The sequence below is a fragment of the Podarcis gaigeae genome (genome assembly GCF_964106915.1).
Source record: "Podarcis gaigeae genome assembly, chromosome: 8".
In the NCBI taxonomy this organism is placed as follows: domain Eukaryota; kingdom Metazoa; phylum Chordata; class Lepidosauria; order Squamata; family Lacertidae; genus Podarcis; species Podarcis gaigeae.
Genome location: NC_139684.1, coordinates 21,878,626 through 22,004,119, shown reverse-complemented (window position 1 = coordinate 22,004,119; position 125,494 = coordinate 21,878,626). Strand labels below are relative to the sequence as shown.

Sequence of the window (125,494 nt, the reverse complement as noted above, 5' to 3'; positions counted from 1 at the left end):
AAATCACCCCATCCAGATTACGATATCCTCAATTTTGACTTATACCCACACTATTCCCAAACAGTTCAACAATTTTTCTTTTAAAACATAACAGACTTCAGAAGAATCCTCCAACTATTGCTGCAATTCTATCAGCTATGTCTTGGTTTGCGACCAGTTTGTTATGATGATCTTCTAATAATTTTGCATGACTCTCAAAGGTCAGTTGCTGAACTGCATGGGCTGGTTCAATACTTGGCAGTTACATATTTTTCAGGAATACGTGTGTGCAAAAACTGACATCATAATGCAAAGCATCAGCTGCTCACAGATGGGTGGCCAGGATGCATGTCCGCAGTGAATTTTCATGAAATGAAAAGCTGAAAGGGGGGAAAAGGCAAATTTCTCAGCAAAAAAATGGGCCTGTAACATTTTGTCTCACATTTCAGATTCTGCAAATGGACTATGCAAGACCCACAAAATATAGTTCCTCTTATTTATGTAATTGGATTATCAAACTGAATGGCCAAAGCTTTCTCTGATGAAGAGTGGTAATATCTATGTTTACACACAGTAGCTAATGACCTTAATATTCTTACTTTTAATGTCAGGGGGTGAGGGACACAGTTAAGAGCTCTGATTTCTTATGAGCTCAGAGACATTCATCTTTTTACATTATGGCTGGCCATAATGACAAACCTTTTAAGCATTCCTAGTTTGGTAATGAACAGTGCTGGATTTACGTATAAGCTAAACAAGCTATAGCTTAGGGCCCCACTCTCTTGGGGGGCCTCCAAAAAAATTAAAGGGAAAAAACTGGATGTACATTTCCAAAATATGATAAAAACAAATAAAATAAAACCTACATACAGCAACAGTGTTTTCTGTTGTGTAGGCTCCTATGATGTAAGTAATGGGCCCTGCCAGCTAGCCTGCTCCCTAAAATATCACTGGTTTGCTCATTTCTATATATAGGGTGCCTAAATTAGGTCCATAAATTACCATATAGCATATATTCAACACAAAAAACAGCGACAATTTGTTGTTGACAAAGGACAGCTGGAAATATAAAGGGCCCCATTACCTTCAGTAGCTTAGGGCCTCATCAAACCTAAATCTGGCCCTGGTAATGAATATATTGCTGTGGGTTCAAGCCACACAAGAACAGTAACCATAAATCTAAACCGTATAGTTGAACCTCCAAATTCATCGAGTGTAAATGAGACTCAGAACCTGTGGATTACGATTTGTCCAAGCAGTGGGTCAGGACCTTGCCATGGCTGAGAGACAATCAATAATAATAATAATAATAATAATAATAATAATAATAATAATAATAATAATTTATTATTTATACCCCGCCCATCTGGCTGGGCCTCCCCAGCCACTCTGGGCGGCTTCCATAAAAACCAAAAATACAGTAAAATCACACGTTAAAAACTTCCCTGAACTTCTGAATGTCTTCTGAATGTCAGGTAGTTGTTTATTGCTTTGACATCTGCTGGAAGGGCGTTCCACAGGGTGGGCGCCACTACCGAGAAGGCCCTCTGCCTGGTTCCCTGTAGCGTTAAAAACACGTTAAAAACTTCCCTGAACTTCTGAATGTCTTCTGAATGTCAGGTAGTTGTTTATTGCTTTGACATCTGCTGGAAGGGCGTTCCACAGGGTGGGCGCCACTACCGAGAAGGCCCTCTGCCTGGTTCCCTGTAGCTTTGCTTCTCGCAATGAGGGAACCGCCAGAAGGCCCTCGGCGCTGGACCTCAGCGTCCGGGCAGAATGATGGGGGTGGAGACGCTCCTTCAGGTATACTGGACCGAGGCCGTTTAGGGCTTTAAAGGTCAGCACCAACACTTTGAATTGTGCTCGGAAACATACTTCAATAATCTTCTGAACAAGAATTTCCTGAACCCTTAAAGCACATCCTCCAGCATGTTTTCGATCTTTGGTTACAGTGGTACCTCGGGTTAAGAACTTAATTTGGTTACAGTGGTACCTCGGGTTAAGAACTTAATTTGTTCTGGAGGTCTGTTCTTAACCTGAAGCACCACTTTAGCTAATGGGGCCTCCCGCTGCCGCTGTGCCACCGGAGCACGATTTCTCTTCTCATCCTGAAGCTAAGTTCTTAACCCAAGGTACTATTTCTGGGTTAGTGGAGTCTGTAACCTGAAGCGTCTGTAACCTGAAGCATCTGTAACCCAAGGTACCACTGTACTGGCTGAGAGCAAAGCAAGCAGAAAGTTCTGAGATTAAGAATGGATTTATTCAAACCAGCTGTCGAGTTTCCAGGTACTAGTTCTGGTTTTTTAAAAATATGTTTTAACTTTTCTTCTTTGCCTGCTCCATCTTCTGCTTGCTGCGATTGTTTCTGAACTACTGCCACATATGTGAACCCTTTTGCCAGGCTGAGCAGCTCCTGAATTTTAATGCAACATCATTTTAAGTGCCCTACAAACATTACTTCCAGTACCATTGCTACATAATAAAAGATATCAAGGTCAATGATTTTACTGAATAGCATGTATCAACAAACTGAAAAAGGCAGCCGAGAAATGTCACATTATACACCAAAGTGAAACTTTTTAAACATTTGAAAATAAACAGAGGCAGAATGCCGTGTTTGAGATGTAATTAATGTGAACCTGGCATGATCCCCTCTACCTTCCATGCACATCTGGATAGAGGGCGGTGGGGGGCGGCAATGGTGGTATTATATTTACTCAAACCAGACTCCTGTCACATCTGAACCTGGATCACAGCATCTTCAAAACATGATTAGACTAAGGACATAATATTATTCCATAGCAACTTCAATCAGAGGCTCTCTTAGGACAAAATTGGCTCAAATCCTTGCCCAAGAATATGTCAGGAGACATAAAATATTAAATTGGGATGGGGACCATATGCTCAGTGTGGAAAATCTGGGAAAAGGTTAATGGAGATTAGGTAACACTAAAGCCATTTAAAAAGATACTGGAGATAATTATTGTCTCATCTTGTTTGTTTACATCTGTGGAAATGTTTTGGGGTTTTTTTAATGGCTAAAATATCAGCAATGGGTATTTCATCCAACTCAAATCTCCTTTTTAATTTTCTGTTATTACTAGCCAGAATATGAGGGCATGAGAGAAATCCCAGATGGTCTAATAAGGAACACTAAGTGATAAATAGCTCCTCCATTACTTATTGCACACCACAAGTTGTATACTGGGATGTCCTGCATTTTTCAGCACAAATCTACATATTAGAGGGTTTTAATAGCCTAAGTTTAGGGAGCGGCAGGCTTTCTTCATTGTCACTATTGTTGAATTATAGGGAAGGATCCTGAAACACACACATGCCTACTGTGACCCACCAATCACCCAAAGATATGCCAGCAGACACCACTTGAATTTCTGCCCACCACTGCTAATCTGTCACCATCTAGAAGTTGCTATGGTTCACTTCCAATGTGTCCCAGCTAAGGATGGGCAAATATCTCAATTTCACTTCCTCTTCTCCTTTTTTGTCCAAACATGGATTCATCTGTCCAAATTTCTGAAGCTACTTGCAAACTTTTTAAAAAAAAAATCCTCACAAAAATTCATAATATCTTAATGTGAATTTCTCCGAATAAACACAGTTTTTTGGGGGTGGGGTACGACGACATTTAAAGGTAAAGGTAAAGGGACCCCTGACCATTAGGTCCAGTCGTGACCGACTCTGGGGTTGCGCACTCATCTCACTTTATTGGCCGAGGGAGCCAGCATACAGCTTCCGGGTCAAGTGGCCAGCATGACTAAGCCACTTCTGGCGAACCAGAGCAGCGCATGGAAAAGCCATTTACCTTCCCGCCAAAGCGGAATCTATTTATCTACTTGCACTTTGACGTGCTTTCGAACTGCTAGGTTGGCAGGAGCAGGGACTGAGCAACGGGAGCTCACCCCGTCGCGGGGATTCGAACCACCAATCTTCTGATCGGCAAGTCCTAAGCTCTGTGGTTTAACCCACAGTGCCACCCGTGTCCCTTACACGACGACATTGAGACATATGCAATTTCTCCTATATAATGCATTGCTGTATGGTATTTTAGTCCTACTCAGATCTGAATCATTGAAATTAATGAGTGTGACTGACTTGGTTCTGGAATTGCAATTGGGTCTACCCCGAATAGCATTGAGTTGAGTACAATTCAGTGCTTGGTTAGAGAACTGCATAGCAAAATTTGGAAGAATTTCAAATGTCAAAGAATAGGTGTGTGTTGCAGTTTGCATCTTGGTTTGAGAAAATGTGAATAAGTTTGATTTCCGACGTTGCAGGTGGTTGATTTCCTACGTTGCTTAGGGTACTTGCAATTCTACAATGCTATGAAAATGCAAACAAAATTGAATTTCTCCCTCATCTCTAGTCCCACCAAGCATGGGTGATGGGAGCTGGTCCAAAAACACATCCAGCTGCTCAAACAGTTTTGAGGAATCCCCAGGAGATTGACAGAAGAATAGGAGATATTTAAGAGTATCTATGTACACCGGTAGAAGATCACTAACGCTCCTGTGCTAATAACATCTGTGTCTTATTACAACAACCTCCCGCACCAGCCATCACCATCCAAAGCTAATTTAGCATTCAGGCTAATGCTAAATTGCAGTAGACTCTGAGCTGGTGCCTCGCGAATATTAATTAGAGCTGCTTTATTCCACTGACAATACAGGACAAGTTCCGGCACATCATACATTCAGTTTTGCCCATAGCAAGAGTATTCCAAGACTTGAGGGACATTTAGGGTCAGAGCAAAAGTTACCGCAAATCCCCGAGTCCAGAAAATGAAACCCTTTCTTCTTCTTCTTCTTCTTCTTCTTCTTCTTCTTCTTCTTCTTCTTCTTCTTCTTCTTCTTCTGAGTACTGGGAAATATTTCTGGAAAACAACTGAACTGAAGAAATATTCTAATTCCGAGGCAATATTTGAGCTGATGCCCACTAGTGAGGGAGAAGTTCTGCTTCTCCACCAGCTTCCCAGAACTCAGATGGCAAAGAGCTGGAGGCCTTAAGAATGCGGCAGGTAGCTAGACTGGTGACTGGAAGTGGCTGCCGAGACCATATAACACTGGTCCTGAAAGACCTACATTGGCTCCCAGTACATTTCTGGGCACAATTCAAAGTGTTGGTGCTGACCATTAGAGCCCTAAACGGCCTTGGCCCAGTATACCCAAAAGAGCGTATCCACCCCCATCATTCAGCCCGGACACTGAGGTCCAGCTCCGAGGGCCTTCTGGCGGTTCCCTCCCTGTGAGAAGTGAGGTTTCAGGGAACCAGGCAGAGGGCCTTCTCGGTAGTGGCACCCGCCCTGTGGAACATCCTACCACCAGATGTCAAGGAAATAAACTACCTGACTTTTAGAAGACATCTGAAGGCAGCCCTGTTTAGGGATGTTTTTAATGTTTGATTGTATTTTTAATATTCCTTTGTGAGCCGCCCAAAGTGGTTGGGGAAACCCAGCCAGATGGACGGTGTATAAATAATAAATTATTATTAAGTTTGATATTTTGCAAACCTCTCCCCAAAGATGGAACCACCCAGAGAAAAGGTGGCCCACACAACCAGCTTGTTGTCAGCGATGCCTTGAGTTTCATAGAATCAGAGAGTTGGAACAGACCCTGGCGGTCATCTGCTCCAAAGCCCTGCATTGTAGAAATCTCAACTAAAGCATCCATGACAGCTGGCCATCCAACCCCTGCTTGAAAACCTAGAATCATAGATTTGGAAGGGATCCTAAGGCTCATCTAGCCCCCCACCCCCCGCAATGCAAGCATCTCAGCTAGTATTTTATTATTATTATTATTTCAGGATTTTTACATACATTATATCATTTCCTTCCAATTTTTAAATTTCCCGTACAATTTTTCCTTCCCCTCTGTCTGCCCCACCATAGGAAGGGTTCAAACAATTATCCTCAGCCACAGACTTAGGATCTTTAGTTTCCACCGAATGTCTTTTGTTCCAGTAGTTTCTGTCCATTATAATAATAATAATAATAATTTATTATTTATACCCCGCCCATCTGGCTGAGTTTTCCCCAGCCACTCTGGGCGGCTCCCAATCAGTGTTAAAAACCGTACAGCATTACATATTAAAAACTTCCCTGAACAGGGCTGCCTTAAGATGTCTTCTGAACGTCAGGTAATTCTTTATCTCTTTGACATCTGATGGGAGGGCGTTCCACAGGGCGGGCGCCGCTACCGAGAAGGCCCTCTGTCTGGTTCCCTGTAGCCTCACTTCTCGCAATGAGGGAACCGCCAGAAGGCCCTCGGCGCTGGATCTCAGAGTCTTAAAGATAGGAGTTCCATCTGTTCCTTATCGTGGTGGACTTGACCTTCCACGTTGTTTCCTGTGAGATTACTGCGACAATGTCCAACTGAATAAGTTCAAACAAATAACTATTCCATGCCTCTACTGTCCATTTTTCTCTATCTTTCCAACCTAAAGCTATTGTTGCCTTTCCCGCTAATATCATAGCTTTGAAAGTAAACTGGGGAAAAGGCATCTCAGCTAGTAAAAGAGAGTCCACCACCTCTCTTGGGAGTCCATTCCACTGTCAGTTGCAGTATTTCTGCTCCTCTTCCCATGACTGTTATGGGGCAAGAGAAAGTTTAGCCCACTGAGTCGACTTTCAGCTAGCCATGGATGGTGCCTATTGGTGACTGGTAGGGTGAAAGGCAGGGAGACCAACAGTTGGTGGCGCCAGAGCTGATGAAAGGCAGGTGGTAATTGTCCCTATCCCCTTCCCAGCTATGTTCTGCTAAGGCAACATGGAAGCTGCCAGAGCAAGTGCCACCCTCTGGGCTGGTTGTGAGGAGGCAGGCAGGCAGAGGCTGTTTGAGGCCAGACTGGGGGTTGGTGGGGCAGTGTCCCATTTGCCCAAATGGACCGGTTTCTATTGGTTTCAGCAAACAGCTACCCAGTGGTCCCTGATCATCACCTTTGTTTCCCTACAATGCAGTGCCCTGGAACTGCCATCATTCTGCGGTGTTTAGCAGCCACTTTTGCTTACCCCCAACAACATGAAAATGTTATCTTGGGAGAAATTTGCATTAAAACGCTGACAAATTTTGTTGAGGATAAAAATAAATAAATCAGACATTCCTGCAGAAAGCACTGGATTTTAGATCTGAACAATGGAGAGAAAGTGAATTAACAGAGTCATCTATCTCTAATAATGGGACATGCCCACCACATGTGGAAGTAAGAACCATAATCCACACATCCCATGTGGGAACCTGCAGTATACACCATAATTCCAGAGTTGTGATTTGCCAACTGTTCGGAGCATTTTCTCTCACGTTAGCTATGATTTTTAAAGCCCATATTCCATCCCAATTTCACACACCAGTGCAATTCACAACACTTCTGTGTGTGCCTTTCACCATCTTTTTTAATCTGTATCTTATACAGAGACTAACCCTTTAATGGGTATCCATAGGATTTTTTAATGTTGTGGGGGGAGAGAGAAAGAGCAGGCAAATTTAAGCACTAAAAGGGGGACCACGCTAGAATCCCACAAACACAGCATGAAAAGAATAGAGCCCATAAAGTTGGGAGAGACTCAAAAGTCCATGTAGTCCGACCCTTTGCCATTTTGCCGTATATCCCAGGTTCTACAAATGCTAGAAACCTAAAAAATTCCTTCCAGTAGCACCTTAAAGACCAACTATGTTAGTTCTTGGTATGAGCTTTCGTGTGCATGCACACTTCTTCAGATGTGTATCTGTGTGTATCTGAAGAAGTGTGCATGCACACGAAAGCTCATACCAAGAACTAACATAGTTGGTCTTTAAGGTGCTACTGGAAGGAATTTTTTTGGTTTGACTATGGCAGACCAACACGGCTACCTATCTGTAGCTAGAAACCTAGTAGTACAAATGCTACTCTCTTTTTAAAAACGGAAGAAACTAAGAAAGGTGGGGAACTTGCAACTGTGATTCACTCAGGAGGACAACTGCCTCCATCACACACCCATTAATCCTTTAATGGTCTGGTAGGAAATATTTACTAAATGAACAAAAGGCGTTAAGATCCCTCGGCAGTGGAAAGTAAAGGTAAAGGGACCCCTGACCATTAGGTCCAGTCGTGACCGACTCTGGGGTTGCGGCACTCATCTTGCTTTATTGGCCTAGGGAGCCGGCGTATAGCTTCCGGGTCATGTGGCCAGCATGACTAAGCCACTTTTGGCAAACCAGAGCAGCGCACGGAAACGCTGTTTACCTTCCCGCCGGAGCAGTACCTATTTATCTACTTGCACCTTGACATGCTTTTGAACTGCTAGGTTGGCAGGAGCAGGGACCAAGCAATGGGAGCTCACCCCGTCGCAGGGATTTGAACCACCAACCTTCTGATCGGTAAGTCCTACACTCTGTGGTTTAACCCACAGCGCCACCCATGTACCAATGGAAAGTAAGCCAAGATTTAATTTGAACCAAGACCTTCCCAGATTAAGCAGCTCATCTTGGGGTTTCTCACCTGTCTTCCTCCGCGCCCCCAGGGAAATCCCGGAGTCTGTACATTTCTGCCACCTCTCCTTCCTTCAAGCCGAAGCCTGTCCTGGCAATCTGAAATCCCTGGCACATCGTAATCAGAATTATAGTGGCTGGGGAGGCCCAGCCAGATGGGTGGGGTATAAATAATAAATTATTATTATTATTATTAGTGACAAAAGCTGGGGAGAGCGTTCTGTACCGATGGCTTCAGAAAACAAGTTGTTCAATGTTGTTAAGGTTTCTAGGCTTCAGAAATAAAACGGGACTGCCTGCTGAACACAGTTGTATACGTTTTGCCCATTCCATAATTGCCAGAAATAGCAATCAATCAAAGTGGGGACGTGTCAAAAGTTTAGCTGCAAATTCAAGCCCACCCACCAGCACCGTGGGCTCCTTCTGCATTAGGAATGGATTGCTGAAACACCAATTCACATAGTGATTCAGTACAGGGCACCATTGGTTGGACACCAGTAATATGGACATCTTAGGTTGTCTCCAGCTAAATCCTGCTTAGAACAGACCAGATGAAACTTGTGCGCAAATTAACATTGACTTCAATGGGTTTATTCTGAGTAGGACTAAAAGTAGGGCTAACAGGGGTCTCATTCAGTAAAGAGCTCAGCATCCTTATTCAACAAGTTGGTTTATAGGAGCCTAATAGTTTTGTCTTTCCTGGTTTGGGGATAACCACTATCCTGGATCTGTGCCAAGGGACAGGCACTGCCCCCCCGAATGCTCCCATAGGTGCCCCATTGTGAAATGTTTTCTGGACCCTAACCACCCCCTCCCCAATTTCATTTGTTAAAATCACAATAAAACAGCCACATCTACTTTTTAAAAAACATTTTGACATGCTACCCCTGGAGGGTATGCTAAGGGCCAATGAGGCTGTCAGCCTGAAGAAGGTCAGCTGCTTTTGCTCTGGAAGGTAGTGAGGATTGGGTCCCGTGGGAGAGGCACTGAGTAGCATCAATAGCCGTGAGCAGGAGGTGGATACTTTGAAAGCACCTTCTGCACCAAGAGATCTCCAAAACCTGGATCTGCCATTGGCGACGAGGAGAGAATAGGGAATCCTACACCTTCCACCAAACCTTGAAAAGTTAGCTGCTCGCTGCCCATCCTAGGACCCAGGAGACCTGGGTTCAAATCCCTGTTCAGCCTCAAAACTTCTTTAGTGGCAGATGAACCCCTTGGAAACAAATAGGTTAAATAATCTTTATTTTGAGTTGTGTCAGTTGGTTTTACAAATAGATTTTAAATTATTTGCAATATATATATATATTTATATATATATTTATGTATATATAAGAAATATTACAAACAAACCGACAACAACAACAACAAAAAACAACCCTTGACAAAAAACTCCCCCCCCCCTTTAGCCCTGTATAATAAGGGCTGGAAATTAAAATATGTTCTCTTTTTTAAAATAAAAAAGGTGTCTTGATAAATTCTTCCCTTGTTTTCTTCCCCAATAAAATGTACATCCATTGTAATAAATGATTGTGTGTGTGTGTGTGTGTGTGTGTGTGTGTGTGTTTAAAGCAAGAACTTTTAAAAGGTGGGCTTTTTCTGTTTAACTCTGAACAGAGTTAATGTTCTCTAATTTTGTTTAAAATATATATTTTGTAAGTATTTTGCATGGCAGTGCAAAAACATACAGGCAAACAAACAAACAAACAAAGGGGGTGGAAAGCAATAGGAAGCGGTCATTCCACAGGTGCTATGTACAGCTGACATTTGAAGCATCATAAAATTATTATTTTTAGCTGGCATTTCTGGGGGAAATGACAACTCTCCCCCTGCCCCCCCCCCAAGAGTTATTATGGAGCTAAGCAAAGGCAATGAAAAACATTTTCCTACCTGTTCTACGATTAGATTTCTGAACCCCTTTTCCTAAATGAGTAGTTAAAATGGGAAAGGAAGAGAATTACTTGGACTTCCCTGAGGGTTCACACTTCTGTTTGTCCTGTTCTGAAAAAGCACAAGCTTGAGCCGTTTCCCGCTTGTCCTGTGCCTTTCAGGGGTAAGGGGCAGCTTTTCCAAAGGGGTGTGAAGTCCTCACCACTGAGAACAGCATCGGAAATCGCTTTATACTGAGCCAGACCACTGGCGCACTTCGCTCAGTGGTCCATGCTGACCGGCCAGGGTCTCAGGCAGCGTGTCCTCCCTCCAGACTTCATTGGAGATGCTTGGGATTGAACCTGGGACTTTTGCATGCCAGGCAGATGCTCTGCCACTGAGCTACGGCCCTTCCCTGAAGACGCAGGGTCATAATAAGCTGCTTTATACTGAGTCAAACCACTGGTCCACCCATTGCCTACTGCTGATTGGCAGTGGTCCTCCAGCATTTCAGAAGGTCTCTGGTCTTGCCCCAGCCCTAACCACAGATGCTGGGGATTGACCCTGGAGGCTTCCTGCATGCAAAGCCACTGAGCTACAGCTCCTATAGCATCAAAAGTTCCACGACAGGGATGCTGGAGCCATCAGGTCTTCACAACTTCCAACACAGAAAGGAGACCTTACCTGCACCTACTGGACTAATGTGCAGATAGGAGTTCACTGAACTACTGGCTTTTGAACTTCACAGATGCTTCAAGAGGCTCAAAAAAACTTATCTCTTAAAAAAAATGCATGCTGCAAATTGAATGCAAACTTTCCATGCTAATTTAAAAAATGTGTGTATATTATCAGAGGTTAACGTGAGACAGGCTTGTGAGTGGACACATGCAAAAGCGAGAGAGGCTGGAAGTTAGGTGGAGCCGCCCATCTCTACTCCAGAGGAGGCTGGCACGTTTGGGCAGTTGGGCACTGATCCACTAACCTCTGTCTGCACTCAGGCAGAACCTGTCCTTCTGCCTTCCTACTTAGAGACAGCCCTGGGGATTTGAACCACCCGCCAGGCCAATGGGAGGTAGGGTCAGAGCCAACTCATACTATTTTTGCTCCCCTCCTCCTTCTTCCTGCTGAGATCCACCAGGGGCATCACTGAAGAGGAGGAAGCTGACAGCTGGACCGGGTGGAAGTAAGAAGACAATGCAGGCGAGAGCTGGCTGAGAGGCAGACTGAGGTTGACAGGACAGTGCCCCGTTTGCCCTGATGGGCCAGCCTCCATTGGAGAAGAGGCAGAAGATTCCCACAGGCAAGACGTGCAGGGAACAGGAAGCAAGGAAGGCCAAAATGGCTGGGGAATATGTCAGGCCATTGTAGTCACATACAATGAAAAAGTGTTAAAGGTAACATGCTAAAGACATGGCTGCCCAGGGTGAGTGCATTTCCCCCAGCTCTGCCCCAGAAAATCAATCAATCAATCAATCAATCAATCAATCAATCAATCAATTAAGCAGGTCTTTCACACCACTCTCAGCTATACAGAAAAACAAGGGCAGAACAAGCGCCGGAGCTTTTGCATGTTCCAAATGCTGCTTTGGCTTCCGCAACTGAAGTCAGGCTGTAGCACAATGGTGGGAAATCTCAGGCATTTCTATCTGGACCTCAGGATTTGCCCCAGGCCACACAGCCTTTACTCAGACCACATCCCTCACTTTGCTCTGCTTTGCGAACCAAATATTTTTGCCTGGCTGGAATGTGCCCTTTAACTTATGCTTCTTGCTTGGATGGAGAGACTGTGGTTACTGTGTGTGTGTGTGTGTGTGTGTGTGTGTGTGTGTGTGTGTGTGTGTGTAGAAACTAGCTTCACCCACTTTTGCCTTTTGCTCCACCCACCACAAGAACGTGGCCCTCAAAAGGTTGCCCAGAAGGGAATGTGGCCCTTGGGTTAAATAGAGCTTCCCCAACCCTGTTGTAGTAGCTTCAGTGGGAAGATTAAGGCAGCAACTGGCATCAGCTTTAAGTCCAACACATATTGAAGACTCGCCTTACCAAGAAAAGAAAAAGGGGGAACTCAGACAGGAAGAGAGAATAGTCATGCAGATCCACAGACATGTTTCCCAGGGTAAATGGGGGGGGGGGCATCTTTGCAGGATCTATTCCCTTCCCCCAGGAACATTCTGGTTGCCCATTGCCCATATTGCATGCTACAAATTTGCATTATTAGTATTAGTATTAGTATAATTTTCCACACACATAAATTGTCCTTTGGGGGCTGGGAGCGGGAGGGGGAGAAGTGCTATCCTTGGACGAGGGCTCTTTGCGTCCTGTGCGTTTTATTAAAAATATATATGTGTGTGTATGGTTTGTTTGTTTGTTTTGTTGGTTTTGCTCTTACAGGAATGTAAACATCAAGCTTGTTCAGCCCTTGCCAGCATTAGAGTTTGAAAATAAAGACGACTTCGGTGTCACGGTTCAAGTCAGCTTGGTTCTTGAGTGGGGATGTAAACAGGCCGGCGGAGGCCGTGTCCATACAGGCCCCTTTGGTGAAGCAGCAGGCCCCTTCGGGGTTCCCTCGCTCCTCAATGGGGCTCCCCTTGTTCAGCTCCAGGCTCTTCAGCCTCTGCCTCTCCTGTGCCTGCTTGGCCCGGTTGGCGATGTACCTCACTCTGCTCTGGCTCCTGGATGAAGACCTTCGGAGGAGGCCCACCCCTTCCTCTTCCTCCTCGGACTCAATTGGCTCGAGGCTGGTAGGGGAAGTGATGTCGTTCTCCTGCTGGAAGGTGGTTAGCTTCTTCAGGCGCTCCGTGAGAGGGTCCAGGGGCTTTGCCGAGGACCTGGCTGCCGCACAGTGCCGCTGCTCCCTCATCGACCGGGTGATGAAGCTCCGGCTGATGCTGCGGTACTTGCCCTCGAAGACGGACGTGATGTCATCCGAGGTCAGGTCACCAAGGCTTTTCGATTTGGCCTGGTCACTCTCTTGGCCTTTTGGCTTCAGGCAGGACTGCTTGAGGCTCTCCATATACAACCGGCTCCAGGTGTGCCTTCTGGGTAGGGACGGCAACCCTAGCTCGAGACCCTTGGCTAGCGGTCTAGGGCGCAGCTCATCCTCTGTGGCTTGGCCTGACCTCAAGTTGGGATTGGATTTGCTCTTGGTCACCATGGGCATTTCACGCCCGGAAGCGGCACTCGCGGACCACGGGCGTGCACCTCTCCTCTCGGGGATGACTTTGAAGTTCTCGTGCTGGATTCCAAGGTCAGGGAGGCTTTTGCGGGTGAGGTTGGGCATGGAGAGGTCTATGACCGTATCGTTGGAGGACATGCTAGAAGAGGAAGACATGCTGTCCCTGTGACTGCTGGAGTCCAGCTTGCTCCAGATACGGTCATTCACTGTGGCATCAGAGTACACTGCAGCTGTTGGTGAGAAGCCACCAGGAGACCTCATTGGAACTGAGCAGTCACAAAGGTTCTGCCCTTCGCTTTTCGACCTCCTCACTATCACACGAGACATGTGGGGGACTGCAGCACCTTGAGTTACTTGGGGAGAATCTCGAGGCGAAGCTAGCGTGGTGCTCTCCATGTTGCATTGTTGTGGTTGCCTAGCAGCATTGGTGGCCTTCTCATCCACTCTCTCAACATCCATCAGTTCTTCAGCCATGCCATCTCTCTTCTTCTGGCAACTATGGGTAGAATGAGGCCCAAGGTTGGCCAACGCTACATCATCCTGAGTTTGTGAACCAGCTTGACCTCCATTGCCTCCTTGTTTCTCGTTTCTCCTAATATTATTTGGTCCCAGAATACTTGTGATGGTTGGGCTGGGAGCAAGGAACCTTCTGTCCTCCGAAACCACCACCGTGTGCTGCGGAAGACGAACTCTCTGAAGCTGATCTGACGGGTCACGGGAATTATCAGGCACAGACCCTTCCTTGGGATCGCTAGCAGGAGCAGTGGGCAGAGAAAGGCAAAAAGGAGCAGGCTGGTCCTCGTTGGCAACAAAGGGCTCTTCACTGATGGTCTCCAGGCTACATAATGAAGTGACTGACCTCTGCATTGAGAATTGGCGGACATCTGTAGGAAGAAGGAAAGCAGTGAATGAGATTGATCCATTACTGAATGAATTCTTTTGCAGCTACAACTCTAATACATCAGACACAATACATATAAGGTTGTATCCAACAAAATTATACTTCAAGTAGACCCATGGAAATTAAGGAACCTAAGTTAGTCGTGTCCATTAACTTCAATAGGTCAGGCTAGCATTGGATTCAACCCATAATCCACAGAGAATAGATTCAAAACAGCTTGTCCATTGGAAGAATATCAGGTCGTTCTGGGCGATACTTGCCTCTCCCTCATCCCAAACTGTCTCAGAAAATGGAGGGTATTAAAAACTGTGACTCCTCCCTACTCTGCCTGGGGCACATACCTTTTAGGGATGGGGGATAATTTCTGTTCATTTTGCATTTAAAGGCAAACTTACATAATTCACACTTTCTGACAAAATACACAAACTGAACCCAGCCCTCCATTCCAAATGTTGCGGTGCAGTTTTCCAGGCAAGTAATGTGCACGGAAATGAAAATAGGTGAAGTGTGCAGCTTGAGGCATACACAGATGAAGCTAACACACAAAAAGGTGTTAAGGGAAATTGCTTTGCAAAATTGAGTGCATTAGAGAAAAAGGAAGGTGTCTCCCTCCATTCCCAGCTCCTCCTGCAGCGTACCAGAGGAGGGAGGCGGTACACCTCTGCTTGCACATTGCATATAGAGACGGAACACTCCTACCACCTCTTGCTTGACCCGGCTTCTCTGGTAAACGTGCATGCTATAGGAAAGCACAAGAGGGTAGGATTTCCCCTATCCCATTCCTTTATTGTCCTGTGTGGGTTTGGTCTGCTCTGACTTCCAATGCTCCGGAATTTTGAACAAGGATGACTTCTAAAATTAGTGCAGGAATTTGAGCATCCACAGCTTGCCATAGCATGGAACTCCTTTAGTTCTCGATGCACTTGTGCGTACCAAATTAAAAACAACAACACTACAGGAAAGTAATTTTTGATGCTGTCATATGCATGATTGTATCAAGATTCTTTCTGTGCTGTGTTTTACCGACACGTGCATGTACTCTGACACATTGGCATAACTCCCCACAAAAAAATAATAATTACTGGTGCAATTGCATATACGATTACATCAAATTGTCTTCTTGCAGTGTTTTACCAATGCACATATTGGGGATACTGGGGAAAAGGCAGTCAGGGAGAGGGTAAGAGAAACCATGAATGAACTGAAGGTTGTGGCAAACTTTTCATCTGCAATGCTGTGCACTATAAATCTGAAAAATTAATAAATAATAATAATATAAAGTGGAACTGAGGGTTCCTAATGAACTCTGGAAGCTTGTAGGCTTGCCAGAGGCATCTGGTTGGCCACTCTGAGAACAGAATGCTGAACTAGATGGGCCATTGGCCTGATGCAGCTGGGATCTTCTGATCTTCTGATTTTCTTAAGCAAAGGCATGGAATTCAGAATTCCAGAATCCAGGCTTATAACATTAGGATGAACAGAATGCTGGAGGGATCACTTTCCAAGTGCAAGGCATGGGTGACCAAGTTTCCTTCCATATGCCTAATTCCTTACAGGTTAAGGTGGTGATTCCGTAGCTCTGGTTGCCAAAACTCCACATTGGCTATCAAAGGTTGCTTCCACCACCCTCCAATAAATCTCACATCAGCTGAAGACACGCACACACTCACACATGCTTTGGGGAAACAGTGATAAGGGTGGCATCCAACCAACACATCTCAGCAGTGCAAGGAATTACCGTATTTTTTGCTCTATAAGACTCACTTTTTCCCTCCTAAAAAGTAAGGGGAAATGTGTGTGTGTCTTATGGAGCGAATGCAGGCTGCGCAGCTATCCCAGAAGCCAGAACAGCAGGAGGGATTGCTGCTTTCGCTGCGCAGTGATCCCTCTTGCTGTTCTGGCTTCTGGGATTCAGAATATTTTTTTCTTGTTTTCCTCCTCCAAAAACTAGGTGCGTCTTATGGTCTGGTGCGTCTTATAGAGCGAAAAATATGGTAAGTTTGTCCAGTGGAACTTTTTCTCTTCTCCTGCCCTGCACAGCCACTAAATGTAGAGTAGGTTTTTTTGTGGGGTAGGGAGGTGGGTTCAGGGTGCGCGTGAGCAGAGGAGAAAGGCGAAGTTCCTTTGTGCACGCGTAACATTCCTTGTGTTGACAGGATGTGTCAGTTGGATACCGCCCAGTGCCAGTAATATATTTCTTATGTAATCAGCATAACAAAGGATTTAAAAAGGGGAGGTGAGAAAGGGCGAGGGGCTGGATCAAATCCATGCATGGCATTTTTTCAAGAAATCATGCAGAATTTGGAAAAGGGAAGCAAAGAAAGATAAAGGAAGGAGGGGTCAATCAAGCAATACTGCACTTAAACCAGCGATGCTCAGCAGTTACCTGTAATTTGCTCATCCTTTCAGTTCTTAACTACAGAGACAAGAGATTGCATGTGGAATAATAGGACAGAACACAGGAGAAAAAAAACCACAGTTAGTTCAGGAAAGGGTGAACACAGGAGAAGGAATAAATTAGTAGGGAGAAGTAAGGGGGAATAAAATCCATTTGGATAAGCTTCTGGTAGGATCCTGAGAATTCTTTTTTTGACCAACCAGAGGTGTCCAGGCCAAATCGTTAATCAAGGGCGGTAAACCATTTGCCCACCATTCTAAAAACAAGAATAAGAAGGGAGGAAGGTTGTAAGTTGTAAGGAAGAGAGATCCCTCACGTTTTAATACTATGTTTCTCATTTGGATTTTGTACAGAAGGATGAGTCTGGGAATGTTGGGCGTCAAATCCGTAACAGAAATAACTCAAATGCCTGGCCCATTTTTTTTGTGGGCCACCTGGCTCCCAAAATCCACTGCTGTGTCAGGCCAACAGACTAGGTCATAGGAATCCACAAGCTGATGATCCCCGATTTATGGTGCAATGTTGTGCCTTCTCTACTCAGAAGCAGGACCCATTGAGTTCAATGGAACTTAGTCCCAGCTAACTGCAGCCAAAGGCTACAATCCTATACACACTGGCACTGGAGCAACTGGTCCCACTGAACTTAATGGGACTTACGTCTCTACGCAGACACACATAGGATTACTCTTCATGCCGATTTGTGCTGCGACACCTGCAAAAGTATCACATTGAAACAAAATAATAATAATAACCAAATGAAACCTAAGATAAATTAGACTCCCAACCAAAGAGGATCTTCGTACCCATACTCAATATTTATACCAGGATCCTAGCATGTAATTGCTGGCAATACTGATAGAGAATTAGTTCCCTTGTTCCTTATTTCTGCATGATCCTCTGGTTGGACGGGAAAACAAATCTCAGAATCATACTTATGCATTACATGATTAAAACAAAGAGACAGAGATGCGCAGACAAACCACAAAAATCTACAGAAGGATTTGCTACACCGGCAACGATTTTGCACGTCACAGAAACCAATGCGCATCTAAAACTGAGCACATCTAGAAAGAACTGATGGCTGTGTGTGTGTGTGTGTGTGTGTTTTACTCCCCTTGCCCACACTAAACAGAGAGCTACCACAGCAAAATTAAAACAAAGCGCAGGGACTTCTAAGGGGAAACTGAAATGACGACACGATCTAAAGCGGATGGATGGGGTGAAGAAGATCTGGTCTTACCAGTAAAGAATATAGGGGATTTACTTCGAATTTCCTCCAGTTTCTCAGCAAACAAGGCATTCATTTCCCTCTGAAGGGTGCCCGCCTGTTTTCTGGAGGTCTCGGACAAACGTTTGGGGAAGTCGGGGCTTCCGAGGCTCTCTAAGCTGCTGGAGCTGGAGGACATGGAGCCATTGCTGGTGGTGACCAGGTTGACTGTGCTTCCATATTTGCCACCGGGCTGGGCCTGCCACCTCTGCCGGGAGTGGCCTTTCGCCCCGTGACATTTGGAGTCCCCATTTTTCTTCCCTGAGGTCGCAAAGGGCTGGCAGGTCCTGGGCAGGTTATCGGCGCCAGCCCTGCACAGGCGCAGGTCTGGCTGCTGCGGCCTGGGCTGCTGCTCCTGGACCCCCCAGCTTTTAAGCTCTAACCTCTCCTCGCCTCCTGCCAGGCTGCCGTACTCATTACAGTGCGAAGCGTCGTTGGGGGCGGGCCGAGCGTCGCCATGGTCGCCCCACTTGCACTCTAAATCGGGGCTCTCGTTCAAGCCTATCATGCACTTCATGCAGTTGGTGGCCACGCCGATCCTACCCGATCCATTGATGGCGCAGCGGGCAAAGACGCCCTGCTTCTCGCTAGGAGGCTCCTGCAGGCGGACCCGGTTGGACCTCCGGACCGGCTCGCTGAAGGTCGCGTCCCTTTGCGCGCGGCTTTCGCCCTTGCCGAAACTCTGAGCCTTACCTTTCAACCCTTTGCCTTGAGCCTCCCTGTGGACACCGTCTCCGAGAGAGGGTGCCGGGGACCCGCATTCGGGCTCTTGGTCAAAACGAGGGAGGGAGGAGTCGTCCTCCAGTTCGCGGTCCTCGCCGTCCCCTTGGGAGCCGGGGTCTTTGGTGTCGATTGCAATCTCGGGGAAGCCCTTTTTGGTTTTCTTCTGGGTCTTGGTGGGCGCGCTGGCAGTCCGCCGTAAAATGTGGCTGCTAAAGGAGTGTTTGCGGTTGAGTTGGCCAGCAGCATGACTGTCTAGAGAGGCCTGCTTTGGATTTCTGAGAAACAGGCCTTTTAAGCCCAGAGCTTGCTTGGCCTGGAAAAGAGAATAAGAGGGAAAGAAAAAAAAACACCCATAACAGAAGATGTGCATTTCTCTCCCCCAGTGCACAAAGAAACAAAAGGTTAGTGATGTGCAACGTGGTGTTATTAACCTCATGGGTAGCATCACCTATCCAGGTTGGGCTGGAAGACAGAATGAGGAGGAAGGTATGAGTTGCAAGTTTTTGGTTTCACACTTCTGTCGTCCTGCTAGTCGCCCTCCCCAATTGACCCACCAGCCACTTCATTCTGGTTCACTAATGACACTTGCGTGTTTACTCATACAGCTTACATGCATGCTCACTGAGAAATGAGGCCCTGTTGGCGTCAGTGTTGCTTAATTCCAAGTACCTTTGGACTGGACAATTTATTGAGGGGGGACAGAGAGTGGTGGCCCACCCACCGTTTTCCAAAGGGATCTTCTGCCTTAGCCATAGCTATCACTCTCACGAACCATGTCTTTTGCCTCCTGGAGGGGAGGTCCTGACCCTTGGGCTTCCTGCAGTCAGTCTTGTCCTTGTGCTTATGCTTACATCTTTTAATTGCCAGGGTTTGCCTTCTCCAAAAATGGTTTCCTTGAAACGGCACTGCAAGCTGCCATTTTGTTCAGAGGTACCTGAAAAGGGCTAAGCCTGCCATTCTATGCATGCTTACCTGGGAATAAGCCCCCCTGAACTCATTGAGGATTACTTCTGAGCAGACATGCATAAGATGGCACGGGGGGGAGGGGTACCATCTCCAGTAGATTGGTAAGGAAGAGAACGAAGCATGTAATTAACTCTCATGTGATGAAAGTCTTTTTAGACACACCACACAACCTTTAGGCACTGGTGATGCATGACTATTGCTGGGCATGTTCATAAGTTAGTGTATACACAGTAAACAAGCAAAGTCTTCATTTACACAGTCTAGTGCCCTTTACCCCTGAATAGCAAGGAATTTGTGGAGGTGAGCTCCCCATCTGTTCCACCCCGTTCAAGATTTAGAATCTGGTAACACTGAAGGTGGGCATGTCATAACTTTTCAGACACTTGGTGCTGATTTGAGAAAGCCAAGGTCGCCGCATGGTTCAGGTATTAATTTTCCACCTCTTCTCCGCTTGTCCTACGGTGGTCTCCGGTCAATTGGTATGTTGCTGAATATTTGCAGAAATCTACAGCACTTTCCTGACCAGGAGTCAAAGTGAAGCAGGAGGCAAAACATTATAATACGTGCAATGTGAGCAACTGTGGCAATACCCAACAGCCTCCAAGTGTCTTAAAAGAAACACCTCCTACCTTCTGAACACAGTGTTCAACACCGCTACAGTCATTCCATGGACACTTGCCAATTTGCTGGTGAATGCCAGTTTCACTTCAAGCTTTCCACACACACACAAAAAGGAGTCTGCTTCAAGTGTAGGATGTTGGGCGACTGCTTGGAACAGAACGAAGTTAACTCTAAGCTACTACGGCTTCACTGTTGAGTAAGGATGGATGAATTTGTCAATTTCATCATCTCTCAAATTTAACGTTTTCCAGTGTTAAGTTCGGTCCTCCACATTTCTACATCAGTTGGCCTTTTTCTAAAAGTTCAGGTGAAAATTCAACAGCACTTGAGTGTGAATTTCACCTAATATGCACATTTGCATGCAATACTGCCTAATATACACATATTGGCAAAAACCAGTTGGCAAATGCATTTTGGCATGCCATTTTCAGTCATATTTGCATTTTTATGCACACTTTGCCCTGGTCGAGGGACGTGGGTGGTGCTGTGGGTAAAACCTCAGCGCCTAGGACTTGCCAATCGCTTGGTCGGCGGTTCGAATCCCCGCAGCGGGGTGAGCTCCCGTCATTCAGTCCCAGCTCCTGCCCACCTAGCAGTTTGAAAGCACCTTTAAGTGCAAGCAGATAAATAGGTACCGCTTTCTAGTGGGAAGGTAAACAGCGTTTCTGTGTGCTGTGCTGGTGCTGGCTCACCAGAGCAGCTTCGTCACGCTGGCCTCGGACACGACTGGCCCGTACGGGCAGGGGTACCTTTACCTTTAGCTTTACTTTCAGTCATATTTGCATTTTTATGCACACTTTGCCCTGGTACATACACCCTGCTTGGCTGGAGATCTCCACTGCAAAAAAATTGACGAATTTTGAAGGATAGCAGTATTTTGGTTCTGATATTGTTTAAGAAAGTGTAGATTAGGAAGGTTTGACTTTAAATGAGAACTGAGTCAAATTTCTCCCCCATTGCTGCTGTTGGAAGATGCGTATTTTTGGAGGAAGGTGGTAATAATTAATTCCTTGAGACTGTACATTGATTAGTTATCTATGCGTAGATAACTACGCATAGTTGGGCTTGAAAGGAAATGGCAAATAGAATTAAAGGGTTGATCAAACTAAGCTCTTCTTAAAGTAGACCCATTGAAATCCATGGACCTATGATAGTCATGTGCATTCATTTTAATGGGGATACTCTGAGTAGGGCTAACATTGAATGCAACCTAAAGAAGTCAAAAGACAGGTCTGTTACTCCAACATTTTCTCACTGGAGCTTTTTGCTCCCTATCCTTTATTCTCCTGCTCTGTAGGGATTCAACAGAATGGAAGCTACCAAATTTCAGACCGAAAAACTAGCTGCTAACGGAGCAGCCCAAAGAACCAAAAATTCAAAATACTGAGTCAAATTGGCAAGTGCATAGAATGACCATCCAAACAGTAATCATACTTTTCAAATAATTCTAAACCCCTTGGGGCACAAACTTCAAGGGAAGGCGGGGAAATCTCTGTACACATATACATAAATAATGTGAAGTCTCCCACCCGCCCCACAAAGAAAGAAAAGTATCCCATTGATGTAATGAGGTGAAGTGTGCAGTGACGGCTCCCCCAGTTCAAACCATCTAGACCATTTGATACATCCCAGTGAGGCTAGCTAGTGACGCTTGAATCAAAACAAGCGATTCAAGGCCCCAAATCCAGTGCAAATTTGGTTGGAAGAAAAGAAAAGTCATTTAAGAAGAAGATCCAGCATATTTGAAAATAAGAACTGGGTTCTCCAAACATAGAGGGAAAGAAACAGCAACAGATTCCTGCTTATATCTGAAGGAGGATTTCCTCAAAAGATAGGAGGTATCTGGGTGGGGGAGGTAGAATTGGCTCAACCAGAACTTCATTTCCCCCTTTGAAATTAGTAGATGGTGTCTAGTCCACAAATGAGGGTGAGTGATGGATGAGGGTAAGTGATGGACAGGGAGAGGGCAATGGAGGGGTTTTTTCCCCTATAAAGGATATATTTTATCCTGGATCTGCTTCATAAATGTAGAGCACTCTGGCTGTTCAATGGCCCGGCAAACGTTCCAGGAAATGTTGCAATCCATGTAATGAGTGGAAGATTTAATTTATTTATTTTCAGGAAGTGGAAGAAATAATAAAAAAGAGAGCTAAATAAGGGGGGAAGGGAGAAGAAAACCACCGAATGTTAATGATGTTATCGGTTAGAGAAGCATGCAGAACGTGTCGCTAGGAGCGCACTACACCTTCCTGTGTTGGGAGGAGGAGGAGGGGGTACCTTCAAGGCGTCTAAATTTGCTCTGCTTCTAAAAGGAGACTTTTTTTGACACAGAGAAGTCCACTGAAATCACAAACAGACAGAAGTAAAAGGCAGAAAGTGAGACACCGAACAAGCTGAGGAGGCTACGCAAAGAGATAAAGGCAACATCGGGAGGGCGGTGGCAGTGGAAGGGGGCTGGAGAGAAGCCACACATGAGAAATTTGACGAGCAACACAGATAAGCTAAGAGAGAGAGAGAGAGAGAGAGAGAGAGAGAGAGAGAGAAGCAATAGGAGGTAGTCATTTGGAGGTAAACATATGAAAAGCTTAAAAGGCAGAGTAGGAGGGCCCTGTGATTCCCTTGGAGTACAGAAAGTTATAATAATGGACCAAGGAGCAGTCAGCTTTCTGAGGACCACAGGGTTGTCTCCCACTGAGTTCTACTCAGAGCAAACCCACCGAAATTAATGGACACAAGTAAGCCATGCCCATTAATTTGAATGGGCCTATTCTGAGTAAGACAGACTTTGGATGCAACCCATAGCTTTCCTTTTATTTTAAAGCACGTTTTTTAAAAAGCGAATTACAACTAGGAATGGGTGGAGCCATCAAAGTTCGGCCACTCGCAGTTATGCACAGGGCCAGGACCGAGTCCGTCCTGTTTCTGTGTGGATTTTCAAGAGGAAGGCCTTAAAAGTCTGCACAGAAACAGCAAGGTAAATAAAAACAATAATAGAAGTACTTACGAGACGGGCTGGGGGCTGCTGTACTGCCTCTGTTCTTCTAAAAGAGATTTCTGGCCTTTAAACTCTCAGGGAGAACTGTTCACGCACACAAAATACCCCGGGCTGGGGGCTGCTGAGAGAGATGGTGACCACCATGGCTTTTGGTGGTAGCCATCTTCCCCTTTGTGTATCCCCCTCTCTCAAATATGCACAATGCTCCAGAATGATTCAACTTACAGGGCCATTCAGGAACCAGTGCAAAATGGCACCTGAGAGTCACTGAGTGCCAGAGGAAAACAGGTAATGCTTTTTTGTCTTCTTCTTCTTCAAAAAAAAATGGAGTTGAGGGTTAAGTGTCAGAGGCAGGCTATCCCAGGGCGCTTGGGCTCCAGCAGCTGCCTGAATACGCTTCATGGCTGATTTCTGCACATTGTACGGCTGCTAAAAATGAAGGAGCCAACTTGGCTGTTGTTGTTTTAGGTCAACTGGCAAGTCTAGCCTCCAAAGTTAGCAATGGGAAAAGAGGCAATTCAGCTGATAAAGCATACACAGTGAAACAGCTGCCCCTTAAAGCCCCCTCCCCTCTTCTATACCTTCAAAAGCTGCTTATCAGAAATCCAGTAGCTGTATACCCCAGACGTAACTCCGCAAACCTCTCCTCCCTGCCTCCTTTCACACTTAACTTCTAACCTATGCCTACCTGAACTGTAAACTATTCAAGACTGAGGCCTAATCTGTGAGAATCTTGCATAGCAACAAGCTTCTATATTTTCAGACTCCTAAAATCGGGTAGAAACCATTACCTAGCAACAGCAGAATAAGGAAATCCATTGACTAACATTGGCCAGAGAAGTGCCTTTTTAAGGAAAGCTACACACCTGTTATACAACTCTTGGGTAAAAGCACATATATTTTCTCCCCCAAATTTGGCATGGACTGCCTTCAGACTTGCCTCTCCTACACTGCCCACCTTTGCATCAGTCTGTTGAGCAATTTTCAAACTCTAGAAGCCAGGGCAGGGAACCAGCTGGGCCAGATCTTTATCTCCCCACAGCCAATGGGCCAACTTTGACAGATGAATGGGGTCCCCATCTGTCAATGATCTGATATCATAATTAAATCAGGGAATTGACAGAAGGATGGTTCCGCCTGTGAGAATTTTTGCAGTCAAACATAATAATGCATATCTATGCTAGTTAGTGAATGAAAGGGTTAAGGGCCACAGAGCTGTAAATTTCCAGAGGTGACTCATCTTCGAGGAGGGATAGTTTCCTGTTCCTCTCTTTTCTTTTTTGAACCATGCAAGCTGACCACTCACATGAGGCTGGAGCTCAGTAGCCCAGTCTCCATGTTTGAAGATACTTCCAGTATTCTGCTACCAAGAATACCTTGCCTGTGTTGTTTCTGCTGTAGCACTGAACAATGCATGAGAGAGAACAGTGACTACTGTAAGTAAAGCATTTGAACTTACTAAAGTTTGTGGTCTATTCAGTCTGAGAGGGGTAGAGACAGGGGAGCTCAATTGCAAGTGCTTAATAGTGGGACAATTAAAGGTCTAACAATGTATATTTCCTATGCTTTGCAAACACTACATAGATCTGTGTTTTAAACTCTGCTGTGGGCTGTTTTGGCTAAAGAGTGGGTCAAACCCCACACAGTTTTTTCAATTTAGGAAGTCAGCTGTTTTTTCTTTGTAGTTCCCCACACATGTGAGACTTAAGGATTAACTGGTATTCCCCAATTATTTCCCAACACTGCCAACAGGTCAACATTGGCCCTCAGGGTGTGTGTAAGGGAGAAGGTGGTGTCCAAGAAGGAATTAATTCCTCAGCTGATGGGCATGGAGTTCAATCACACTTTCTGCCGGGTTTGGAAGGTCAAAGCAATTTTCCATGGGGAACTGAATCAGTTTATGACATGAGCCACAGAACCTTCTGCCTCCTCACAATTTCTACTTTTTAAAAACATTATCCCTGCCCTGGGTTGGTCTCCAGTTGTCCCAGGGTGGGGTGGCCTGATAGAGGTCACAGGGTGGGATCAGTAGGCTGTACAGAGCCCTACTTCATACTTATATCCAGCAAAAGGGATGACACTTCCTCTTCTTTAACTTTGATGGAACACAGCAGGGAGGAAGATGGGGACAAAAACCAGAATTAGTTGGCTCTGCTTGTCATGGGTCCACCTACTGTGAGCCTCTCTGCCTTCCACCCAACTAGTCCCAATAGGCATCAGCCATCAGTCACTGCTTGAACATCAAGTTTGGTTTAATATTCAGTGGGATGGATTTATGGTCTCATTAAGCCCCCCTCCCCAAAAAAGGTTTGTTCCATAGCAAGATTAGAGCTATGAATTAACATATTGACTTCGCTTCAATAAAAACTGAAGCAGACAGAAATAGTAATGAGAAGCAACAAGGGGCAGGTAATAGATTTGAGAACACTGAGACGAGAAATAAAGCAATCAGCTTTGGAAATTGGAAGAAATTGGAAAGGTGGGGAGAGGCGCCAGGATGAGTCTGCAAGATACAATGGGGGTCTTTTGATGCTCTTAAAAGAGAGTGACACTCGGTGGACAGGGTTCGGATGGGAATCCAGCAAGGCCTCAAATTGCTGCCAGCGCTTAAAAAAAGAAGTGTCAGTCAGCTGTAAATTAAAACCATCCATCAAGAAGCCACCCGGGCAGAAAGCGAGAAATCAAAGAGGGTCAGAATTATGTGGCACTGATCAAAGGAGGTTAAACAGGCTGAAAATTGCCTTCAGTCAAGAGGTGGGGAAGCCTAAGGTAAAATGGTGTGTGCGCGCACAAACATGCAAAGCTTGAAGGGTGTCCAAGTTGCTCAAGCTTCAAAGAAATTAAGTATGGACTGTGCCATTATGAAATGTCCTAGCTATCTTTTTCTCTTCTTCTTTGCGATCACTCGTAGCCGAGTAACATTGTCTTCCATAAACACCGTTTTAACAGTGAGTCCGTAAGTGACTGTGGAGGCCAATTCTGGATCCACACGCCCTTCCACCGTGGGGACATAGGTTTCTAGGCAGGAGTTGATCACAGTGAGGGTTTGCCAAGCATGCCTTCCTCTTAGAAGAAGAAGAAGAAGTGTTTGGATTTGATATCCCGCTTTATCACTACCCGAAGGAGTCTCAAAGCGGCTAACATTCTCCTTTCCCTTCCTCCCCCACAACAAACACTCTGTGAGGTGAGTGGGGCTGAGAGACTTCAGAGAAGTGTGACTAGCCCAAGGTCACCCAGCAGCTGCATGTGGAAGAGCGGAGATGCGAACCCGGTTCCCCAGATTATGAGTCTACCGCTCTTAACCACTACACCACACTGGCTCTTAGCACGTTTCTCCCTTTCGTCCTGAAGTCGAGCATCTTCAAAGCCCATTACTTCCAGGTTGCCGCGGAGCGCAACTCGAATGTGCTCATCCCAAAGCACATTCAACCCGAGGTATGACTGTACATGGTTTGAAACCTGCATATCTGAAGATCAGCTGTTCCTGCATCAACTTGTCCAACTTTCCTCCATGAAAACCTCCCCTACAGCTACCACAGAAGTGTGAACTGTTCCGTAATTTGTTTTCTGTATAAGGAAGCTGCCTTGTTGCATCAGGACATTGCTTAGCATCATCTTCACCGTCTGTGACTGGGGTTTTTTGAAGTTGGGACCTTATTTGCACCTTAGCTATAGCCTTTCTCAATTATTACCTTTCCTGGTGTGCCACAAACACCCAAGCTGTGGAACAGCCATCCCAATATACTTATGCAGCGTCAATATTATTATGGACTTTTAGGTGGCCAAGTTAAGACACCATTCTATTATGCTTTCAGTGAATGAGGTCTTTTCTGTTACTGCTTATAAGAGACACATCAGACATGTCACATACACGCCAAACTCTATGGACAATTCCTACAGAAGTCCAACACAGTCACATTTGATTTCAAAAGACGGAACTTCCAAAAAATAAAAAGATGAAGCGAATGGTAAAAAAGGAAGTCGAAAGGAAAATGCAAGAGGGTCAATTTATTCCAGAACGCTTATGGATTGTTTGACGCCCCACTAACAGAAGCTCATCTGCAATGAACGCACACCACCGATCAGTGAAGGCGGCAATGGGGCCAAGAAGATGCCAGCGTGGTCTAACAAGCAGAGTCAAGGAAGCTATTAAAGGCAGGAAGGCTCCCTTCAGAAAACAGAAGCCTCATCCAAATGAAGAGAACAAAGAGGAACACGGATTTTGGCAACAGGAACGCAACGAGACAATAAAGGAAGCAAATAAAGAATTTGAGGATCACTCTGAGTGCTCCCCTGGTTCTTTCATTGCAGCTTTTGCAAAGCCAGTTTGAGTTCAGGTCATCTCTCCCAAGGAAAAATGTTCCTTTGCAGCACAGCTTGAGCTTCATCTGGGCTGCAAACGAAGATCTTAGTTGAAAGTGGGGCTTGGGTTCAGTCGGCCAATCAGCACCTACTATGTTTCTGTATCAGTTTGCATTTTTTTTAATACAGTGGTACCTCGCAAGACGAAATTAATTCGTTCTGCGAGTTTTTTCGTCTTGCGAATTTTTCGTCTTGCGAAGCACGGATTCCCATAGGAATGCATTGAAACTTGCAAGACGTTTTCATCTTGCGAAGTAAGCCTATAGGGAAATTCATCTTGCGAAGCAACTCAAAAAACGAAAAACTCTTTCGTCTTGCGAGTTTTTCGTCTTACGAGGCATTTGTCTTGCGAGGTACCACTGTATAGAAAAGGCTTCATAATTTCTCCTAATATACACATGCTTGTGGGCAATTTTGTCTGAGACCACACATTTTTTTTCATATATATATATATATATTTATGTGCACTTTGCCCATTATATACATTTTTGTACACATTGCTTGGCCAGAGAACTATGTGGCAAAATTTGAAAAAAGAGAGAGGTGAATTTTGAAGGATTGCTGTGTTTTGTGTATAGTTTCAGAAAGTGTGAATGTGTTCAAAAATGCATGTACAGGTCTAAAAATGCATACAGTGCATACTTTAGCATGAAAGCAACGCACAAAATTGTGTTATATTAGGGGAAATTGCGGACGTTAGAGGTAATTACATAGAAAACGGTGACGGTTAGAAGATCCCAATTAAATTCTGATGAGTTCCCATGAGGACTTTAAAAATAAATAAATCACAAACTGATGTAGAAATGGGCAGAAATCAATGCAAAACTGGGGAAAACGAGAAACTAGATTCATCCATCCCCAGCCTTGACACAAACAGATAAAAGTCCCCTGCCTGCTGTACAGCTTGTAGGTAGCAGAAACCAGCTGAATGTTGTTTTTAACTTTGGAACTGGATGAAAGACCCACAGAGCTCTATAAGGAGAGAGAGAGAGACTCAAGTTGCTTTCAAGTCTTAACTTTTATCCTCCTGGCTTCCCTTCTTTTAAGATTGGTAGAGGTGGACCCTCCCCCCCCCGCCACTCTCTGTCTCTCTCTCTCTGCCTGACCGTCCTTTGCACACGTTGCCAAGCAACACTCGGACTCTTCCTTCTTCCCCTCAGGTTCCGGAGAATCTGGAATTGGATTCTCTCTGGCTCCTCCTGAGCTCCTTGAACCCAGACAGAGGCTTGCTTGTTCTTTTCAGTACATTTTCCTTGCCCTAATTACCATCTCCTGTCACATTTTCCCTGCCTTTAATTAGGGCTATGCAACAACAGCAGCACGGTTGAGAAGCTGCATTTTGGAGAGGAGGTATATTTTTCTCTCTCCCCTCCCACCATCTCATTCCTGTCCCCTCTATCTACCTCCCAGTCTTTTATTAATTAGTTTCGAAGTCTGAGATGCTTTTTCAAGCGAGGCCGAATGCGTCAAAGAGATGGGCAGAGGGACAGCTAAGACAGGGCCGAACTACACATTACATTAATTACACAGTGCAAGGTTTTTCTTTCAAAAATATCCAGGGCAAGCAGGGGTGGCAGTGAGTTGAATCAGGATCTTGGCGCGGATAAGCCCCCTGTTTCAATAAGATGTAGAACCCCAGCCCCACAACACAACATACTGATGTAGAAACATATGAAGAGCCTTGTCGAGGTAGACAAAAAAGACCTATCTTCTCATGTATCCTGCTTTCAAAAGTGGCCAGCAGGATGCCTCTGGGAAGCTCACAAGTGGAACATGGAGGGCATTCCCCAGTTGTTTCTCCCTTTCCAACATCTGGTATCTTGCCCACACACATGGAAGTTCCATTTAATTCCTGCTTCTGCTGTTTTGATTTTGTTGGATTTTATACATTTGCTGTTGCAGTGGTGGGGGGGCATTGGCTGGCATTCTTTTCATAGCATGCTGCCTTGAGAGATTTTAATGAAGAGGGATGTAGGGGGGGAATCCAAAATTTAAAGGGAATTGGGAATCCAACAACATCTGGAGGCTCGCTGGTTGTCCACTATCACCATATCTTATGGAAGCATATACCATAAGTTATGGTCCAAGTGAATTCTAGTGTTGTACGTGGGAGAGGAGAGATCTAGCTACCATGAAAGGACAGAACTGCAACTAGTCTTCTAGATGCAGGTCATATAGCCCAACCCTTTGCAATGCAGGAATCACAACTAAAGATTCCCTGACAGGTGAGCACCTAACCTCTGTTTAGATAAATGCCTCCAAGAAAGCAGAGTTCGCCTCCTTCTGAGGGAGCCTGTTCCATTTTGAACAGCTTTTACTGTCCAAAAGTTCTTCCTAACCTTTAGTCAGAATCTGCTTTCTTGCAATTGGAATCCACTGACTCGGGGTCCTACCCTCTGCAGCAGCAGCAAACCAGCTTGTTCCATATCTTCCATGTGACAGCCCTTCAGATAATGGCCACATGCACAGAGGAGCAGTAAAACTTTACTGGGACACCCCTTTGTTTTGTTTCCTGGTGATGAATCTGGTGGCTGCCCCTCACCTGCTCTGGATATAGGAATCCATTACTTGTGAGGAAGCTTGGACTGAATCCCCAGCCTTGTTTGCAGCCCTGGGACCTTCTCCTCAAAGGGAATCATCATCTGCTCATTTACATACTGCTCGCTTGCCAAAATGGCTTCTAAGCAGTTGACAAGGATGAAATCAATTTTGGGGGTCTCCACGCAAAATTAAAAGTGTACAATAAAACACGAAGCAGAAGGAGCATGAAGGAAAACAGGGGGTGATGTGCCCTTTTCTTGCTGAGGATGCTGGGATGAGCACTCCCAATCAAGATGTTCTACTAGGATATGGTGACAGGAGCGGGTCAGCAATAAATCACACAGAGCAAGTTAAGGTATCTCCATAGTGGAAGAAACAAGGAGTGCCAGGCCTAATGAGTGCACAGACTCTTCTCAGTAGGTCTTGCCCCCTATGAGGCAGCTATGGAGACTAAAGGTCATTGCCTTCTCACAGCTGCCTAAGTCTCCTCCTTCCCTGGATTGTTTGCAAGCAATCTGAGACTGTGCCTGCATGCATATCTCTGTTCCTCCCTCTTCATGCCTCTCCTGGTCCTGGGACACCAGCAGTGAGGGAAGCTTGTTGCAGCAGGAGCAGGGGAGACAACCTGGCTTCCTCTCCAGCCTGACTCATCTCTGCATCTTGGCCTTCTTCCTCTCCTGCTTCTGCTTCTGGACTCCTACCTGCCACAGACTCTCCCAGCTCACTAAGCCCTGTTACCTCTTCAGCTTCCGACACCTCCTCCTCCCAGTCTTCTTCCTCTGACCACTCATCGTCATCCCACCGCCAATCCCCAGGCTCTGAGCCTTCTTCCCTTGGGGGAGGGAAATGAAGGTTCCTCTAGCTCATAAGATGGCATGTGAAAAACTCTGCTTATAAACACTACCCACTCAATCATGTCTCTGATTTTCTATTTGCTATACCAGCAGTACATAGTGGCTGAAAAGGCTTAATTATTGAAAGCATGAGGCACAGGGCAAAGGGGAAGGCTCAAGAGTGAGATTCTGCTTTGCTCGCTGCCTTTACCTAGAAAACTAGTAACCTCTTCTTTTCATCTACCCCTTTGAAAATCTAGGGTTGTCTCCAGCATTAGTCCTACTCAGAGCAGACCCATCAAAATTAACAAACATTATTATTTATTCTTATCAGTAGTATATACTGCCTTTCTTTTGTCAAGCAAAGGCGGCTTTTGCAAATGAAAACAACGCAGACAAAATAAAAACTAAAAGTAATTGTTAAAAAGTAATCAAATTCTAATAGAATTAAAGCAATTTTTAAAAACCTCTTAAAACACAGACAACAAAAACAGCATAGTACTATTAAAAGCCGTTTCCTTAAAAAACAAACCAGCCAGTTCCCAAAGGCCTGTTGGAATAAAAGAGTCTTCATCTGCCAGCAGAAGAAAAAAAGGAGGGAGCCAGTCTGGCTTCTCTAGGAAGGGAGTTCCAGAGTCTGAGAGCAGCCACCGAGAAGGCCCTGTTACATCAAGCATGCCTGTGAGGGGAGCAGGACTGAGAGAAGGGCATCTCCTGAGATATGATCTTTCCCACTGCATAGCCTGGGCCCAAGCTGTATGGGGCTTTACAGGCCATAACCAACACTTTGAATTGTGCCTGGAAACAGACCGGTAGCAAGTGGAGCTGCTGTAATAAGGGGGTCATACGGTAAACTTGGTTCCCTCAGGTCCTTAGTTTCCATGGGTCTGCTCTGAATAAAACTTAGTTGGATACAACCCATGACTTAATTACTCCGGACTGCAAATAAGACATTGCAGTCTTAACAATAACTATTGACCTATTACGTGGTTTTTCAAAGCAAATTCTGCACCCTTGCATATGGTTTGATCTGTGGGTAAGTGGCCCTATGACCACAGGAGTGAGCATGTGCAAGAGCACATATGTGTGGACATGCGAGAGACCTCTCACCCCAATTTAGTGGAGGGGTTCCTAGCAGAGAGCATTCCCCATGAGGTTCAAGGCGCAACCCCAATTTAGAGAAGTCTGATCAAAACAGGTGAAATTTTCCTTTCTGCCATTGCTCTGCCCGTCCCACAGAAAAGCAGTAGAGCATTGTGGTTTTAAAGAGTTTTCAAGTCACCAAATTAGCATCTTACCAAATGTTCCTCAATGGAAAGGGGCAAATTTCCCCGTCTCAAGGCCTGTGATTACTCACCTTACCACATATCTCATTGATAGCTACGTGAACAAAGATGGACGCCTCCTCCATGCCTTCCAGGTAGACATGCCGATAGCCTGAAAAGCAAGGGAAGAAGGTAAAGAACACATCCCAGCTAGTTCCTCCTGGGCCTGGATAGCGCAGTTAGTTAGAGCGTGGTGCTGGTAACGCCAAGTTTGCAGGTTAAATTCCCACATGGGACAGTTGCACATTCCTGCATTGTAGGGGGTTGGACTAAATGACCACCTGGGTCTCTTCCAACTCTATGATTTTATGAAGTCTCAGAAGTCCAGAGAATTGTGAGTTGAGATCAGAATCTCCTCCCCTCATACACACCCCAGAAAAACAGGGGAAATAGTTGGAGAAATATGAAGGAAAATAGGCAATGGAAGCAATGAAGGTAGGAAGAGGATTCAGAGGAAAAGATCTCTGGAACTCACCGTGGATTTACTTGGAAATTACTATAGGTGAGCCAAAATTACTCAGAAGACATCCCCCCCAAGAAAGTTCCTGGGATCTCTCTCTTTCTCACCCTCACCCCACACCTAGAGAAAGGCCTCTTTGAAGAATCTTCTCTGAATCTTTTCCACCTTTTGGGGTGGGGTGGTGGCTGCTGTCCTTGGTCAAAATGCCCCAGAACAATGCCATGTCTGGGGTCATTGTGGAGGATGCAGAATGTAACGTCAATATGCAGTTTGCTGGCGTTGGTACTTGCAGCAGGAGCAAAAAATAAAAAGTATTTTGCGGGTGAGCTCCCAACCCAAGAAACAGTTGGAGAATTTATCCTACCCTAGAAAAAAACAGTGAAATGGGGCCTGCCCGTCCCCTGCCTGCATTTCTCTGCCCATAAATATTTATTAATTCACTTTAAAGCCTTTATAAAGCATGTAATATTAAAAATAGCTCTTAATACAATGAAGTGGTAGGTGCAAGACAGAGAAAATCTGTAATAATGGGGTCAGGGAAATCCTGGGTGGAGCATGTTAAGAGGCTACTGAGAGGCAGCAACAGAAATTATGAAAACTCCCCCCCCACCACCACACTATTCAATATTTTTTTTTCTCCTAAGAGGTTCAGCAAAATTACTGCTGCCCATCCTCACTCTCCCTCCTCTTCCCTAAAAGCCATTCTCATCAGCCCCCAACAATGTAATCCTCATTTCCTTTTTCCTGCGTTCAAGCTGCAGCAGCTGTGGGAGCAACAGCAGGAATGAGCTGGCAGGATGTAGTGGATAACAGCATGCTAGAAGAAGTTTAGCCCCCCTCCACCTCCTATGGTCTCCCCAGGTGTGCTGTTTCCCAGAGTGAATGCAGAAAAGGAGAAATAAAACTCTCTTCTCTGCTTCTCTCTCCACAAGCTAAGGAAAGAGGAAACATGCTGGGAGCTCTAGTGGTGATGGCTTTTGGGGACAGTAAAGAATGAAATGATCAAGGGAGTGGGCTTGGAATTCTTCTCTGGTTCAGATCTGGATCTGAGCCAGAGAAGAATATAAAGGCATTAAAAGCTTGTGTCCTACCTGAAGCAAGGTTGTTTTTTTAAGAGCCCTTGCTTGGGTTCAAGCCTTGGCTCAGAACACCACCCCTGCTATTTCTAACTGGGGGTTCGGTGAGGAATATGGAAAGGTGAACAAAGGAAGACCAAGAAGGGACCATAAGATTACACACACACACACACACACACACACACAGACCTCACAGGGTCAGGGGCCAACGGGGAGTGAGGAGGAAGGAAATAAGTTGGCAAAGCAATTTGGGTCTGCCAAAGGAGGGGCTGCTTCATGGGTAGCCTTGCACCAGAAGGTCCAAGTCTCCACACCATTCTCCAACATTACTCCTGGCCATCCTACAATCAGGAACACAGAATGCAGAGACCTACTAGGGACACTGGCTGACTGCAAATTGCTCCTTGAGTGATCCCAGTGCAACCAGTGGCTGAAACAAGCAGAGAGAGTTTTCTGAGAAAACTGTTGGGAGAATTTCACTTCTGGCCTCATGTATTTTCAGCAAAGTCCTTCCATGCCACCGCCCATAAATTGCACAGAGTATTTAGAGGGGCTGTTTCTGCTCCGCCCTACTTCAACTCACCCAAATGTTTATTTCAGCTCTTTAAAAAAAACTCGCTACCACCTACAGCTTGCCTGGGAAGAGGCCCATTTGCAGGAGTTCAGAGCCATACCCCAACCCCCACCCCACCCCGGTCATCAAATAACACTATTCCTCTTTTATTATTGCAGCTGTCAATCCTGGAATTCCTAATTGATTTCCTGCTCCGCTGGGAACAATTATTAATGTCATAATCAGAAATGTCTCTCATTCATTCTCTCTTTTATTTTTCTCCTTTTAAAAAGCCAGATGGATTCCTTCCTCCTCTCTCTCTCTCTCAAAAAAACTTTTCCCTTGCCAAGTTTCCTTTGCTTTGAAGAAGATGGAGAACAAGAAGGGGGGGGGGGGAATCAGAACAACAACACAGGGTGCTTTTATCTGAATTGGGAAGGCAGAAAAAAGGAGAAGAGGAGGGGGAGAAATGGGTGAGGGTTTGAAGGAAGGGGGGAATGTGTTAAAAGCCTCTGAATTTTGCAGATACTCAGCCATCAGGCTGCTTTAACATTATAGTTGGTAATTGCAGCCACTGGTGCTCCGCCAACAAAAATGAGAGCAGAGAAAGAGACCCTGGTTTCTTTCAAGAAAGGCTTTGAAGTTTACCCTATTGACTAAGAAATCCCTCCTATCAAGCTGGAGTTGTACAAATTAGGAGCTGGCAGATATAACCACCAAGTCACAAAGTGCCCATCGTTATGAATAGTGGTGGGTGGGAGGGAAGGCAGGGAGAGGAACCAGACAATTACACAAACACATAATTGGGGTGGGGGGCTCAAAAGAAGCCAGTCCCCTCCCAGTATCTTCCAGTACCATGCTTTAATTCCTCCTCTCTCAAAGAAATGGCTGGGAGCTATTCAGGTATACGGTAGCTGAAGGTGTGTACTGGAGCTAACTCTCTCCCAGACTATTCCAGTTTATCAAAAGGAGCTGATTTTCTTTCTTTCTTTCTTTTCTCTTTACCCCAGCCCAAGGGCCACATTCCCTTGTGGATAGTCTTCTGAAGGCTGCATATGTCAGGGCTGGGTGTGGCCAAGGGGAAAAGTGGGAGAGACAACAGATCTAACTTTCTATCTTTATACAATAGGCTATATTCTAAGAATGCACAAAAATCAGTAGTGCCTACACATGTGCAAAGGCGTGCGCACACACACACATGCACACACACACACACACCCCAGCAAGCATAAGGCACTATTACCATTCAAGGCCAGTGAGGAATGTGCTCAGGACAGTGGGCATGGTCTTGGAGATAGTCCCGAGAAACAGACAGAAAGCCCTGGATGATGGCATTTGGCTCCCCAAACCTACCCCTGCTTGACCCAGCAAACTTGCCCAATGTCCTACAGACCTGAATGGGAGCTGCTGTGGACCAATAATGTTCTTATTTCTATCACTTGTCACCTGTGCGACCACACAGTAGCCAAATTCTCAGGCTTGTGTCTCAAGTCCAGAATAAACCCCACTGAAATGAGTGGACCCAAGTTAGTCATGTCCATTTAACTTCAGCAGGTTGACGTCGACTAGGGCTAACAATTGCATGCAACCCCTGGGATCTGGATTTCACATGGAGGCATTGAAGATGCCAACCCTCTTCAGATGGGTTACTCTCCGTAGCAGAGGAATGGATTGGGCAACACACATAAGCACCACTGGGATAAAGAGAAGCCTCAACTATTGATGGCTCCAGTGATGGCTGGTGCTAATTGAGACTGATGGGGTAGAAGGCAGGGATGTCAACAGTAGGTGGAGCCAGAGCCAACCATTTCTGCTTTGGTCTCCTTCCTTTTCCTCCCAGCTGAGTACTACAAGACTGAGACACCTGACAGCCAGGACCACCCTCCGGAATTATTGCAAAAAGGCAGACAGGTGGGGGCAGGCTGAAGTTAGCAAGGCAATGCACTGCTTGCCCTAATAGACCAGCATCTACTAAATGGCTCATCAGCTCTCTTAAAGAAAAGAGCTGCCACCTTCTATGGAGAGCCAGTGTGGCGTAGGGGTTAGGGTATTGGACTAGCACCTGGGAGGCCAGGGTTCAAATCCCCACTCAGCCATGAAGTGACCTAGGGCCAGACACAATCTCTCAGCCTAATCTGCCTCAGAGGGTTGTTGAGAGGACCAAATGTAGACCACCTTGAGTTCCTTGGAAGAAAAGATGGTATATAGACAAAATAAATAAACAAGTAACCTGGCATCATGCTTGTAAACGATATTGTCCTCTGTCCGATGAAATCCCTCCCAATAGGGTCATGATCCCACACCAAGAACCGAATCAGGGCGATTTCTGGCATGCAAATAGGGAACACCAGAGTTTCTTCCCACATTGGATTGAAACCTGCAAAGGGAAATAAATAGGTGGGGGACAGCAAGAGAGTTTCATTATGGCTGAATCCTGGATGAGAGCTGGTTCACATTGGCCTATGGATGAAATAGTTTCCCTGTGCATGCTGCAAGTTCACCCATGATTTATGGCCCTTTGTGGACCAATCTAAGAGCCTTCCATTTACTAAGGTCTCTCTCAATTCTAAAAGGATGTTTGTCTAAAAGTATAAAAGTCTGGTCCCTGCTGCAAGGAGCTTACAATCTCACTTTTGACAATAAGGAGAAGATAACAGAAAGTGGTTGTTGGAAGGAAGTAGCCTTTATTGGGGGATTTCCCCCCCCCCCGGCTTTGGCTTAAAGCTACAGGGCTGAACTGACGCTTCAGATAAATGTGGTATATGAAATATGGTGGGAGATTAGCAGCCAAACCTAGTAATTGCATATTCTTGCTAGTTAGCACAAGAAGGGTCTATGTGTCCACAGAGCTGTACTGCTGACAGGCAGATACTCGGGCCATAGAAATACAATTGGTAGAGAGGGTTCTGTGTGATGTCATTTCCCCTCCCCTGAGCATATAGTGCTTCCAGTTCCTCTCCCTTCTGTTTGGCCAACCATGAGGGCAGATGAGCCCTGTGCTTTCTCCAGTCCCAGACACATGCCTCTAAGACTGGTTATACGGAAAATATAAATATTCTGTCTCCATAGTTTTTGCGTCTACCATTGCTGTGAACCAATGCATGATTATAAACTAAATCAATCTTATTTTTAAACTTACTGTGCAAGCTGTTGCCTGGTTCTTTATTAAATGGGGTAAGAAGGGGGAAGCGAGTTTACTTCATAGCTAGACTTGCTCAAAAGAAGGCTTGCAGCCTAATTCCTATGTTTTTAAATTTTGTGGCCAAGGGTGGGATTTTAAAACCATTCAACCACAAGTGGGTGCTTGAGAGATAAACTGCAATCAACATATCCTCTCCTACCTATTAAAACTCATCCCACAATGGTGACTTCACACCACACACACAAATAATTCTTGTTTCCAGTCACCCTCATGGGTGCAAGCAACTTCAGCATAACTTTGCTCTCATGCGCTGAATATATCAGAGACCGCGGATCATGCAGGAGTGAGGAGAAGGCAGCCGTACCGTTGTCATCCACGACTCTTGTCTGCTCTTTACAGCAGTCCACAGGCAATCCGATTACTTCCACTTCCACAAATGGATCTATTATCTGGGAAAAGGGGGAGAAGAGTAGGCAATTACCATCATAATGCTGGGATAAAACAGAAAAAGCCACCCTGAAAAGCTTGACTGCAATGTTCTACTCTGGAATCCTTGTTTCAATCTAGACATTGGAGATCCAGTGTTCTGTGCCACTGCGCTATGATCCTTCCCTGAATTCAGGGAGACTTACTTCAGAGTAGACATAGTCACGATTGCAGCCTATGGTCCCAGCTGCACCATATATTTAAAGGAGCGCCATACTACTTTAAACCGCCATGGTTTCCTCCCACAGAATTCTGGAAATTGCCATTCGTTAAGGGTGCTAAACATTATAAGGAGGACCTCCCTTATTTTGTTGTGATTAAAAACAACATCACAGAAAGTACAAACAGTTTTCAATGCTGAATTTTAATTGGTTGCGATCCAAACTCAGACCTACACCCTCAGGGTGAAGGGTGAATAAATAATAATAATGTCCCCACAGAGATTCAATTCTTAAAAGTTCCCTGGGTAGAGGAATTGATTGCTAAAACACTCAGGGAACTGCAGCTATGTGAGGGGGTCGCCTAACAACTCCCAGCACCCTTAACAAACTACAGTTCCCAAGATTTGGGGAGGGCATGACAGTTTATGATACTGCTTTAGATGTATGTATTCTGATGGGGCCTTGGTTCTGATTTCAGCCAAACTTCATATAAAGGCTTCCCTGTGAAACCTGTTCCACAGCTGTGGCGGTGCCCTGGGAATGGGGAAAGTCCTACCTTGAGCGCAAAACGCAAGCATGCCTCATTCCAGATCTAAATAAATGTGAAGTATGTGCAGCTGAACTATCAAATACAAGGAAGTGGACACCATGAAGGAATCAAAATTCAGAAAATACAGCATTGAGCCTGTATCTTGTACTCAAGCATCCTGCACCCAATGTCATGTCAAAAGCATCCAACCCTCTCAGAATGGATACTTGAAGTTGCTTTTCGATTGAGAAACCAACTAACAACCGGAGAGAGGGGGGAGAGGAGAGGACCCACATAGTAGACTCCCCCCTCCACAACTTTGCACGCAGTGAAAAAGTGTAAAGGCCAATACTACCTCCCCTCCCCTCAAAAAAACCCTGTACTGGGGGTTTGACACTATGCAAACAGATACCAAGAGGTGCACTAATGAAGCCCCATCCATCTTGGCTGACAAACCCAGTAGCTTTATAAATATTTACAGTGAGTTTCTGGGTTTAAACTTGGCTCTCCTTTGGAGGTGTTTCCCAACCCGTCCCCCCCCCAACCCCTTTTCTTCTCTGTGAAGTGGTATGAATAGGGCTCCTGCCACATTGATTGAGCATCTTGGCAGTGCTCAACCATCTCCCCAAAGGCACTCTGTGGACAAGAAAGCAAAGTCGGTCCCTCTTTGCACAAAGAGAAAAGGCTGAGCACCTGCTAGTCTCAGGGGGGAAGAAACGTGTTGCATAATTTGTCCCAAAAAACCCAAAAAAAAGGAGGCCGCAGGAAGTATCCACCCCCCACTCCGCCCCAGTCCAAACCCGTAATCAGAAAGGACTGCAAAGATAAAAGCCCAGGCCCATTTTAAGAACTCTAGAAGCAATTCATTACACACATGTGTATGCATAGAGAGTATACATACATACATGTTCTCGCAAAAAAAAACCCATCACTGTTTTAGTGTGAATTTCTCATAATACACACATTCTTTTTAAAGCAATTTCCCCTAATATAATGCATTTTTTGTTTATCATTTCCACTAATACATGCATTTATATGCACACACTACTCTTGTGTGGGTTTGCACATTTTACTTGGCTGGAGAACTGCGTTGCAAAATTAGCAGAAGGGCAAACTCCGAAGGATGGTTGTGTTTCAGTCTGAGCATCGTTTCATAGAATCATGGAACTGCAGAGTTGGAAGGGACCCCCGGGGTCATCTGGCCTGATGCTCTGCAACTAAAGTATTTCTGACAAGTGGCCACCCCACCTGTTTAGAAACCTCCAATGAAGGAGAGCCCGCCCCTTTCGGAAGCAGTCCATACCACTGTCAAACAGCTCTTACCACCAGAAAGTTCTCCCCAGTGTTTCAAAAAGTGCCATTTATGTAAGTTTGCCTTTAAGTCTCAACTAGGGCCAGGGCCTTTTCAGTACTGGCCCCAACTTGGTGGAATGCTCTGTCACAAGAGACTAGGGCCCTGCAGGACTTGACATCTTTCCGCACGGCCTGCAAGACAGAGCTGTTCCACCAGGCCTTTGGTCTGACCCTTATGTTTTTCCTCCCCTTACGGTTTCGATCCATGGGCTACTTTTAAAATGAGGCTGCATTTTAAATTGCATTTTAACCTGTATTTTAAATTGTTTTGTTGTTGTTGGTTTCCCCCTCCCTATTATGTTTTTATTGTAATTTTACTGGTGTTAGAGCCCAGCTCTGGCCAGGGAGGGAGGGATATAAATAAAGTTTATTATTATTATGGAGAATGGAATTGAAATTCTCTCCCATTGCCACCTGTGATTGTCTTTTATAATAATAATAATTTATTATTTATACCCCACCTATCTGGCTGAGTTTCCCCAGCCACTCTGGGCGGCTTCCAATCAAGTGTTAAAAACAATAAAGCATTAAAAACTTCCCTAAACAGGGCTGCCTTCAGATGTCTTTTAAAGAGAAGATAGCTGCTTATTTCCTTCACATCTGAAGGGAGGGCATTCCACAGGGCGGGCGCCACTACCGAGAAAGCCCTCTGTCTGGTTCCCTGTAACCTCACTTCTCGCAATGAGGGAACCTCCAGAAGACCCTCGGTGCTGGATCTCAGTGTCCGGGCTGAACGATGGGGGTGGAGACGCTCCTTCAGATATACAGGACCGAGGCCGTTTAGGGCTTTAAAGGTCAGCACCAACACTTTGAATTGTGCTTGGAAACGTACTGGGAGCCAATGCAGATCTCTCAGGACTGGTGTTATGTGGTCCCGGCGGCCACTCCCAGTCACCAGTCTAGCTGCCGCATTCTGGATTAATTGCAGTTTCCGGGTCACCTTCAAAGGTAGCCCCATTGCAGTAGTCCAAGCAGGAAATAACAATTCCACTTAACTTAGCAGTACTGTAGGCTGGACTTAAGTTAAGTTGTAAAAGCGAGTGGAGCTGTGGCAGTCACTAGCACCAAGACTCTGCCTACAGCAATTGGTTCTGACAGTCGCTGCCAGAGGGCTCTCAGCATACAGTGGCTGCGTTGCAAGCAGATGTCGCTGTGCTCTCCCCAGATCTCTCTGCACCTCTCTCTCCAGGTCCATACCTCTCCTCTGTCTCCCAGCATGGAGTCCTTGGGCTTGGGAAGCTGCTGCCCGCTGATGATTCGTAACACAAGCTGCTTCTTCATCTGGCCAAGCAGTGGGTCTTCGGAATTTGGGTTGAAGATCCCTGAGAAAGGTTTGCAGAACATACACAGAAGTTTAAGGCAGAGCTAAGTTGTTTGCAAAATGCGCAATACGTGCATCAACTTCCAGACATGCAGTTCCATTGGCACAGGAAGCTCCCTTAATACTGAGCCAGACCGTTGTCTACTCTGCAAACAGAAGCTCTCCCAGCTGAGCTCATTTTGAAACGGCATTGATCTGTTTGGGTTTTGCTGGAATTCCCAAGCAGTGCTGCTGCAAATGAGGCTGTTAGTCTAGAATGTAAAAATCAAACAGATACGATTCCTTCTTCTGGGGAGTGGGCAGCGGAGAGAAAGAAAAAGTCAATCAATCAGTCTTTATTATTGCAATCACAGATCGGCTACTAAATTACAGTCAGACAAACACAAAATGCCGTTTACAGGCCAGCAAAAAGCGAGAAAGACGTTGCCTTGTTAGGCAGTAAATTCGAAGTTAATGACACAGACTAATTCTTCCAAGCCTGTGATGAGATACAGGGATAACAAGAAGTGCACATCTCTCGTTTTGTAGAAACACAGGCAGCAGCAGAGAGGACAAGAGGCTTGTCAGCAGAGCCAAGACAGCAAGATTTCATTAATTTAATCAGAGCCCAGCGGCTTGCAGACAACCAAGACAATGAAGCACAGTGTGAAGGCAATGCCAATAGCTCAGCCCTGTTCAAAATGCCTGCTTTGGCTGCCATGTGCAGGAGAGCAGATAACGGGTCTTAAGTAGGTAAAAAAAGACACAGATCCATCACAGGTGAACCACAAAGCAAGGGAAGGCTCAGTGTGAACAAGGAACAGAGCACAATCCGAATTGAAGGGGTTTTGAAAGCCTGCAGGGTAGCACATCTGCTCTGCATGCAGAAGCCCCCGCGTTCAATTCCTAGCATACCCAGCTAGACTGGGGAATGTCCCATGCCCAAAACCTTGGAGATCTGTTGCTGGCCAGGGGAAACTGCACAGGTATAGATGAGCCAATGGTCTGACTCCATTAGTTAGCTTTAGGAACATGGGCATCTGCTCACATTTATCCTTCCTTATCTTTGTGGAAGGGCTGCAGCTCAGTGTTAGAGCTTCTGAATTGCATGCAGAAGGTCTCAGGTTCAGAACCTGGAATCTCCAACTAGAGCTGGGAATTGGCCCCGGTCTGAGACCTGGAAGAGCCTCTGCCAGTCAGTGCAGACAGTACTAAGGTAGATGGATCAATGGTCTGACTCTGTAGAAGACAGATTCCTATCTTCCTATCTTATTAGGATGTGCCATTTCAGACAGTGAAACTTTATGTTTGCAAATTTCTTTTCAGAATCAATTTTTTTTATAAAATTAAACTTTGAAATCTTTACATATATATTCCAGATTCCAAATTTGTTATACATTTCTCTTTAAACATTGACTTCTCGCCTTTGCCTCCATATTTTATTGCAAATTTCTTCAGTGAGGGGGTCTTTAAAATGTGTTCCTTGGTGTGAGAAATCAAATCTGGACAACGTTGAAGCTTGGTAAGCCTACGTTTGATGAAGAAGCATGTAAACTGCTTTTGGAAAACTAATGAATTTTAATTTTACCTTCTGAAAAGAATCATAACAAATAAGCAATATTAATATATAAACAGGGGTCGACAAACTACAGTCTGCGGGCTGGATCCGGCCCAATTGCCCTCAGGATCCGGCCCGTGGACGGTCTGTGTATCGGCGTGGGGATTCTGTTCTTTAAATTTTTTTGGCCACAGAATGCTAAATGTCAGTTGAGAAACTGAGGGTAGGGAAGGAAATGGGAGGGGGTCCTTGGGGACAGCGTGGTTGACTAGCTACAACCCTGAGCAGGCACACTCCTGTTTAAAAGATGAAAATGCACTACAACATTTTGTTGCAGCGCACGCTTGTAATAACAGTACCATCATTAGTTAAATCTGAAATCTACATTCCCCTTACCTTGACACATACACTTGGGTTTGAGGACGTAGCCACAGTTTCCATTGGCACTGAACTTGGCGCGGTTCAACTGAAGCATTCTCCCCTCTGACTGGTAGTTTAGAGCAACTGCAATATTTGGAAGGGTGGGGAGAGAGAAAGAGAGAGAGGTGATAAATTGCATTTCTAAAAGCAAAGCTGTCAGAGCAAAATGAGATAGAGCTACATTTGAAGGCGAAAGTGACTGGACAGGCTTCTTGATGCCACAGATCCAGGCAGAAGAAAGAAAACTGAGAGCGAGTAAATATATCTAGATATACATATATATTATTTTGTGCAATATCCCTGATGTGAAGAGCTGTGGCATTCAGCTACTTTTCTCACTTTTGAGAGATGGAGCTGAATCAGCACGCTGCACAGAAAAGGGCAGAAGAAAGCAGAGGAGACGGAATATGCTAAAGCATGCAAATTTGCAAAGGAGTGATAGGCCACCCAATTAATAAAGTTTGGGATTTGGCTGCAATGGTAAAATTAACATCTTATCTGAGAGCAAGAATTGCAAGCGAATATAGAAATAAACTCAGGGAGTACTTAATTCAATATTGCTGGGGAAATAATTACATCCCATGAAAGCAAGTTCAAGTAGGTTTTAACGGGTTCCTATTTTTAGCGGAAATGTTGTAATTTTATGCTAAGACCTATTTTCCTGCAGAAGGCTATGATCTGGGAGGATTCTGCACCAGACCCAAGGGCTGCCCCATATGCAGAGCAGTACAGTAATCCAGCCTTGAGGTTACGAATGCATGGACTGCATGCTGTTCCTATTCAGGAATGTCTGCAGTTGGTGAACTAGACAAAGCTGGCAAAAGGCACACACTAGCCCACTTGGGCCTCCAACGACAAAGATATATCCAGGAGGACCCACAAGCTACACACTTGCTCCTTCAGAGGAGTGCAACTCCATCCAGAGCAGGTAACTTTTTTTGGTCAAAGGTAACTTGCCAATTTCTCGACTTTTCCCTGATCATTTGTCTATGAAAAGCCAGTAGGGTGTTTTACTACCCCAATCTGCTAACATGGGGCTGCGGTAGCAAATGCAACCCAAAGGAAGAATTAAATGCATTCCAGGGTCAAACCGCAGAGCCTAGGAATTGCCAATCAGAAGGTCGGCGGTTCGAATCCCTGTGACAGGGTGAGCTCCCATTGCTCGGTCCCTGCTCCTGCCAACCTAGCAGTTCCAAAGCACATCAAAGTACAAGTAGATAAATAGGTACCACTCTGGCGGGAAGGTAAATGGCATTTCCGTATGCTGCTCTGGTTCGCCAGAAGCGGCTTAGTCATGCTGGCCACATGACCCGGAAGCTGTACACCGGCTCCCTCGGCCAATAAAGCGAGATGAGCACCACAACCCCAGAGTCGGCCATGACTGGACTAATGGTCAGGGGTCCCTTTACCTTTACCTAGGGTCATTTTATGCCACAGGCAATTTTGTCTTTGTTTCCAGAAGAAAAACTGTGCATGGCAACTGGCTGAAATTTGGGGACATAGTACAGGTGACCATTTGTGACCATGTCCTAGAAAGGCTACCATGCAGGTCCTTTTATGGGTTACTCGCACAATGAAAAGTGCACCGGGAGAAGTTTTGGCCCCACAAATTGGATGAAGGTTCCGTGGAAAAAGAAGCTTCTTCAAAGCAAGTTTCCACTTTGTTTTAAACACAGCAGGCTTTGTAGGCAAAATGGCATCCAATTGACAGCGAAGCATTTCTACTTTCCCAGCAACTTTCCTCATTCCTCAAAGCCTTGCCTCTGGCTCCTCCTTACCCAATTGGCACCCAGCATTCCAGAAGGGCTGAGGGTTGTAATTACTGGAGTCCACGCGATAGGAGGAAGGGTAGATTCGCGACAGCTGGTGTTGGTTGAAGCGCAGATACTGGGCCGGCTTTTGTTGGAGGATCTGGTGAGCTTTCGTTTCGCTGAAAGAGGAGACTTGCCAACTGGAAGAGACTGGAACGAAGGCAGGGAGAGTGCATTGCCTCTTTTAGTTATTTAACAAATACGACCGGCATTCACTGATTTTTCTGCTTTCAGATCATAAGGGACTACATATTTGCACTGCATTTCCTTTACACTAAAATGAATGCGGTGGAATAACAAAGCAACAATGTAAATTATACTTGTTACATAATTCTGCCACAGCAGACAGAGATGAATAACATAATTTTGGGTGGAAGATGAACTGCAGCAGAACAGAAACAGGGCTGCATGTGATGAATACAGAGTGGAACAGAAACTGAGGCCTTCTTCCCCGTCCCTACTTCTAGACAAAGGTGCACGGGACTGCAGCATATACCTGCAAGGTTACCCACAGTTTCCCTTCTTATTTCATCCTTATAGCAGGCCACCTACCTTCAGATTCTACGTCATGGATCCCAACGGATTTAGTGTATTTCACCAGGTCGGAGAGCGCTCGGGATAATTTCATGGTTTTCTTCTGTCGGTTTGTTCTATGGGAACAAAGCACATTGTGCTCATCAGTTCTGATCCAGGGGGTTTGGGGAATTAAGAGAACAGAAATACTCAGCAGCAACAAGAAACAAGCAAACAAAGGACTGGAGGAGAAGGCAACGTGTGTGGGAGTTGGTGAAACAATAGGTACCCATGGAAATAGAACACAAAATGCTGTCATTGTCAAATCAGCTCTGAGCTGTTCTGATTAAACTTTAGCACCAAACAGCACCTGAGACTTTCTGCACAAAAAATCATGTGCTCTGTCGCTCAGCTACAGGCACTCATAATGGGTGTTTGAAGAGCTACTATGCACCAATTCAGTTCATCTGGCTGAGTAACGGTCTACTCTGACTGGGAATGACCACAAGAAGGTATACTCTGTGTCTGGAGTTTTGCAGATGGGGCAATCTGTGTGCATTTGCACAAACCAGTCCACTTCAATCATGGATAGGGATGTTGGAGAAACAGGAATGGAAATTGCCAATATTCATTCCTTCGCCCTAGGTTCAGAATGGAAACCAGTCCAGCAAATACAATCGGTATTTGCTGCTGCTGTTGCTTTCAATCTGCAAATGATATGTAATTGATTATGTCCCCCTGCCCTCCATTTGCGTTGTGTTTCCTTTGCACTGAAATTAATGGAGTGGAACAAAATAATGGCGACGGGGGAAAATTTAACATCATAAAGCAATTGTTCTGTCATGGCTAGCACTTGCAGCTTGCTAGATGGATCGATTCCCCCCTCTTCCTGTTCCAGGAGTTCTCCCATTTGACACCCCAAGCCAATTTTGGGGTGCACATGGCTTCCACTGTTGGGACTCACAAGTTGAATCCCAGTCAGTGTAACTTGCATAACCACTCATATAATTCCTCCACAGCAGACAGCAAGAGAAATGATGTAGTTTTGGGTGGGAGATTAAGTGCAGTGGAAGGGAAACTGTGCTCCATGTGAGAAATGCAGGGCAGAAGGAGAAATAATACCTTCTCACATCTCTAGCCATGAAGCACATGCAGGGCCGGCCCTTGCATGAGGTAGTTGGCAAATTCTGGGGGAAGGGAATGGTGGCGAGGTGCTGCAGGATAGAGCTGTGTATGCCTAAATTAGCCTGATGCTCTCCGGGATGGTGGAACTCCATGTCCCACCACCAAGGCTGAAGTAAGAGTCAACTATCAATCTGGTCAGCTTCTGAATGAGGAACAGGGTGAGGTGGCCCCATGTTGTATTTCACCAGAGGCAGCAAAACATCTTGGATCAGCCCTGAGTGAGTGAGTAGGTAGGTGGATTATCTGGCCTCCAGAGATTTAATCACAGATTGGAATAAAGAAAAGCATGGTGGAACTCCATCTTGCCCAGATACTTCGTCTGGTTGCAGCTCAAGCGACAAAAACACCAACTTTGCATACAGAAAGTCCCAGGTTCAACCCCCCCCCCCCAGCATCTTCAGGTAAGGCTAGGAGTGGGAAAGACCTCTGCCTGAACACTGGGAAGCCACTGACAGTTGGTGTAAACCAGGGTTTCCCGAACTTGGGTCTCCTGCTGTTTCTGGACTACAGCTCCCATCATCCCTAGCGAGCAAGACCAATGGTCAGGGGTGATGGGAATTGCAGTCCGAAAACAACTGGAGACCCAAGTTTGGAAAAGGCTAGTGTAAGCAATAGAGAGCTAGATGGACCAATAGTCTGACTCGGGATAAGGCAGCTTCCTATGTCTTAGCTAAAGGGCTAGAGCTCTGTGGTGGAACATTTGTTGTGCATGCAGAAGGTTCCAGGTCCAGGTCCACCATCTCCAGTTGGAGCTGGGAAGCACCCTATTCTGAAACCCTACCAGTCAGTGTGGACAATGCTGAGTTAGATGAACCAATGGTCTTATTCAGTTTAAGGCAGCTTCAGATTTCCTCCAGACCAGACTAGGCATAGGCAAACTCGGCCCTCTAGATGTTTTGGGACTATAATTCCCATCATCCCTGACCACTGGTCCTATCAGCTAGGGATGATGGGAGTTGTAGTCCCAAAACATCTGGAGGGCCAAGTTTGCCTATACCTGCTCCAGACCATCCTCCACCCTTCAGGTATGGCAGGAGGATGTGGTTAGCTGGTAGTGAGTTAAATGCTTTTTGCTCATGTGGAAAGTCATGTTTTACTCTTGATGCTCCAGACTTGAGCTCTGGCTCAGAAAATCCTGAGCTTTCTGTCCCCCTAGGTCTGTATGTTTTAAAAATTATCTGCAGTCACAAGGCCTACAAGCATCACACACACACACACACACACACACACACACACACCACCTTAAACCCATTCCATTTCACTGTCTCTGTCCCATCCGGTTAGACTTGATCAAGAAACCAGTCCATTTAGGCAAAGTTGTTCTGCACATGTATCTGTTCAAAGAAAGGGCATTGCCACTTACTTGCTGTAATGTACCGAGCCTCTGGCTAAGTTCCCTTGACAGTCAAGGTCATCCTCACCCTCTTCCAGACTTGATGCCCTTTTCAGTTTGCTTCCTTTTTTCTGCACCAATTGGGGAGACACATCCAGAGTTAAAGAAAGCCACAGGTAACATTTGCATATATCCATGCAGGCCCATACAGAGGCCCATCTTATCAAATGGAAACATACCACAAGGCATAGGTAACTCCTCAGAGAGACTGTGCTTCGGGGAGAGAATCTTTCCAGTGTGAGTGCCGTTTGCCTACACGGCCAAATGGCAACAACCATATATAAGAGAGAGGCACTGGAAAGCTTGAGGGAGCCCCAAAGTTTGCAGAAGTACAAAAATATTCAGGAGGAAGAGCACCCTGAGAGGAAGATCCCCACCCCACCCTCAAAGCCACCCAATGAGGACTGAGCATGCTCAGTGGTCCTGGAATGCCAACTGACTGTTGTAGGGAGGGGGTTGGAATGGAGTCTCCTGGAAATGGGCATGTCCCAAACCCTGTACAGCAGCACTCCCTCACTGCAACATTTTGTGGTAGGTTCCACTTGTTATTTGTAAGAGAGCTGGAAGGCAGTATGATGAAGGCACAATTTTCTCCTAGTGTACACCAGGGGAAGAGGCAGACTTCATGCTTGCGGTATCTACTTTCTGTTTTACTAGGCCAACATGAGTCACCAACTGGAGCGAGGTGTAAAAGGCATTCGATTAGAATGAAAGAACAGGGTCCTTGCATTCTGATAGCAAGTTCAAACTAGTACTGACAACATTCTGGTTCAACTTGAACTTGCAAAGAATTGATCTTTTGGTGTGTTGGAACTCTGTGGCCACTGATATAAGGTACTGTATTGTTTTTGGCGTGCTCTGGTCCATGGGGTCACGAAGAGTCGGACACGACTAAACGACTAAACAACAACAACAATTGTTTTCGGAGCCTGTTAAAAACCCCTTTTTTCTTCCAGCAAGCCTATTCAGGCATGTAATTTTAGTGTGGATTTTTGACATCTGATTTTAGTGCATCTATTTTTTATTTTTAAAAAATTAGAATAATAGTTTATAATATAAATGTTGTCATGTAATTTGCTTTATTGGTATTTTAACTGAATGGCTTAGTGCAAACTATTTAGAGCTATTTTGTTCTGGTATATAAAATTGTGTTGAAGAAAAGACAAAGGCAAGGGCAGAGATTCTTCTTATGAAACACTCTAAAACACAGTGCACACTGAAACTGCTGTAACAACGAGCAACAGATAACATTAACAATAACAGTATTTGTGGAGACAATTAACCTAACACTGGCCCTATTTGCATTTCACAGAATCATAGATCAGTTTTGAATCATGGAGTTGGAATAGCCCTGAGGATCATCAAGTGCAGCCCCCCCTTGTGATGCAGAAATATGCAGCTGTCCCTTACAGGGAAGTGAATTGGTGTTATCAGCAGCACACTCTAACCAACTGCTTCCAAAGACTCCTGGCAACTGTGGTTTGCTAATGTTGCTGAGAGTTGTTAGGAGACCCTATTCTCCTCCAAGAGTGGTTTAACCCTCCCAGGAAACTGTAGGAATCAGAGCCAGCCCAAGACATTTCGGCACCTGAAGCGGATTCCCAAAATGCCCCCCTGCCCACCAGGAAAGAAGAGCTGAGGTAATATCTACATCAGGAACATGATGGGAAGAAAGCTCAGCTGAAGCGGATTCCCAAAATGTCGTCGTTCCCCCCCCTGCCGCCGCCCACCAGGGAAGAAGAGCTGAGGTAATATCTACATCAGGAACAGGGTGGGAAGAAAGCTCAGCATTAGGCTGTGGTGTCTTGTGGATCTTGCTGCCTGAGGCAGTTGCCTTACCTTGCCCTGTGAGTGGGCCAGCCCTACTAGTAACTGTAGCTCTCTAAGCGGGGGGGGGGGGGAGAGATAGGTGTCTCAACTCTCAGCGCCTTAAACAAACTACAGTTCCCAGGATTATTTGGGGGAATATACAGCTGCTTAAAGTGATAGGGTACCACACTGCCAGTAGGGTCATAGTTTGTACAACCACTTTGGAAGTTTCCATACAGGTGCCCCCCCCAAAAAAAAACTTCCCTGCTTTCATGTGGGGCAAATTTCAAAAGGGACAAACAGGGAGCACACCATGTTCCTTATGTGATCCCTGATTGCCTGGGGGCACGCTGGGAAGGAAAAAAAATGGCACCACAGCAGCACACACACACAAAATTGGCAACATTTGCGCCTCAAAACCTTTCCCATAAAAATGTAAGCGGTTCTCAGAACTTTATCTCTCTCCCCTCCGGGCAAAAATAAACATGGAGGGGGGGAACACTCAGCACAGCCCTGCTCTTAAATGTAGCTTTTGAGGTCCACATTGGTGTTACTTTAGAATGTGCATCAGTCTCATGTCAGTTTCAATCTGAAGAAAGGGTGCTTAAGAGAAAATGAAGGGTGCAGCCTTGACAACCATGACAGGCTGCATAGCACTGTGATGTCATATTCACTATGTGATCCCTTACTGGTTGCCCCTTTCTGTTCTAAAATTTTTAATGGCTTGGGTGTTTGAGCTTTTGCAGGGGAAGCAGGGTAATTTGTGTCTATTCCTATGAATAAATGAATAACCTTGCGCTTGGAAAAACTCCCCATCAGCGATCGGTTGTGGCGTTTGTTGATGACAGCATCCTCCCCGGATTCCACATCCTCCTCATGTTTGTTCTACAATAGCAAAGAAGGACAACATGCAAGACTGTCAATGACGAGACAGACTGACAGGAAGGCAGGTGGACAGCCTGACAGATGTACACAGAATACACTGTTTTAAACATCCTTGCACAGCATTTCGGACTTTCCGATGCTTCCTGGTACCAGAGAACAAAAGTGCCATTTCATTAGGTAGTATGTCTCCTACAGACAGAATACCTCCCTAGTCATCTTTTAATATATATTTTTCTTTTTTTGAAGAAAAAAAAGCAGAATGCTATTTTATTCTACCTTTCCTTTAGGAAGCTCAGGTCAGTTTATACCAGCTTTTTATCCTCACAACAACCCTGTATAGCAAATGGGCAAAAGCTACAGCGCCTAGCAAACACCAGAAATTGGTACAAGCACAAATCAGTAGCAAATCTGGATGCTTGCTAGGATAAGCACAAAAGAAGCAGAGACAAAATTTAACGCTAATAACATCACTAATAATATATATATATCACTAATAACGATCAGTACAAACTGAGATTAACAACAATGTCTAAAAACTGTTGTCTTTGCTGACATCTGTAGAAAACTCTGGTGGGTTTTTTCGAGTTGCTACTGCAAAGATGGCATCCTTGCTTGTTACAGTTTTGTTGTGATCTGCCAAGAAATAGGAACTCACGAGGAACCCATGACGTTCCAGAAATTTCTGGACTACAATTCCTTCAGTCTCCAACTATTTGACTATGTTTGCTGCTGCTGGTGGTGGTGGTGGTGATGGGAGTTGGAGTCCAGCAAAAGTTTCCAGAGGGCCACAGGTTCCCATAAGTCCTGTTTTAAATGTACGTCAGCAAAACCTCTGCAATGCATTTTGCATACAACAGCTTTCCTGAAGCCCCCGGCGGCTGGTTAAAAGCTCTGGGAAAGAGACCAGGAGCACTTATGAGTTGAGCTGTTCTGAGTGTGGCAGGCTTAGTACATCTTTAGAAACAACACATTATGAAATTTACATATACGCGAGTCCAGGGGACAGAGGGTGTGGAATTAAAAAAAGAGAGAGATTTTCATATGAAACCTCCTGGTTAATAAAAAGTGCTTCATTTTATTATGGAAAACAAGATTGCTGGCACTGTGTAAGGGAGGCAGAAATCACCTGTGTGCCTTTTATGCTCTAGTCGCCTCATGCCAGCAACCAATGGAAGCTCCGCGCCTCTCAGAAATCTCACTCACCTGGCCTCCTCATTAACTGTGAGCATTCGGCTATGGAAGCCAGAGTCATTAATAAACAATTTGGAAAGAAAGCTAATAAAAATCCAACAAAGTCAGCTACTAAAGACTGCGTTCTCAGCCCGCCCCATTTCCATTTCTAAAGCTTGCCACGTTGCATTATTCATTTTGGGTGACAGATTATCCCCTGGATGGAATGGGTGCCATTAAAGGGGGGAGGGAGATAAACAACCTGGTGCTAATCAAAACATCATTATTGAAGATACAGAGAGAAAAAGAGCTCTACCCTAAATGGACATCAGTGGGAAGAAATGTGTTCCTGCATCTTCATAAACAATGAAAAGAGCTAAGAGGAAATCAGTACGAGATGAGACATTACTCAGCTGTTCTGCCTTGTTAACAATTGCCACCAAGAATCAGGTCAGGGAATAATACTAGCAAGCCTGCTTCAGATTGACCCAGGGAGCAGGCAGGGTCCATTCCTAGGGGGCCTAGCTGAAGGAAAGCCTACATGCACAGTGTAACTTAAAAAGAAAGAAAAAAGAAGAAATCTGCTACGCAAATAGCCACCCTCTTAAGGATGGTAGCCCATATGCTTTAGCCTTCAGGGCCAGGATAGCTACTCATCCCTCCCTGTCTCTCAGAGTGGAAATTAACTGGAGGCCAGTTATTTATTTATGACATTTATTTCTCAGCTTTCCCTCCAAGAAATCCAGGGCAGCATACATAGTCTCTCTCCTCCTCTATTCTTATCCTAAGGCAGAGAAGCAGTGACTGTCCCTACATATCATGTCTGAGTGGAGATTGGGACCTGGGTCTCCCCAATCCTAGCCAGACACTCTTAAAAACTATGCTTTCCAAGGCAAGAAGAAGGTATCCTCTTCTCTTGAATGTGGCCCATGACCCTAAGAGATTCCACATCTCTCTTTCTGCTGGGGGCCTAGGGAGGCAGCTTAAACACTAACGCTTTGGATCCACCTCATGAGATGTGCCAGCTTTATTGGTCTCTGATCTAGCTACTACACACCGGTACCCCAACTTGCAACCTTACACCCAGTTGCTTGGGAGCCCAGGCCATTTAAAAACAGCACTCAGTATCCCTAGGAAATGTTTAGGAAGATTTGCATCAATTAAGTTTGTGTGATTGGGCAGAGGGGACACTCTAAAACAGGAATAGGGAACTAGTGACCCTCCAGATGTTTGCTGGACTGCAATGACCACCATCATCCTTGAGCATCAGCCCCGCTGGCTGGAACTGTTGGAAGCAAAAGCATCACCTGGAAGACCAGCTTTCGTAGCCCTGCTTTAAAAGGACAGCAAGTTTCCATCGTTATAATTGATAGACTAAGCAACCAGAGCTTTAGTTGATTCATAGGAAGGGGACAATTTTCATCATGGAGAGGAAATTTCTCATGTAAATTAAAGGCAGCAAATTAAGGGCATGTTTTGGGAGGGGGTTGGAATACTGAGTGCCAGTGCGGTGCTGTGCATAAGTCGGTAGAACAGCCTTTGGCAACCTGACAAGCCGTTTTGCACTACAACCAAATTAGTTTTCTGCTAAACATTTGTCTCCCGGCATTCCTTGGATGCAAAAGGTGAATATGACCTGGCTGCCTTTCACCAAGTCTGTATGGAACTCTGCTGGCCAGTTCTAGTGTTAAGAGATGCAGTTCTTTTGCAACTCTAATGTAGATTTGTTTTTTGCATATGCAGGTCACCCCAGTGTGTGGCTCCTGGTGTGTGGTAGACAACTGCTTCTGCCCATGTCACAATGGTAGGTTTCTTAACACTTCAGGCGGAAAACTTCAGCTTCCATCCCCAACATCTTCTGGTAAGGCTGGGAGTGTTCCCAAACTGAAAGCATGGAGGAGAGCAGCTGTCCACCAGGGCAGACAATCCTTAGCTGGATTGACCAATGGCATGACCTGGTAAATGGCAGCTTTCTTTGTTCTACTTTAGCCATCAATTTGCACCTGAGCCACTATTTCAACCTAGAATCTTGGGGTTCTAGTTTTGTTTTCAAAAAGTTGCTCATATAAGCCTCTCAATCCCTGGTGTCATGAGCAGACTAGGGCTGGGAAGGCTAAGGTGCTGACCTTTAAAGCCCTAAACTGCCTCGGTCCAGTATATCTGAAGGAGTGTCTCCACCCCCATTGTTCTGCCCGGACACTGAGGTCCAGTGCCGAGGGCCTTCTGGTGGTTCCCTCGCTGCGAGAAACCAAGTTACAGGGAACCAGGCAGAGGGCCTTCTCGGTAGTGGCACCCGCCCTGTGAAACACCCTCCCACCAGATGTCAAAGATAAAAACAACTAACAGATTTTTAGAAGACATCTGAAGGCAGCCCTGTTTAGGGAAGCTTTTAATGTTTAATAGGTTATTGTATTTTAATATTCTGTGGCAAACCGCCCAGAGTGGCCGGAGAAACCCAGCCAGTTGGGCAGGGTATAAATAATATATTATTATTATTATCAGCGTTCATGCCCCCACAATGCTCACCAGATGACCCGTGGCATTTTGTTTATTTTTATTTATTGCATTTTGTACCCCACCTTTTTCTACAAGGTTCTCCTCTTCCCCAGATTATCCTCACAACAACCCTGTGAGGTAGGTTGGGCTGAGAGGCAGTGACTGGCCCCAAGGTCACTCAGTGAGCTTCATGGCCGAGTTGGGATTTGAACCCTGTTCTCCCAAGTCCTAGTCTGGCACTGCACCCACAGCACCACACCAGCTCTGCAGCAAGTGAGCCTAACCTACATCACAGGGATGTTGTGAGGACAAAGGGCAATTTATCTTACAATGAGCTCTGAAGAGAAAGCATTATCTTGTTCTCTTGGGGCTCAGAGGGAAAACAGAAGCAAGGGTCAGGTCAGGTCAAGTAGAGCCAAGCCCAGGCCAAGCAAAGAAAGACCCCAGGGGGGCCTGAGAACTGAGAAAGGGAAGTTGTTGTCCCAGAAAAGCTTGAGAAGGTTGACAGGGCCTTCCCCTCAGTGGCTCCAGCCCTGTTCCCCAGGGATGCTGTCTGACAAGGGCCTACAGCCAACTCTGCAGCCACATGGCCTTGCGTGGCTGTGTAGCTACAGGGGAATCTGAGGATAATGGGAGGCTGGGGTGGTGGAAGAAGAGGTCTGAGAGCTATCTTCCCCCAACTGGATTTACAGAAGGGAACAAGGCAAGGATGTCCATTACCTTGCTACTGTTCATTCTGGTCCTAGAAGTGTTGCTTAGAGATATTAGGCAAGATGAGAGGATTGTGGCAATAAAGATTAAAAAAGAAACTAAGAGCATATGCTGATGACAATGTTAACTCTGGAAAGGCCATTGCAGGGAGCAGGAACTCTTACAGACAAACTAAATGACTTCGGTACATTAGCAGGTTTTAAGACGAACCACCAGAAATTGAAAATTTTAACAAAGAATATGACAACAGAAAACCAGAAGGTTTTGCTGGAGAAAACAGGGCTTCAAATTGGAAAAAAAGTTAAATACTTGGGTATCACTATGACAAATATGAATTGTACATTGTTTCAAAATAAATATGTAAAAACATGAACTAAAGGCAATTATAATAGGTAATCAAATATATTACTCTCTCTCTCTCTCTCTCTCTCTCTCTCTCTCTCACACACACACACACACACACACACAGACCCTGAACAGGACTTGTTCACAATAACATGTTCCTGTAACATGTCACTGAATGTCATGGGTTCCATGGTGCCAACCTGGCTGGGAACCAGGACACGGAAGGAGTAGACTCATGTTGACTTCAATACATTAAAAAAAATAAAAAATGAACAAGTGCTGTGAATCAGCTGTACTGATGAAACCCCCCCCCCCCACAGAATTAAATGAATGAGAGTCTTTGGGGCCCGTGAATCATAACTCCTCTAGAGGGCAGCACTCCATCACAGAGACAGCTGAGCCCCAGTGACAAAGGCAGCCAATCCTTCACCCTTTCTTTCTCTCTCTCGCTCTCTGTGAAATAAATCCATCAAGACTGCTGGGCTCTCCCAGAGCGGTTTGTTCACACAAGCACAAACTGCATTTGATTTGTCGTCACTCGATTACTTAGAACATGACGCCTTGCAGGTGAATTGAGTGAAGTGAATCCGCTGAAAAGCATGGCGTTCGTCTGTGCCGTTCAATTTGCAATGCTTCATACATGAAATTTAGAGCTGAGAGTGAAAACTCAAGTGTGGGAGGGGTAGAGAGAACAGATGATGTTTGCCAGTTTCAGGGACTGGAGCTTCTTCCGAGTCCATTCCAGGTGTCTGGTTGAAATGACTGCACAACTGGAAATGGCCCAAAATCAATATGGGGCTATGGCTGAGGTTCCCTTGAAGCTGTCACTTACCTAAAGAAGTACATTGGAGATTCTTTCTTTCTTTCTTTCTTTCTTTCTTTCTTTCTTTCTTTCTTTCTTTCTCTTTCCCTCCCTTCCTTCCTTCTTAAATGACTTATAATCATAGCACTGTGAAGTTGGAAGGAACCCCAAGGGACATCTAGTCCAACCCCTTTACAATGCAGAAATCAACACTGAAGCATCCCTGACAGATGCCCATTCAACTTCTTCTTTAAAACCTCTACTGAAGGAGAGTCTACCACCTTCTAAGGGAGCCAGTTCCACTGTCAAACAGCTTTTACCATCATGAAGTTCTTCCTTATACTTAACCAGAATCTCCTTGTCATTTGAATCCATTGGTTCGGGTCTTACTCTCTTGAGTAGCAGAAAATAAGCTGGAGCCATCTTCCCTTTGACAGCCCTTCCGATATTTGAAGATGGCTATCATATCACCTCTCTGTGCTCCAGGCCTAATCCACACCAGGGGTCATAAAAGTCACGCTTTCCATCTGCTAGAGGAGGCCTAGTGGGGTTTCTTGGAAACAATAGTATCCTAATGTTGGCAGGGCATCTGGAAGCTGCCGTTTTAATTTCCTACAATTCCCCAGGTATTGCACTGCTCCACGGCATTGTGGGAAATGCAAATAGCAGCTCCCTCTAGAACTACCTGCCTGCCACTGACTGGAGTACAGAAAACTGTTTAAAGGGAAGGCATAAGTTGCGGTCCAGACCAGGAATTCTAGAGCCCCCCCAGTAACTGCCTGAGGGGAGGAATGGATGAGTCTGCCCATTTTTGGTTTTCCCCAGTTTCTCACCTCTCTGATCTTCAGTTCTCTGCATTACCACCTCAGTGTGCAATTTTTAACAGTCCTCAGGGAAATTCATCAACATTTTAGTGCAAATTTCTCCTAATATGCATTTTTCTGTGTGCAATTTTTCCCAGTATTTCTGCAAGATCTTTCCCTTAACGCAATGCATTTCCCTTAACGCAATGAATACAAATCACATTTGTATGGACACTTTACCCTAGTATATACATTTCTGAGCATATTGCAGGGCCAGATAACTGTACTGAAAAATTCTGAGCATTGCAATTTTTTTAGGGGTGGCTGTGTTTTTGTTCTCGTATTGTTTCAGAAAGCGCAGATCATAGAGGCTCACCTTTAAATGTGAAATCAGTCTAATCTATCCCCCTTCCCTACCTGAGTGTCTGAACGTAGACAAGCCTTTCAAGATCTCTCGAGGCAACAGCTGTTGGTAAACTTGTATTTTAACAAGCCTATAAGGATTTTGATTGTTGGATTAGAAGCAATCCCCTCCAGCCTGCACCTTTCATCCAGAATTAGCTTCTTAACAGACTCAGGAAGGCTCCAGACCTCATCTCAACAGCTTATTAACTAACATCCAAGCAAATGGCAGGTGATCTTTATGCTTTGTCGCTCAGGTGCAGAGATTAAAAGCAAGGACTTGGATATGCCTGGATGTTTCTCTCCCTCCTGTGCAGGCCTCCGAGACGTCAGAGAGTTATACAACTCAACTCAAGAGGCATATGGAATGTAGGCTGGCCATCAAGGGAGCAGCAGCAGAGAATATTCAGAAGCTGTAATCCACTGTGACATTCCGGGGCTTAAATTTGAGCACCGAAGCAAAAGTAATGAATGAACAAAGCCTGATTCACACACACACACACACACACACACACACCCTTTTGTTTCTCGAGTGGTAGAATGACAGCAAGATGTAAGCATGTGCAAGACTGGGCTGATGTTCTACCAGTGGAACATCACAACAGGGAGAACTGCATCCAGGAATGTGAGTGAAGTGGTTCTGTTGGCAAAGGGGAACGCACTGTCCCTTCTTCAAGTGCTAAGAAATTCAGGGCTGTCTGTCGACATCCAGTTTGCTTGGGGGGAGGGACTGGGGAGAAGGACGGTGTCTTTGTTGTTGCTGTTGCTGCTGCTGCTGGCACCTGCCTGTCTCGAGAGACAACAGAGTTTGCATCCAGGGTGAAGTCAAACCGCTAGAGAATCACAGCACCTGCTGTGGCTGCAGAGACAGGTAACTCATAACTGCTGCCTCCCACATTGTTTCTGCAGCGTTAGCCGCACCAAAGTGAGCTCTCTGGGATGGAAGCCTGGGCAGTGGTGTGTATGGAGGTCCTGGGATGCCCAGACGACAAGACCCGCCTTGCAGCCTCAGTGGTCAAAAGGAAAGCAGAGCAATCTATTTGGCACCAGCCTGGCTGCAAGAGTCGCTGAAAGGAGACCTGTCTAGTCCAGCATCCTGTTTTCACAGTAGCCAACCAGATGCCCATAGGAAGCCTGCAAGCAAGCAGGATTTGAATGCAACCTCACTCTCTCCCCCCTGTACCATTTCCAAAATCTGGCATTCATGGGCACACTGCTTATTGACAGTGAAAGTGGAACATAGCCTTCTCTTCCATGAATTTTACTAATCCTCTAAGCCAGGGGTGTCAAACTCAAATACATCGGGGGGCCGCGGCACCACTAGAGGGCAGACGTTCTCTGGCTTGTAGGCTACCGCGCATGCGCTGAAGAGGTGGCTTTCTTGTGTAAAAAAAAAAAGCGAGAATAAAAGGTGAAGGCTGGCGGCCAGTGGCGGCTACACAAGCCACATGACGAGGTCTGGCGGGCCGGATTCAGCCCGCAGGCCTTGTGTTTGACACCCGTGCTCTAAGCCATCCAAACGATCTCATGCATAGATTCAGCATCCGTTCTGGCTGTGTAGAAACAAACACAATAGCATAAGGTTACCAGGTTTTTTTTCAATGAATCCGGAACCGCCTTCCAGAGCAGCCCCTTCCCAACTCCTACTTGTGTGCAAGCAGGAGGGGGTGGGATCCCTCAGCTGGGAAGCAAGCCTTCCCGTTGCCTGAGAGATCCCTGCCCCCTCCTACTTGCACGCAAGCTCTGATAAGCAGCATGAAGCCTCCCTTCACAGCTGAGAGATCCCTGCCCCGCTCCTGCTTGCACGCGAGTAGGAGTTGGGAGGCTGCTCCGATAGGCAGCATGAAGCCTCCCTTCACAGCTTAGTTGCTGGGGTCAGGGAAGGTGGAGGCAGCCCGGAAGCTGCATCTTAGAGTCTCTGCACCACCATCATATGGGGACTTCCTGAAGCCAGCCAGAGCCAACTGCTCCAGGCTGCTGAGAGACTGCTGCTGCTGCATTTCCTGGGGACATTAGATGAAATCCGGGGACATTCCAGGGATGGAATTTGTCCGGGGACTTATTCACAAATCTGGGGACTGTCCCGGGAAATGGGGACATCTGGTAACCCTAGCCTAGCCTACCTTTTGGATTTGGGAGGATCACTGCACTTTTCTGCTGCTGGGGACTGCTTTGCAGAGAAAGAAATATTGGGTCTGGTTCACCTTGTGTTCAAAAAGCCCTCTCAAAATTATCCACCTTGTTTGTGGGCATGGATATGGGGAGGGGAGCATTTCACTGGATTTCTCAGGGTGGGGGAGAAATTCTCCAACTATTTCTGAGGGGTGAAGCACAGGCTCTTCCTATTTCTTCCCCGCCCCCCCTCTCTTATTTGCTACTATGCAGCAAACTGGCTGGTAGCCAGGTCACTGCTTTGCATTCTCCACAATATCCTTTCTAGGTATTTGAGGGTGGGGGGTGGGAGTCACTATTAAAAAAATAACATTTGAGAACACACAAAGATAATTCTGCAAAGTGGTTTTCATTTTCTATAGAGTGAGAAAAAGAAAAATGTCAGAAATTCTTGCAGTGGAAATTATGGTTCACCTCTTGAACACGATGACAAAGACAGGGAGTCCCTGATTCAAATCCTCACCTCAGCTACAAGCTCATAATGCAGCTGGGGAAGGACTAAAGCTCAGAGAGAGAGAGCATCCGCTTTGCATGCAGAAGGTTCAATCTCCAGTATCTCTGGTTGGCTCTGAAAAGAACTCTTGAGTGAAATCGTGGAGAGCAGCTGCCAGTCAGTGTAGACAATACTGAGCTAGATGGACCAAGAGTCTGGTTCAGTATAAGGCCATTTCCAATGTTCCTGTGTTGCCTTAGATAAAGCCGTCCTACTTATGTGATATACCTGTTGCAAATGCAGATACATTAACAAAAATACTCTGGCAGCCTATAATAAAAAGCAACGAGCTCTGTTCGCACTGCATGCCAATTTCACTTTTGTTTGTTTTTTAAGCCCTTCTGATAATTAAAGGGCAGATTATCAGAAGGTCAGCCCAGAGTTAAGCGTTAACCAAAACAGAGAACAGCGGTGGTGTGTATGAAAAATCGCTCTTCATTTCCCCTGCAGGAGCTACAGACCAAGAAAACAACATCATCTGAGATCAGATTAAACATGTTGTTTTCACAGGCAGATCCCGATTGAGACATGGGAGGCAGCAATTCATCCCCCTTGTCCTTTCATTCATGAGCAGAGAGCCAGAAACGCCCTCTGAATGAAAGGTGAGCTTAGAAGCAAAAGGAAGAGGAGGGAGCCACCACAAAAGGCAGAAGGGACTTGGCCCAATTAGCCAGAGCATCTGCTCACACCACGCTCTTCCTGTGCAAGCATCCTACCTGGCCCCACAGCCAGTCCTCGCTGGATAGACTATGGTGGACATTTGACCTCAATAGAATCAGAGGAAGGATTAGTACCAAAGCCCCCCCCCAAAAAAAAATCGGGGTCCAAATGTTGTATTTGTTGGGGACTGCTCTCCTCCTAAGGAAGAATCATAGAATTGTAGAGTTGGAAGGAACCACCAGGGTCTTCTAGTCCAACCGGCTGCAAGACATGAATGTTTTGCCCAACACTGGGGCTTGAACCCGTGACCTTGAGATGAAGGGTCTCATGCTCTACTGACTTAGCTACCCCAGCATTACTGGCAGCTGCTTCCTCACGATGCTTCCTCAGGTTTGATTCAGAAGGCACAAAAGCCTTGCCAGTGAACTCTCTCGCACACATAGGAAGTGGTGCATCTAGCTCAGTATTGCTGGGTGACAGCTCTCCTGAGTTCAAGACAGGGAGCACCTGGGGATGCTGCAGACTGAACCTGCCGTCTTTTGTATGCAAAGCAGATCCTCTTCCACCCAGCTATGGCCCTCCTCCCTGAACTTGGCTTCTTGGAACCCAGTTGCATCTGCCTTTCATTTTAGAAAAAAATCCCGAGGTGTAGATGGCAGCCATAAATTGCTAATAATGGTGGCCTCTTTGAAATGCTCTCCCCATTTCCGTCTCCTACCCCCAGGCAAACACACTCAACAGCTTCTGATCAAGCCAGCAGCAGTTGCTGTCTCGGAAACAAACAGATATTAAATAGTTTAGCACAGTGGGGATAAAAAAAGAAGAAGAGCAACAACAACAACAGAACACCAGTTCTCTTTGCATCAGTGTCCTTTGCGCATCTGGTGGTACGAGAGCAGGCGCATGCACACATACACAAAGGGATGGGCAATCTGGGCAGACAATAAATATTTGTCATGATTAACAGAGAAGCCAATGACTGCCCTATTAGTGCTCAAGCTCAATTGTCCTGGCGGAGGAAAAAGCCAGAGTGGTGATCAGTCAGCATTAACTGTGTTATTAGGGATCAGCCACTAGGCAGCTTGCTTCCACATGATTCTGTATTTGCACTTGATGCGGCACACGGCAGTCCCGCTGGTGACATATTGGGGGAGATGGGGACAGCCGGTGTCTCGCCTCCTGAGGCACTTATGGGGCAGGTCTCTAAGTTGCAATCCAGCAACCCTACCTCAGAGCGTACAGTCTCAGTCCAATGGATTTATCCCAGACACTTCCAGCTGAAGGTCCCCAGAGAACTTTGAACAGCCAGCATGTAATGTGAATGATCAATTGACTTCTTTTTCAGACACCACTTTCTTTGGATGAAAGTACCATCTCTTTTGTCTTTTTTTGCAGGAGGGGGATAGACTTACAGGAGGCTGAAGCAAGAAGTTCAACTCGGTTTGCATTTGAATGAGAAACCACCCAATTCACACTTTTTGAATCGGCATGCAAACAGAAACACAGCCATCCTTCAAAATTCTCAGTTCTCCTAATTTTGTAGATGCAGTTACCCAAGCACACAATGTGTACACAGATCACAGAATCATAAAATTGTTGGAAGGGACCCTAAGGGCCATCTAGTCCAACCCCCTGCAATGCAGGAATCGCAGCTAATGCATGTATGCATAAAATGCATGCCTGAGTGAATGTCCAAACATGCATTCTATTGGAGAAAAATGCTTGTACAAATGTTTATATGAATCAAAACTGCATACAAACATGTTTGTTCTGGGATAAATTCTCACTAAAATGCTGGCATTTTTTCCCTGAGGATTTTTAAAACAACAACAAATTGCTGTAGAAATGTGAAGAATGGAATTTAAGATTGGAAAACATGAGAAACTGAAGTTGACAGATTCATCCATCCCTAAGCCTCCCCCCCCCGCCCCCCAAAACCCCTCCTGTTCCTTCCCCATGGCAGATCCTGTTCTCCACAGGCAGAATCCTTAATACCTGTTGGCCCCTTAGTAGGAAATTATCCGGCAAGAATAGCCAAAGAACAAAGAGAACATTTAAGCTTGCCAAAGCTGAGAAAGAAAGAAAGAAAGAAAGAAAGAAAGAAAGAAAGAAAGAAAGAAAGAAAGAAAGAAAACTACCCAGGAATAGAAATACCAAATAATGACACAAAAGAGAGACCTATCCCAAAATAGATGGATTTCTCAGACTTCAGCTGCTATTTAAAAGGCGGCAGAGAATTGTGTGGGTGTTTGTGTTTACAAACAAAAGGATGCTGCTACTCTAAAAATACAGTCAGATTTATCCAAGCACAACTAACACTGCTAATAGAACAACTCACGCTAATGGGAAGAGTCAGCCCTGCTGAGGCAACACAACGGCATTTATGTTGGCATTAGTGGAGCGGTGCAGAAAAATGGCCCAGAGTACCTTGGCAGAGAGGCAGCAAAAGGGCTAATAAGAGGAGTAATAATTCCCTTGCTCTCTGAAAGCAGCATACTACTGAATGCAGTTTTTTAAAGAAAAAGCAGATGGTACAGTCCTCCCAGGAGAGTACCGACTGCAGATGGCTTTGTCAAGGGGAAAGGCAGGGTAGCAAGACCACCACCCTATCCATCAGCCCAACGAGAACCACAAGTGATTTGATGCCTCCCCTCAAATAACTGTTTACAACCTCAGCTATTCCACCTACGTTCAGCAGAAGCAGAAGTCAGACAGCAAGGCCTGGCTGGGTCCGACTCCAGGATTAAATCACTTCCCACATTCTCTAATTTCCCAGGGTTCCTAGGAGATCAGGGCACGTATGCGGTAGTGTCTAGGGTCATGGGTGTCCCCTACCCCCTCACATTGTTGATGGGAGACTGAAGGTTGGAAAGAGAAGTGGGAGCAGGAGCAGTGGTGGAGCAAGCCAATTGGGCGTCTGGGGCAGTGCACGTGCCCTGCGCCTAGGGGCAGGGCCAGCTGCCCAGGGGCGGGGCCAGCCATCCATGGGGCGGGGCAAGCCGGGGCAGGATGCTCCACAGGGCTTCTGAGGAGTCTGCCTGCCTCCTCCCACTCAGCCACCCTACAGCTGAGGGGGAGGCAACAGGCGGACCGTTTGGGGCAGCGTGGAGTTTGCGGGCACCCAAGCAACTGCGTCACTCCCAGGAGAGATGCATGGCTCAGGCGTGCTGCAGGCCCCGCAGTGAGTGCCACCCAGCATTTTGTCACTCCACTCAGTGGTGACACTCAGGGCAGCCTGCCCCCACTGCACCCCCCTTCCTCCGCCCCCGAGCAGGAGGAAAAACTTGTGGCAAAATGCATCTCCTTTATGTATTGTTCCTTAACTCTGAAGGGTTTTGATCTGTATTGGGCTCAAGGGACTAAGGCTGCATAGCACCATACATTTAAAGCACCCCACCCTCTCTCTCTCACTCACTCACTCACTCTCACTCACTCTCACTCTTCGCTTCTCTCTTTGAGCTATAGTTTAACACACACACACACACACACACACAGAGAGAGAGAGAGAGAGAGAGAGAGAGAGAGTGCTACAATTTCCCAGCACCTTTAAACTACAATTCCTAGAATTCTTTAGGGATGTCTTATGCTTAAAACGGGACGCAGGTGGCGCTGTGGGTTAAACCACAGAGCCTAGGGCTTGCTGATCAGAAGGTCAATCCCTGCGACGGGGTGAGCTCCCGTTGCTCGGTCCCTGCTCCTGCCAACCTAGCAGTTCAAAAGCACGTCAAAGTGCAAGTAGATAAATAGGTACCGCTCTGGCGGGAAGGTAAATGGCATTTCCATGCGCTGCTCTGGTTCGCCAGAAGCAGCTTAGTCATGCTGGCCACATGACCCAGAAGCTGTACGCCGGCTCCCTCGGCCAATAAAGTGAGATGAGCGCCACAGCCCCAGAGTTGGTCACGACTGGACCTAATGGTCAGGGGTCCCTTTACCTTTACCTTATGCTTAAAACACATATGGTGTCTATACAGCCTCAGAAAAATTTATTTCCAAATGCATGCCATTCCTAAAAATTTTCAGCCTTGCCTCAGGAAGGTTCTGTTGACCTTTGTTTCGGTTTCTCTGGATATTATTATATTTATTTTTGAGATGGAGAGACCAGATTTGCACACAGTATTATAAATATGGGCCCACAATGGAGCTACAACATGACAGATGCAACATTAGAGATTGATCTTTCGAGAGCTTTAAGGGTAGTGGAATTATGCCCCATACTTATTGCATTTTCTTTAGGAAACATATAAAGTATAGATGGAATATACTTGCTATATAAGGAGATGGAGACCTCGGCCTAACAGGGCCTTTGAATCTGCAAACAAGGGGGATTAAAGGTGTCTGTTCATGTGTTTGTTTGTTTGTTTGTTTGTTCCTCAGGGAAACAGCCATTGCAAATGCTTTTGCAATGTGAAACAAAAGGAAATGGTCCTGAACCCGACTCTCCACTTGTCTTTTGTGGCAAAGCAGATAAGGCAACAAACAAACCCAAGAGCACAATTTTTTTACCTTCTTGAAATCATGCTTGTTGCCAAGTTTCCCAGAGGGCGTCATGGTGGTCACTGTGAAATTATTTGGGTCTTCGCAGTCGCGGATTTTGGATTCCTTGATCAGAGAGTCCAGCTTCTTCTTTGCAATGTTCTCCACTCGCTTCCGATTGGTCGAGGCCTGCAGGTAAGAAAGGGGAGGCTGGGGGTTAAGACACACAGGAGAGCTGGACACTTGGATTCTAGCCCAAAGCCGACTAAAACATTACAGAAACGTTAAATGAAAAGGAAACAGACTACGGCAAGCTCTACATTTGCTCAAAATAAACTACATGCCAAGACTGGATTGGTAGTCTCATGGGACATATCCGCACTACAAACAGATGCTCGTTTTACACAATCATTGCTTCCCCCAAGGAATCCTGGGAAATATTGTTTGGTTGAAGGTGCTGAGCACCCTCTGTTTGAGATCCCCATCCCTCCTTCCCAGGGAATGACTGGTAACTCAGTTTGATTCTGCAGCATGGATATAGCCCCATGATTTCTACACTGGGCAGCAAAGTTATCATTCTATTCCTCTGTGCTAGAATGATAGAATTCTTCTTGATACCCAGGAGAGGTATTCTGAAGTGCCCTCAACAAGACAAATTCCTTTGGTGGAAAAGTGCCTCGAATGTGTTGTCTGTGATCAAACAGAGTGATGTTGTTGAAAGGAAAAGCGAAAAGCACATATTTTTAAGAATACTTTGCAAAACTGAAAGGGAACCAAAAAAAAAAGGAGGGGTGAAGGGAGGAAACTACTGTTAGCAACAAGAACAACTTTGACGAGACATGCTTTGTTACCAAGCCACTAGCGTTCTTCTCGGAACAGAAGGAAACCTTAGCAGACTCATCGTTGTGCAGTTTTTCCAAGGCTTAAATCACTTGCAAGGGAGCCAAATACTAGCCATTAAAGGTAGCTGGACCCATAGAGAGAAAAATTGTGATTGAGATAGAGGTGGCCAAGGGTACTCGATGTGGAATCTATCATAAGTCAATGGTAGGTAGGTCATAATTCAGTGTAAAGGAGCAATATGCTGAACATATACACAGTGAAAGGCTTAGGGTTCCCCGCCCCTTTAAAATGCAATCCCATGTATGCTTATCCAGAAGTAAGTCCTACTTCAATGGGGCTTCCTCACTAAAAAGCATATTTGCAGACTCTATTTTTTAAACCATTTTAATATACAGTTAGGTGCGAGGCAAATCAGAAATTCAGCACCAAGTCCCTGTCAATCATCTCAGAATCTTTGCATTCATTGACCAGCACAGGGTATCCTTAGTCCTCCATTGGTATTATGGAGCTGGCAATTCAGATCCCACTCAGAGCACCACAGCTATTCTTATTACAGTGGTACCTCGGGTTACAGACGCTTCAGGTTACAGACTCCGCTAACCCAGAAATAGTACCTCGGGTTAAGATCTTTGCTTCAGGATGAGAACAGAAATCGCGCAGCAGCGGTGCAGCAGGAGGCCCCATTAGCTAAAGTGGTACCTCAGGTTAAGAACAGTTTCAGGTTAAGAACAGACTTACAGAACAAATTAAGTTCTTAACCCGAGGTAGCACTGTATTTAGATAGCATCTCCAGAGCGATCAAAACACTCCACATGCACAATATTTGTTTTAGACAGGGAAGTGGCCCAAGTATGTCTCATCCAATATATTAACCACCACCTTGAGGATCCTTACGCAAAGACAACAGCTCTATCCATTTATGAGGCGGAGGTATTAGAAGGCTTGTGGGAACCCTTGAGGTTTGAAGTAGTACCAAAAATCTTTAGAAAAATAATGTAAGAGAACACACATGTACATAAGCACCCTTCCCCCACTATAAAACAAACCCAGTCCATCTGTAACTGAAACCCAGTCCAGTGAGGAATGAGGTTGTTCAATTGTCAGATGATGTTGAGAAATGGGGCAGTGAAAATGGGGAAGGGGAATGGAATGGGATCTTTAAAATGACACGGGTGGCTCAATGAACAGCAGCACTCCACATCAACATTTGAGTTGGAGTCTGTTTGCTTCAGATCCCACTTACATGTATTAAGAGCAAACTCAAATTATGAGATATGCTGGCTGTGCAGCCCAAACAGGGTTATTGAGAAACAAAAGGAATGCTCAGTATGCTTGGAGGAGCCCCAAAAGTACAGAAACTCTTTTTTTTTGGGGGGGGGGGTGGAACAGCCAATAAAACCTGTGCATGCTCTGTGGTCACAGAATGATGAATGTCTGCTGGGACGGAGAATGGGATACCAAGCAGGGGAACAGAATGGAGTGTCCTGGATATGGGCTGAGCCAGCTGGCTACAATATCAAACAGGAACACTCCACACAGCAACTTTCTTGCAGCAGGTCCCACATGTAATAAATAGAAACTTGAATTTTTGTCCACAAAAGAGAGAGTGAGAGACAGAATAATATGGGGAATGCTTTGAGCTCTCAGAAAAAAAGTATCTTCTAAAAGCATAGTACTGTTATATATTCTGGTCTATTTCTGGAGCTTCTTTGTAGATTATGCATTAAAACTTTCCCCACGAAAACAGGATTGGAAGCCACCCTGGGATCACTTTTCACTGCAGAAATAGACCTACAATGTCATTTTCCTACTTTACTGATATCTGCCCAGCAGTGAGCCAGGCCCCCAAATTTCAGGCACAGTTTTCACTCTGCAAATAATAATAATAATAAAAACCACACAGACACAAAAATGCCAAGAAAACCAAGTGAATCTTCCAAATGCAGTATATGCTTAAAAAGAAACAACGAAGAAAAACAGGCAATGTTGACTTACTGGGGTAAAATATAGAGTCTGATGTGGTGTTTTGAGCCCAAATCAACCCAGGCAAGGAATTTGAGTGCCCTTCTCCTGATACTACACACATGGCTTTGCTTTCGGACATTTTACAATCCTGAAACATGTGTGGCTAGAAAAAATATACCATAAACTGTATCATTCATTTTACCCAATGTCGATTTTCTACTACACTGGAAGTTGTGCAGGATAGAAAACGACCTCATAAAACTGCCTGGTTTTCAGCTTCTTTGGAAGAGGGTTAAATGGCATATGATGCACAGTAGGAATGTGTGTGCATCTTTCCTACCTGTTGGCTCTAACTTCCAAGCAACTTGTACCTTCAGAAGAACGCAGCCTATGCTTTCTTAATTAGCCACCGAATGGGGATTAATGGTATCAAAATACCAGCTGTCAGTTTCCGTGCTTTCAAAGTGCCATTCAAGAGCAGGGCCTGTCAAATGCATCTGGAAACCCAGATGTTGCTTGCAGAAAGTTTGGGTTTGTTTGTTTTTTCCTCCTTTTAAAGCAGATGAAACAAATTGAAAGCTAATGAAGACAAAGATGCAACACAAAGTGAAGGTCCCTGCTCCAGCTTTTTAAAAAAATATAATTTAAACTAAATCAAAAGGAAACATTAATACAATACAGATGGGCCCCTTCAGAAGGAATGAAGATTTCTCCTCTCTTAGTTTCGTCTTCCCAACTTCCCTCCAAGACTTTTTCTTTTCTTTTTCTGTGGGGGGTGGGAAGGGGAGAAAGGAAAATGAAATTTCATCTCCTCTCCTCCCTAAAGGCTGGTGCTTGAGTGAAGCCCAGGAAGATTCGCAGCAGGCAAACGGCAACAGATTCAATTGGGTTAAGTATTGATTTTCTATAGTGTTTGTGCAAGCTATTGAGAAAACAGACAAAATTACTTTCTACTCCTGTTGCTTCTAGGGCTGGAACCTCATGCTGGCATTTTTAGCCTAGTGAGCAACCTGGGAGGGAGTTCCTCACACAGTTGCAGCCTTGCAAGCCAGGCAAAGGGAGCTGTCCAGAAGGAGGAGGTCCTGATGCTAAGCAGTGGGGAAGCTCTCCAGAAGGCTCCTAGGCTAGGAGCCGGTCCGTCTTGGAGGATCTTGCATCACCAGTTTCCAGTCCACAACTGGAGGTTTAAGCCAAGGATGGAGAAGCTGTGCTCCTCCAGATGTTGCTCGACTACAGCTCTTATGAGCCCAGCATGGCCAATAGTCAAGAATCATGGGGATTCTAGCCCAACAACATTTAGGTGGCCACAGGTCCCTTGCCCTGGTGCTGAAGTACTTGGCCTGGCTACACCCAGCCTTCCACGTACACCATAAAAACATAGGAATACCCTGCTGGATCACAGGTTGCGGCCTCTGATAGCTCTAGCCTCCATGAATTTGTCCAGTCCTCTTTTAAAGCCATCCAAAAGTTGGTGGCTATTGATGCTTCCTGGTCTGTGCGACTTCCACCATTTAACTATGTGTGGCTTGTATCCACCAGCAGCCATTTGTCCAAGTTTGTGGCCCCAGTTTTATGGAACTTCCTTCCACTATAGGTCAGACAGCAACCCCCTCCCTGGCAAACATCTGGCATCTATTGAAGATGTTTCTTTTGATCCCACCAGGCATTTTAAACTGAATTCTGATATTATAGTTTAAACTGATTTTTATTATCATTGTTATAAAGCCGCTTGTACACCACTTAGCAACCATTGTTATTAAGCAGTCTATTAATGGTTGGAATAAATAATATTTAAACAAAGTGCACCTGTGTGAGACAGAATGATGGCCTGAGTTTTAACTGGTCTCTGATCAGGAACAGGTGCGTGTTTTGTTTGGATTTAGCATAATTTGAGTTTCATAGTTTTGCTGAGCATTTTGATTGGCATTTAATGTTCCAATGCGATAGGATCACAACACCTCCACCCAGTATCTCTCTCACCCACCCCACCCCACCCCCGTTTCAGCACAACTGTGGTTTGGTAACACAGCAATTTTCTACACTGCTTCAAAGCTAAAGCAGGCTATAACTCTATGACCGACAATCTGCTTTTACCATACCTTCCACTTTGAAAGGGTGCAATGGGTCAGGAAAGAAAAGGAGACAAAAGGTCATCAGAGGGAACATCAGACATCACAAAAGAACTGATAGCTGGGTTGACAAGGTCTAAGAGAAGCCCCCACCAGCATAGCACAGGTCTAAAAAGTTTGTCCTCCAAGGAAACACTCAGGAGAACCAAGAGGCAAAACTTTTCCTGGACTGTTATCATTGCACCTTTGAATAGCACCCCACAACCCCCCTCCCCCCGAAGAAATCCACCACATAGGAAAAACAGCATGTCAAGGAGACAGTAGAACGGAACCCTTTTTAAAATATCTGTGGTGAAGTATTGTTTTTGTTCTGAAAAGTGCAAACATTCAAACAGGCAGTCCTTAACCTGCAACCTTTAGCAGTCCAGGAAATGCTTTTCTTTGTTATTCTGCTGAATGAATAAAGGTAAAAACAAGAGGAATGTAGAAATAAGAAGGTGAGGGTAAGAGATAACAAATCTGGAAGAAAAAAACCAAGAGTAAAAGTACTACCAAAACCCCATCATTTTCTCCAATGCCGCCTGCTTCAAAAAATGGTACTCGATGATGATTTTTTAAAAAAAACAAAACTAAACACCAGATACCTGCCTGTTTAAGATCAGAATCTCCTATTAGCTCAAGCTCCACAAAACAGGGAAATTGGAAGCTTAACAGGCCTGCCCAGTTACCAGCAATGGAAGCTGGGGAACACCACCAATTCTGCTGGCTCACAACTTAACCTCCATGCTCCTCCCCACACTTTTCTCCTTGGTCTTTCAGGCCCAAATCTATATGGTAAGCATAGGCAAACTCCAAATGTTTTGGGACTACAACTCCCATCATCCCTGACCACTGGCCCTGTTAGCTAGGGATGGTGGGAGTTGTAGTCCCAAAACATCTGGAGGGCTAAGTTTGCCTATGCCTGCTATATGGGGAAGATGTGGAGCCTGGGACCGCCAAAGATTCCCCACAATTGTCCTGGTTCTGTACTGCTTTTTGAAGCATCAGAGGCTTACCGTATTGCTAGATCCTCCTGCTAAGATCATAACGCCTAAACACATGCAGGCTCTTTTCTGCTCTAGAAAAAAACCCCCGCCTGCCGCAGTGTATTCCCGTCAAGCACATGCCATATGTTTTACCAGGCCCATGATCAAACCACTACACCACATTGCCTCTTTACTTTGGATAAGAGCACGGCAGTGGCACAGTGCAAAGTGGGCAGGTAGTATGGGCTAGTGGCTTGAGTGTTTGACTGGCTAAGCACGTGGCATGTGGTTCACAGGGACATATTGCCATAGTAAATGATCTACAGCCTTGGATCACCATGAGAACACCACTTTCCTCCTAGCAAATCTTCTGGAGGGGGAGGCGGTTTGTGTGTGTGTTTGTGTGTGTGTGTTTAAGTCTGGAGTGGTGTGTCTGTGAAGAGGGTTCTTGTGGGGTAAGATGTGTGGGGTGTGCCATTTATCCCTGTGGATAGCTCAGTTGGTAGAGCATGAGACTTTTGATCCCAGGGTCATGGGTTTGAGCAATAGTTTCCCTACATTGCAGGGGGTTGGACTAGATGGCCCTCATGGTCCCTCCAACTCTACAGTTCTATGATTTTAGGGGATGAAGATCACCCCACCATAAAAGTTAGGGGGTTCTTCACAGCTAACAAAGCACCCCACCCCAATTCCTGCAGAAACACCTTTACTCTGCTTTAACACTGGTAAATGTTATTCACTAATGTTATCCCAACTCCACTCTGCACCAACTTTTGCATTAAGGGCCCCCTTCTGCATTGTAATACTTACGTCTCCATTCATCAGTTTACAGTCATCTTCCATCTCATCAGCGCTGTCCTCATCAGACACTTCTCCTTCCTCTACATCTTCGCTAATGTTAGCTGGAAGTTTCTTCCCCTGGGAGGCAAAAGCATAATTAAGCTGCACAAACTAGAAATAAGAATCAATACAAAGTACTGTATTGATGGCATCTTAGCCAAGTGAACATTAAAAAAAAAATCACAGAAAGATACATGCACACATTCATTTCTTGCATTTTTATTCCATTTAAGGAGCTCAGGGTAGTACACTCACGGTAGTCCATCTCCCTTATTTCATTTTCACAACAACCCTGTCAAGTAAGCATGCCACTGTTTGGGCAGAATTTATATCCCTTTGGGCACCAAAAGAGCAACATCTTCTAATGATGTTTGTGTCATTTGGAAGAGCCAAAACTTCAACCGAGGCCCAGGTTGCTCTGATACCAATGCCTCAAAATGGAGGAGTCCAAAGCAGGCAGGGTAATATATATCTATTGACTGATAATCTTCACAGCCACCAAATCCTTTAAAAAAGGGCTGAATGACCTGAGGTGCTGGGTTATCCATTATGAGTGAAGAATCATCCCAGGTACTTATCAGAAGCTCCATCTAAATGAATCGCTTCAAAGATGGGAGAATTTCTTCAAGAGAGTTGCCATTGATCTCTCTCACTTGAAAATTCAATCGTCTATAAATGGCCACCGCCAGGAGCAGACTGGATGAAAATGCTTGGTGACAGTTAACCGAACAATGTCAAGCTCTGTGTGGTATACATAGGGAGAGTAGAGAGCACAGGTGCAGAATCTTGATGACCTTGAGGCTCCACCTCCCAACCAGCCCCAACCAGCATGGTCAGTGGACTGAGATGACACACACGTTTCAGTCCAGCAATATCTAGTGGGCCACATGTCCCACAGTCCTGTCGCTATCAGCCAAAGTGGCTGTGTTCTGCCTCCACTGCCATAGGCAGAAAGCCTCTGAGTATATCCGTGCCTGGGAATCACAAGAGGGGAGAGTACTTGTCGGCTTTCCATAGGCACCTGACTGGCCACTATAGGGACAGATGCTGCACTAGATGGGCCATTGGCCTGATCCAGCAGCATCTTCTTATGTCCTTATGATGAAAATCCATTCCCAGTAAGGTAAAGGTAAAGGACCCCTGGATGGTTAAGTCCTGTCAAAGGTGACTATGGGGTTGCGGCACTCATCTCACTTTCAGGCCAAGGGGGCCAGCGTTTGTCCACAGACACCTTTCCGGGTCATGGGGCCAGCATGACTAAACCACTTCTGGAGCAATGGAACACCGTGACGGAAGCCAGAGTGCACAGAAATGCCATTTACCTTCCCGCTGGAGCAGTACCTATTTATCTACTTGCACTGGCATGCTTTCGAACTGCTTGGTTGGCAGGAGCTGGAACAGAGCAACAGGAACTCACCCCGTCGCGGGGATTTGAACTGCCGACCTTCCGATCGGCAAGCCCAAGAGGTTCAGTGGTTTAAACCACAGCACCACCCACGTCCTCCCAGTAAGAGTATGCACTGACCACACGATTCATTTTAGACCTCAATTCGGCACTAAGGGGAACAGTCCGATTCTGTCTTGGGAGGCTGACCAATTTGATCCAGGTCCAAATCTCAGTTAAAAGAAACTAAGTTGTGTGCCTCCCCGTTCACTATGGGGTGGTGGTGTTTTTACGGAGGGTTATTATGTTGTTGTTGTTGTTGTTGTTGTTGTTATTATTATTATTATTATTATTATTATTATTATTATTATTACTGCTGCTGCTGCTTAAAAAAAAAGCTCCAAGTTTTCTTATAACAGCTATAAGTTTGAAGCAAGCTTGTTTTCTCCTGCTCTGGAGTGTAGCACTCAAACCAGTGGCTTTGAGTTACAAGAAAGGAGATTCCGACTAAACATCAGAAAAAAACTTTCTGATAGTAAGAGCTGCTCAACAGTGGAAAATTCTTCCTTGGGAGGTTGTGGACTCTCCTCCTTTCTTGGAGGCTTTTAAGCAGAGGGTGGGTGGCCATCGATCACGGATACTTTACCTGAGATTCCTGCATTGCAGAGGGTTTAGCTGGATGACCCTTGAGGTCCCTTTCCAACACTACAATTCTATTATTCCTTTTGGCACAGTTGGATAACATCTTAAGTCATAATAGCCTCTCACAGTGGATAAAGGTAAAGGGACCCCTGACTATTAGGTCCAGTCATGGCTGACTCTGGGGTTGAGGCGCTCATCTCGCTTTATTGGCTGAGGGAGCTGGTGTACAACTTCCGGGTCATGTGGCCAGCATGACTAAGCCGCTTCTGGCGAACCAGAGCAGCGCACGGAAACACCGTTTACCTTCCCACCGGAGCGGTACCTATTTATCTACTTGCACTTTGACGTGCTTTTGAACTGCTAGGTTGGCAGGAGCAGGGACCAAGCAACGGGAGCTCATCCGTCGCAGGGATTCGAACTGCCGACCTTCTGATTGGCAAACCCTAGGCTCTGTGGTTTAACCCACAGTGCCACCTGTGGATAAAGCCCAACAAATGGCAGACAAACAGCTCCATCAGGTTTGGGGCCAATGCTTTTTTTTTTTTAAAGACTCCAGGGCTGTAACCAGCAATGCTGACCCTCTGTTGCTGGCCGAATTTTTTTATATGGGGGTGGGAATGTTCAATGGGAGGAGCTTATATAATGTCTGTCAGCAGCTGATTTTATGGTTGAGTGCCTGTTAAAAAAAGGTTTTACCTGAAATTTAACCTGTGCTGTGAAAGATTCAGGTTTGTCAAGTATTTTGATTCGAATGCTCCATTTATTTTTTTTACTTTGGAAAAAAATAGATAACCATGACTAACAGGGCACAGTTAAGGCTATATAAAAAAGAGAAATTCTCCTCTGTTAGCATGACAGTGTCACTATGTGCTCAGAATGTCAGAGGGCTTATTAGCCTCTTATGCATGTATCTTGGGCAACAATATGAATTCCATGTGCATACCCACACTCTCCAAACCAAGGCTCTGCTAAGGTACAGTTCTCAAGATTTTATTTTGCAGGGAGGAGTTACGACAGCTAGAACTTGCGTAAAACTGATGTTGGCAGCAGAGTAGATGTGAAAAAGACCTACGTCTGTGCTTTGAGTCTTTGTTTCATACCTTAAAGGCCACAGCCTTTAATTTCAGGAATAGCTTCTTCCAGGTAACATCACAGCTCATATCTGTCTCAAACAGCCCTCCCACAGTGATGCAAAGCATATAGTGTTTGATAGTTTAGAGATCTTTTGTTTTGCTTCTGCTCTGAATCTAAAAATGTCTTTGGCATTTGTGATGGGTTATTTGTTTTACAAATTTATAAACGGCTTCACAGCCAACGTGGTGTACAAGGAGATGAAATAGAAATATTACAACCTCCCCCAAAGGAATGAAAAAACAATCCTACAAACTAAAAACAATTCCTAGGAATGCACAGTTAATATTTCACAAATGACTGGGTCGCCTAGGACTTGCCGATCGCATGGTCAGCGGTTCGAATCCCCGCGGCGGGGTGCACTCCCGTTGCTCGGTCCCAGCGCCTGCCAACCTAGCAGTTCGAAAGCACCCCCGGGTGCAAGTAGATAAATAGGGACCGCTTAGTAGCGGGAAGGTAAACGGCATTTCCGTGTGCTACTCTGGTCTGGTTCGCTAGAGCAGCTTCGTCACGCTAGCCACGTGACCCAGAAGTGTCTGCGGACAGCGCTGGCTCCCGGCCTCTAGAGTGAGATGAGCGCACAACCCTAGAGTCTGTCAAGACTGGCCCGTACGGGCAGGGGTACCTTTACCTTTAGTGTTCCCCAAACCAAGAATGTTTTAGACTACAATTCCCATCACCCCAACTATTGGTGATGCTGGCTGGCTCTGGTGGGAGATCTGGGGGGCAAGGGTTTGGAACAGCAGCCGGAGACACCCTTCTGCCCAAAATAGTAAGGAGCTGCAGGAGTGCCTAGACTACCTCAAGCTTCACAAAACACGCAACTGAATTCACCTCTGCAATGAGGCTGCATTTTAATGTTGTATTTTAATCTTGATTTTAAGTTGTATTTTAATCAATTGTTTTTATACCTGGTGTTAGCCGCCCTGAGCCCAGTCTTGGCTGGGGAGGGCGGGGTATAAATAAAAACTATTATTATTATTATTATTATTTGATAGGGAAAGCTTTTTCCATTTGATATATTAACAGACTGCCTCCTAAACCCCACCACCACCACCCCCCAAAAATGCAGAGGGTACTTCACTTGCTGCCCTCAAATGTCTATCAAAATGTCAGGCAGCTTGCAAAGAGATTTAAACAATAACACCAACAACCTTTGCCACCACTCCAGGGGATATTCCATTCAACAACTTCACCAGCTAGCCGTAACAAAAGGATGGAGGCAATGAGGACTGCTTGGCCGGCACGTAGGAGAGTAACGAGAGGGGAAGCTACAATGGCAGCACTTCGACTGGCTCTCCTGAGGCTAACTTCACAAGCTTCATGCTACATGCCATTAGAGTTTGATTGATGTTAGGAGGATTCCGGAGAGACACTGGCAGTTCAGGCACAGTCAACCATGGTTATTCATTTAGACATGCACAAACCTTCACTGGGTCTACACTGGCTGCGGCCACAGCAAAGAGGAGCGGCCGAGGCACACACTGTGAATCTTAAAATTCAGAATAGTCTCGGGCTGGAAGATGGCTTTCACACACAGACATTGGAACAAATCTAAGCGAAAAGCGTGTCTCTGTGTATATACATATAGTAATAGTCCCATAGCCAGTGTTGCTTAAGAATTCTAAGAAACCAAAAAAATCAGTGCAGTTTTGAAAGGTTCAACCCACCACCTTGATTCAAAATGGTTTGTAATTGTATCCAAACCTGCTCCTAGGTCCCAGGAACCATCATGCAAAATGTGGTTATTTTATCTTAATAGAGTGTATAGCTGACAGACAAACCAACAGCTTCCCAAAATATATAGCAGACATCTTACCTTGACCAATATTTTCCCTTTCAGACTTTCTGGAGATGGCAGCTTTGTGGGATCTTCATTGCTCACGGAAGACAGGTCCAGTTTGTCCCCCAGGATTTCAATAAGATACTGGGCCATCTTCTTCTGCTGCCCCACGCTGCAGTGGTTCTCAATTGACAAAATGACAGGGTACCTTTGGAGGAGGAGAGCAAACCCACACAAGGAGAAAATGGTTCAGTTGCGTACCCAAAGTTGTTTTTTCTGTAATCACTTGCTGTTCCGCAGATGCACAGCCACATTTCTGGTTTCAGCCCCAAAATGCCAAACACGAGTTCTCGGTTTGCACCCATGAGGATACCAACAATGGTGGTCACTAAGTCCAGGGAAAGCCAATGCAATACCCTCTGGATGTTGTTGGGTTACAACTCCCATCCATCCCAAATAGCTATAGGTAGTGGTCAGGGATGATGTGAGTTGGAAGTCAAACAGCACCTAGAGAGCACAGTGTTGACTATCCCTGGCTTAGTAGGTCAGAATGTCATGTTTTCTTTTATATAAAAGCCACTTCCAAGCTTCCGTTCAATGACAAGGTTTCAAATACCTATTGGTATGATTGAGAGAAGGCAGTGTGCCTGGGCACAGAACAGAGACACACATACTGCCTCTACCCAAAACTGGGTCCCAACCAGTGGAGGCTGGTACGTTAGGAAGAATGGGGCATTGCTCCACCAAACTGTCTGCCTCCATACCTATAAGCAGTCCAGGGGGTGGCACTGCCTGTCAGCTTCCTCCTCTACAGTCTCGGTGTTGCTTCTTATGGAACTCAGCAGGGAGGAGGAATTGACTGTGGCGCCACCTACTGCTGGGCTCCTTGCCTTCCAACCTACCAGTCCGAATGGCCAAGCTGGATAAAAGGCAATGGCCAAGCTGGATAAAAGGCAAACGGAAGCCTCCTCTGTATAGTGTACCCTAGCAGTCATCTCCCTGGGTACCCATCTTACCTCCTATGAGTTAAAAGAGACAGTACTACTGGATAATGGATCATATAAACAAAGCAAGCAATAGGTTCCTTTTACTTCCAGTGCCCATCATTATCTCCAAACCTGAGCCAGTTTATTGTATGCAGCTTGTTGGCAGGCTCTGAGTCCACCCTGAATATCCCTTAATTATCACATTTATGATAGCGGCAAGCCTTGTGGCTTGTCCTTCTCTGCTCTCCTGTTTTGCTTAAATGTAAAAAAAAAGTCAAAAAATGCTCTTGCAAATAAAGGACTCTCAGAGTATTCAGAGGCGATAAAAACCTGAGATAGCGTCTCATAAATAAGACTGTGGCTGGGGAAAGAGCTGAAAATACTGCCCAATTTATTTCCTGCACAGGCATCCAGGCTGCTTATGATCAGCCACCAGGCTACTTAAACAGAAAAGGAACAGAAGGACCTGCTTGAATTTAGCACACTCTGTGGCTGTTTTCTGCTCACCACTTTCTTCATAAATGTGCACTTGGGTCGTTTTGCTCACTTGAGCTGAATGCATGCATTGTTATTTGCACTACTGTCCTAAGAATTGTCTATTAGGGCTGAAGGCAGTAGTAAGGGCCAAGTGAAAATGTCCTGTTCCCCACTGCTTGCTATTTCACTGTCCCATTCACATACCCTCCCCACAACATTTTCCCGATGGAAATAGGAACATCCCATTCCATAATGATAATTTCACTATTTATGCCTCACATATCTTATTGGGTGGCCCCATCCACTCTGGGCAGCTTCCAACATATATAAAAACACCATTAAACATTAAAAGAATGGAAATAGGGACGTCCCATTCCATAATGATAATTTCACTATTTATGCCTCACACATCTTATTGGGTGGCCCCAGCCACTCTGGGCAGCTTCCAACATATATAAAAACACCATTAAACATTAAACATTTTAAAAAACACAAAAAACTTCCCTATACAGCAGTACCTCGGGTTAAGTACTTAATTCGTTCCGGAGGTCCATACTTAACCTGAAACTGTAACCTGAAGCCTATGTAACCTGAAGTATATGTAACCCGAGGTACCACTGTACAAGATTGCCTTGAGACAGCTCAGGGGTCAGATAACTCCATACCCTTCAACATTTCTCCAGTGAAAATAGGGACATTCTAAGGAAAAGCAGGACATTCCGGGATCAAATCAGAAACTGGGACAGCTTCTCTAAATCAGGAACATCCCTGGAAAATACTGACACTTCGAGGGTTTGCATTCAAAGGTGACAAAATGGGATTCTAGCCACATGGCCAGAAAGAAGGGCAGCTCTATCCCTGGTGCTGGCAAAGTTTATCACATCAGCTAGCAGATGCCATTTTGTTTTCCCAGACTGCCCACAGACATAGGGTTGTATCCAACCAAGTCTCAGTGGGCCAGATAATTAGTCTAGTTCATTAAATTCAATGTTCATTAGTCATGTTCATTAACTTTGATTAGAACTAGTGCTGGATACAACTCATTGTGAGGACAAAATGGCTGCTCCCAGTGCAGGCAGCTCCCCAGAGTGCCCTGGAAAAACACTGACCTCAGCATTCGGGGGGGGGGGCAGATAGCAGTGGTTAGCCTCTGACTACCACTGTTGCTAAACAGGCAACAGCAACCAAAAAGAGGGGAGGGCAAAAAATTATCTCCACCACCAGCATTCTGAACTTTTAAGATAATTTCTTTCACCTCCTGTAGATTTCAGCCAGAAGTAAAAAACCTTCAGACTTTCAGCTTGACCCTAGTGGGTACTGTGTATGTGCTAAACATTTTCGCATTTCCAAGCCAAGAAATACCCTGAACTTCACATTAGGTATAAATTATGCAAAGTGAGAGAAATTTCAGAAGTGCTTTTCCTTTGCATAATTGAGTCTGGTTTCACCAGTTATGGAGAGAAGCCCTGCTCCCTGAACTCAGCAAATTGTACTTGGGTTCTTAGATTCCACCAGTTTACGCCACCACACAGTGTGCCAAAGGCATTTTCAGAAAAGACAGATTTGCCTGTCCCTAGCCCACAGATCATAGTTTGAGAACTTCCAAAAAAGAATGGGATGTAAACAACTAAGTTCTACTCGGAATAGATCCGCGGACATTAATGGACCTGAGTTAGTCATCTCCATTAATTCCAAAGGGTCTGCTCTGAGTAGGACTAAGCAATGGCTACAACCCAGGGTTGGGGGGCAAGGGGGTTGACTGTTCAACCTGAGAATTCTGCTGGTGTTTATATTTAGAAATATAAGCCACAAACACACAGAGAGAAAGCCACAGTCTCCCGCCGGGGAAGATTCATTAACCGGGTCTAACAGCGCTGGCACCACACTGTAAAGGACAGACTTTACAAGCCAATCAATCAATCTCCTGGCTCTCTTTGGGGTTTCAGTATCTATTTTTGGATTCTCTGAGCTTAGGCACTGAAAGCGCTCCATATGGCTTGGAGCTCATCATACGGCTTTGAGAGGAAAAGTGGATTCAAGGTGAGATGATGGAATGATGGAAAGGCAATTCCACACCAGTTGCCCACCACAGCCCATTACTGGTTATCATCTCCACTAAATCGGCCATGCCCGACTAAGCCTGCTACATCCACACTGCGTGCTATGCACAAGGTAACAAAAATAAATAGAGGTGGGGTTTTTTGGCCAAAAGGCATGGGGCTCAGTACCTGCCCCAGCTCAGTTTATCCTCTTTGCTGAATCTTAGGCCACAATCACATCATGATGCATGTAAAGCACTAAGAAGATGCCACTTTAAACAGTCATGGCTTCTCTCCCCCCCCCCCCCACACACAAAGAAAATAAAGAATTCTGGGCGCTGTTGTTTGTTAAGGGTGCTGAGTGATGTCAGGAGACCTCCTATTTCCTTCATGGAGCTACAATTCTCAGAGTGGTTTAACTGTCAACACCTCTTCACAGGGAACGTACCCTGAGGCTGTGCACATTAGTAACTTGGAACACAGCTAGGTCATTCATTTTTCTCAATTTCGATTGAAGCTGGTTTGGGGGTGGGGGAATGCAACAAAATGCAGCATTTCGTAAGAAAACAATAGGATAGATATGGGTTGCAGCTAACGCCATATGTGCATCACTTTCAAAACCAGAGATAGGTGGGCACTGGGTGTACAATTAACAGGAGTGTGTAAACAGGGTAAGTGAGACAGGTGCCTGTTCGGACATCCACTGAGAAGGAAAGTGGGAGGAACCGAGTTGTGTATGCTATCTTTCCAATCTTCCACTGATATCTGGCGCCCTCAGCAAGAAATTGTGCACTTAGTGTGGCGGCAACGGTACCAGAGTTATTGAACTCTCTCCCTAGCGAAATCAAGTTGGTATAATCCACAGAGCTTCAGGCATCAACTAAAGACTTGTCATTTCACCAAGCCTTCTTCAGAAAATGATTTATAGTTTCTATAGCCTTCTTGGCAGATCAACCGTTTTTAACGTTTCTGTTTGTTTAATGTATTCTGCTTGAATTTTCTTGCTTCCAGACTGTCGCTACGGTTGAGTTGGGATACCAATCGCATGCAAGCATATTCAGGGGCCCACTATTATTAGACGATTGGGACAGTGCAACAAAGCCACTTCCCCCAAAAGATCAGACTTTTTGCATGGAGGAAAGTGAGGGGAAATGCTCTGGAAAGCATGAGAAAGCACATGTGTTGATGCAACATCAAATAACCTCCGCATAAATAAATCAGGGCAAATGCTCACTAAATAGCCAATGTTATGTAGTCTCCCTGCAAATAGATCACAATGGATGCTCAACAAACAGCTGTCTGCAACCACTCTTTTTATGCTCTTTTGTTTTAAACTGAAATTCTGTGCAATGCATAGGTATGTTTTATACATGTTTGTGCTATGGAAATTAGTAATAGTGTTAATAATTTTGCATTACCCTACACTCCTCTTCCTTGCTCCTTCCAGCTACAGCCTCAAACTTTTCACTGAACGCAACCACGACTTACTTCTGAGTCATATGCATTCAGGATTGCACTGACAGTATGCCTTCACTATGAAATTTATACTTGTTTTGTAACAGTTCTGACTGCCACAGCCTCCCGTCTCCCAAAGAATTCGCACAGCACATTGTTAAAAACAGTATATACTTTAGATAGTTTGAAACAGCAAATTCATGGGGGATAAGGTTCTCAGTTGCAACTAGTCTACCTCTGAATACCAGTTGATTTGGAGCGGGACAGCAGGAAGGTTCAGAAGTTCTGAACAGTCTGCTTGCAGGCTCCTTATTGGGTTAACCACTGTGGGGAACAGGACGCTTAACTAGATAGGCAGTAGCATCTGGCCCAGCAGGGAAGCTGGGGCACTGCCCCATCAACCTTAGTGTCCTCACCCAGCCCCAGAGCGTGGCACTGCTTGTCTGCTTCCTCCTCCTCAGTCTCAGCGTTTTAAAACTCAGCAAGGAAGAAGATGGTAGCAAAACTAGAATGCCTGTCATTGAAAGAGGCTCCACCTACTGTTGGCCTCCTGCATTACATTCTAGGAGTCTCAACTGTAGATAAGGTTACAGACATATTTTCTTGTGTTCCTAATTCTCAGGGCTTTTTTTCCCAGCTGGAACTCACCAGAGCTCAGTTCCAGCACCTCTCAGGGGGGCGCCATTGCCATTCTAAAATAACAAGGGAGGCATTCATGGTGAGTTCTGGCTCCTCTTTTTCTAGAAAAATAGCACTTCTAATTCTGTGCATTGTAGTCCGGTGAGGGTACTACAAATATTGCTAAGATATCCTGAGCCCTTCTGGCTTGCACAGTGAGAGGAGATGGAACTGCTGCCACAGCTTTAAGTTTGCAGAATCAAAGCACAGAAAGGGGGGGGGGAGCACAGAAAGAGGAAAGTCACATAAAAGAACTTCTCCACACACTCTTGGAAGCCACTGCAAAAGCACTGGCTGCAGGAACTTACCTTGACACAGAGACCCATTATTCTCAGACAAACAGGACAAGTTAAAATAAAATAAAAAAATCTGGAAGGCATCCCTGCCCCACTTTCTCTCTCTGATTATCTGAGTGACTCTAGATTCAGAGGCAGCAAATCTCATCCCATCTGAGCAGGATGCATTTCTGCCATCTGGATAATGGCACTTTCGGACTTTCTGTCTCCTGCCTGACAAAATACCCTGTAGTTTGGAGGCCAAGCAGCTGGGTTGTCAGCTACCTGCTAATAAGCCGTCATGTTTTCAGTGGAGCTTGCCTGTCTCTGGTCCATTATGTCAAACAAGACACTGCTCCACCAATATCCCCCTGGCCTGCCTTCTTGCTTACAAACAGAGGCAGCTGAACTAAAACTCCCATCAACCCTGACCATTAGCCTTGCTGGCTAAGACTGATGGGAATTGTACCCCAGCAGAATTTGGGGTGCTGCATGTTCCCCATCCCCATGATCGCATTAGGCCAAGCTTTCCTGAGACTTTGAAAAAAGAGCAAGGGGAACAGCGATAGGCTGGTCTTGAAATTGGCTCCCCCTGTGCTTCTTGGGGTCCTTCCGAGAGTTAGCTAAGAAAGCTTGGGAAGACCAAGCCTAGGACTCAGCTACACAGCTGTAAATAAAACGTTTCAAATGTGTTGTAAAGTGCAATATACAAATGTGACACTAGACGGTGACAGTGAGCTATGCAAAATCCAATGTATTTTTCAAAACGTATTAAAATAAAGCATCTTCACAGTGTGTTTTTTAAATATGTGTGTGGATTCCACCCTAGAAGGCCCCTTCCCCTTTTGCATGCAAATTTAAGCTTGGGAAGATGAAGCCTGGGGAGATGCCAATAGTCCGTACGACATCCTCTTTTGTATGCCAATTTGCCCTTCAGGGGAGGGCTGGCTGATGACAACAAAGGCCTTTTAGGCCTCACCTTTATGGCTCAGATCCATTACTGCTGGTATCCATGGGAACAGTAATTTCTGGTGTCTCCCAACTTGATTTATTTAACTCAGAAGCTTTGGTAACTACAATTGCCATGCATTCCATGGGCTTTAAGGATAATGGCTATGCATTCAGGCTGTAAGGATAATGCCTACAGGAATCTAGTGTTGCCCAGCTAACCCTCTTCCACCACTGGTTCCTTAATTCACAGGGATAATTCTACTAGAGAAATTGGGCTGATGAGCAAGGAAAGTTAGATGAGGGGGGAGAGAATATGGGGCCAGACTTTAATATGAAGACCTGGGGTGGTTGGGTAGACAGTGGGCTTGGCTCTTAATAAAACACAGAAACTCCAAACCAAATTTCCATACACCTGCATCTCCCAACACGGTAATCTGTCCTCTCCCAGAACTCCCCCTCATCACAACAAGATACAAATACAAAATAGATGAATCATTCCAGTGTACAATGATGATGGTTGATCTTCCCCTTGGTACACCCAAGTCTTAAAATATAGCACCCACACGGATACCTACTCGCTCTTGACGAAGGCATATTTGTTTATGGTCTCAATCACATCTTTAAAAAGGATCTTGGAGGTGAGGGTGTAGCCATGGTGGACGATAGGCTCACCGTCTGGTCCATCCCAGCAGTCAACTGCAAAGGGGAAGAACAAAAACAGAAGGTTTAGATTTAAGAAGGGGGGGGTTGTAATAAATCCATTAGCACGGTGAATGTTGTAATATCTGAATGTTGTAATATCTCTTAGACCAGCTATGATGGTAAGCTCCTAACTCAGGCATAGGCAAACTCCAGCCCTCCAGATGTTTGGGACTACAATTCCCATCATCCCTGACCACTGGTCCTGTTAGTTAGGGATCATGGGAATTGCAGTCCCAAACATCTGGAGGGCCAGAGTTTGCCTATGCCTGTCCTAACTGGTCACCTTTGAGGCTGCGATTTTCCATTTTTTTAATATTTTCTACTTTCTTTAATGGTTGCTTGGCCGGATTAAATATTTGACAGATTTCTCTCTGAAACTCTGGAGAGTTGCTGCCATCAGTGAAGGTAATACTGTGCTACACAGGCCCATAGCATATTTAAAACAAAACAAAAAACCTGCTATGGTGGACGAACATCTCCTCTTGTAAGGATGATGATGGGTAGAAACGAGAATCTATGGAATACATAAATGATTCTGCAATTGAGTTGTTGTTGTTTTTTAACAAAAGGGGGTGGGCAATGGGGTGTGGGCTTGTGGTCCTTACCTTCAACGCAACGACATCCAGACTGCAGAACCCAAGAGTACATGTCAACTCTGGACTGAGACATCAGCTGGTCCCCCATGAGGTAGGTGTTATGAGAGGAGGTGATGAAGTAGTGACTCAAAGGGCAAGTCATGTCCTGGTTGACTTGGTAGTGCTCTGGGTTGAAGATATCCCCAGCCGGGCTGCGCATGTAGTTGGTGAACCCTATGGAAGGAAGGTCACATGGGCTGGATTAATGACGCAATTAACCTGCCAGTGGGGGATAATTGTTAGAGGGTTGGGTAAGGCCTAGGGAGGCCTGGGTCTAAATCCCCACTCACTATGCCAGTAGTGTTCCATGCAGGAAAATAAGTCAGCATTCCTAACCCTTTCTCTGGCTCGCCCACAGTCATGCTGAAGAAATGTATTTTAATAATCAGTTGCATTTTAGGGGCAGCAGCACTGCAAGTAAGTCCCATCTTCAATAACACCACCATGGGGTAGGGAGCTATCCTTCCTTTCTAAGCAGAGTCTGGGTGAACCACCTCCTAGGGTTGTTGTAGCAGCAGATTCCCTGCACTGAACTATTTACTTCTGGGACTTCTAAACTGACCTTGGGACGCAGGTGGCACTGTGGGTTAAACCACAGAGCCTAGGACTTGCTGATCAGAAGGTTGGTGGTTCGAATCCCCATGACGGGGTGAGCACGTCAAAGTGCAAGTAGATAAATAGGTACTGCTCCAGTGGGAAGGTAAACGGCGTTTCCATGCGTTGCTCTGGTTCACCAGAAGCGGTTTAGTCATGGTGGCCACATGACCCGGAAGCTGTACGCCGGTTCCCTCGGCCAATAAAGCGAGATGAGCACTGTAACCCCAGAGTAGGCCACGATTGGACTTAATAGTCAGGGGTCCCTTTACATTTACCTTTAAACTGACTTTTGTCAAAATAGATCCCAGGATGGTTTACAAACCTCAATCAATAAAACAATTAAAATTATAGACTAGATGATTCTTATTATTCTATGATTAGATGATACTCTTTTTAAAAAATCATGGAAGGTAAAATAATTTTTTCTCTGAGCAGCTCTGTCTGAAAAGCAGCTCTGAGCTGGCAATCTCAGAGATAATTTCTCTAGAAAACTGCTTGCTTTAGGTGGGGGGCGGGGGGGCAGACATTTAGGATCAACGCATTCCTTACAAGGTACTTTAAACTAATTTTGCACAAATGCACCACACTCTGATTCTTATTATTATTTGAAGGGGGAACAGCCCAAATTAATTAAGGTGACATCCACAGGGCATCCATAAATTAATCTGAGCAGGAGAAGTGCTACCTGGGCCCCACAACCATGGGTTGAAATTTGTGGGTGCCCAGCTCCTTCATGGGCAATTTTGTGGGTGCTTGGGCACCCAGGGAGTTGGCACCTATGCTGAGCAGATTAATTTGGAGATACATTGGGGGGGGGGGGTTCCCTCCCAAAGAGTTGAACAGTGCTAGGTTGAGAGATAACCCATATATTGGATATGCATGCATTCTGCTAGTAACTTAGCTAAAGCACACTTTGTTGGTACTGTTTCCCCAAACCTGAAAACCCTGTTTGATGAGAGCTAATGGCACAACAAGCAAATGTGCATATACACCATGGGAAGCAATGCCTCTCTCAATTTCCTTCTAACTCTTTGAGAAATGGTTGTGTCCCGTCCCCTCCAATCTAAGAATTAGTCTGCATGCTTTCCTGTAGGGACTGAATCTCCCCCATATTCCCCAAGGGAATTCATCCCAGATAGTACCTTATTCTAGACTGCAAAGGATGAAGCTTGTAAACAGTCCAAGAAATGGAGAAGCAGCACCATGGTCAGCTCACTGTGGAGCCAGTGAAAGTGATGATGGATGCCAAACACACAACAGGAGCAAGCTAGGATGTTGCTTCAGCAGTGGTCTAGAGCAGGCATCCCCAACCTTCGGCCCTCCAGATGTTTTGGTCTACCATTCCCATCATCCCTGACCACTGGTCCTGTTAGCTAGGGATCTTGGGAGTTGTACACCAAAATATCTGGAGGACTGCAAGTCAGGGATGCCTGATCTAGAGGCCCATGAGGGCTGAAGTAGGTTGGTGTTTCTGGCTCCACCCCCCTCTGAGGAAGACTCTTGGGACTTTTAAAGGGCCCATGCCATATTCCTCAAGTCCTGGCTATGGTGGGGCTGGAGAGTCTCTTGCTCGGTCTAGATGTGAAGGGATAGGAAAGTGGTGCCCCTTGAGCTGTCAAAAGTTCCAAGGAGGCATCTTCAGTATTGCAAGTTGCGAGGGCTAGTGCCACAGGTCATGCAGGTGAATGCATTGTTGGCCCACAAGGCTTCCCCACCCATAGAAGTGGTTCCCCTTCCTTTATCTTCAGATACCTCCTCTGACAGCATGAGCCTGCTTCCTAGGGTAATAACACCCCCTAACACCCCCCAAAATCCATTGCACTAACCACTGCATTTTCATTTTCCTGTTTCACTGCAGTTTCTTTCTGCAAGTTCCTTTCTTCAATCAGCAGGGAACTGGGGGTGGGGAATCAATCCTTTGTCCAAAGGGCTCCCACATTTTCCCACAGTTTAGACCTGGCTCTGTCCCACACATGGAGGTTATTCTGCTAGGGCCAGGGGCGTCCCAGGCAAAGTAACCAAAATGCTCTATATTAAGGGAAGATCAAGCATTCTGTTTAGAAAAATAATCTGTATGATCAAACACACCTTCTGCAAATTCCCTGACATTTGAGCTAGCCAGGTCCATGGAGAATTAATTAAGCCGTGAAAGCCTGCCTCAAGAACTGAGCTGGGATAAGAAAGGCTACATATGAGATGGAGGAAAGTAACTCAGGTCTGCTTTTAGCAACTGAAACTTTCCCTCGGCTCATTCAGCAACCTTTCAAACAAACAGTCCCACCTGGGGCGACAGATGCAGATTTTGGTCGAGCAAATCCTCTCCAGACCAGTTACACACGTTGAAAGCTCCCCACCCCCAGCCCCCAATGTGGTTTCTCAGACCCATGGGAAAACCAGGCTTAAGATTTAAAAAACCTTTCATTGGGTCCTCCTAACGATTTGCTGTTGGCTTTTCTCTTTCAGCTGGGTGATCTGCACCTTCTGTGTCTCACCTGTTCTACTTGGTTTATATATTTTCTAATCTCCCCCAACAGCATTTTGCTGTTTTGACTTTGTGTCTGCTCTTGGGCTGTGTGACAGCTTTGTCAATTTTTGTTGCTACAGACTTCCTAGCAACCGAGCTTGAAGAGCAAAGCTATTCAACTTGGATGTCTGAAGTTTGTGTGTGTGTGCGTGCCTGTCTTCAGGCATGTCACCAATACCAGTACATTGAGCTTATTTAGCAGCTGAGCTTTAGGTTTCATGGTTTCTGTTATCATTAAGGATATATGAGTCTCACTTAATCTCATCCTGAAATTTAAGAAGTTTTGTTTTTTAGCAGTCAAATCAAATGCTCAAAACAGGCACCGAATACTAAAACACTAGGGAAATATTGGTGTTCCTCTCTTCTCCCGGACAGTCCTTTCCTTGGGGAAGAAGGAAGGGGGCAACAAGCAGCAAACAGCTCCAGTGGCGTAGCGTGGGGGTGCAGGGGGGGCCGGCCGCACCGGGCGCAACATCTGGAGGTTAGGGTTAGGGGGCACAAATCCACGGGTTAGGGGGCGCAAATCTACGGGTTAGGGGGTGCAAATTACATGCCTTGCCCCGGGTGCTGACAACCCACGCTATGCCACTGAACAGCTCCTCATGCAGATGAACCCTCCCATGTGTTTCCTTGACTCAAATGATTCCTTGACACATAGAGTGTCTTTCCCTAGCCAGGGACCATACGGTTTATAGATCAAGATTCCTGGCAGTAATTGATGCTGTGTGCATCATATGCAGGCAAGACAATGCCTTGCAGGATTTCTCCTGTGTCAAAAAGAGCCTTCTGCTTTCTGTCACCCATTCCTCAAGGCAAGGCTTTCCCTTCTCTTGCTCCACCCTTAGCTAGGGATGTTGGAGGTATCCAATAAAAATGGGAAAAGGAAGTCGAAATCGCCACGGTTCACATGTTCATCTCTGATCACGAATAGAAATCAGTCAAGCACACACAATCGGCATTTGTTCACACCACGGTTGCTGTTTCAGGCTGCAAATGATAGCTAATAAATGACCTTTAGTTTTTACATTGTTTTGATGTTTCCTTTACATCAAAAAGAATGTAGGTTATGTTCAGTTCGTAAACACAGGTCAGAATGGAAACCAGTGCCTTGTTATACACCCTTGCCCCTTGCCATAATCAGAACGGCCAACAATGATTAAGATAGCCACTTACACATCAACACCCAAAACAGCAAAAGAAAATGCCACTTTATAAGAAATGTGCACCTGGTAATTTTTATAGAGAGATTCAAATTTATATATAATCACTGTAATTTAAATATAAATGCAATGCATCTCACCATGGTGCAGAAGACTACAACCAGCTGACCTGGGTGCCTGATCAGTTGCTGTCCAAGGTGCTTAATTGTGGATGGGTCACTTAACACCCTCTCCTGCTCTTCCTTCTTAGGGTTCAAGGACTGGCCAGCCCTTCAAACAGAGGATTTTCCTCTGCAAAGTAGGATGCATGGCCACCTTGCAACCCCTCTCAAAAAATATTTACTGTATAACATTAAACTAAATAATCAACAATATGTACTGCCTCATATACAGGTAGATCTGGCTCTGGGCAGATTAACACAACCTTGCTAAGCTTATAAAAGTTGTAACTTCACTTGCTCCAATATTAAACTCAGGTCAAGGTAGGGACCCAGAGGATCCAGAAAGAGGAATTGTCACGCTAGGAGAGAAACCATGAGGATTGTAGATGTACAAAAAATATATTGAAACGAAAACCTGTAAAAGGGCGCACACACACCAGGAAAATAAATAACAGTACCCTAATAAGCACTCTTGTGCATGCTCAGTAGCTATGGAATGTTCAGCGTTGGGAGGGGAAAGTGTTTATTTTACGTATTTTGAGCATTTGTAATCCACTCTTCAGCTTAAAATGCTCCCAGAGCAAGCTTACATACAATCAGAACAAACCTGCAGGCTTACAATCTTTTTAAAAACACACACACACAGCACAAAAGGAACAAGGAGGGAAGAAGAAAACCAAAACTTTGGCACCAAGATGATGGAATGAACCTTCCTATCTCTCCCACTGAGGCAGCCCAATGGAGTGGCTGCCCCCCAGATGACAGTAGAAGGAGAAGACGTACGATGGGTCTGGCCAATGGAGGGAGCTCTGCTTCTCAGCTTTCCCACTGGAGATAAATTGAAAACTAGAGTGGGGTGCAGGGGTGGGAAGAGGGATACAGTGGTACCTCGGGTTACATATGCTTCAGGTTACATACGCTTCAGGTTACAGACTCCGCTAACCCAGAAATAGTTCCCCTGATCCTTTGGGCAAAGTCATGTGATTTTAAAACTCACTTTAAACGGTTGGTGGGCACACGCCCTGTATATCTATCGGTGTGGCAATATTATCAGACACCCCCAGAAGGAAGAAGGGGAGAATTTTGGGGCCAATTCAAGTTCCCTTGGCTTCAAAGCTCGTGTGGAGGGGCAGGAAGGGATTGGACAGCTTTGGACCCACAGCTTTCATTTATCACCCTCTTCTCTGACTTCTTCTCTGTATAAACAAGGCACGATCATTTTTCAAGCCTGACTCTGACTTAATCCAGTTGCATGAAATCAATAGTTTAAAGAATGTGGCAGTTCCTGAGAAAAAGCTGGATGTTTGCAGGAGTTGGTGACAACGTGGGGAGATATTGCTCACATGTCAGAACACAAATCATAAAATAAAAGGTCGAGGAACGCACATCTGATGGCGCTGCAGTAATATTTGCTCCCCCACCCCATCAATATTTTATGTCTGCTTGTTAAAGTGACAGCTTTACTTTGATTATTTACGACAATCGGCATTTTCCATGCATAAGCCTTAAACCTGCATTGGTCAGACTGCTCATTTACAGTAGAAGTGTTCTTCCTCCTCCATTTCCTCTTCCACATGAACAATAACCATGCTACTATGTAACTTTAAAAACCGGTGCCTGGTTTTGTTTTTCCTCCTCCCTCTCCATTCCTTTTTCCTTTTGTGCCATGCCTTTGCAACTGTAAGTCTTGCTACCACTTATCATATGTCAGCCTGCCCTGGAAGCCTCTTTGGGCTCAAGAGTGGGATAAAATGCTTTAGATAAGCAAGTGGAATAAAATAAAGTAACAAAATAGATAATTAATCAGAGGTTTCCATATCTAAACCTCAGCATTTTACAGAATGGGGATGGAGGCCGCACACAATTCTTTATCCTTTCCTGTAAAGTGAAGGGGGAAATTTGCTTATTTCAACCTCACAGCACACATCTAAACATAACACATACAGGACCACTTCCAGATACTTCTTGTCATCTAGTGCTCCCTGCCCCCTGCAAAAATGACCTCTTAACATTCAACTTCTTGGCTGTTGTCAATCATAAATTTAGTTGACAGACTGACACAGCCTCTCCAATTCCTAGTTTTTTTCATTGGACTACAACTCCCATCATCTCTGACCATTGGTCAGGATGCCTGGGGCTGATGGGAACTGGAGTCCAGCATCACCTGGATCCACGCCCTTTTCTTTCTTTTAAATTTGCCAATTTATCTAGTATCACATATTTGGAAAACTATGCAAAAAGTTCCACTTCATTGTTAAGTAGTCCCACTTCAATTCCAAACTGATGGAAGAAACTTCAGTGGTTAAACGCCTAAAAGAGCAAACAAATAAGAACGGCAACAAAACACACAGTTGTAGCCTCACCTCCTAGCACAGAGATGGGGTCACACACCTTTTGGACAAGCTTCCCGGGGGTCACTTGCCAGTGGTAGACAAGGACAGAGACAGAAGTGGCTGGAACAATGCTTGCGGCTAATGTACACCAGGCGGATTACGACACAAACTCATGAACACCCCTCCTCTCCCCTCCATCCAAGCAAGCAATGGGCATGATTAGAGTTCAAGGAGACATACCAATCAGGCAAAACCACTCTAGGAAAGTGAAAAGCAAGACTGGTGAGGAGTGTGACTCAAGAAGAAGGGTTGTGGCCTAGGGAGAGTCCCAAGGGTTGGGGGGGGCACAACTGGCCCCTGGACCTGAGGTTCTCCTTCCCTATCCTAGCAGGAGTGCTCCTATTCAGGGATCTATTCAGACAACTGCCACTTTACTTCAGGCTAATTATTTCCATCTGGCTTCCCTTCATCTTTTGTGTCTCTTTCAGGGCCTTGCAGAGCCAGGCAGAGGCCCAGGCCAGGTAGATAATGTGTCCCCCCTTTTTTTTACCCTGCGGATAACTGAAGTCTTATAAATAAGTAAGTATATAAATAATTTGTGAATATTGTGAATATGCTGACCGAGGCCCCCTTTGGAATCGGAGGCCTGGGCCAAGTGGTCCATATTCCCCCCCCCCCAGCCCCGTTTGGGCCTGGTCTCTTTCCCAAATGATGCTCAGCATACTCAATATTCATTTAGCTGTTTTCTCCCACCCTTACTCCTCACTAGTGTTATTTTTCTAAAAAAGGGATGATGGAACTCAACATGAGTGCCTCCCGTGTTCTCTTAGAATGGCAATGGCACCCACACGAGAAGTGCCGGAACTGTGTTCCAGCTGGGGGGGGGGACCCTGCCCCTTACCCTTTCTTTAAAAATATATTTTTCTACTTCAGAAAACCTTAGTATGGGTTCCGATACTTTCCTCTCTTGGTTTCTCAAGGAAGCCAACTGGGCCCCCAAGTCTGTTGGCGCTCACCACCCGAGCTGGCTATCCGGCAGAATTATTTGCTTTGAGCTTGACAAGATGTTCAAATAAATCCATTAATGACCATTATTCCCAAAGCTAATAATATCGACATTACAGCACTGAGACAGCATGCAAAGGAATTGGCTCACAAATGACAAATACAGCTTGCAGCAAACAGAAAGTCCCGTTTGAGCAAATACAGGTTAGCCGAACAAGATCAGTTTTGATCTTGCTACAACAGTGGTTTTCAACCAGCGTGCCAGGGCACCCAGGGGTGCCCTGAATGATGGTTAGGGGTGCAGCAGGCAACACTGGCCTCTCTCCCTCTTTCCTTCCTTTCTTCTTATGCCCTCTCATGTCTCTGCCTCCCAAAGGCTTGCACAGCTGTTTGTTGCAGAGACCCTGCAGCTACAAGTGAATGGTGCCTCTGAGGCTGGCCAGGGGGTGCTTCCCAGGCCCCTGTGGGGCAGTGTGAGGAGGCAACTCTATTTGGGGCAGGAGGGGGCAGCTCGGAGACCAGGGGAGGCAGCAGTGGCTGCCCAGAGGACTCCCAAGGAGAGGGGGAAAGAGAGAAGGCTGAGGGAACACTCCACAAGGGAGGGTGTTTGAAAAGGGGTAAGGGGCTGTCCACTCTGCAGGCAAGGGGTGACATAACTGGGCTCCTGAGCCCTACAGGGGTGCCGCAGAAAGAATGTACCTGGTCAAGGGAGCCACGGACTCAAAAAGGTTGAAAACCTCTGTGAAACAGTAACAGAGAACTAGGGAGGGCAGAATCAACCCATTCCTCATTCTGGGAGGGAAGATCTGTGTTCTATTAATGGGACATTCCAGGAACAAATTATCCTGTGCCATTCAGAGGTGTGTTGTTGTTTTTTTGTGCCATAGAAATATGTTGTTAGAAATATTACTAGTCAAAAAGTGACCCAATTCTCAAGTATTGACGACTCCCCACCAGCTCAAAAATAACTTTGATGGGTTCTACTAGCCTAAGGAAGCTAGAGTTTGCAACCTTGCTTTGAGAGAAGCTAAGTGATAGCATCTTAGAGTACTTCCTAAGAAGAAAAACTTCCCACACACATGCTGTGTGGACTGAGCTGGAGGCAGAGAGAGCAGGCAGAGTGGTTGAGTTCAAAGGCAAACACACAGGAAGATTTGTGCTGAGGCTTGCCATTCAGATAACTGTCTGATGCTGCAGTGGGGTGGAGTCTGAATTTGAGGACTTTGGACTGGGTGCCCATTCCCGCCCCCTTTCCTGGTCAGCTTGAAATAGGATTCAGATACCTTCTGCTCTTCCTGCCAACTCATAGTCAACTCATCCATAATGTATTTTGTTTTAGCTTTTTAAATATCTGTTTTTGATTAGGACCAGAATCCAGAATACTGGGAATAAGTCTATTCTTTGGGGCTACACAATTTCCCATATTTCCATACTGCAGGGAAATTCAATGTCCCCAAACTGGGATATTATTCTAATCTAACAGAATTGCTATTCATATGTTAACAATTTGGGGGCGGGGGATACCCCAACTCTGCAGGGAGAACAATGGGGGTGGGAATTGGGGCCAGAGCTAGCACATTCATCCCTATGCACATGCTCTACCTGCTTATGTGTATAACAGCTGAATCCCTTTGTTCATCTAGTCAAGTGTGGTTTAGCAAGGAGTGTGTGTTGGGAAAAGACCTGGGAGACCAGGGTGCAGACCCCACTCAGTCATGAAGCTCACTGGTAGTGTCAGCCACTATCTCTCAGCCTAACCTATCTTGCAGGGCTCTTGTGAGGATAATATAGTGAGCAGAAGATAGGGTATAAATGCAATACAGAAATAAAACAACAGACCTTTGTCAAAAACCACCAGTGCTTTTACAGCTGCCGTCAAGTGTCCCCACCTTCAGAGATTAGTCTGTTGCTACAAATATCAGACCCCTTTTCCTGTTGAAGCCCCTCAAGAGCTTCATTCAGCTCACTTTAATTTTTGTGACCTTCCAAAAGAAGATGAAAACTTTCGTGTTTGGCAGGAGAAGCGTTTCAGGTGCCCCGATGTTTTCAAACCACACAGTGCTTTTTGTTTACAAGATTTCTTCTTTAGTTAGCTAATTATTCTTAACATTGCTAGGATCTTGATCCCACCTTGGGTTTGTACATTACGGAAAGGGCAGATGAGAAATGAATGACAACAGCATCACCCTGAAAATACTAACAGAAAGGGAAAACACAGCAGGTACAAGGGTAGAAGGGAACGTCTATTCTTTGTGGGAAATGATCCCGGCCAGGATCCAGTTAAGGCATTTATTCAGTAACATCGCTCAGTTCTCCCTATAAAAGCAACTGAAATCTTACCGTCAATTCCAAGAGCTCCTTGTTCCTTGTTCTCTGGACATGGTTCAAATTGATTAATAATCTCCAGGCAATGATCCTTGGTCACATTAATCATCTAAGAACAAAAAGGAAGGTTGTTGTTTTTTGCTGCTGCTGTTGTGCACAAAATAAGAGATTGCCAACAAATCCTTCCATTTAACAAATCTCCCTTTCTCTGAGTAGTTCTGCAACTGGATGGTTTTCTAGCTGTGTGCGACATCTCTCCCCCTCCCCATTGCCTCTTTTCCAACCGGCCAGTGAGATTCCCATTTCTGCCAATCAATGTCAGCTTTGATAGGGTGAAAGCTACGATCCCGTCAATGACTGCCAGGCTGTCCTCCACAGAACGCAAAGCATGGTTTTCTAGGCCACTTCCATCCCAAGTGGCGCCTTAGTGCCCAGGGGCAGAAAGTAACACAATGCTGATTGCCCTGTCCTGGTGACAGACAGCTCCTATGGCAAGATGACATGGACCAGTTTTGGCTTGTCAATAAATTTAGTCCGTGTGGCAGATGTTCTTGGACACAAAGCAAGAGGAAGAGTTGGAAATCTCCAGAAAAATAACCCAGGCAGAGTCTGTTAGGTGGTAGGGTAAGACGTCCTTAGGAAACTGTGTACTGAAAGTGCTTTTAAAAATATTATGCATCAAGGATAGACAATTTGTGATTCTGTATGCCTGGGTCCTCTGGTACCGATTCAAACCAAGGAACAGGCACCCACCTGTATTTTGGCAGATTGGAAGAATACTCAGTAATGTACAACACCAACTGCAGTCTGATGTGGTATAGCTAGGGACACATTTACCCTGTGGAGACACAGGTCCATTAGGAGAGGTGTGTCTCTGCTCCACCAAACTCACTCGGTTCTCAGCCAGCCTCTATCTGCCTTTCTCCTTACTTACAGCCAGTCCAGGTGATGGCACTAGATGCCAACCTCCTCCTCACTGACCCACCAGTGTTGCCTTTGCAGAACTTAGCAGGAAGGAGGACGGGCACAGAGCAAGAGTTAGTTGGTTCCACCAGCCATTGGTTCTGGCTCCGCCTACCGTTGGCCTTCTTGCCTCCTGCCCTACTAGTCACAATGGACACCAGCCATTGTTGCTGATGTATTCTTCACTTATCCCTTCTTCCCTGATGGGGAAGGGGGGGGTACCATTTTGTGGTTCGCCTCAGCTGCCAAAATGCATTAAGCCAGCCCTACCATTTATATTTATATAGGGACGCAGATGGCGCTGTGGGTTAAACCACAGAGCCTAGGACTTGCCGATCAGAAGGTCGGCGGTTCGAATCCCCATGTTCGGGTGAGCTCCCGTTGCTCAGTCTCTGCTCCTGCCAACCTAGCAGTTTGAAATCACGTCAAAGCGCAAGTAGATAAATAGGTGCCGCTCCGGTGGGAAGGTAAACGGTGTTTCCGTGCGCTGCTCTGGTTCGCCAGAAGCGGCTTAGTCATGCTGGCCACATGACCCAGAAGCTGTACGCCGGCTCCCTCAGCCAATAAAGCGAGATGATCACTGCAACCCCAGAGTCAGTCACGACTGGACCTAATGGTCAGGGGTCCCTTTACCTTTACCTTTACCATTTATATATTTGCCCATGCATTTCTGTAGCCTTTAGATGTGAAAATATGTGGTGTGGGGGATGATGCACAGTGGAGAGTCTGAGAAGGAGGAGCAAGAAAGAGAAGAGCGGGTGAGGAAGAGTGGGGTGAGCAGAACAAAGTCAATAACTCATTGGACCCAAATGGGGGGGTTAAAGGAAGGAAAGAGGGCTGGGGGACATTTTGTACTAGTTCACACATTACTGCAGAAACTCGGTCGGCCCGTCCCTCAGAAAGGTGGAAAGCAGGAAGTAAAAGCACCTGGTGTATCTCCTGATGATTATCTACACAGACCCAAACATGCAGCGAGATTCGATTCCCCCTCCCTTCTCAGCATTAGGGGGATCAATAGCCCAGTGACACGGAAACCAATGCTAACTTGTTTAGAAGGGCAGCAGTCACAAATACAAGATTATCATCTGAGCAAAGGACACATTTAGAATCTCCAACAGACCATGAAAAAACAGATGGAGAGTTCTTTAGGAAGAGAGTGGAGAAGAAAACTCACAGCAAGGTGTCCTCACTGCCCAACGCAGGGCACTTATGCACCACAGAGGAATGGCAGAAAACCTGGATTATTGGGGGGGGGGGGGGAGAGAGATTCCACTGCTCGACTTTTGAAGCCAGGTTCAGCTCTGTATATTCAGTGGTGGGAGAAAGGATTTCTAGACGTGCTCAGAGGCACTGCTATCACACAGTTGCATCCAACTCCAATCCTATTCAGAGAAGACCCTTTGAAGTTAATTGATATGCATGAATAAGGTTCATTCATTCATTTCAACGGACCTACTCTGCACAGAACTTAGCTGGAGAAAGCCTATAATTGCTTCACAGTTTCCAGGCATTTAAATGTAAATCTTGGGGTTAAGCAAGTTGCTCAGATTAATTACAGCAGGTAGGGCAGAAGAAGTATTTTCCGGCACCACTATTAAATTCAGATGGATAATTTGCTGGAATTGTTCTGGGCATGTTTAGAGAGGGGAAACCCTCTGGCTTTTAGACCAATGCAAAGTTAATGAATTTGCAGCCTCCAATCTAAATGTTACAATAAAGCAGCAAAAGACCCAATATTCTTCCTATTGAAATCATATTTATGCACTTACCTGGCACAAGAAGCCTAGGGAAGGTTTTGTGTAGGGGAATATGCCACTTAATTTTTGCCAGAGGCAAAAACAGCAGCAGGTTTATTTGCTTTTTATGAGAGCTTTGCACAAACATTAGAAAACAAGATCTGGCACCTTCCATCAGTATCCAACCATGCCTAGATATAAATGCGGCAATGCAGAAAAGTGTAAGACCTTGCATATATATTTTTAGTTTTTTAGTTCTTGTTATGCAGAAAACAAAATCGTAAATTTGATAGTGCGGTGCAAACGTTACAACAGAGAGCTGTGATGTTAGTTGACTGCCATTTAATTGGCAATGCATAAATAATTGCAAGCCAGATCTGCTAGGTGGTACTCAGAGTTTTATTATCAAAAAGTGCCTTTAAATGCCAGGATTAAAAGCTGGCAAATGTATTTGGGTTTTTATGAGAGCATTAAGAAGAAGCATACTTGCCATTAGGTTCCAGTCCAGAATGAAAGCTCTTCTGGAGAAGACTGCTGAGTATGGTGACGTCTGCCCAAAACTTCCTCTGACTTCACTGTTTACAATTCATGTCATATGGTTTTGTGGCATATGTATAAATCTACACCTGTAACTAACTAATGAAGTGGACTGCAGCCCACAAAAAGTAAGCTATGATGATTGTATTTAGTTATTAAATTTCTATCCTGCCTTCTTCTCAAAGGAGCACAGGGCAGCAAACACACAAGCCATTGAAAAAAACCAAACCAACCATAGAACATCTTTAAAACAATTCCAATGCTGATGCGGTAAGACCTCTACTTAGAAGACTTGTTGGGAAAGGAAGGTCTTCAGCAAGTGCTAAAAAGACAAATAAAGATGGAACCTGTCTAATATTAAATGGGAGCAATTACAAAGAGTAGGTACCACAGCAGTAAAATTCTGAATTCTATATTCTCCTATATTCCCTGGTGAGAAGGCATCTGCAGAAGGCCCTCATCTGCAGAGCGTACTGATAGATTTGGTTATATAGGGGGCAAGATGATCTTTCAGGTATCCTGGTCCCTAGTTGTATAAAGCTTTATATTCCAAAGTCAGTACTGAGGTTGTGGGTCGGTCCTCCATTTGCCCCAGTGTTAGCCTGCCCACACCAAGCTGAACAGAAGGCCATCCAAAGACAAGTATTTCATCGTCAGGAATTTGTGAGCATGGATTCATGGTGAGAGTAGGACAGTGGTATTTGTCTTATTTGCAAGAGAAGAGGACTACAGTTTGTATGCTTTATTCTTGTTTCAATGAACAAGCTACATGGTCCTGAAGAAACCAAGTTATTCCTTATTCCTCCCTCAAACATCCATGCCGTTATTGGGAACTATCAATATTTGGAAGGATTTGTTTGTGGAGGGGTTTTTCCCCCCCAAAGAAACCCCTCAAGATGATTTATATGTTTGTCTGCAAATGCTTGGACAAGTTCCCAGATCTTCAGGGGTGACCTTCTCTTCATAGGTGACTTTGGTGTTCAATATGTATTTTAATGGAGGCAAAAAATTGCCTGAGAAGAATGGAGCAGACATTGCAAAGCTCACTTTGTAGCAGAAAATGTGAAATCTCTTTCGGAAGGGTGGTGACCAGCCTGTCCCTTTTCTTAAGGTTAAAGGAAGCCATGATGCTACTTGCTTCCATTGCACAAGCTTCCCACCCAAATCCCAGCCTTCCTGCCAAGTGAGAAGTTGGGATGTGACAACACATAAGTTTGGGCAGGGTCATGCCTAAGCATCAACAAACCTGTTGATTTCAGTTTCTTATTTTCCCATGCTTAAATTCAGTTCACCCTGTTTCTGCATTGGTTGGCATTCCAACTGCAGCAGAATGGAATCAGGTCTGTAATGCAGCGAATGCGAGGCAGAACAATGCCTTCTCACACCCTTAGAAAGGATTGAGGAGTGAACCCCCAATGCTTACCTTTTGCTCAGTGTCAAGGAAGCGTTTGAGGTCATCCACATCCAAATAGTCCTTGTGGTTGCTGTAGGTGAGCATGAGAAGATACAGGTCCCGGCGGGTCGACATCATCTTATAGAAGGCGCAGAACTCTTCGAAGTCCAAAGTTCCTTGGTTGTCATCTGTGTCTGCCTCCTGGTGGCACAGAGGGACATTTGCAATTAGCAGGCTTCCATCTTGTCCCTTGAGAAGCAACACGGTGAGCAGGCCAACAACTACAGCAGAAGTTTAGAATGCTAAGTAAAACAAACTCAGTTCCTATATAGCCCAAGACTGAATTCCAGTATTTAACTTTCAAAATGGATTGTGCTGGGAGGAAAGTGGGACTGAAAATGACTCCAAATATTACCCACCCACTCCCCGCAGTTTGCAGGTAGTGAATCTGGGGCAGATTTTTGCACCCCACCAAGGTGAGGGACGAACAGATTGGTTTCCCTCCCAGGAGTGCTGACCATATTCAGTGGGCCTCCTAATGGCTGTTGTTCCCATCTTTTAGAATGTGGTGTGTTCCCAGGGCATTTTTGGTAAAAACTGGCAGCGGACAGCGAAGGATGCCATTTCTTTCTCCAGAACTGTGGGCATCTACTGTGGACCTTCCACAGACTCCCCCACCCCCAAAAAACTGTTGAAACAGCAGTCTGGTCCTTCTCTCCTCACATGTATTCAGTGGTTTGGCCCCAACAGGGATAAACCCAGGCTAGAAACTGCATCCATTGATCTTGAAATCTCCATCCCAATCTTACATATATTTGGGGTTGTTGCGGTTATTAAGTAGTGAAGGAATATAATTCTGTACATGCTCAGAGTGATCCTCTTCTTTATTATGACAACGGGCCTCAATCATAGCCTTGCACATGGGTTCTGAAGTTCCTCCTGGTGAACCCATATTCTGATGAGCCCACCCTAGACCAGCCTCCCCCAGATGTTACCCTCCAGATGTTGATGCCCTCCAGATGTTGGACTACAGCTCACTTTATAGGAGTAGTCGCCTAATAACAACTGGAGGGCACCAGGTTGGGAAAGACGTTCCTGGATTATAATGTGAGTACACAAACTTTAAAAATGCTTTTATCCTAGTCACCACACTAATTATAAAAAGATGCTTGTATATCGAGTGGAGATCTAAGTTAGCCCTCTTCATCAAAGAGGGAACTTCTCCCCAATTACGGCATTTCCTAATCACTGCTTTTGATGTCTAAACTGGGATGGGTATTATTGTGGGGGAAAGCAGATCTCTGGCAGATCTGCAGGGCTGCCAAGATGGTCACTTCTTAATCAAGCTCTGCTGCCATCTCCAACCAGCCTGGAATTCACTTTTGTCTGTGCAATTCACAAATGTAAATCAATGGGCATTAACGGATTTCTCATTGCAGCTTTTAACTGCATTTGTTGCTTCTGCTAGGCATTTCCCCCTCGTCCTACTGATCATTGATTCACCTTCTTTGACTGCAAAACATCTGATTCTGTTTTCAGTGCTGTCATTATGCAAAGCTTCACACTCCATTAGCATCTGCTGGCATTTAATAGCAAGCAACTCCAACACACTGAAGCTTTTGATGTGCCCCAGAATATACAAGAGCTCTCTCTCACTTATGTAACAAATAAGCATCATTAAACACAAAAGGTTCCTAATGCCCCTTCTCTTTCTTGTACAATAAATTAAAGCAACTTGAAGCTTTGTTGATTAGTATAGAATCAAAGAGTTGAAAAGAACCTTTTTAGGCCATCTAGCCTAACATGTCCTCCTTAAAATGTGGTGGCCCAGTAATAAAAGCAACCAGCCCATGGGAAACCAGGGCTTGGGTTTTTCTCCTGAAGCAGATATAAGCCTGGCTGATGTACCTCCACCCACTGGGGTGGCCCAGGAAGCTGCAAGGAAGCCCACCCTCCAGTCTCACACCAGGCTCTGGTTTATAGCTCAGTGGCAGAGCATCTGCTTTGCATGCAGAATGTGCCAGGTTCAATCCCTGGCATCTCCAGGTAGGAGAAAGCCCTTTCTGAAACCCCATAGAGCTGCTGCTGCCAGTCACTGCCAATGACCAATGCTAAATGGACCAATGGTTTGACTCAATATAAGGCAGCTTCTTATGCTCCCATGTTCTCAACACCAGCACATAGTATCCCCAGGCACTTGCCAAGACCCAAGCAAGATCCACAAGTGCTAACACTTGCCCTGTAGTCCCCAAGACAGCCAGCTGGGTCACTTGCCCTGGTGCTTGCTATATCAGGTACTCAAGGGCTCTGTGGGAAATTAAAAGGGTGTCACCAAGCCAGCCTTGGAATGGTGGTATTGTTCACTGCTACTCCCTGACACAGGAGGGGTCTCATCAGATGGCACTTTGACCAGATTACACACACACACACACACACACACACACACAAACACACAAACACACACACTGGTCTTGGTTACCCAGTTAGCTAATGATCTGACTCAAGATTAGGAAAGTGATGTTGCACTGTTCAAGGAGATACTCCATCTACCAAGGAAGATGTCTCATGCTATAGACAGGGAGACCTCAGTGGACATGCATAGATTAAGATGTCCAGGAGTAAGGTTACTGAGAAGGATCATTGGAGAACTGGGCACACGGTGGTGGTGGAGGGCTCTGTGCAGGCCAGGGATGGGCAAATCTGTCAAATCTGTTTTCTCATTTTTCCAATATCACGCTCAGTTCTCCACACTTCCACATCAGTATGCACATCAGCCCTAATATAAACATTTCTCCAAATATACATTTTTTTTACAAAGCAATTTCCTCTAATGTAAAGCATTTTGTATGCTATTGCTAATAATATTTATACCCCTCCCATCTGGACAGCTTCCAACAAAATATTAAAAATACATTAAAACATCAGTCATTAAAAACTTCCCTAAACAGGGCTGCCTTCATATGTCTTCTAAACGTCAGATAGTTGTTTATTTCTTTGACCTCTGGTGGGAGGGTGTTCCACAGGGCAGGCGCCACTACCGAGAAGGCCCTCTGCCTAGTTCCCTGTAACTTGGCTTCTCACAGTGAGGGAACTGCCAGAAGGCCCTCAGTGCTGGACCTCAGTGTCCAGGTTGAACTATAGGGGTGGAGACGCTTCTTATAGTTTAATGGACACTTATTATTAGCATATGCATTTTTGTACACATTACTTGGCTGGACTGCAAATTTTGGAGAAGTTTGAACTTTGAAGGTGGGCGTATTTCTGCTCATGCATTGCTTTGGAAAAGTGTGAATTTGATAGGTTCACCTGTAAATGCTAATGTGATCTAATCTCTCTCCCATTTCTACCCACCAAGGACAACAGAACCTGCTCCTTTCTGAGGACTTGGAAGGAAGGTTGAGGACAGGATGCTATGAAAATGGAATAATGGACTAGATGGACCACTGGTCTGATCCAGCAGGCTCGTCTTATGTTCCTGTGTTGAGGGGCAGTGGGCAATGCATCAATCCTGCCCTCATCCCAGCAGCCACTCACAGCTCTTATGCCATGATGCACTAGTTTTCCAAATACAGCAAGTTTTAACTCTCTCTCTCTCTCTCTCTCTCTCTCTCTCTCTCTTTTCTTTTTCACAGCACAATCACTATACATAAGGGATAACTCACATAACACCCACACCATCCTTACATCCCAAAAAGCCTCCACCAACTCAACAATAAATAAGTAACTACATTAAGAAGCTCAGAGGGATATGCTCAACCTTGCATATTGCAAAAATATTATCAAGGATGCTGCAGAAAAGGGGGAGGGGAAGAACACCATCAAAAGAGGCCAACTTTTTAAACGTCAAAACCGATCCATTTCCTCCCATCTAAAGAAGCCCTCGATACATGAAAAAAGAAATAAAAAGAACAAAGCCAGATATACGCAAAGCTCGCTCCACTAAGAGAGCCAATCTACATCATGTTCCACCAGAGAAGACCAAACAGAGTCAATAAACGTGGAGCAAGGGGGCTCGAGGGAATAATGGGGGGGGGGGAGAGAAATAAGCCATTCATCCAGAACAGACAGAGCATCATCAGCTCCCAAACAGAGGGTGCAGTTCTGATCATGGCTGCAGCGCTTCAGTCTGCAGCTTTCCTTTCCTGAAGTTTCAATTAAAATCAAGCAGCTGCCAAGAGAAAGAGTAAAGGGAAGGGTCATGTGGCAAAGCACAGAAAATTAAGTGCCCGCCTTCAGGACTTGACGCTTCAGACACTTTATTGGGTGAAACATGGTCAAGTTGTCTTTGGGCAATGTAACAAGGTATTGGGGAGCTGACGGCTCAGTTGAAGGGTCACTTGCGCAGTTGATGCCATGTAGGAAGACTGGGAGTTGGACATACTGGTGGTACAGCAGCCCTATCACCCATTCATCCTGTCACCCTCTGCAACCTTCGCATGTCAGTGGTAATTATCCTTTTCCCGATTTGACAGGTATTCTGAAAGAGATGAGGCCTTCCCCACCCCCTTTAGATGAAGCTGGATCTTCTCCCATTACAATCCAACAGTTGGAGAGCCAGTGTGGTGGTTGCTGGAGAGCTGAGCTTGTTCCCAGGAGACACAAGTTCAAATCCTGTACTCAGCCATGAGGATCACTAGCTGAAATTCAGTCATTTGCTGTCGCTGAGTCTAACCTTGTGGGGTTGTTAGGGGGAAAGAAAATGTAAGCTATGGCTGCAGATCCTCCTCATTCACTCACACCTCGGGCATCTACAACGCCAAATATTGCTCCCATTCCCCCATTTCAGCCTGCTGTCATAAAAGCTGTCATTTTTTAAAAAAATGATTTCTGTTGACTTCTCTTGGGTGAAGATATGGAATCAGCACCACGGACAGCAGCTCTCAACAGATGCAGACTTCATTCTACAGTAGAGATCACCAACCCAGCACCCTCAAAGTCTTTCAATGGAGCTCCTAAAAAAATTTGGAGCAAAATTCCACCTCAGAAGGAAACTGCTTTCAGATACTGGAAGTGCTGTGAAAAGGAGTCATTAAATACTCTACCTGAGCCATTGCATCTGTGATGGACCTTTCACACAAGCAAGTCATCGCTGCAGACATTAAGTGATGAATTTGCATGCACGATCAAGGCCTCCGTATGATGCACCAAAAGCAGTGTTCTCAGGCAGAGCCCCTTCCCATCCCCCAGTAGCAGATGGTGGGGTAAGGGCACATACCTGGCTTCCCAGCAGCCACGTTGCTGCTGCTTACCAGGAAAAGGAGCAGCAGGGAGGGTTGCTGGGTTAGCTCACCTGGGTGAATTTGCACTCCCCCCTCCCTCCCAGTAAGCAGCAGTGAATCACCTGCCAGGAGGTCAGATAGGCACCTCTGCCCACCATACCATCTGTGACTGCCATCACCTGAGATACGTTTCGCTGGAGGTATAAGGGACTCAATCTGGTAGCTTCTGCATGCAAAATGTCTGTGGTGTTCAGGCCACATCTGGAACAAAGTGGCCAGGTTTGGGTGCCAACGGGAGCATGCCCAGAGGAGAGTGGGGGGTCTGGAAGCCAAGTCCTATGAACAATGGTTGAAAGAGCCAAGCATGCTTAACACTGAGACGAGACAATAGCAGGAGACTTTAGAGTAGCCTTCACATATCTGAATGGCTGCCACATACAAGATGGAACTAATTTTGCCTCAGCGGGTAGGAATAGAATGTGGTTGGTTGGCATCCATCTGTCTTGGGAGACAATGGAGAAATGCACTTTGGGGGGCAAAGTCAAACTGCTGGAAATTGAAGGGTTTTCCCCCAAAACCTTTAGGAGCAACATCCTAATGGGAAGAGTTGCTGGGCAGTGGGAAAGAAAGACTGCATCAGAAGGTGATGGGCACTCCTTTTCTGGAGGTATCTAAGCAGATGCTAGATAGCCATCTGTCAGCGATGCTCTGGTTGCACCCTGGATTGCTCAGCCTGTGTTGAGAAAGGAGGATTGGACTAGATGGCTTCTAAGATCCCTTCCAACTGGACGCGGGTGGTGCTGTGGTCTAAACCACTGAGCCTCTTGGGCTTGCCAAGCGGAAGGTCGGCAGTTCAAATCCCCATGACGGGGTGAGCTCCCATTGTTCGGTCCCAGCTCCTGCCAACCTAGCAGTTCAAAAGCACATCAAAGTGCAAGTAGATAAATAGGTACCACTCTGGCGGGAAGGTAAATGGTGTTTCCGTGCACTACTCTGCTTTCACCAGAAGCGGCTTAGTCATGCTGGCCACATGACCCAGAAAAACCATCTGCGGACAAGTGTTAGATCCTTCAGCCAGTAAAGTGAGATGAGCACCGCAACCCCAGAGTTGTCCACAACTGGACTTAACTGTCAGGAGTCCTTTACCTTAAGATCCCTTCCAACTGAAGTGTCGCCGAGCTATGGCACTTTCCCCAGCTAACAGATATCTAGCCACTTCAATACCCTTTTCGCTTTCCATGGACCTCCACTGCACAATGGTGCCTTGTCTCATTTTCACCCACTGTGGTTTTAGTTCCAACGAGGTTAATAGCTAAAGGAAACCAGGCAAGCTAGAGAAAGGGGAGGGGAACCCAAGCCACCCTATTATCATCTGCGGAAAGTTTTCTAATAATGAACTAAAAAGTGAACTGTCTCTCATGTTCATCAAGCCAGACAGAGAATTAATGAAAGAAAATAAAGAACCACGCAGAGCGTTCAACGCCCCACCCCCAATCCAGGTAGAGCCAGGGCTGAAAGCCAGACACTGAGCTGACTTCAATTAATAGCAACCATTCAGCTGAATGAAAGGATCTACGTTTCTAAGGGTGCCTGGCTCTAAAACTGAACCCTCATTCATTTCATCCTTTCATGCGGTTTCTTAGGATTGATGTAAGAATGGCACGCAAAAAAAGATAGTTAGGCCAGTGTCTATACAAGCAGAGATGCCTGTGGAATTTGGTCTTCATGAATTCTGGGATGAACTGTTCTGATCTTCCCCTCCCAGATGAATGTGCAGATTTGTATATAACTATCCACTCAATTATGTGCTTCTCAGAACGTTGAGACCTGGTCTTGGGCTCACAGAACAATTTTTTTAAAAAAGTTAAATTTGGAGAGGAAATACATTTAGAAGAAAAGTGTTAAGAGAAAATATGTTTTAAATACTGATTTAAATGTGGATTATTATTTTTTTAAAAAGCAGATTAATGCAGAAATGGGAAAGCACAGATACCAATTATCTTGATCCATTTTTGGCTTCAGGTCTGGTTTTGGGATCAAACTGACCTTGGTTGTCCTGCTGGACTACCTGGTAGAGGGCTGGTAGAGTGTGACCATCTGAATCAGGTGAGGCCATGAAAGTGCTGGACCAGTGTTTGGGGTTGGTGATGGACTGAATGAGAACCAATAAACTGAAGCTGGATCCCACTAAGTGGGAGAGAGATAAATTGAAAAAACCATTCTTCCCCACAATCATTACCTGACTTTGCCTTCCTAAATAGCAAAACACCAGTTTATATTCTGCTCTAATATAAACTGTTATGGATTTTTCACAAGTGCATTTTTATAGGGAAAACATACATTCTGCTTTCCCATGAATCTAAAAAGTCACTTTTGGAGAACCGATGGAGCTAATTTGAAAGGCTCTAATGGGCACTTAGTGATAATCCATATATCCATTCCTCTAGTTTCTCCGTTTTAATTCTTGTTACCCTCCACCCTCGCTATTTCTTTTTACAGATGCGAGCATTTTCATTTCTTAATCCTCAGATTGTAATGGGTTTTATATTTAGTTTTCCATGCTGCTACCTCTGCAGGGTTGGTATTTGCTAGAACAGCATAAACGGAGTGTGTGTGAAAAAAGACAGTTTATTAAACATGATCTGCTCACAGCAGAGATGCAGTTTGAGTTAGGAGGACTTGTAGCTCAGCAGTAGAGCATTTGCTTTGCATGCAGAAGACCTCAGGTTCAAAATCTGGTATCTCCAAGTTAGGCAAGGAAAGAACCATGTCTGTAATTCTGGAGAACCATTGTCAGTCAGCATATAACTAGATAGACGGATAAGGTAACTTCCTATGTTCCAAGTTCCCCCATTGGATTATAGTGGCCTCAATACTGTTCAGGCCCTATGATTAAACGAACAGGGTATGCTGGAAGGAAACTTAATGGTGTGGGGGGGGGCTAATAAAGTCCATATGCAATGGGAGCCTCTGAAGCTCTGTACAATTTAATAGACAACATTGTCGTGTTACACATCAGCAGTAATTTTTAAAAAGGCCTTTGGGTCTGTGCATAAAGGAAGGGAAATCAAGGAAGAGATTGTGAAAGAACTATTGTGTGTGATAGGTTCAAAGCTTGTTTCAGAGAAGGGATGGAAAGAGGCAGAGGTGCCCATCCTGTTCAGTCCTGTTTCTTTTCCTCCACAGATTGACTTCCACTAAAACCCACATTATTCATCTTGCTATCTGCTATGACTGAAACTAACACGATTATTCTCCATGCATTTCAAAGGAAGGGAGCATCGAAAACAAGGCAGGGAGGGGGGAAACAAGACAATTATTTATATAATGTTTGCAGACTAAAAACAACCATGACAATAGTTGAATACTGCTCAAATTTGCTTGTGTGATTTCCATTCCTGACCTTAGACAGGCCTTCAAATTGCAGCAATATATGCTCCCATTTCTGACATAATTTCCAAAACATCCCTATTTCAGAGTAATAAGATGTAAGGAGCAAGCTTTTGGAGCTCACAGAAACAGGGAGACAGAAGCAAGAGCAACTACAGGCAACTTCAGGGAGACAAGAAAGAATCATAGAATCATAGAGTTGGAAGAGACCACAAGGGCCATCGAGTGCAACCCCCTGCCAAGCAGGAAACACCATCAGAGCACTCCTGACATATGGTTGTCAAGCCTTAGTATTGCATATTTCCTGTTCAGATCAGGAAGGGCTTGGTGAGTCACTTCTAGCTCATGATTCTGGTTGAGGGCAGACTTGAGGTTGGTGAAGCAGTGCCCTGTTTGGTACACTCATGGACTAGCTTTCACTGCTCCCTGGGACAATCTGTTGGAGACTGTAGAGCCAACAGCAGATGGGGAGAAAAGTGCTGTAGATTAACTAACACAGAAAAAGATTGGCCTGCTTCAATTTTAACTTTAGCCACGTCCAGATTACTAGGGCAGCGCCGAGGGCCTTCTGGCGGATCCTTCAATGTGAGAAATGAGGTTACAAGGAACCAGGCAAAGGGCCTTCTCGGTAGTGGTGCCTGCTCCCATCAGATGTCAAGGAAATAAGCAACTATCTTACTTTTAAAAGACATCTGAAGGCAGCCCTGTTCAGGGAAGTTTTTAATGTTTAATGCTGTATTGTGTTCTTAATATTCAGTTGGGAGCTGTCCAGAGTGGCTGGGGAAACCCAGCCAGATGGGTGAAGTATAAACAATTTATTATTTTTTGTTGTTGTTGTGGTTGTTATATTACTAGTCTCAATCCTTTGCAGGTCTACTCAGTAGTATGTCTCACTGGGTTTATTGGGGTGACTCTCAAATAAGTATGCTGGGGATTAAAAATAAATGCAATAGACCAGCACAGCTGCTGTCTTGGAAAGCAGTTAAAAATAATTTCTTACTTTGGTGTACTAAATACACACAAACAGGATCCAGAGAGGCAAGAAACTGAAGCAAGGGAGAAATGAATGAGCCACTTTGGAAGGTGCCAGGGGCCACATAAAATGAGGTTGGGGCCACAGGTTTCTCATACTGAACAGGGAACCTTCTTCAGCTTGAGGGCCACATTGCTTCTGGGGTTGCAAACCAATGGTGGGTGTGGCCAAAGACACACCAATCACCACCCTCAAGCAAGCAAGCATCACCATTCAAGAACACATTACAACAAGGCAAAATCACTAGAAGAGGGTGCAGAGTCTTGGGTATGAGGTAGAGAGGACTGGAGGTGTGTGGTGGGGGGTTGCGTTCAGCCTGAGGTTCTTCACCCCTGGGCTAGAGGATCAAATCCAGCAAGGCTGTCTTTACAGACTTAAAGAACTTCCATCTGCAATAAGCTCTAGCAATGAGACCAAAGGAAAACAGATATGTCAGGCAGAGCTGCTGAAGCTCCGCTTTATATATAAGAAAATCAATTGAAAAGGATCAACAAAAGCAGCTTTGCGGGGGAAGTGAAAACTGCTGTTTAAGAGAAATCCTTCTCCTTTAAGTCTCAGCACACACATACACATTCTCCTTCCAGAGCGCAGCATCTTTACCTGGACAAACAATGGCAGATTTGGGCATTTGAGGAGGGAAAAATTATTCCTTGCCTCCCCCCCCCCCAAACCCTCAGCATCTCTGTTTGTGCCAGCAACACTTTTAGATTCTGCTGACGCCAGGGAATTGGCTTGTTTTGAGGCAATCTGCGTACTTCAGAAGCCACACACACATTCACCTACCACAAAAGTCCGAATTCCCAGCAGCGTTGTGAAGTACGCAACAAAATGTTTGAATAGCGCTGCACGTTGCCAGCGTTGCTTTAATCTTCCCCCATTCAATTATAAAATAGGTCAGGGCCAAACTGCAGAGACAGGCTTCAGAGGCAGCCCTTGTATGCCTGGTGGCAGATTTCCTACTCACCCACCCCCCGCACCCCACCAGATGCAGAGCCTATCATCATAAGAGCACAAATTGGTACAGGCTAAGCACAGCGGCTACACTTCAGAGGGACAGATGGTCCTTGTGTTCCGGACGCCCTCATAACAAATAGGAAATATGCAGCAGCTCTGATGATGGATGCAAGGCCACCATAGCAAGTGTTGGGCTTCTAGGGACAGATGTGCATCAAAAGGCCAGGTCTCCGGGTCCCCAAGCCCTTTTTACCCTGAGCACAAATAGCCACAACCACTGGATCGTTCAGCCGGCAGGGTGTTGTGTTGCACACGATTCCCCCACTAAATGCAACCTGGCAATTCCTTTTGGGTGCCTCAATTGGGAACAGACTGAGGCCTCACTGTTCACCTTGTGGCCAGCCAGATCTTTCAGCACCTTCCCAGCACCTTTGTCCCACTGGGCTTTGGCTCAGGTGGAACGCCAGTCAGGCCTTCTCTGCACCACATTTCCCCTTCCTGCTCTGAATTCTGAAGCCTCGCTGACAGCTTCTGTCTCTCCATGTCATGGGACCTCCCTGAAGATCTTGCATGACTTTGCAGCCCTAGATGCCAGAGCAGGAGAAAGGAGGACAAGGAGCAGAAGCAGGCTGGAAGGCAGGCACCCAGGAGTGGAGGAGATCCTTCCCCTTGTGATTCTGGATGTTACAAACATCCCAGTTGCTGGAGCCCACAGGAGGGGAGAGAGCTCCTGCTTTTCAAAGGTGGAAAGCCCAATCATTGTTAGTGCAATTCATTCCCTCAACAGTTCTTCAAGTTCTGACAAATCAGGAAGCTGCAAACCTCATCTTGACACTTGGTGCTATGCAAAAAATTGATGGTAATTCTAGAAACTAACCACCTCTCAGGGGGGCACTGTTAAGCTTGGAGAATGAAGGTCGCACCTTCTGTGGCCACTTTGTGACTCGCATGCCAGTAACATACAATAGACATGAAAGTGAGGACATCTGGTGGTAGAAAGGATGAAGAAAAACAAGTCTGCCAGGGCTGCAGCCATAAAAAGAGCCCAACAGGAAAAGGAGCTGTCTGTTCAGTGTTTATATTGCAGTTTATCGCCCCCGAGTGCCTGCAGTCTGCCTTGTAGAGATGCGGCTGTGAATGGAGTGCCCTTACCTTGAACATCTGCTTGACTTTCTGCCGGGGTAGGTTGACGTTCAGCTTATGCATCAGCTGGAGCACCTCGTTGATGCTCAGGCTGCCATCGCCATTTTTGTCCGCTTCGTCGAAGGTTTGCTTCAACCACATTTAGCAGGAGTCAAGGAAAAAAGAATAGACAACTCTGCCATGGTAAGCAAAGAGGAGAAGATGCTGAAGGGAATGAAGGCTGCTTCCCTGGGACTATAGAAATAAAGGGATTCAAAAGCCACAGAGCAATTAAATCAGGAAGAAACAAAATCGTGGAAGGCCATCTGATCAAGCTTTCTGCCACAGGATGGGACCATCCATTCAGTGGGCATGACAAACAAACTGCTGCTGTTTGACCACTGCTCCGTTTTGCCTAGTGCTGCTTGGGGAGGCTCCCCAAGACCTTGGACAGAGGGAGGTCCTTCCTAGCTTAGCTACCTGAGAAAAGATTTACCTGATAGTGTTAGGATTTGGGACTTTCTAAAGTAGGTGTCCTGCCATGAAGTAATCGTCCTTCTTCACTAACATATTGTGGGCTTTGGTGGATATAAAATATAAAAACTTTTTTTTGAGGGGAGGGGTTCAAAGGAAGAACATGCTTGACTGCCCATGTTACACACCCCACAAGGTTAGTGTCAGGGTTTGGCATTGCTGGACATCTGCCAAGGCCAAGGCCCCAACCAGGGGCCCACTGCAAAAAGCCACAACCCTACGTCCTTCTGCTCTTGTCTGTGCCCTGAGGTTGCTGCTGCTGCTGCTGCTGCTGTTTACGATGATGATGATGATGACATTCCTTAATCGCATTATAAAATACAGGCAGATAAAACCAAAGAAGCAGTGTGTGCAATACAGAATTCCTAAAATGCTCCTTTAACAATACAATGAGCTGTGATCAATGTTAGTCCCACTCAGCGTAGACTCTTTGAAATTAACAGAAATGGCTAACTTAGGTCCACTTGTGTCAATGGGTCTACTGTGTTCAGGACTTAGTTGGCAGTGACCTAATGTCACTCTCTGCTCACCTGCGCTGTTGGCGGTGACAGGAATGTGGAAAGAAAGCAACATCTTTCCCTTGCTTTGCCCTTTTCTCCTCTGGGTGATGGTGTGGGTTGGGCCCAAAGAGAAAAAGCAAATGGGTAGGGGAAACAGAAGTGAGGATGAAAGGAGGGGGGCTGCTGAAGAACTCGTGTTCAAGGTGCCCATCAAAACTGCATGGCCAACAGTGCATCACCACGCCCCCCCCCCCCGCCGCCCTCCACTGAAGGATACTGGTCTCTAGTCCTCTGACGCTTTGACAGGCTGTCTTCATCGCTAATCCCAGCCATCAAGTACTTCAGGCCAGTGATCCACGTCCGAGCTTCCCCTGCACTGGATGACACCAAGTCAAGAGACTCCATGTGGTCTCCGTAGTAGATACTGAAGCAGCAGTTGGGGTCAAAGCTGCCATCCGCATAGCGCTGGAAGATCTCTGACTGTTTTCCTTCACAGACCTCCTGGATCGAATCAATAGAGACTGGGGAGGGGGGGGGAATAAAATCAGGCGAGGAGGTGAGGAGGTGGGCTGAGCAATCATGCAAAAGGTTGGAATAAAGACTCACTCTTGAATAAAGAAACTATTTCCATCCCACATTTGACACCTGGTCTGAGTTTGATTTTTATCCCACCCACCCACCTCTGAATTGGGGCCATTTGCCAGACTGTGGTACATGACTGCTAGGCTGCTGAGCATTCAATTATCATTTGGAAACCCAAGGATTGTGTTACTCAGGGCCCCTGCCCCAGATTACATGTTGTATGGGCAACCTATCCAGAAGAGAAATTGTAGATTGAGGAGTTAGTGATCAGACACAGTTGCCCTCTTCCTGCCTCTGTTCCTTCTCCCTCTCCTTGTCTCTTAAGTTCTTTGATGGCATGAGAACAGCCTATAATGTCCTAATCAGTTAGGAGGAAGAGATAGTGATGAGTACCCTCTTTGAAGTTGGACATTGTTTTGAGAAAGTGAGGCATTGGGAGGGGGTGGCTAATGAATGATATGCATGTAGCCAGTAATGAATGATCTGCATGTAGCCAATCAGGCAAGCCACACAGGCTAGCTAGCTATAAATCAGTTGGTTGTGGACAGAATTTTTGGAAGAAACTCATGCACGGGCTGATTGGCCGCGGGGTTGTGCAAACTAAAGTCTACCTGGGGGAGTCACTTCACCACTTCTTGGGGGCTTCCAAGTGGTAGATCAAAGTGCTTGCTTGGTATGTATATATTGCTTGCTGTTTAGAATAAAAATCTTTAATTTTCTCACTCACTTGTGTTTTGTATTACTTCTGAATCTCATTTTAAAAGAACCACCTTGCATTTGGCAAGACCCATGTTTAGTTGTTTTATGTGCACAGCTGAATGTGTGGCTACGCCCCCCCCCCCCCGCAGCAGGGAATCCAGACTGGATGTGCAATCCTGCTTGGTGAATGCCCAGAGAGAAACATCACTGTGCTCTGTAATGCTCATTTGAGGGACCTTGAAACAGTCCTTGTATAATTAAAATTGTTGTAAGAAAAAAGTGCTCCCTTTTCCCTTATGGGGTATTCAAGAGCCGGTATAGTCCTTATGTAGGTTCTTTATCGGTAGGAGAAAATAACAGAGGCCAGAGAATATTGAGAAGCAAAGCAGCTAGTAAGCCTGATCTTCATTAAACTGTTGCAACAGGGTCCCCCACTCACCCCACGCAGGGAGGGAGGAGAGGAACCCAGAACACTGGTGTGCAAGCTCTTATATAGACACTTGAAATTGCATACCCTGTAGCTCAAGAGCACCCCCCAAAATATCATACATACATCACAGAAAGAGGTGGTCCCCAGCAGAAATTTGAGTGTGTTGCTTCTCTCCTGTCTGCCAGGATACCTGATAATGCCTTATCTGATTGCCTTTTCTGGGTAGCCTGGCCATTCCTTTGAGATGGTAAATACTTCCTGAATCTCTGTGTGCTCAGCTTAACAGATACTTGCCAGACTGTATTTACAGGGAGGTGTAAGCCCCTACACCTACAGTCGAAACACAATTGAAAAGCTTTCCCCGTTTCCTTCCTCCTTGCAGAGAAATATTTGAGGTCAATTTGAGAGAGTCAAAATGGCTTCAGGATTGTTCTCCTGTACTATTTCAGGTACAGTGGTACCTCAGGTTACATACGCTTCAGGTTATATACGCTTCAGCTTACAAACTCCGGTAACCCAGAAATATTACCTCGGGTTAAGAACTTTGCTTCAGGATAAGAACAGAAATTATGCTCTGGTGGCGCGGCGGCAGTGGGAGGCCCCATTAGCTAAAGTGATGCTTCAGGTTAAGAACAGTTTCAGGTTAAGAATGGACCTCCGGAACGAATTAAGTACTTAACCCGAGGTACCACTGTACTTGGTTTATATACTTATGTATGTGTTTGCCTTGTACACTTATGAATATATATATATATATATATATATATATATATATATATATATATGACCGTAGAATTCCTATAACAAAATGCTTTCACAGAATTGAGTCATGTGAGTGGAGTGGCAGCCCCCTCCATAGTGCACCACACACTTACTTTTGGCTTTCTCGTTCTTTCGCGAGGGCCTCCAGCGGATGCATGACTTGTGCTCGTCCAGGTAGTAGAAGCGAACAAGACCTTTGGAACTGCCTCGGAGTTTGATCATCTGAGTACCGGCTTGCATGGAACTCATACATTTTTCCACTATACAAAGAGAGAAAATGAGAGCGAAAGAAATAATGACAATTAATTGATTGAATTTAATTTATATTCCTAGGATCACAGGACGGTTTACAGTATAAAAACCACACCAAAAATGCATAAGATAACACTTACACTTCAACAACCCAGCCATTCAGTAGTAGTTGTTTTAAAAAGAATGCATTGCCAAAATGCATTGAAGGCAATACAATGTTTATGTGTGATCATGGTTAAGAGAAGAAGGAGGAGGTAGCTACAAAAAAAAAGTGTAGAAGTCTAGTCCTATGAATCACCCCATGGGCCACATGAATTATTGTAAGCATTCTGGTAAGCGTATAGAAATTGAGAAAGACACACCGGGGCAAATTGCTTTAGAACTTTTCTTTTTTAGTACAGAAGGGAGAGCATTAAAAATTAACAGCAACATGGTTCCATAGCACACTGGATCCTGACTGCCTCTCAGTGTGAGACAGCCAGCTGCTGAAAAGAATTCCAGACTAGGAAGATGGAAGACTTATGCAGATTCTGGGCAAGAACTGCATATTAAGCGCTGGAACAAGAAACACTCAAAACTAGTTCTGCCTATGGCTTTAAATGTGGTAGGACAAAGACTGGCAAATGCGCAAAAGATAAACACTAGAAGCATCAACCACCCAAAGGTGGTTTTATCCATGTTTGGTGGAAATGTATCCTACTCTTGGGAAGAAAAGCAATTTGGTGATTTACCAGTGCATTAGTCTATAGCTTGTCTTATGATCCATTAAGAATGCAATTGAGCAGCCTATTCAAATACAGCAAATAAAATTGTGAGAGGGCTGCACAGCGCCCCTAGACTGCACAGTGCCCCCAACAAGGAGTGCCCCACCGCTAATTTGTTCAACTTTCAACATACCTCGCTTTCATTGTACTTATAGCCTTTCCATACCTTTGATGCACCATCTGCATGCATCATTTTTTCTTGTCCAATAAGATGATAACAATTTGCATACTTGGATTTGCATGACATTCACATTCACTTACTGGAAGATAGATAGGAAACTGCCTTATAACCATTCAGAGCACTGGTCCATCTTGCTCTGTACTGCTTATACTGATTGGTGGCAGCTCTCCAGGGTTTTAGACCAGGGTTTCCAAAAATGGGGTCTCCAGCTGTTTTGGACTACAACTCCCATCATCCCTAGCTAGCAGGACCAGTGGCCAGGGATTATGGGAATTGTAGTCCAAAACATCTGGAGACCTAAGTTTGGGAAACACCAATTTAGATCATTCTGCATACAAGCTCTGTGGCTGAGCTATAGCTCCTCCTCCATTGCATACATCATTTGTCAAATGTGAATTAATGTAGTACGTAGGTAGTAATTTTCTTTTTTTCACTATAAGCCGCACTAATGCAGAAATAACCTTCAAAGCCAAGACACAAATTTAGCTTATAATTCTTTGGCCACCAGCACAAATAAAGAAACAGGCAAGGGGCAGAGTTTTCTACTTAAGTTCTCCTTCCATGGTCAACACTGAGACTACGAAGAAGGGAGCTGACAGGCCAGGCTGAGATCGATGGGGCAGTGTGCCATTTCCACTTCCTCCAACACATAGAGGGTAGTGGGACCACAATCATGCTCTTCCCACATCACACAAGTGTTTTAGTGCCCAAGTAAGGCTTCTGTTCCTTGGGGGCATTACCAGTTACTATGGAATTAGCTGCAAAGACATCAACTGCAAAGAACGGGTCCAGCTCTAATCCTCCAGATTTGATATTTGGGGCTTGGCATTCATAGCTAAACTGCCTGAATACATGACTGACAGTACGATAGAAAACTATGCAATTGAGGTTTCCCTCCTCCCCAAAGGTTTGAACTCCGCTTCTCACTGTCAGGAGTCATTGTTATAAGGTGGGTATTGATTCAGATAACACTTTCCCACTGTTATTAATGCTTTGCGCACGGAATAAAAAGCAGAAAAAGGTGGCAGGACAAGTGGATCAAGAGGGCAAAGATACCTTAACAACACTTTCCAAATTGCTTTGTTCAGCACGATTGAGCAATGCCACTAGTCACTCATTCCAAAGTAGCCATTACTGCTTTTTGGTAATTTGCTCGCACTGTAAGCACCCCATTAGAAGTTCCTCCACTTTCCTTTCTTATTACTGGCATCATCACACAACAGCCAAGATTCCCAGATGTCAGGGTTGAGATGCAGGCTGCTGTCAGAGGTAAGGTGGGAGTTAATCCAGGGAGTCCAAAGAACACAGGAAGCAGCCCTGTACAGCGTCAGAACACTGATTCATCCTGCTCAGTAATATCTGCACTAACTTGCAACAGCTCTGCAGGGTTTCAGGCAGTGAGTCTTCTCAACCCTACCTAGGGCTGGGAATAGAACCTAGGGCTTTCTGCATGCAAAGCAGATGACCTACCATTGAGCTGCAGAACTGCCATGGACTGGTTGGATGCAGAGGGATGGTAGGAGGAACCAGTTGGGGAACCCCTACAGGAAGAAGGCTGAGGCTGGGGAGTGGTGGTGGGATGGCAATGAGTGGTCAGAGAGAAGAAGAGGGAGAAGACTGGGAATAGTTGCCAGAAGTTGAAGAGGTAACAGGGCTTAGTGAGCTGGGAGAGTCAGTGGCCAGGATAAGTCCAGACTCAAGAGACAGAAACTGAAGCAGAGGAGAAGGGAGGTCAATAGGCAGAGATGAGTCAGGCTGGTGAAGAGTCACAGGTGTCTTCCTATCCTGCCGCGGCAAGCTCCCCTCCCTGCTTGTCTCCCAGAACCAGAAGAGAGCTGAAAGGGTGGAGCAACAGCAGGCTGCATGCAGGCACAGTCTCCGATTGCTTGGAAAAAGCCCTGGGGAGGCAGGGACTTTCAGTATTGGGGTCAGCCCTACCAAGGATGAGATGCTGTGCTCATTAGCCTTGACACTCAGCCAAGTCTGTGAAGATCATGTTTTGTCTAATAAAGAGTTAAATCCAACTTTGAACGGTGTGATTTACTGCCGGCCCACTCTTTGACAAGACCTTTCCCAAACAGGTTAGAAACACACTTGAGCCAAAGAGATCTTCTGGATGAGCCAGGTCCTTACCTGAACAGGTTGTATTTTATAGGCCTTCCTCTCCAGGAGAGCCCAATGGCTTCGGGTTTGTGTATCAACCCTGCCTCTTTATGGAAGGGCTGTGGCTCACTAGTTCCTGGTTCACCTTGGAAAGCTGCCCACAGCCCAGCGCTACCTGGCCCCAGATCATATTACGCTTTTTAGTCAATTCCACATTTTAAAATGAAAGTGAATTGGCCCATTAAAGAGGACATGGTATGCTTCTAACATGCCAGTGCTCTAGATGAGGCTTGGCAAAGATAAAAGCCACCTGTGGTCAATAAAGAACCCTTTTGCTATTGATCCTTAGCTTGGCCTCCTTGCATCTCCATCAGCCTCATGGTGTAAGAACAGAAGAATGAAAGCAAAGAAAGGCCAGAAGAATAGCAAAGCGCAGCCATGCTGGTGGTATTCACAGAAAGCATCACAGGAGCATTCATACAAGGTGTACATGACACTGATTTCTTAGAGGTTTATTAGCTACTTGTGTCCCGGAACAAAAAACGACGCACTGTTAAAGCAACAGTCTTCAGAAACATCTTATTGATAGAACTTGCTAACCCACTGGACCAACAGCTCACCCCAGCATCCATCAGAGAGCAAATCAGAGATGCTACAAAGATCCACAGTTTTGGCTCCTGAAGCAAGAGCTATGTATCAGCCGCTCTGATGAGGTTATCAGAACATAGAGCTATGCCATGCTTGCTATTGTGAAGGTACTAATTCATTTCACTCCCTTGTCCATTCGCTGAAATCAGCTCAACTGGAGGCTAAATCATATTTTTCTAGGGAAAATTGTTTACAGTGGGGTGATTTTTTTTACCCCCACTCTTCAAAAAGGAGGAGGAGGTGAAGGAGAGAGAGAGAGAGAGAGAGAGAGAGAATATTCTAAAAATGTTACAATCAACAGTAATAGGATGATATTGTTTGCTGGATCAAAGCAACAGCAAATACTGGTTGCATTTGCAGGACTGATTTCCATTCTGAACATGAGATGGGTAAGTGAACACCAGCAATTTCTGCTCCCATTTCTGTTTCTGTTTCTCCAACATCCCTGCCTGTGACTCTATTGTAAATTAAATACGTAATAAAAACACCATAGGGTACTGATTTATCTTTACACCAAATCTGATCTTTGTGTTGTTAGCATTATTTTAGCTATTACAAGAGAACATTGAAATATTTCATTTATTAGCCACTAAAATGTCACATTGTTTCTAATTTACATTGTTAAATTTGATAAAACAGTTAATGGAAGGGGAAAGATATTCACAGATATTAAGCTGACCAGCTTGGGTCAAACTCTCCCCTGCCCCTGCCCCTGCCCCCGCCCCTGGTGGTGACTAGAACGCAGCTGACTTGGCTTTATTTCTGAATACTGGGAGGTTAAGCAGCACTGAGCAACTGATTGCTTCTCACTGGAAGAATAAGACACGCATTGCAGAAGGGACTGTCTGTCAGTGCCTGGTACTGTCCACCCAACATCCGTCCTTGGCCAAGACGAGACACAAAACACACACATGGTGTCATCACTGCTGCAGGCTGTTTACAAAAACTGCATTTTCCCCTTTGAGCAACTCCTATACCAGAAGGAAGGAGGCAGACTCTGCATAGCCCCCAAGGCTGCATATCACACTTTCTCCTCTCTGTGCTACAGTGAACTAGTTTATGCATGCAGGATCGCCATGCAATAGTGACGCCTTTTCCCCACCCACCGGGGCAGAAGGCAAGGGAGACCAACAACAGGTGGCGCCAGAGCCAAAGGCAGGCAGAGCCAACATTCTAGTTTTGCCCCATCTGCCTCCTCCCTGCTGAGTTCTACAATGGCCAACACTGAGACTAAGAGGGAGGAAGCTAATAGGCAATGCTGCCGCCTGAAGTGGTTGCAAGAAGGTAGGCAGGTGGGGGCTGGCTGAGATGAGTGGGGCACTGTCCCACCTGCAAATGACTGCAGCATCATATGAGCTGGACCAGAACCAAGCCCTGTTTCCACTGTGGCTAACCCAGCACCCCCAAGAAGCCCACAAGACACTGCAGACTTCTCTTGGCATTCTCCTGCAACTGGCATTCAGTGGGCAGGTTCCATAAAGCCACTGAGAGATGACTTCTTCTCCATTAACAGGTCTTGGAAAGCCACCTAAACCTGTGGCAGCGATTCCCAAGCACACTTCTTTTTAATAAAGGGAAACTGACATATTCAAATCAAATCAAATCAAATTTATTTATTTACGGCTATTAGCCCATAAAATGTGTACAAACCTAAAAGCACAGAAACATAAAAACCAATACATCTAACAACAGAAGGGGAACACCACGATGCAAGGGTGGGTCATTGAGCAGTGACAAATAACAGCTTGGGGCCCGGAAAGATCCAAGGGACGGTTCCCAGAAAAAGGAGAACTGGAGACGAGATCCGTCATGCACTCTCATCATAACTGTCCGATTAGTTTTTGTTGTTGATGTTGTTTTTTGGTGGTTTTTGTGTGTGAGATAACCGCATTCAGGAATCTCGCCACCTGCAGAGTTACAGAAGGATCTGTATCCTGCAAAAGCAGTGCGGCATGTGACTCAACAGGCCTGCCAACCAAGCGCAGTAAAGCAGGACCCAGGAATTTAGTCCTGGCTAGGCTATGTAAGGGACAGTTGAACATTATATGTGGAAGAGATTCAACTGTTTTCCCGTCACACTCGCATAGCGGAGACACCAAACCCTTGGAAAATCTGTGGCTCAGCAGGTTCGATGGAAAAACATTGAACCTTGCACGAATAAATGCAAGTCGGTGTGGTACAGATGAAAGAGATGACATATATGATGGAAGGCCAAGTGGTGGGGTTATTCCATGATACCTGGGGGAGCAGACACCCCCACCCCTGGAGAGGTTGTGTTGATTTTCAATGTCTGCTAATCTTTGCTCGATAAGGCTTTTGGCTGAGCGTAAGTTCATCTTTAAGGAGTCTGCTGGGGAAATTCCGATGCTCATATTCAGCATTGAATGGAGGAACAGAGCCATTGGAAGCTTAAGCATAACGTGAACTGGTCCCTACGAAGGAAAGGTTTCCTTGCACTTACAGAAATCACCGCTTTCGTGCAATGATTTATTTAGCACTTATGAGCCGTGTATTATATTCCCAATGTTCCTCCACGGAGCTCGCAGTGAAAATTTGAGCCAGGATCTGGAGCCTCTGCACCTGGCAAGACTGTAAGCCTCTCAAAAGCGCTGCACAGTATGAGCAGCACAATATGCCCAGATGAGCCAGGTTGCATCAAGTCTGGGCTGGGATCTGAAACCATGATTCCCAAGACCCAGTTCAACACAAAACATTAAACTATTGCAAGGACTTTTGACAATTAAAAAAGCATAAGAACCCTGTCCTTACATGGTCACTTTGCTTGTAGATTGCAGCTGCAGGAGATCCACAGTCCAGTAACACAGACTCCCTTATCCAGTGATAACAAAATTTTGGAATGCTCTCCGCCGCAAGGATAGAAATGTCGCAAGTTTCCTTCTACCAAGTCAGACATTGGTCCCTCGAGCTCATCTTGGCTGTGAGTCCTGGATAGACCTGCTTCCTGACTTGCAGGCCTTTTTCCACCTGGCCTCTGAGGGCGGGGCCCTGGCTGACTCCAGCTACAAGGCTGGGGCTGATGAAGAGGCCAGAGAGCATCCTAGCTAAAGACCCATCCTGCAGGAAATTCTGAGCTGCATCCTTTGCAGCTGGAGACGAAGGAGAGGACAGAGGGTGAAAAAAGAGCTGAGTGGAGGGAGACCCTTTTCCCATCCTCTGGACCCACCCCCCTGGGAAACTCAACAAACCTGCTGCACCTGGAATTGGGTGGGGAGAGTGCAAAATGGGACACAGCTGTGGGCAGCCTGAAGAAGTACCACCCACCTTGGACCTGCCCATAAAAAGCAAGACCAGAGCAGGAAACTACTGTTTCCAGGATCTTTTCTTGTTGTGAAACTTTTGTGGGTGAGCTGACAGTTTGTGTGGGTCCTGGGTGAGAACCCAGAGGCTGAGAGGGAGGGTTTGTCAGGAGGAAAACAAATTGATAGTGATTCATATACAGTCGTACCTTGGATCCCGAATGCCTTGCAAGTCGAAAGTTTTGGCTTCCGAATGCTGCAAACCCGGAAGTGATCGTTCCAGTTTGTGAACATGCTTTGGAACCTGAATGTCCGACACTGCTTCTGCAGGTTCTGATTGGCTGTGGGAGCTTCCTGCAGCCAATCGGAAGCAGCGCCTTGGTTTCTGAATGTTTTGGAAGTTGAACGGACTTCCAGACAGATTCCGTTCGACTTCCGAGGTACCACTGTACAGGCCCCCCCCCGATTTGCAGGGGGGTTGCATTCTGGGTAATTGGGTGAGATGCCCCACCCCATTCTGCCCCCTTTTCGGGCCACTTCCGGGTTGCTGGGATGCACACCTGAGTGGCTGCACACATATCAGACACATATAAATTGGTCGTGGTCTGTTTATCAGTAGCTTTGTATTAATGTAACATTTGTATATGTAATGATATCTTTGTAACATTTTAAGTTGCCTGTTGCTGCTTCTGTTTTCTGTATGCCACTTAGAGATATTTTTGTTAAGAGGTATAGAAATTAAATTAATATTATCTAATGTGTCTAAACGACTAAACAACAAACAAATCTAATGTGTGCAGCTCTTCAAGATTTCAGGTAGGAGTCTCTCCCGGACCCACCTGGGAAATGTAGAGCTGGAAAAATGGGTGGGGAGGTTTCATTGTTAAAAAAAACTCCAATGTAAATTTTCCTGCATAGAATAGGGCTTGGCATTTTTATTTAAGTAGTATGATTCCTCCCTGCCCCCCCCCCCCCACTCTGCTGTATGTGTGGTGACACTGCTATGGCCAACCCAACTTCATTCAGGGCCAAAGTAGACATTTCCACAGGGATGGGGAATATGTGATCCTCCAACTTTTGCTGGACTATGGCTCTCTTCACCCTGACTACTAGTCATGCTAGCTGGGGCTGATGGAAGCTGGAACTGAACAACATCTGGAGGGCCACAGATTCTCCACCCCAGCATTACTCTAAATGGGTGATTAGCAACCGCACCTGGTTTATTTTAATCTAAACACTAAGCATGGCAGGAGAGGACCTCTTCTTTGGGACCACACAGTAGATGGGAAGAGGAGGTCTTGCTCTTTCCTCCATAGCTGTGATCCCAACAAAAATCTCCCTCCCCTCTTCACCATGATGCAATTGGTCATGGGGGGGGGGGACCTCCTGTTCACATCCATCCCTAAATCATGTATTTAAAAAATCACATTGCAATGAAGCTTGTAGGGTCCTTTAGTCCAGTCTGGGGACTGTATAACAAAAAGCAAAATAGCTTTTGTACCAGAGGCGCAATTAACATTCTGCAAACTAAGGCTGGGGAGTGAGCACTTGTGGAAATGCGCACCGGAAATTAACCAGGAAAGCTGGACAGTGTTTGGCAAGTTCTGTATCTATGGTATAGATGCCAAACTAGCTGAACTGTAGGTCAAATGTTCTAAGCCCAAATGTTCTTGAAACATCTTCTGTAACAACCGACAATTTTATTTTATTTTTTATTTTACTGCACATATACCAACTTTTTCTCCAAGGAGCTCAAGATGGCAAGCATGAGTCTCTTCCCCCCTTGTTTAAACCACACAACACTCCTGTGATGTAGGTTAGGCTGAGAGGCAGTGACTGGCCCAAAGTCACCCAGTGAGCTTCATGGCTGAGTGGGGATTTGAATCCTGTCCTCCCAAGTCTTGGTCCAACACTCTAACCACTACACCACACTGGATACATCACTGAAGAAGCAGAACGACTATAGCTTATGATTGCCTGAGGATACATCTCACTTTGTACAACCCCTTCCCACAACTACAAATAGACAAAGCTGTCATTAAATACCACTTAAGCCCCAAAGCCTTTAAGACGTTATTGTCTTGAGCAGAACAGGGATGTGTGCAGGTTCGCAGTCTTACCCATCTGGCCCATTTTCCATTTGGGAGTGGCTACTATGCTTCCTCCGATCCAGAAAAACTCCTCTGCCAGGCGGGCAACCGAAAACTTGTTCTGGAACAAAGGACTTCTGGAGAGTTCCATTTTGGAGGACAAGGCCGCTTCTGTGTTCAGCGCAAGGGTTGTTTTTTTTTTTCCTGCCTCACATCCAGGAGGCTCAGATCAGGCAACTACAAGGTCCCGGTGGAAGGGCATGTACAAAAATATAAAGCATAAAAAAGAAAAGAAAACCCAACCCTCAGACTGCTAAATTCTACTTGTGAATTAAAAGTCAGACGTCGTTCTAGGCTATTTTCAGTCACAGCCAATTTCTCAGCTTCAGTCTTCGGCCTCTGTCCGTCCTTCCGCAAGGCTGGAAGACAAACTCCCAGATTGTTTTCTTGCTAATCTAAGTCATTAGCACTTTGAGGCGCTCAAAAAAATAAAAATTAAAAAATTAAGATCTCACTTAAGACGTTGTTGGGGTGGAAGGTGAGATGCCTCCATTATTATTTGTCCCCTGAGAGGCAACACGGCAGCTGGGGTGATGGAAAAGGAAGGCCTCTGATTCATGGCGTTAGATCTCCTCCCATCGTCACTGGTTGACGGCGAGCTCTGGGTGCTGTTACTTCAATCCACAGCTGCCTCTTCTGCATCCTGCTTCCCCTTTTGACTGCTCAGAGTCCAACCCTGCAGGCATCCTGCACTGAGAGAGCACTTG

The 125,494-nt window shown here is 45.5% G+C and overlaps 1 protein-coding gene across 1 annotated transcript; it reads right to left on the bottom strand.

Moving 5' to 3' along the window:
- Positions 1-9,687: 9,687 nt before the first annotated feature.
- On the bottom strand, positions 9,688-125,110 carry PLCH2 (phospholipase C eta 2). The gene is made up of 22 exons (XM_083752912.1): positions 124,758-125,110; positions 115,546-115,692; positions 113,227-113,480; positions 111,956-112,075; positions 100,238-100,408; positions 95,594-95,687; positions 85,444-85,647; positions 84,712-84,832; positions 77,312-77,483; positions 72,306-72,413; positions 65,624-65,782; positions 50,974-51,066; positions 48,343-48,443; positions 45,834-45,931; positions 45,249-45,431; positions 43,447-43,554; positions 41,390-41,514; positions 38,028-38,112; positions 36,752-36,898; positions 32,465-32,544; positions 18,760-19,102; positions 9,688-14,384 (listed from the first exon to the last, which is right to left on the bottom strand). Exons 1-22 carry the CDS (start codon positions 124,876-124,878, stop codon positions 12,754-12,756), a joined length of 4,665 nt encoding a protein of 1,554 aa, XP_083609038.1. The 5' UTR covers positions 124,879-125,110; the 3' UTR covers positions 9,688-12,753.
- Positions 125,111-125,494: the final 384 nt, after the last annotated feature.

Excerpts from the sequence above, each read along its gene's own strand:
- PLCH2 (XM_083752912.1), bottom strand. The coding sequence starts at position 124,878 with ATGGAACTCTCCAGAAGTCCTTTGTTCCAGAACAAGTTTTCGGTTGCC. Across the intron at positions 72,414-77,311 it reads AAGGGAAAATATTGGTCAAG|GGGAAGAAACTTCCAGCTAA; the intron begins GTAAGATGTCTG and ends TTTGCCTCCCAG. Across the intron at positions 14,385-18,759 it reads TCAAGGCAAAGGGTTGAAAG|ATGTCCGCCAATTCTCAATG; the intron begins GTAAGGCTCAGA and ends TTCTTCCTACAG.